General features: G+C 38.5%; 3 protein-coding genes across 3 annotated transcripts in view; 2 read left to right on the forward strand and 1 right to left on the reverse strand.

The window, feature by feature from the left end:
* Positions 1 to 17,913: 17,913 nt before the first annotated feature.
* On the forward strand, positions 17,914 to 90,558 carry LOC149065917 (uncharacterized). The gene is made up of 12 exons (XM_089253332.1): positions 17,914 to 18,180; positions 51,106 to 51,247; positions 69,848 to 69,981; positions 73,841 to 73,949; positions 75,316 to 75,516; positions 77,789 to 77,904; positions 80,675 to 80,798; positions 82,611 to 82,741; positions 86,033 to 86,129; positions 86,222 to 86,493; positions 87,898 to 88,018; positions 88,131 to 90,558. Exons 1-12 carry the CDS (start codon positions 18,144 to 18,146, stop codon positions 88,366 to 88,368), a joined length of 1,722 nt encoding a protein of 573 aa, XP_089109458.1. The 5' UTR covers positions 17,914 to 18,143; the 3' UTR covers positions 88,369 to 90,558.
* A 15,479-nt stretch (positions 90,559 to 106,037) lies between these two features.
* Positions 106,038 to 136,316, forward strand: Arp6 (Actin-related protein 6). Its single transcript, XM_089253330.1, has 12 exons — positions 106,038 to 106,227; positions 107,980 to 108,097; positions 109,751 to 109,819; positions 112,133 to 112,256; positions 113,578 to 113,713; positions 117,713 to 117,868; positions 124,916 to 125,036; positions 127,181 to 127,304; positions 127,448 to 127,523; positions 130,717 to 130,779; positions 134,117 to 134,271; positions 135,801 to 136,316. The coding sequence occupies exons 1-11, from the start codon at positions 106,151 to 106,153 to the stop codon at positions 134,244 to 134,246; spliced, it is 1,194 nt and encodes a 397-aa protein (XP_089109456.1). The 5' UTR covers positions 106,038 to 106,150; the 3' UTR covers positions 134,247 to 134,271; positions 135,801 to 136,316.
* A 4,300-nt stretch (positions 136,317 to 140,616) lies between these two features.
* LOC149065919 (G1/S-specific cyclin-D3-like) overlaps positions 140,617 to 144,179 on the reverse strand; it is a 26,846-nt gene continuing 23,283 nt past the window's right edge. The window contains exon 5 of the mRNA XM_089253380.1: positions 140,617 to 144,100. Within this exon, the coding sequence (XP_089109506.1) occupies positions 143,909 to 144,100 (192 nt within the window). The 3' untranslated portion in view covers positions 140,617 to 143,908. The remainder of the gene's footprint in view (positions 144,101 to 144,179) is intronic.

The raw sequence follows: 144,179 nt of genomic DNA on the forward strand, positions 1-144,179 counted from the left end.
TTTTCAGTTGCCTTTTGATGGATGGCACTCTCATACGCTGCAAATACAATGATACCTCGTCTAACGGCAAAGCCGCTTGAAAGTTAGTAGTAGTTGAAAACTCTTAATGCAGCTTTGGCTTACGGAGATAACTCGTTCCAGAATCACGTTTGTTGAGTCGAAGTGTTCGGTAGCTGCGGTATCGCTGTCCAGAAAAACCAAAATAAGACAGAGACCTGTCTTCGACCGTATCAAAAAAACAGTCCCTTCATTGATTAATGCATTTATGTGTCTGTGTACCCTCTATAAAATGGAAACCAGTCTAGAATATTATTTCAGTCTCTTGAGACGCTCCGTTTCGTACAGGTTTCATTGTATAATACAATCGGAAAAAAAAGGTATACAGAGAATCTGGGTTCGAGCACACAATCACCAACAAAATAACGATTGAGAGAGCATGCACTCCACCACAGTACTCAACAATGTGCAATCATCCTATATAATTCAAGCAAACCTGTTAGAGGATAGAAAAATAACAAAAAAATTAAAACAAAAAACGAGAATATACAGGGTGTCCTGTAAGTGCTGATGCGGTCTCTATCTCTTCAGGTCGTAGAGGTCTAGTTTTAATTTTTAAATGCTATCTGGAACTGTGCCACGCATCACTCAAGTGATCCGTAATTATATGCCGCGGATCACTTAAATAATCTGAGAATGTGCCGCGGGGGTAACTTAAGCGATGTAGAACCACACTGGGGGCCACTTAAGTCCTCTAAAACTACATGTCAGTCAAGGGATCTCTTAAGTGTTCTGGAACTGTGCCCCGGGTCATTCAAGTGATCTGAAAATGTGCCACGGACCGCTTAAATGCTCTGCAATTGTACCACGGGACACTTAAGCGATCTGTAAAAATGTGCCGCTTAGTTCATTTTTACAAAATTAGGTTTGAGGAGGGCAGGCCACATCAGATAACCCCCAGGGCCATATTTGGTCCAAAGTCTTTCATGCGATTTATCATTATATGGCTTAGAGTGTGGGTCGCATGGCCCCCTACAACGATAGGGCTCGGGACAATTCTAATCATTTTTTGGCCTTTTCACGCTATAAATTAACTGTAGAAGGGCCCGTGAAAAGATCCCAGCCCAGGGTCCCTGCTCTAAGATGTGGGGCCATGGTGGGTTTCAATGAATTTATTAAAGATAAATTTTGAGTTCATAGCCTTCAAATAATATTAAAATTCACAAAATTGATTATAATAACATATAAAGTATTCCGAAATTTCAAAATATTTTTTGCATTAAAAAAATAAATTTTTGATCGTTGGGCCCCCTCCCCACCTTCCCCGGTTTACGTCTCTGATCCCACCAATATGCGTTAGGATTCAGATAGCTGATGACGAAATTTTGCTGGGAGGGGGTCAAAAATGGCTAAAAACTTGCTTACGTAATACTTGAACGGCCCCTAATCTCCTCGAGCAAAATTTACCTTTAACTATATTTGTCTCCTCTCCCACACATTACAAAATGTGCTGCCATCTGGCAAGAAAAATACGTACTCCGGTATTTTTACCCTGGCAAATATTGCACTGCATTTATTTTTTATTTAAAAAAAAAATTCTTTCGACTGATGAATTAAAAATTCCCCCATACAAATACTAAGAAATTTCCAACGTGGACAAATTTTGGTCAGTTTTTTCTGCGAACTATAGGAAATTCCCTACAAGTTACCATCACTACTACCGTATCAGGGGAGGCTGGAGACAAAATCTTTACTCTTGAGGGTCTTATTTTTAGTGCCTCCAGCCAGGGCCTCAACTGGGGGGGGGGTGCAGGCGGGTTTGCCGCCCCGGGCGCTAGACCAGAAGGGGCGCAATTCTCACAATTTTACCTCTCTTTCAACATTACAAGAGGGCGCCAAAATGCCTGCTGACCAAGCTTCTAGTTGCGGCTCTGCTTCTAGCCTCTCACCAGAGTTGCCAGATTGGCGGTTTTACCGCCAAATTGGGCTGGTTTGAAAACGGTTCGGCGGGAAATTTTTGGCTTTGGCGGGTGGCGGTTTTTCTAAAATTGTGTTCATGGCGAATTTCTCTCTATTTTTCTTTGCTTGCGAGCAAAGAAGTTTTTCTTTTTCCCTTCAGTCCGCACCTCATGTTGTTTTTTTTTCCTGACAAGGCGGAAGGGGTGTGGGGGGGGCATCTCACCCAACTATGCAAAGCCAGAACTTTCAACAATAATGCCTTTGCCACCCAATAATTGAAGGGACCGTAAAACAAAAACTTGGGAACTGTCCTAGGCTCTAGATAGTGGTTTTCAACCTTTATCATACCGCGGCCGGTCAGTTATCATATATCCAATGTAGGATAAGGGAAATGTTGTATAATATATGTTGTATATCCAATGACTATAAGGGAAATGGGAGACTTCAGTGATGTCACGAGCTTCGCACGGAGGCCTTCTGCTATAGAAGGTGTTGCTCTGACCCGACGGTTGGGAAACACAGTATCTAGACCACAGAAGCCTGTGAAAGAAACCGTAGCCTCCACAAGCGTGGAGCTGGCAGGGCTCAAGCCCAGGAACCAGTTCTGTAATAACGCATGGGCCCACCAGGGCCTCAGAAAAACGAGAGGTGGTGGTATTTTTCAGGGGATTTTCCATGTAAGGAATCAGAAAAATCACTTGGCTCTCGGGGTCCCAGGATGCTCTTAAAACGAACCCAGAAGAGTAGACAAGAAGAGAACCCTCTTCTTAAATTTTTTGTTTACTAGACCGTGAAAAATCTAGTCTGGGATGGATTTAAAGCCCATACCTAATTTTTAAAATAATTGTACCAAATTTCGTAGGCACCTATGCACAATTTGAGGCAGCGTCGTCTTGACGCATTGGCTAACCCGGGCACGTCGCGGAGGCCTTGAATGAAGAGCGGCGGCGGGGGGGGGGGGGGGGGGGGTAATGAGATATGGTTAAGATTTGCGAGATTAAGCATGTGAATTGGTAAATAGGCATTTGCAGTCTGGATAGAGGGCTGAGCAAAATCAATTTGCCCGGGGGCCCCATGATGCTTTTAAGACGGCCTCCACTCCAGGCCATCTCTGGGCCGTTTTTCCAGGAGAGAGAATGTGTAGCCCTGACTTTCGCAATTTTGCAAAGAAGCAAAGAAATCAATTTATTCGGTAAACCCCCCCCCCCCCATATTTTTACGGAAAAGGGGGGGGGGGAGTTACTGGACTATAACAAGAAAAGCTATAAATCACACCTGTGCAGACTAATATATCGTCAAACTGTAGCTCGTTTGTTGCTTCATAGATGGCAGCATAAATTCAAATATTTTGGGCTACTTTTTGGCTACTTTTGAAGAGGATTTTGGCTGGAAATTTTTCAAGGACCTGGCAACTCAGCCTCTCACAAAGCTACATCTTTCAAGCGGCTTTGGCCTCTCACCCCGGCCCAGTTAGTTCAATTGTGTTGAGTCGACCGTGCTTTCAGCCCTTCACTCACAACTTATCCCAATTCCGAACAATTACATTTCGGATTTAGCGACCCTCCATAGCGCACAGAAAAAATTTTCTTTTTTAAGTGAATGAAATTTTCGAATTTAGTAGCCCTCTTGAGTGGCGTCCCATATGGCCGCACAGATCACACGGTCCAAGAGCCGTCCCTGTACCTCATCACAAGGACAAGTGTGCATTTTGGTGGCCACACCTAGTGCGCAGGGCCACGGCCGACTAGACATTCACTAATTGTTTAGTGGGCTATGGCAGGGCCGTCTTAAGAGCATGATGGGCCCTCGGGCCAAATGATTTTTCTGAAGCCCTATCAGGCAAATTTTCGAAAATTTCAACCAGATCCCATTTTTGTGAGGCCCCCTTTTCTCTTGAGGTGCCCGGATGGGCCCATTCCTTAAGACAGCACTGCTAGTGCGTATTTGTCCTTGAATCGTCAAAGTGAAGGCGGAATTCGACTTCTCACTTGTCCAGTCCTTGAAGCACCAGAAACGTCTGTGAAGTAAATTTCTTAATATAAATCACCTCGTTTTGTACATCATCTTTACAGGAAAAGTGTAAGTGAACGATGGTTCACCAATACGTTCAGCTTTGAGGATTAGGTTATGTGGCATTAATAAGAAAAGTAAAATTACTTTAGACCAAAACGCAGAAAAAAACATTAAATTCTTTTAAATGGTAGCCAAAATTTTGCTCGGTAAATAATGACCTACCGCTTTGTTTTTAAAGAAATCAGGTTTATATCAAGCTCCCCTAGTCTGGAGCAGTGCCGTCTTAAGGCATGGGCTCGAGAGAAAAGGGGGCCTCACAAAAATGGGATCTGGTTGAGATTTTCGAAAATTTGCCTGGTACAGCTTTAGGAAAAATCATTTGGCTCGGGGGCCCATGATGCTCTTAAGGTATCCGACTACCTTTCTTGTCACTTTTCTTTAAAATGGTTCTGGAGTGAACTTTAAATACATTTTTTTGATAGAAAGTGTCTCGAAATGGTGAAAACAGTGACAAATTTTGGTCTATCTATTATATTTTCTATGAAAAAGTCGTTTTTATGTCAAATTTGAGGCAAAATTCATGTAACATTCGAAACACGATCGCAAAAAATTTTATAAATGAAATGCTTTGCGATTTTCACAGTGCATTTAGCTAGTAATGTTGCAGGTTATGAACCAAAATTTAAAGGATTGCATGATATGTTCATAAGTTACACCAAAATATGTTTAGGCACGAGTGAATTTTTTGAAATTTCATCCTACATTTTGTCCATAAAACACTGTAATTAAAAAAATATATGTGATAGACCTTAGATTTTTATTCATAACCTCAACAATATATAGCAAAATATCACATTAAAATTTCGTAAGGATGCAATGAATCAATTTTTACAAATCATGTCACAAATTCAAGTAAAATGTCAAAAATTGCATTCTTCGTAAAACACGTTTAAAGTCTTCATTCGCGTATTACTTGTATGTAAAAACGCAACACTAAAGTGAACGTAACTTTGATTCTAAGCATCATATAAACAAAACAAGGCCCGTTTTAGAATTACAACAAATAGGGCTTTTATAAAAAAAAAATATCCATATTTTTACTTCCAAAATGACGTTTTCAACGTAGTCGGATACCTTGAGACGGCCCTGGTCTGGAGCCCTCTGATCGTCTCGCCAGGATCATCTTTGGGGGCGGCACACGAGGCTTTGCAACCGGGCGGTAGGCAAGCTCGAGCCACCTCCTGCTCCAAACTGATGTCTCGGCAATCGTTGGTGAAGAAAAAAAGCAAGACCAGTTTCAGTTCAAAGTGACGACTAATCTTTAATACTGTTTGGGTCCACGAACTGGCTGCCTAAGCTCTTGAGAGCCACCCGGCTACAGTTGCCCCGTACGGGTCCGTCCTCACTTTTAAAAGTTTACTGAATTAAAAAAAAAGTTTTAATTTATTGATAAACAGACTTGATTACAAACGAGTGCTTGTGCACAGTTGAAAACATAATGTTCTCCTCATCACCAGAATTTTCCTATTTTAATGTAACAATTCAAAATGAAATAAAATACAGTGAAATCTCGATATAACGATACTCTGAAGACCAAGAATTTTTTTACCTTTATATCGAGAGGCGGCAATTTAACATCAGACGATAGCCATTTCCATGCAAGTCTTGAAAAAATATCGTTGTAGACGGATTTGTCATTACATCGAGTAACGTTGTAATGAGCTTTCACTGTATGTGAAAACAAGTAATACTTTCATATAACGCAAGAAATGATATAACTTCAAAATAACGCCTGGAATGAAACAGATGGAAGAATCAGAAAAACCGGGAAAAATCAGAGTAGAAAATTCGAAAAATCGGCCCATTGGCGGATGCTAATCATATAAATCGTACGAAATTATGGTTAAGTTGAAGTTATGTTTATAATATAATATCCTATGGATTAGATTGCGTTGGGGGCAATGAAAGAAAAAAAAAATTTATGAAGAAAAAGGGGGCGATTGGACAAAAAAAGGTTGGAAAACTATGATATAGACTATAGAGTCTCGTTTATACTTCACTCAGTTATACGACTTTCCTATTTATGCGACGCACAGTGGTGCGTTTTGCGGAAATCGTGGCCACCCCCCCCCCCAAAAAAAAAGTTTTGCAGTTCATCCCTGTTTTTTTTACAGATGAGGAGTGAATAAACTCGGCTTCTCTTGATTTTTTTCGTTTATCACCTCTTAGTTTTCGCCCAGAAAGAGTTCCAATGTGGGTGTGTGATTCAGGTAGCAGAGAGTATACCCCGCATATCAATCAATCTATAAACCTTTTACAAAACAGCTCTCGGTTCGAAATTTCGTTGCTCTCCGAGGAATTTTAGGCAGTTATTTCTTTCTTTCAAGTGCGTTAGCAATTTAGAAACACATTTTGAATTTCGTTTTAATTTATTAAAAAATAAATTATTGTTAAAGCAAGTCATTTTTTTTACAAAGTTCATTTTTGTGAGTAGAAACGAACACCCTGATAATATGTGACCCCCCTGAAATTCATTTCTCAACATACTTTAGCATGTTTAGTTTGCGATAAAAAGTGGAATCAGCTGCTAATATCTGCTACTTCGCTGACACTAGCGACTTTTCTTCAACATTGCCATAGCTGAGGTTTGCCTATACAAATCCGGAATAGATTTGAATTTAAGAAAATTTTTTGAAAAATAGCAGGGGTTATTGCTCTGATAACTGCAGATTATTTGAGCTTTAACATTAAAAACTGCAAAATATACCTCAGAATTTTTTAGTTTTTAGTCTTTTTAGTTTCAAACTCAAGGTGCTTCATTCAGAAAAAAAATTTAGATTTTAACGATATACACTTATAAAGGATCATAGCTCAAATTTTAAGCAGCAATGCACCGATTTAGAGAGAAAATCGCTTAAAGAAATAAACATAGAATGAAGTTTTAAATGCTTAAATTAAATAAAACTTGAAGGGGTGTACACAGAAAATGCAAAACCGAATAAATTGCAAATCTCGACTGGTCTTAACAGAAGGTTCTCATTTTCTGCGAAGTACACACACACACATGGAATCGGTGGTGAGCACGTATCAGAATTTGCTAAGACTAATAAGAGAACAAAAAGAAGGAAAATAACAGATTGAATATTAAGGAAACAGCAAATACATCGAAAACATAAATAAATTCATTTATTTATAAACATAAAAAGTTTCTTGTGAGCAAAAATTTTCAAGATGTGATGCATCAATTGATAATTTTATCTGATCCATTCATATCTATTATCATGGGGGAAACAACGAAGAAAAAAATTTAAGATTACCGCAAAACGTCTTCAATGATCCTAAACTAGTTTTGACCATTTGAGCGATATTTACATACGTAAAATTGATTTTCTTTGTGTGTATGTTCTCTATATACAAATCTACAATTTAAGATCGATCGTTGCCAAATTTTGCATAAACTCGTATACGAAAAAAAGACCCGACTTGAACGATAGGCTACTGTAGAGGTTCGTTAGAACAGGACAAATGCCCGAAATTGGTGAAAAACCGTCGGGCAACAATGACTTTCGGAATTTTTATTTTATTCACCGTGGTTCCCTAACAATGCGTCTAAAGCCGCGATTACACTGTAAAAGTTTTGTGTAAAAGTGTTTTTATAAAAGTTGAAAAATACAACCAACAAGCTGATCGATTACATTCGAGCAAATGCAACCAATGAGTTTATTGGTTGTATTTTTCAAGTTTTATAAAAACACTTTTACAAAACTTTTATAGTGTAATCCCTGCCTTATGCCGGTATTACAATGTAAAAGTTTGATAAAATCCCTTTTATAAAACTTGAAAAATCTAACCAATAAGGTTATTGGCTACATTCTAGAAAATGCAATCGGTGACTTTATTGGCTGCATTTTTCAAGTTTTATAAAAGGACTTTTACCAAACTTTTATAGTGTAATACCGGCCTTAGGCATGTTTATTCTTTTACACTGGTTTGTCATTTCTCCAATGCTCCCAGTATGTTGAGAAAACATGAACAGCTCCGGCTTTATAGATAGTTGTTAATAAATCATGATTATGATCATAATATTATTATGATAAACATTAATATATAGTCGCGACGATAAGATTTTACACCCAGACTTCGATCAGAAACATTTTTCCATCCAATTGCGAATTTCTGCGTTTAAATTATGTTTTATGCTCATTTTAACTTCCTGGTTTTACTTCTTTTTGAATTCTTAATTAATTTTTGGATGCAGCATTTTTATGTTATTATAGGTTTTTAATGCATCTCAGTAGTATTCTAACATGTTACTTCAATTCAAATATCATATATGTGATGACGTGATAGCATGAACAGATCCATGCTATGTTTTTTCCCTCGCAATTCTGCTAATAGCCATAATCCAAACATACAATTTTTTTTATCCATTTCACATCTTTACAGTCCCTTCAATCACATAATCTGCACCCTGCCGTTAAAAAAAGCATAATATTTATTGTTCCAAACAGTGTTTAAGAATATGCAACGTATTTCAAGGCGAGTTTCAAAGAGTTTTGACTACGTTTTCGCAAAACGCAATCACTGCGCGGCGTTAGACTTCGACCACAATCGGTTCCTATACATACTCCAAATCTTTTTAAAAAAATTATCATTTATCCATCAAAACGTACTGCTGCTGAAAGAGTTCTTCTTGTACAGTGTCACCACAAAAGCTGCAAACTTTAATGTGATTGTTGGCATATATGAAAGTATCTACTGACTGATGACTAGAGCCCGGAAGTTTAGGTACTAAAAATGGTCAAAATAGGCAGGCAAAAATGCACTAAAAATACCTAAAACAGTCACTAAAAAAAGACATTTATAATTTTTAGAAGGGAGATAAAATAACCAAAAACTAAGGTATTAAGGGTCCAAAAACTAGCTGAAAAATTGGTTGCATTTAATCCGTCTACTGATTTAACTATGGTTTATGATAACTGCATTATTATCCAAGTTAAACTGATTTTAAGTCTAGAATAAACTGTTAGTAGACCCTCAAGATTAGGTTGATTACAGGGCCATCATTACCAGACGGGGCATCCGTAGAGGAAATGATCTGTTGGGCTCCTTCGAGTTGCGAATAATTCGCGTTTATTTATTGAATTATTTAGAACAATCATTATCATTTCTATAGTTGATATGTTGTTTCTATATGGTTATGAAAAGATTTAACTTTTTTTTTTTTTTTTATAAATATGTGCGATGATATAAAAAAATTTAACTTTTTTATATTACTACACATATGCAAGACTGTGGGCATAGTGTGGCCGCATCTGTCGCACACCTCTGAGGGCGATTCTGGCCAATTTAATCGAATACTAAATATGACGGAAAATAAATGGCCGCGGCTGTTTGCTCGCAGTGCATTTATAGTGTAAGAAACAAAATCAGAACAGCATGGGCTCTAGAGCCCGTTTTTGTGAGCCATGACGTCAACTGATGACGTCTTGGGACAGTCATCGGTCAGCTATGCATATACAATGCAGTTCAATGCCAGAGCGGGACATGTTACGTAAAGCACGAGGAGAAGCAAAAATGTCTAATTTTCCTGTTTTTCTTACATGGACTGCGTTCATCTTGTAACAAAATCATTCACGTCCAACACCATCTGGTCAAAGCAAAGTTGATTCATGGCAACACCGATCTCCCAGAACCACTTATTCGCGTTTAAATGGGGCTAGAAGGTGTTGAGGGGTTTCTGATGATAATTTTAGTACCGGAGAGTAAATCCTTTTGCTCTCTCTCTGCTCAAAATATCCTAGTAACAGATTATTGCCTCTGAAATTCACTAATAAACTTAAAAGCAAGTTAAAATAGGCATTTATGAGAGGAAAATTTCAAAAAGGCATTTTTACCAAAAAGGTTTGAAAATAGACAAAAAAAAAAGTGGCATTTATGGCATCGGGCTCTACTGATGACCATTAAAGGCCTATTCATACACATCCATCCCGCCTCGTCTCAAATACTCTTCTTCGCTCCACTAACCTATCCATTAACACTCATCAGGGGCAGTGCAGAATCCGACCCGTCGTCGGTCCGATTGCCGTCATATTTCGGTTCCGTTGCGAGGAAATGTTTGAGCGCTCCAACGGCCACCCGTGGGTGAAATTCGCTAATTTTTCAAGATATTTTAAGGAAATGGGGCATTTTGATTTTGCAATAAATTTCATGACAAAATCAATGCAGCTGAACCAAGGTATGAGCGCCACTGAATAAAATTATGAATTCCGATCAAATAAATTTTACAAATTCTCTTTTTCGGCCGATAAGCTGCAATTTCGGACTCTTGCCGAAATCCTCATTTCTCGCACTAGCAAGCAGACGGCTGATGGGGGGCAATGGGCGAAATTATAAATTGCTAATCAAATAAATTTTATAAATTTCTTTCTTTCGGCATAAAAGCCGCTATTTCGTTTTCCTGACAAAATCCTCTTTTCTCGCACTAGCATATATATACAATGACGAAGGGTGAAATAATATACATATTTACATATGGCGATGAAATAAATTCAAATAATTCCTTTTTTTGCAGATAAGTCGCAGTTGTCGGTTTTTATTTTGTCGGAATCCACATTTTTCGGATCTGCAAACCAAGGGATGTTAAAACGTTTGATTGTTCTATTGGAACTGTTTCGCTCGCATATGTACAATTGATTCATTCATTTACATTACATAATATTTACGTCGTAGAAACTGATTCTGAAGAGGAAAAAGACAGCACGTGGTGGAGGCGACAGAGATAGGTGCATAGGCAACATTTCCTCTTCTTTAGGGGATGTTGGCATAGGTGAGTGAGACAAAATGTAAACAAAATAATGTACAGAGCCAGACGGCTTTGACTCGAGACTTCTGTGGTGAGAAATAGATTAAGGTGAAATCTTTTATATATAAATCTGAAAGTATATATATGTATGTTTGCTCTTCATACAAATCTACAATTTTAGACCGATCGTCGCCAAATTTTGCATATGTATCAAACAGGACCGGGATTGAACCATGGGCTACTTTAAAAGTTCGTCAGAGTTGGGAAAATGCTCGAAATGGGTGAAAAACCGTCGGGCAACAATGGTTCCTGAGCCCCCAACAATCACTTTCGGAATGTTAACTTTTTGTGTCCCAACTGCCTCCCACTTGTGCGAGGCAATTAGGCCTACTTACATACTGTGCACGAAGGCCACGCGTCATTTTAATTTATAGGTTACCGTGGTTCCCTAACAATGCTTTTCAAACATGCATACGCCTTTACAATGGTCGATCACGTCTTTAATCCCGCCAGTATTATGCATAGCAGTTCATTCCTTCATGATGGTTTGTCACTTTTTCACTCCTCCCAGTATTTAATTGAAGAAAACCCGGACATTGCCCGGTATTATGGCTGGTATAATAATAATTATATGTCCCGGGGAGACACCACAAATGTTCGATAAATCAAGTTATGTTTGTGTGTGTATAAAATAAATTTTTCAAAAATTTAACTTTCAACATATACGCGCAATTTTTTTTGGTAAAAGAAAAGAAAAACACATGGACACAACATACGTGACTGAACAAAAGAATTAAATCCAGATTACGAAATGCAAAAATGTATATATACATCTATAATAGCTGCACACATTTAATTTTCCCACTTTTGTCAAAATCTGCATTTCTCGCACTTGGAAACGAAAGGGATGTTGGTGCGCGCAACAAAAATATGTATTAGGATCGACAATTAGCAGAAAAAGAAAGATTTCCAGCAGATGAGTTGCTATTTACTCTTGTCAAAATTTACATTTTCCGCACTTGAGAAACACGAGATGATGGGGCGCTTAACAAGATAATGTTACGTTAAAAAAGTTTTCAACGATCTAGAATCTAGATTTTAAACAGATAAGCCGAAATTGTTTTTCCCTTGCTATTCAAACAAATCATAAAATACCTACACCTATACCTATGCTGTTCAAATAAATTGTAGACATAAAAAATTCAGACATAATACACACAATTCTATATTTTTGTCAGAATGTACATTTCTCGCTCTTAGAAATCAAGAGCTGTTAGGATGTTGAATAAAAACTAATAAACTAAATATAAAATAAATTTTACAAATATGTATTTTGGAACGGAAAAATCACACTTTATCTTATGGACTAGGGCAGTGGTCGGCAAACTCATTAGTCAGCAGAGCCAAATATCAACAGTAGAACGATTGAAATTTCTTTTGAGAGCCAAATTTTTTTAAACTTAAACTATATAGGCAGGTACATTGTTATTAACTTAATTAGGGTAGCCTCCTCCCAAGCAGGCCTTTGCTTAATCGATCTGATTAAGGTACGTTCGCTGAGGTCGACCCCTTCCAACTCTCCAATGGGAGATGGCGGATCGCTTCTAGCAGTATTGACGATGTTGGATGGAGAGAAGAGGACGCGGGGGAACCGTCATCAGGGCCGGACTTAGGCAGGTGCGGCCGCATTGGGCCGCAAAAGGGGGATAAAATTTTTTTGATTAAATTTTTACTTTGATTTCTTAACAAAGCGATAGCTTAAAATTCAGTCCAAGGTAGAGAACCTGTGTCTAGAGGAATGGGTAAATAATCTGTTTTTTAGCCCTGACAGCCCTAAACCTCCAAGTGCCTGGGGGCACACTCACAATTTTTTCACTGGGCAGCTCACTTTTGTCGATGTTCATTGCCTAATGATTTTTAAAGACCATGAAATAGTAGTTATACAGTCATTCTCGGACGGCAATGTTAACTTGGCGGGCATCAGAATACCCATGGACCTCCGGGGGAATTGGAAAACCCCTGTTCAGAAGGGCCCCAAATTTTTTTTTGCACCGAGCCGCAAAAAATACTTAAGCCCGTCCCTGGCCGTCATGAGAGGTGGTGGCCCAGGAGCGTCGTCTTCTATGATCTGACTGGGTAGAGGAAGACGTTCCTTAGTATGGAAAAGATTGCTTGTCTCCTCCCCTTATGTTCCGAGAGGAGACTCGTCTTTTGCGTCCATCTATCCCGGAGTACCTTCGTTTTCGAAACTTTTTCCGAACTTCCCAGTTTCGACCCACCTGATTGGTCGTGGAAGGGTCACGTGACAGCAGCGTCAGGCTTTCACTCTTTCTTTCGGCAAAAGCCTACGAAAAATATGACTCACTAGGAAGGGGAGGGGAAGGGAACGAGAACAAAATGGCCAAAATGCGGGTCTAAACATGATTTTGCAAAAATGTGGAATTTTTTAGGCGCCAAAAATTCCAAAATACCAAGCACGCGGTATTTTGTGGAAGAGCCACACTCAAGGGCCAAAGAGCCGCATGTGGCTCGGTTTGAGCCGCGGTTTGCCGACCACCGGAGTAGGGGGTTCTTCAACGGTTTGCATCCGAGGGCCACATCTATATTTATGTGAAGTTAAGCTGGCCACGTTTAATGAGAGAAGGGTGAATCACAGATGTTGAGCAGCCCCTCCGACTACTACACAATGAGTCGTTATGGTAGAATTTGATTTTAGTTTGAAAAAAAAAAATCAATAATTAGTAAATAAATAATCCTTAATTATTAAGTAATTTCTAATTAATTCGACAAATTTAGAGCTTTCTCCCTCTGTGAGTTTCATGCAACAATACCCAGCACTATCAGTCGGATGCTGAAAACGAAAACAAACTTCAGCCGCTGTGGTGGTCGAGTGGTTATAGTGACGGACTCGCGATGCGAGGATCCGGGTTCGAACCCCACAGTGGTGGTCGGCTGAAGTTGGTTTTCTGTGGTTCCCAACTTCAAGGCGCAAATGCGAGCCGATCTCCCCGTTAAAAAGTCTCGCCACAGAGAGCAACAGTCCTACAACGATAAATCAGTCAATCATAACACTTCACTCATAGTTAGAAAAACTGGTGGCAGATGGCAGCACTACACATAACAAGCATTACAGAGAAAAAAAAAAAAACTTCAGGTTTCACTTCACGTCAAAGCCGCTTGTAAGTTAATGCAGCTTTGCTTCACGTACACGCACATTCCCGCAGTAGTAGGTAGGGCCTCCAAAAAATGGCTCGGGGATCCATGATGTTCTTAAGTCAGCCACCTCGTTGGGCAATTTGCCTGTTGTGGCGTTGTATTTGTATTTGAGATCGCAAATTCCTCAACATATTTATTCCAAGGTTCGACCACTATTGATAAAAAAATTTTCTGATGAAAAATTCTCACAAAACTTTAATAAATTATTATTTTATTGACTTAAAGTGTAAACTGGTCCGAAAGAAATCTGATCGAGATTTTATTTTCCTGTAAATACATTTTCAACAACTATTTTCCCGAGATTCGAAAGAATGACGGAAATGGGAATTACGATCAGTTTCAGATAGAGAGGAATGCTGATTTCGCTAATTCTTTGCCAGTGTCAGAAATGAGAATTTTGGCAATAGCCTGAAATTGTGGCTTATTTGCCGAAAAGAAGAATTTGTAAAATTTATTTGTGTGATCGCAATTTATAATTTCATTGTTTGCCGGCCGTTGGTTAGCTGCGCCGAGAGAAGAGGATTTCGGCAAGAGAGTGAAATTGCGGCTTATCTGTCGAAAAAGAAGAAATTTTCAAAATTTATTTGACTGCAATTTCTTATTTCACCCCATTGGTTTGCTAGGACGAGAAAAGGGAATTTCGACAAGAGCCTGAAATTGCGGATCTGTCATAAACTTCTCGAAGTCAGTTAATGAATCTAATTATTATTATGAACTTTATACAGTATTTAAATGTCGCTGTAAAACTCGAACTATTTCCCGCTGTAATTCCGTTTCGATCATCCTCAAACCCGACTCGAAGTGAACCGATATGTGAGATTAGTTCTGACTGTAACGAGTCGGATCAGTACCCCTAGAGATAGAAGGCCTCCGCACGGGTTGCCATAAACGTCATTCAGACTACCTAGCAAGTTTGCCACATTTTGAAACACGGCATCCTACTTCGTTTCTACTTATTTTGGCGTACAATCTTCCTGATTGACTCACAAATACCGCATGGTGATTGGATGTGTGGCATAGAAATTCTGAGCCCGATCATTTCTTTTCCTCACAACGATGATACCAGCAGAAAGGGAAAATGGACTACTTACTGCCGTCACAAGCAGAGTGTGGAGACCTTCTATCTCTAGGAGGTGCTGGTCGGATGCATCGGCGTCTGAACTAAGACTCGACTGCTTTGATGTGTGTGAAGATGCCTTCAGAGTGGAAATTTGAGGGATTTTTTTTCATTTCTGTTTTTAATTTTTTTTTCATTTTAATCGTTTGAAAGACGGCCATATGTCCTTCCAGACCTTTTCTCCCAATGTTTTCCAAATCCCTAGAGCAGTGTTTCCCAAACGGTGCGTCCTGGCACCCTAGGGTGCCGCGAGATATCATGGAGATAAATAAAAAAAATATATTACAGTTCACTTAGGGTCTTATAAAATAAAAGTAAATTAAGTCGAATTAATGACTCTCATGCGTGACAGACTCATCGGATAAGTCGCCATCTGGTGGCATTGTCAGCAATGTGAGCTTCGGCCTGAGTTAGGTCTGGCCAAAGCTTATTAAAAATTTTAATACGCTTTGGGTCTGGCTGTTCATGTACGGCCCCGTTTAATAATTTTCGTAATATACGCATTTCAAATCGGGTGATTCTTTTCGAAACACCCTGTATATTTGACATTCAAATTATGAGAAATACGATTTATATTTTTTTCACATGCGCAATTAATAATTATTCACTGAAAAATTAGGGCTGGTCCGATTAATCGGGTCGACTAACTGATGATTTGTTAATCGCAGTTAAAAATTTTAGTTGAGTTAATTGACTTGATAAATCAGATCAAAATTGAATTAAAATTTTTCGACATGAGGAAACACAAGTCGATTCAACAGAAACTAGTGATGACTATACAGATACTGATTAAAAATAAAACAAAAACGAGACAAGATACATGAGAGTTAAGAACTTCCAGGATATGACACGCATGTTCAGCATATCGTCCACCCTTACGCCAGAGACACATGAATATGCAAATTTTCACTTTTGGTTGGATCACTTTTTCATTTTGCCAAGTTTTGCCAGAAACGCAAAAATGTGTATCCCCCTATTGAAAGACATTTTACAAAACATTTTAGGAGAACAACTTCCATAGAGCAACATGGGTAGAATAAACATTACAAGTCGTTTTAGAAATTTGCACATTCATGTTTCTGGCAAAGGAGGACGATATAAAATAGCTTCAAGCGGGCGGAACATTCATTTGTTAATGTATTTCTATATTTATTTACATCCATTCAGTGGATAGATGCGTGAAATGAATAGACCAATTACTATTACATAGTTACTAACACTACGTTTGCTATGAATGAATAGCATTTGAAAATATTCGATTAATCGGTCGATCAATCGATTAAATTTTTTTGATTAACCAGTTAAAAATTTTAATCGATTCCCAGCCCTACTAAAAATATTCATATGTCATTAAATAATGATTTTTCACATTTTAAATTTCTAGTATGTTTAGTCTCATGTTTTCTGTAAATTTTGTAAAAATTCGTTTAAAACTCGGCATGTAGTAAGCAAAAATTATACGATGAAAATTGGAAAATTTTTGTAGAAAATAATACTATCGTGAATATATGTGCTATTCTCACGAAAATGCACTCAAGTATTGTACAAAGTTATTGCAAGACATTTGCGATTTTTCTGATACACGGTTAATCAAGAACTTTTGTTTCTTATTTAATTGTTTTTCGGTCTCCTAAATACACTCGTGACTAAATTTTCACTGGAAATGGTGCAATATAAGGTATACATGACCGAAATTTCGGAGCGATTCACCCAATATTTATCTAGAAATGCAAGAAAAAATGTCAAAAAGGACACGGACTTTTGGGAATATAGTGCAGTTCGAGCCCAATGAAAATTCGGAGCTAATGAAAGAAATTTGTAGCAATTAATTTTAATTTACCATTTCTAAAATTTCCACTAGTTTCGGGAATTGTTTCCCTCATTAGTTTAAAATTAGCTTCAGAGCTGAATTTTCATGAATTTCAGTGTTAATTAGCATTTAATTGTGTGTTTAAAAATTTTTATGGGTGTTTCTCAGCATTCATGTATACTATGGAACCTCCCCTGACGGACACTCCCCGTTAACGGACACTTTTCTGATACCCGATCCCGTGGAATAGGGCGTTAATGTATTTCACTCCCCGTTTACTTGGGAATTATGCATAATCACCGGTACAGTGGTAAAAATGTAGTGAAATTTAATCAAACTTTTTATTTATCGAGACGATTGGTGGTTATGCATAATCACCAGTGTATCACTTTCACAGTAACACACACACGTAAACATTTTAACATTAAAAATGTATAAGAACCAATTGCGACCGAAGCCAGGCGTCGTTTAAACGAGGTTCCACTGTGTATCGTGCCTCTCCGTAAGCGGACAAAACTCTTGGTTCCGCGGGTGTCCGTTATCGAGAGGTTCTACTGAATTCTGAAACAACAGATGCCCCGATTCTACTCTCCCCGCTCAACATCTATATGAAATCGGGATTCGGTCCTAAGCGTTTTTGGCATAGTTTTTTTTTATAATTCGCATTTCATAGCCATATATATTTTGTTTTTTGGTGCCCAGAAATTATTTTTCGCACCGGGCCCCGCGTCTGCCAAGGGCGACCCTGTAGAAATGTGCTACGGAGGGAGTCGGATATCTGAAAGTCCCGCTTAGCATATGCGTGTTGTTGAGTTTTGGCTATTTTTCACAACGATATCTCGCCAAACTTTTCCAACCAGGTAAAATAAGATTTAAAACACCACAAAGATTCATTTTTCTTCGCCAAATGCATACTTTTTTTAGCGCCAAATGCCCTTTTTTGTTGGGAAAAACTTGTTGAGCTCGAAAAGAGAAGGAAAAAGAGTTCTGTTGTCGTTTTTTAGTTTTGGCTTTTATTTCCTATAGAGAAACAACTGTGTGTGTGTGTTGTATTTGGAATAAGGCAATTTTTTGCTCTTGGAAATCTTTTCTCTGACTAAAACTTTTCTCTTCTTCTATTTGGTGTTTTTTTTTATGTTGTAGGTGTTTTGTTTTCTCTTATTATATATCATTTTTCTCTTCGATCCTTATGTGCGTGTAACAAAAGGAATCAAAGGATTTTAATCATGAAGTCGTCCGTAATTGCCGTTTTCCTCATTTGCGGTGAGTCACATTTAATACAATTTTTCTATTAATTTATGAATTATCTGAAAAATTCTAAATTGTCTCTTCAATTTAAGAAAAAATATATTTTCTGCAATAATTTCGATTTAAATGTCAAATTTCGATAAATGTCAAATTTTCTAGATAAGAATCTATAAAACTTATTTCATAAAAGGTAAAATAAGTAGAAAATACTTCTTGGTTTTCTTGTACAAATCATTAATAATTTATAGATACTAATCTAAATATGCCATTTCTTCACGATGAGTAATTAGTAGCATATTTACAGAAAATGTCAGTTTTTGTAAATTGTAATTTCTAATTCTTGATTGAATACAATAGAAAAAATTCCAATTAATAAATTCAATTAATAAATTCTAATTAAATTCAATAATAATAGCCAGCATGAATATTCTGATAATAAATTCTTCTAAATATAGGCGTGCTGTTAAGAAACAAAATTTAGTAATTTTTTGATACGTTTGCTTAAATAATTGAGAATTATTAGAAGAAAAATGTAAGGAGAAATCTGAAATTAAACAATAAAATTTAGAAAAGAGACAAATACAGTAATCGACTGAAATTCCTTAAAAATATGTGTTTCCAAAGTTTTCTATTAAAAATATATTTTTTTTTACGTAGAGGAGTGTTTTCTGAAGACGAATAAACCTTTTTAATCAATTTTGATTGTTGCTATCATAAATACAGTAAAAACCTCTTTTAACGGACACCCCTCAGATGCGGTCACCTCTCTTTTACGGCCAAATAATAATTTCCCCCGTATGATAAAAATATGCTTTTCAAACCCCCTGATTAACGGTCATCCTTCTTTTTTACGGATGAATTTTTTCGTCTGCAAAAGAGAGGTTTTACTGTAACAGGAAGCTCCGAAGAAAAATAAATTATGTATTAATAATTTAAATAAAAACAAACTCAAAATCACGTTGTTGGACGAAATATTAAATACTTTTCTTTAAAATCTGTTTTCAATGATAGAAATTCTTTTTCCCCCAAACTATTATATTGTTGAATGTATAAATGATAATTTAAAAGAAAAATTAATTAAATTCAATTATATATATATATATTATTTTCTATTCCGTTAACTTCCCAACTTTGAAGAATTCAAAAAAGGGACTTCGTTTTATGGTGGACACACCCTATTTTTGTTGACCAATCTGCTGAGCATGTTTGTTTTCGTATCATGATTCGGAAAAGAAATGAAAAACCACGTACGCATGCGTATTGCAATTTTAGTTTTCTTGCGTGATTCCCAGAAGTGACGAAAATTGGCTGTTTTTTATTGGCCTAATGAAACTTACCCATTCGTTTTTCCTTATATCCTTTTTGACCCATACAAAGACGAGTTCGTATATTGGCACATTAGCGACATTGTTGTCATCATTTGGAAAAAATATCGTCCGAAAAAAAAACCATTACTTCATTAGTTGTACAGAAGCATTTTTCGGATGAATATTATTTTCAGATTCACTGGTAGAAGTTTTGAAATTCGGAATACATTAACAAACATCGCATTCAATTGCTTTATAACTTCAATGGCTCAAAAAAAAGAAGTTTTTTTGATAATTAGTTATAAGTATCGTATTAATTAGTTATAAGTATCGTATTAATTAGTTATAAGTATCGTATTAATTAGTTATAAGTATCGTATTAATTAGTTATAAGTATCGTATTAATTAGTTATAAGTATCGTATTAATTAGTTATAAGTATCGTATTAATTAGTTATAAGTATCGTATTAATTAGTTATAAGTATCGTATTAATTAGTTATAAGTATCGTATTAATTAGTTATAAGTATCGTATTAATTAGTTATCATGCGTATTATTGCGTATATGCGTAGTTATCATTAAATATCATGTTTTTGAGGTATTTTTTAACTATGTTTCTTCAATGTTTTTACGTTCCATCGGGTGATCACAATTTTACTTTCGGCTTTTGTTCAGAAACAGAGCCGCCTTTATGGGTGCGGTCGCACCGGGCCTCCAATAATTTACGGTGAGTGCGGTAAATTATTGGAGGATTTCACCAATTCTTAGATTATTTCTTTCATTAATTCTGAGTTTTCCCTAAGAATTATTTAAGGAATTATTATTTTTATTTTTTTCTGAGCTTTTATCGATTCTGGAATTTTTTCTTTCATTAATTCTGAATTTCCACTGGTGCTAGAATTATTTCTTCTAATTATTTTTAATTCATCAACTCTAAAATTCATTAGTTTCGGGAATTGTTTCTTTCATTTGTTTAAATTTACTTTTAGTGCTCAATTTTTATCAATTTTTGTGTCAATTTATATTTTAATTGTGCGTATAAAATTTTTTGCATGCATATTTCTCGACATTTTTGTATAATCTGAAATAATAGATGCTGAATCCCCCTCTCCCACAAGATATATAAAAAGAGTGGCAAAGAGGGTCTTAAACATTTTTCGTGCCCCGAAATTGTTCAGACGCACCTGACCATGCTATTATTACCCACGCCCCGCGTCTGGTAAGAGCGGCCCCCGCTCATAAAATAAGAGATTTTAAATCTACTTAAAATTTTAGATAATTCAATAATGATTGATATTTTGATTATTAAAACATCCGTTTATAATAACTTTTTTTACTTTAATGAAAAATAATTTAGTTTGTGGATTTGTTGCAGGTATGTTTTATTGCAAATTATAGTGAGATAATTTTTAGCCATGTTTGAAAAAATGTTTTTTCGTGTGATTATAAATTTAATTTCTTCGGAACCGTGATTTTGTTGATCAAAACTTCAAAACAAAGGCTTTGTTTAATCTAACAATTTCGAGATGATCGTTTTGTTTACCGAATCTCTCTTCGCGATGGTAATTTTTTTTTCTACTGAATCTTGGACAGTGAAACAGTACCTCATTCACCGAATTTCTTATCCAATCGCTTTGAAATCAAGACCTCGTTTATCGAATTTGTTCAAACTATTAGTTTTATTTATCAAATCCATTTGAGATTTGGGTTTTTTTTTTATAGAGTCTATTCAAGATGTGGATTCATCGAATGTATTCAGAATGTGGGTTTTTTATTGGAACTGTTCAAGATGTGAGCTTTCTTATCGACTATATTGAAGATGTGGGCATTTTTATCGAAATTTTTTAATCGAATATTTTCAAGATGAGGTTTTTTTTATCGAATCTATACCAGATGCGGGCCTTTTTATCAAATCTATTCAAGATGTGGGCTTTTTTTATCAAATCTATTCAGGAAGTGCGGCTTTTTATCGGAACTGTTCAAGATGTCAGTTTTTTTTATCGACCATATTGAAGATGTGGGCATTTTTATCGAAATTTTTTAATCGAATATTTTCAAGATGAGGTTTTTTTTATCGAATCTATACCAGATGCGGGCCTTTTTATCAAATCTATTCAAGATGTGGGCTTTTTTTATCAAATCTATTCAGGAAGTGCGGCTTTTTATCGGAACTGTTCAAGATGTCAGTTTTTTTTATCGACCATATTGAAGATGTGGGCATTTTTATCGAAATTTTTTAATCGAATATTTTCAAGATGTGGGGTTTTTTATCGAATCTATACCAGATGCGGGCCTTTTTATCAAATCTATTCAAGATGTGGGCTTTTTTAATCGAATCTATTTCAGATGCGGGCCATTTTTTTATCGACCCTGACTTTCGAAAATACACTAAAAATGGTATATATATATATATATATATACATACATTGAGTATATGTGCTTTGCCGCCCCCCCCCCCCCGGAAAAAGTTGAAATGACGGCCCTGAGATTTTTATCGAACTCATTCAAGATGTAGGCATTTTTATCGAAATTTTTCAATCGTATCTATTTAAGATGTGGGCTTTTTTTATCGAATCTATTCAAGATTTGTTTATTTAATCTTTTTTTAAGATATGAGCTTTTTTATCGAATCTGTTCAAGATTTTATGATTCTATTTACCATATTTTGTTCAAAACAAAATACTGTATATCGAATCTCAGAAACCGTGACTATGTTGATAGACTCTTTTCAAAGGTCGCGATTTCCTTTGTTATTGATTCTGTTCAAAATAATTGTTGTGCTTATCAATTAAATACGCAGGGTGTCTCAGCACCAGGTTTACAAACTTCTAGGAGGAGTACGCCTAAACGTATCGCAATCACATGACAACGAATGGTTGGAAATGCTTCCCTGATGCGGTGAGGTAGGTACACGGAAAACCCCAGAAACGAAAAGAATCACGTAAGTGATTATTACCAACTTGACGGAATTTTCCTTTTCAATATTTTGATTTGCTCTTCCCTCGATTTTCTCATCTATATTCAGAGATTTTTGCTAATCTATTCCAAAAGAAAATCTCCTCCCAAAGTCATCGTGCTGGAGAAAATTTTTTTCCCGGATTTCGAATATATTGTTCTATATCAGGTTTTACTTCTCATGTAAAGAAAGACCTTCTCATCGTCGACGCCCAGGTTCACATTAAATACGATTTCGTTGTTATGAAAATGAATTTGGAAATTCACGAGGAAAGTGAAAAAAAAAACACTCTGACCTTTCATATCACGTGACTTGAATTCAGAATAGCCCTGTTGCATCATAATGTTTTTTGCCAAGAAAACTTCCCCATCCACTGGTTTCTTTCCTTTCGTCTTTTATAGGCTATACCCCCTTCGACCATATAAATACCGACCTCAATTCTTTTGCACCATCCCCATATGGAAGAACTAGTAGTTTTCTTTCCCCGCTCTTATATAAAAGCGTTACGGCCTCTGTTTTTTTACGTGTGTGACCCCTGACCTTACGTTTTCCCATGCAACTAACACTTTCTCTGGGTACTCTTCTTTTTGTTTTTGGGGTTCATGTAAATTGTACGGGTTATTCCTGTTTTTTGCACAGGTGTCTGTGATGTATTAGCTGTACGGGCGTTTGAATGCTCTTGTTCTTGCCGTTTCCAATGCCTTCACGGCAATATTTACAATTGGTTTTCCCATTATTTTGATTCCTGTGCGTTCGTTTTATTCGATTTGTTTTTGCCGTAGTTCTGTAATTCGGTTTTACGGTGTCTAAATCAGTGTTTCTCAACCTGGGGTCATATGCCCCCCCCTTGCGGCCCTGGGATATTCTAAGGGGACCACGAGTGAAAACCAGATGAAAGGGGAGTCATGACAAGTGGTGAAGTGGGGGGAGGGCGCAGAGAGATATGAAGAAATCAAGTTTTCAAGTAAAATATGTTTGGGGGAAAAAGTGTGACTAAAAACTTTTAGAATCCAGCAGAGCTGTCCATGAAGCAGGAGCCATCTAAACTTATGTGCGCATGGCTTGGAGTGCTCATGGGGGACCCTTCATGGTCACATATGGTACTGTAATTTTTGAGTGTAAATATGTATAAGCTGTTTCGATTACGTGAAGGGGCACCCCAGAATTTTGCCCGGGGAACCATGATAGTGAGACCGCCATGCATAGAACCCCCAAAAGATGGAAGTTCAATGAGCTCCAGTCCACGGTAAGGTGCAGACCCATAATGATGTGTCGGTAGGGGCGATTTATTGTGTAGGTTCGTTGGATGGTCCAGCATTTCGCACATACCTATTATTCCCATATAATTTGTCCCTTAAGAAAGGTGGCAATCTCCCACCCACTTTGATTGATCTAGACTCTTAAATTTTTTTTTCACTATAAATTTAATTTGGATTAAACTAAATTCAGTAAGTAGAAAGTGTTTCGCTCGTTCATGAGGGTGAAGGGGGGGGGGGGCTCTATGTAAGACGAGGGAGCCACGAGAAGAAAAGTGGTTCAAAGTGGGCCATAAGCTAAAAAAGGTTGAGAACCACTGGTCTAAATAACTGTTTATGCTGTTTTTTATCAACTCCGACTCGTGAATACGCGAGCCGGTCTCCCATTTGATACCCGCAAGGGTAAAAGGCTTATATCCCGGGAGGGACAGAGCCTGGGTCGTGCCTGGTCTGTCGGTCTCCCATTTGAAAATGACTATCCACCGACAACAAACAGACCTTCAACACGCTACTTACACAAAATGAAAAAAATTCAGACACTTGATATTTTCACTTCAAAAATAGGAGACAGATGGCGGCACTTGTAGAACACGGTAACACGCATAATTCTGACAACATAAATACGTTAGGGTTAGGGCCATCCATACACTCAGAACGCACATTTATACATGTAATAATTTGTTAGAAATCCCGCAGAGGAATGTGTACGCGGAGAATGTACGATTAAATAGTAGTAGTAGTAGTAGGCAGTGCCGTCTTAACGCATGGGCCAGGGGGCCTCAAGAGAATAGGGGCCTCAGAAAAATGAGAAGTAGTTCAATTCTTCGATAATTTGCCAGGTAGGGACCTCAGAAAAATCACTTGGCCCGGGGGCCCGTGATGCTCTTAAGACGGCCCTGGTAGTAGGGTCTAAATAACTGTACCCAATACGTACGGTGAATATCGATATGTAGCTGCGAACTCTACTGATTGTGATTCGAAAGGCGGTTGTCGGACTATTCTACGAGATTCTTGACTTCTTTGGCAACTGTTGGTGGAAGATTGCACAAGATTCTAGATTTCTTCGCCAACTACTGAACGTTGAAGGACCCGTTAAACCTAGATCTCAAACGGATATCTTAGCAGGCCCGAAGGATGGGTGTATCCGGAAATTTATTATTTTATATATGCAGGGTGCATACATAAGTATGGAATTTTACTGGCGAACCGTTAAGCCTAGAACTATACTTCCAATTAGAAAAAAGTATCCATAGAACGTGTAGTACTCAGATATGTCATTTATGTGTTTCAAGGGATACATATTAATGTAGGGAATACATTAAATTAACCTTTATACAGTCTTCGTGTGCCATAAACCCTAGTTAGAAATTTGAAAAACTCTTTTCAAATGCGGTCAAAACAGTTTTCACGCATTTAATGCAGTTTTTTTCCGAACTTTCCTCCGTTTTTCGAATCCGAATGTCTCAGTGAAGAAATGTCTCACTTAGAAACATGGATTTTTTTTTTGTTGGCATCAGAAGAGATGAGGCAACAACTTTTTAACTAGGTTTTGGGGCACACGAGGATTGTATAGAAAGTTAATTTATTTTTCATTTAATAACCTTACAACCCCTTGAAACATGAATGACATATCTGAGTACTACACGTTATACGGAAGTATGCTTTTAGGATCAACGGTTCACCAGTAAAACGCTATACGCCTTGTTACCTATGCACCCTGTATATGAATCACAAATTACTTCTCCAAGTACTGCCGGACGATTACGCAAGATTCTAGGTTTCTTCTTCGCCTACTATGGCCGGACTATTATACAATATTCTTGATTCCTTCGCCAACTATTACTGGACGATTCACAGATTGTGAACAAGAACTAATTATCTAATTACTGGCGTATTTACAGAGTTGGGGTGGGGGGGGGCTAAGTGGGCTATAGAAAAGAAAGGCAACTTAAGAGGGGCGGCCAATTTGAAGGAAGTGGTCAAGAAAATTGAACTCGATTGAGAGCTTATAGGAGAAATGAAACTATGTATCTCTCCTCGAAGGTTAAGAGCCAGGGGTGTCGAAATTTCTATAGCTCACAGGCAGCAAAACCATATATATATAAATCCGCCTCTGTATATAATTCATACATACATTGCCAACTACGGCAAAACCTCGATATAACGACACTCTGTGGACCAAGAAAAAGAACATAGTTGTAGAGAGCGATTATATCGTTATATCGAGCGGCAGCATTTTCAGCATTAGAGCATAAATATTTCCAAACAAGACATGAAAAAATATCGTTGTAGAGGGATTTATCGTTATATCGAGTATCCTGTAGCGAGCTTTCACTATATTTAAAACGAGAAAGACTCTTCATTTCTGGACACATCCGTGGGCACTTTGTTATCTCCTTGAAAATGAGAGGTGGAATGTGTCTGGTCTTTCAGGTTCGGTATCTGAATAAGACCACATTTTTTTAGCCTATACCACGGATTTCGTATTTTCATTAATTTAATTTGCATGCACCTGTGCGCAAGGGGCAGCTTAAGCGAAGGTGCAAGGGGTGTGGTGCATGCAGTTGGTAGCAGGTTATAAGGGTCGGCAACTCAGACTTTTTTTAGACATTTTCCAAAAATTCACATGACACCACGTTTTGAACCATAATTAGGCAAAGATGATGTTGAGAAGATTTGAGGCAGTGCCGTCTTCAAGCATAGGCCTACATGGACACTGTCCGGGATGGACACTGTTCTCATGATAGGGACTCGGTATAGTGAGATCTACTTAGAATTTTTGAGGATATGTATGTAAATTGGCTGCTATTACTTCTAACTAGGTAAGGAGACTCCTCCCCCCCCCCAAAAAAAAATTACTTTGCCCGGGAGCCTATGATGTTGTTAAGACGGGCCTGGGACAATATCTGGTATAACTAAGACAACAATCTTGAGCTAAAAAACAGGACGTATGGCCACGCATATTTTGTGATGTGAACAATAATGTGCGGCTTTAATATAGTCGATCCCCGTTTTAACGAATACCGTTATAGCGAGAATCTCGTTCTGACGAAAATTTTCTAATCAACCAGATAAGTTTACATAGGAACAATGTAAAAACCTAGAATTCCTTTATAACGAAATTTCGTTATTACGAAGTGATTTATCCGATCTCTTGGAGTTCGTTATAACGGGATTCGCCTGCACCATAACAATAGGTTCATCTTCCCTAGGGCCCTGTAGGTTAAAGCCTTGCACCAGGGTCGTTTTTAGAGGGGCGATACATGAAACTTTTCACCCGGGCGACAGGTAACCCCAAGCCGCACATGCTCGCGCGTACTAATTGTTTGCGAAGTCATACACGAGAAAACGTCTTATTAAATAACAAACCGGGACCGAAAAAAAATGATTTCGCCAATTAAATGCAATATCCACGTTCCAAACATCCCTGGGGAAAAGTTCAACTAACGACATTTCTCATTTCGTCGAATATGCTGTTGTTGTTTGTTATAACCGGGATTCTCGTGTCCTATTGAAGCTGGAACATCATTGTGTTCATATATATTCCCGTGTGCGTGTAATTTATATCCCCCCCCTCTTTTATTTTTACACGAGCACAAACATCGCTTCTACGAGAAAAAAAAAAAAAAAGCCTAAGAGAGAAAAGTCATTGTGCCGAAGAGGCATGACGAATTCTTAGAAGCCGGGCCTCAGGCAGGTGTGCAAACTTCCCTCGCAAAAATCCATGAACTAAACGCTCACGTCCTTCGCGGAGATATTTATTACTCCATTCTGAAGCCTTTTTTCGTTATTGTTGTACAGGTACCTTGTTTTGTTTTCCTATGGTCTCAGGGGTTCTGTCTTAGACGTTATTCAAACAATAAAGTACTTAGTACTGATGAGAGAGGATCAGTAAAGAGCTTGTGAAACAGCTTCGCAATGGGCTCATTAGGTTTCATCCCCATGGAGCTCAGGTAATTCTGGTGACAGCATATATGGTTACCATATGACCCGTATTTTTGACTATCTACGCCAATTACTGTATATATATATATATATATATTTTTAATGAAATTGTCCCTTCCCCCTCCCCCCAGTACTTCCAACGAAGCTTACTTGAATTTTTAATCGAAACTATTACTTAAAACATGCGCCTCGTATACATTCCTCATAGGAATTTCTAACGAATTTTTGTGTTACACGCAGGGCTTGTCTTAAAGATCGTCATGGGCCTCCCCGAACTGATTGATTTTTTGAGGCCCCGATGGTTACGAGTGATTGGTTAAAAATTTTCATGCTTAATTTTGAAAATCTTTACAGGATCTCACCATTACATTGGCCTCCGGGCCTGGCCCAGGCGGGTACATGATTTAAGCAACACCACCTCTTACAGAAAAAGACCTCCGCACGAAGCTTGTGACGTCACTGAAGAAGTCCATCCCCCCCCCCCCATAGCCATTGGACGTACTACAAAAATGGAGAAAAGATGGCGCATGCGTTGGCCTGCTATATCTAATGTTGGGTGAGATGGCCTTCTTCAGTGACGCCACGAGCTTCGCACGGAGGCCTTCTTCTATAGGAGGCGGTGTTGCTTGAAGATGACGCTGCGATTACACGCAGAAGCGTATTTTGCGTTTGGATGGCCCTAACGTGTTTATGCTTGTTTTGTGTTGTACTAGTGCTGCCATCTGCCTTTCATATTTTGGATTGAAAATGGAGAACGTCTGAATTTTCCTGTTACGAAAGACCCGTCTGCTCTCTGCTGTAATCGAAACTAAAATCTTTGCCGAAGGTAATATTTGGGAGCGGTAGCCCGATAAGATACTCGCCTACAGTACCAGAGGATACTTTCCAGCATGGCCCAACTCCGCTGAGTAAATGGCTTACATACCCTAGCGGGACAGAGCCAGGGCCCTGCCTGGTTCTTCAGTACCAAAGGGTGTTCTTAGAGGTATCGCGAGTTCGATACCCGATTCGTCCCATTCAGCAACTTTCATGACGCGGGAGTACAACAGAAACGGTGACAACATGACCACAGAAGAAAAAAAAATTGCTACTGCAGGAAATCCACACCGAAGAGTTAGTGCACCAACCTCTTGGCGAGTATTAAAAAAATATCAAAAATGTCAAACGCTACCGTTTGGAATCCACAATAAATTGTTGTTCCCGGTCAAATTAGCCCTCGCGTACAGAAAATGACCGTGGTTCGACAAAAAATGAGCAATCAACGAAGATAATATTCATTACTTATGTATTAAATTACTATAGTTATAGCAAACAAATATTCATCTCACAAATTTATCATTTCAACATCTTTTTTTCGTCAAACGCAACAACGCTTGGCAATAGCCCTTTTGTTTCCCAACCTCGGAAACATTCTAGCAATTCCAACGGTAATTGGTGACTTTGCTCACAGTTGGCAACAATAGGCGATGCTCTGTGTTTAAAAAGAACTCGATTTCCCACGCTTTTCTCGCTGAAAAACCCACTAACGGCCGTATTAACCAACACAGTTTGAACAGCAATTGCATGTGAAAGGATTGAAGATCGAAACGGATTGGTTAAATTGAGGATTTTAACCAATCCGTTTCGAACGCTAATCCTTTAACCTGCGATTGTAGTTTAAACGATGTCGGTGAATACGGCCACAAGTGAGCTCCCCTACCCTCCTTTACTCCTATCATCGAGAAAATTATGGGAAATCGGGTTCTTTTTTAAACACAGAACATCGCCTATTATTGCCAACTGTGATCAAAGTCACCAATTACCGAATGATAGGAGAGCAGCTCACTTAGAGCCGTATTCACCGACATCGTTTAAACTAGTCACAACTTTTGGATAAGAGATCGACATAGATTGGTTAAAAATCTGAATTTAACCAATCCGTGTCGATATTTTATCAAAAAATTGTGGGAAATCGCGTTCTTAAACACAGAGCATCGCCTATTGATGCCAACTGTGAGCAAAGTCACCAATTACCGTTAAAATTGCTAGAATATTTCCGAGGTTGGGAAACAAAAGGGCTATTGCCAAGCGTTGTTGCGTTTGACGAAAAAAAGATGTTGAAATGATAAATTTGTGAGATGAATATTTATTTGTTTGCTATAACTATAGTATAATTTAATACATAAGTAATGAATATTATCTTCGTTGATTGCTCATTTTTGTCGAACCACGGTCATTTTCTGCACGCGATGGCTAATTTGACCGGGAACAACAATTTATTGTAGATTTCAAACGGTAACGTTTGAAATGCTTGTTTTTTTAATACTCGCCAAGCGATGAGAGAAGAGATGAAGATATGCGATTAAACTTGAAGAGAGATGAAGTCTCAAAAATTTTACGAAACACAATGCGTATTCTTTCACACTCTGTCGGATACGCAGTGTGTGCGGCTAAGAGTATACATACACCTAAAGATTTCACAGTAGCTAGAATTACGGTTAGTTAGATGACTTTCACATTAGGGGACAAATGTCCTCGTAATTTCGTAACCCTAAAGCATTCCTCTTGCCTCTAGTCCTTACATATTTCACACTGAACTCAGTATTCATCGTACGATTGCTCACAGACGGGACAAATGGACTTCCCGTTGCATTGTCAAACTAATTGAGAGAATCGCTTTTTTTCTCGATGACGTTTAGAAATTTTTTTCTGTGATTTCAGGGCCTTTTCGATGCAATTTTAGTCCATTTCTTCATTTTATGAGCTCGACCGCCTTTGCTTTCTCAATTCCACATATCACTTCATTTTTTAACAGAGAAAACGCATATTAGTTACGCGCGTATTCTTAGCTACCCGTGCATCGCTTTTCTAAATCGTTCGTAGATAGCAACGCCTAAGATAGAGTTGAATTACCATACTGTTTTACGTCGTGACCATACTCAGTGCAGTCTTAACGCATGGGCTCACCCGGACACGGACCGGGGGGGGGGAGGGGCTCAAGAGAAGAGGGGCCTCACAAAAATGAGATCCGGTTGAACTTTTCTGGGATTTACCAGGTAGGGCCTCCGAAAAACCACTTGGCCCGGGCGGCCCATGATACTCTTAAGACGGCCCTGACCATACTGTTTTACGTAATAAGATGGTCATATATCCAGGATGTCATCAGTTATTTCGATTTCTTCGAAACACACGTGCTGACATGATCGTAGTCATTAGGGGCCATTCAAGTATTACGTCATCATCGATGGGGGGGGGGGAGGGGGTTTCCGATTTGCTGACTTTTTATGACAAGGGAGGAGGGGGGTTTTGGATAATGCTTACGTCATCTACCACCCTTTATGAAAATATGAGTTAGGATTCAGAGGGGCAGAGCTGATGACGAAATTTTGCTGACAAGAGGGGGGGGGGGTCAGCGTTTTGCTGACTTTTGCTGACAAGGGGGGGGGAAGGGGGTCAAAAATGGCTAAAAATTTGCTTACGTAATACTTGAACGGCCCCTTATTACGTGCTTTGCTGCCAACAGTGAAAAATAGCGTGCTTGTTCTTACGCACCTTTACTATTAGATGGTCAGCTAAGTTAACTTACCCATGTTTTATGTTCGGAAAATCAAATATAGGAATCGTCATGCACTTTATTCTTATTCGTTTTTGGTGAATTTGAACACAAAACATCGTTTCGAATGGCATTGTCTCACCTTATTCCACAATTTCTCTGTCGATTTTTATATAAAACGACACACACAATAGGAATCCACGTTTCTTTTAAAACTTGTTGACGGAAATCACTTCCCAATTTCCATCACTAATACCACACATTATGTGATTTTTTCCCCCCCTCACTTATTCTAAAATATAAATGGAGATCTTTATCGGAAACTAGTTTCCGCCATTTATAACGCTTTTTTTTTCCTTTATTTATTTATTTCTCTTCAGCATCGTGTAATATAAAAGGAATTAAAATAAAAATCCGCTCCATTCATCAAGGACTCTTTGTCCTCGATCAAATGTTGATTGTGAAAAACACATTTTTGTTATGGCGCCATGTTATTTTCCCTCTTCTCCCCCACCGCTCTTGCATTCCGCCATTTTAATTGTACTTCTGGCAACGCCCTATCCATCTTGCATCGGTGTCTGTTTTCATTCTTTACAGAATTGTTTGTCGGTTTGTTGTCCGTGGACCAGAGACGGTCTATGAAGATGGGGAAGTCGGTACTTATCCAGATTTGCTAATTTAATTTCGATTACATTGAAAGTGATTGAATTGTGAGCACAACCACATGAACGCTAGGGTCTCTGCCACCGGACTTATCCCGAGATCTCTTCCAGCCCAGCTTCGTGGCAGAAGAGAGTGAGCACAAGCACAGTAATTTCTGGAAGAAGAGCCACTGCGAGCAATTTTTCTCCCGAGAATATTTTTCCCGAAATCGAAGTTCGATATTAATGGCATTGTATTTGGGAACGTCCTCTCCGTCGTTGACATAACTTGTTGGTATAACCCGGTGCAATCCCCTGGGATTTGAAATAAAAATGGTAGAAGGGGACGTTAAAAGTGTGACGGACGTTATACCGAGATTGCCGCTGTGGTGGTCGAGTGGTTATAGTGCCGGACTCGTGATGCGAGGATCCGGGTTCGAACCCCACAGTGGTGGTCGGCTGAAGTTGGTTTTCTGTGGTTCCCAACTTCAAGGCGCAAATGCGAGCCGATCCCCCCGTTAAAAAGTCTCGCCACAGAGAGCAACAGTCCTACAACGATAAATAATTCAATCATAACACTTCACTCACTGTTAGAAAAACTGGGGGCAGATGACAGTACTACACATAACAAGCATTACACAGAAACAAACTTTACGTCAGGTTGCACTACACGTACACGCACATTCCCGCATGTACCGATTCGTTGGGGGTTCCGCGGGGGGAGGGGGGGGGTGTGATGTAGCAGTAGTAGGTAGGGCCTCCAAAAAATGGCTCGGGGATCCATGATGTTCATAAGTCAGCCACCTCGTTGGGCAATTTGCCTGTTGTGGCGTTGTATTTGTATTGTATTGTATTTGTATTGTATTGATACAGCTGGATCTTAGTATAATTCGGTGTCCAATCGATCTTGGTATAATTTCGGGGTACCAAAAAGGAAAAAAAAATGTCTTAAGTGGGCTGACGTTCAAAGTGATAGACGATGCAACTAGATCCGATTTCGATGCAGCCAAACCTTGGTATAACTCGGCGCCACCCATGGGAACTAGATAAAAATAGGAGTAGTGACGTTATATAAAAGTAATCGCTTATCCCGAGATCCGACTGTAATACAACTAGGGCTTGGTATAAGTCGGTGTCACCCTGAGGGTACCAAAACAACAACAACATGTGTTCATAAGTGTGAGGGGATGTTCAAAATTATAGACGCTACACCCAGATCAGATTTTAATGCAGCCAAACCTTGGTATACCTCTGTGTTACCCATGGGAAGTACATAAAAATGGGACGGGATGACGGTAAACGTTATAGACGTTATCCCGCGATCCAACTGTACTTCGGATTCAACATTCATGTTGCAAGGGGGTTTGTATAGTTATTAAAATAGGGAAATTAACTATTTATACGGACACCGTGTAATACCCAGTGAGAGAAAGTTATTCTACTGTCGCTTCTCTACGTTTCCTAGTGCAATATTCCCAGAGATGTTCGAATTCAAAAATCAGTGGAAAGTTGGGAAAAAACATCATAAATTGAATAACAACGCTTCTTTCTCTGATTTATGTTGTTCTTCTCGCTAACTTTTCTCCGATTTTTGAACTCAAATATCTCTGCGAATATTGCACTTGTTGTTGTTGGCCTCAGGATAGAGACAGGGCAACATTCTACTCATTGGGTTTTTGAGCACAGGGTGTTCGTGTAAAAAGTTAGCTTTTTTATCTTCAATAACTACACAACCCTTTGCAAAATGAATGACGTATCTGAAAGTCTACACGTTATTTGGATATTTTTTCTAACTGGATCAACGGTCCGCGTTGGTCAACAGCCTGTAGGATCAACGGTCCGCGAGTAAAATGCGGTGAGGGGGGGTGGGGTTATGTAATCACCCTGCATATTTCCCGAGATTCGACAGTAATATAGCCAGATCACAAATCGAATGAAATCAATCATTTTTTTTTTCTATTCACAATTAATAGACAATTACAGAATTTTCACAACTTTGAACTCAACTTACGTTTCGTAATTTGTGAACCACACCTTCGGACATTGGCGACAAATGCTGAACACTTCTCCAAGTCTAATATCTCCGTTAATATTGCATTTAAAAATATGCAATTTTGTTGTAAGTGACGTCTGACAGCCGCATTTTAAGACATTTTGAGTAAACGCATGCCATTTGAAAACCGAAATCTGAGAGCATGTTTTTAAAGCCAATGGTTGAAGAGATATCCTCCCCCAGGGGATATTTTGGACACCCTGTATACGCGCGAAATCTCTTTTCTTAAAATAGTTTCCTAATAAAGAATTCTCGTTCCAACCACAGAGTTTTGAAAAGTTATGTCGTCAAGGCCGACTCGAATTCTTGTGTCAAAAGACTCGACGCTTCAGTGATTCCACACTAACCTTACTTTCGGATATGCATTCCTCCCATGGCCTTTCACTTTCGAACGGCACTCGGGACCTAGAATTAAGCTATAAGCTGGGAATTTCAAGCCACTCACTCGGCCATCTCGCTCTTTCCGCTAGAAAACCGGTTGCGAAACCTACCTTTGGCCCAATAATGCAATAATAATAATAAAGGCTAAGCAGTTAGAGATAAAAAAACCCCCCTAAAGCCGTAGAGTTCACACTCAACGAAAAGTAGGGTAATGTCAAATTATTCGTTATATTAGGCGCCCCCTCGGGCGGCCTCTCTTTGTTTTTGGTTCTAGGAAAAAAAAAACCAGAACTGGTTAAAATACGTAAAAGGCCGCCGATGCCCGAATCGATCACGTAAGGGATGGGGTTGATTTTTTTTCATACACATATTGAGACATTCAAAACATTATTATGCTGTAAAGTGATTGATTTACATTCAGATTACACAGAACATGGCTGTTTTTTTAATGTTATTTTGTTTTTGATCAATCGTTTGGACATTATACATAACTTACGGTTCGTACTCTTTTTAACTTATAGTGGGAAGAATCTATTTGGTAGTCTTTGAGTTCAAAACGTTTTTGAGTTCTAGGGAACGTAAGAATTTTGAGTTTTGATTGAATACAAGAAGGAAATGAATGGAAAGCTGAAACTACGTTTAGCTGTCTTTGCACGTTTGAAAAATTAAATTTCTGAGGATTAAAATGCTCGTTTTTTTTCACAGTTTGAACACTAGTTTCTTGCAGTTTGAACTTTGAAATTTTCAATGGTTTATAACAATGTAAGGATTTACAGCTGTATTCACCAACACAGTTTAAAATAAAATCGTTGGTTAAAGGATTACCTATCGACACGGATTGGTTAAAATCCTCAATTTAACAAATCCGTTTCGATCTTCAATCCGTTCACCTGCGATTGCAATTTAAACTGTGTTGGTGAATACGGCCGTTAATGGACATAAGCCTATCAATAATTTTCTACAGCTTAAACACAATTTTCGAACACTCTGAAATTTCAAGTCACGGAGTTTGAGCTAAATATTTAAGCAAATGGAATTTACGATAAAGATTTAAGAAATGGGATTTGTGATGAAAATTTAAACACATCACAATTTGTCTCTAAAGATATAAGCAGTTTACGCTAAATATTTAAACACGAGTTTGCACTAGAAACGTGTAGATGACATTACATGTGCTAAAATATACATCTAGTTGCAAAGCTAAAATATTATACAAAGCCAAACACTCGCTGTACTCAAATGAGTGGGTACAAACGGGTAAATAAAACATCCATGTTTTCTGGTAATGTAAGCGTAAAAGCAGATTTTTGTGATTTGCTGAAAGTTTCCGTGACTCTACGAAGTTTGCTGACAGGGCCGAACTTGGGTAGGTGCGAAGGGTGCGATCGCACCGGTCCGCAAAATGTTAACTTTACTACATCGATTACGCATTACTTTCAACTACAACTGCTTTAAAAAGCCAAAACTTGAAGTTCTGTCAATCTATTGATGAAAAATATGTCGATTTTCACACACATAGGCCTATGATAGCGAATCCGTGACATCCGCATCATCTTGAATGGGCTCTTGATCTTTGACAGGACCCCAGACTAAGATTTTCAGCTGGCTCCTTATATTGATTTTCAAGGAAATTAATCATAGGCCTAGTTTTAAATATTAGAAAAATATAACGCAAATACCTAAGGCGTTACCCATTGTCTGTTAGCCTTTCCCAAGTGGAAGGGCCATGATTTTAACATCACCACGAGCCCTCGGGAAAAGATATTCTCTGGGCACGTCTCCCTTTTAGACTCGAGGAGTCAATTTCTTCATATATTAGACCAGGGGTGGTCAACTTATTTCTGTTCACGTGCCAACACAATGGTCAGCTGTAGCGTCTCGGGCCGTACCAGTGGTGTGACTTCGGTTAATTGAGCTACACCATTATTAATTGAACTAATTAGTTGGTTATTAAATTACTTTCGTCTCTAGGAATAGGAAGTTTGTAAGCAGTTTGTGTTAATGAAGAAATCTGCTATTGGGACCCCCGATAGTTCAAATAATGATCACAAATTTAATTTTTTCACGGTACCTTTACCTTGCCGCGGGTAGCACAAAATCACTTCACGGACCGCATGCGGCCACTCCTTCATTAGAAGGGGTGGCCGCATTTTGCCTATGTTTTTGTTGCGTTTTGCCTATGTTTCGTTGACATGTGGCCCCCTATCCACCTGAACTACCCAGTGGGCCTGTGCCCATGCGTTAAGACGGTCCTGCACTCTGGAACTTCCTTGGGAAAGTTCTTCGACGGGGGACCGAATTCCGAGTCTTTCAGGAAACCTCATAAATCGATTTTAGGTGGATGTATAGAGCAAAAACGCCTAATCTTTATTATCTCTCGTGGGTGCTAGGAGGCAGCACGCATATAAATATCAAAGATGGCCGCGAAATTGTTTTCGCATTGGACCGCTAAATGACCAAATCCGGCCCTGTCTGCCGAGTATCTAATTGGGTTTCAACATGAGATACTCTCTTCATTTCCTGTTGATTCTTCCATATAGTGTCGAAATTGCACATATTTCTGAGAATTTTTTTTCACATCATTTACATAACAGAGAAATTCTTCTATACCGTATAATATTTCCGTATTTTTTTGAAGGAAATGCAAATGGAAAAATCTAAGACATTTCTGTCGCTTTTCAAGATAGATATTTCCGGCTATAGCAAAACATCACTCCCCTGTACACGATATAGATATGCGTGGTGATTATGCCGGATGTGGTGATCCATTTGCCATCTCCCCCACCTCAAGATTGTTAACCGTTTCTGCGGCGATTTCACCTGGTTTTACCCACGAAACGCTTGTTGCGTGCCGCTACCACGAAGTGCGTGCCTCCCTCCTGGTACTATGTAGATACCACAGAGTGGCCTCAAGAATCGATTTTCATTTTCGTATTTCCATCGTCTTTTGTTTTTATGAGGGAGATTTCGGGACATTTTTGTTTTCTTTTGAGCACAAAGTCCATGGCAACACTTAGAATGACTACCATACTTGTCCGGTGTGATTAGAATTTTAAGGCTCAAGCGAAACGAGTTCATTGACTCTTTTCCCCTGGGAAGCAGTGACAAGCGATTTACCACGTTGTCAAAAGTATTCTTCAGTTAAATAAAAACACGTGAGTATATGCTACTGCCTAAGCCCGAAGTGCTGCCAATTCGCGAATTGCCCGAGATCTTTTTTGCCAAAGTCCGATTTTCAGAAATTGTTTGAGCTTTGGTAAGTGTCCATAATTATCACGAAAAAATACGATGACCCCTAATCATGGTTTCTGTTACCGGACTTTAGCCGGGTATTCTCGGCCACTTTGCGAACTGGCAAGCCTGAAATTCGGACGTTGGCCGAGCCTATTTACAACAAAACTGGCCAATTCGCGAACTGGCCAATATTTCGGGCTTTAGTAGTAACATATACATTTTTGTGCAAAAGATTTCAGTCCATTTGTCCTCTCTACATAGAGTAGGCAGACTTTCAACACTATATCAATGTAAATTCGAAAGTTTAGGCATCTGCCGCTTCTACTTCTAATACGGAAGATGGCAACGCTTCTCGAACACGGGCCACTCACAGCTCTGACATTATAAATACGTTAGGGTTGAAATGTGTAATGAGTATTATTGTAGTAATAAATGGCAGTAAATTGTCCAGAGACGATTCACTGAGGCTATTAACGGCACGCACTGAACAGCCACCCTCATGGGACTCTATGAAGCCAAACACAAACTTGGTGGTAGGCCTGATGAAATTATATGATTCTGAAAAAATTATTTGGGATTTTTGTGACTTCATAGGTGGGATGACGTCATAAACGCGTGACCTTGTAAAGAAGTTTCGCTATGTAAGTTATACAGGGTGTCCTGTAAGTGCTGATGTCCGTCAACCGTTCGTCCTAGAGGTTTGGTCTCAATTAAAAAAATGCTCAAAATGCGTTCAAAAATTACCCTTCACCAGTTTTGAGAGTGGAAATACAGTGTCTGTCACAAAATAGAGTACAAGGGAACCGCATAAAAATTTAGATTTTTTTTTATTTTGTGACACACTGTATTTACATTCTCAAAGCTGGTAGAGGGTAATTTTTGAACACATTTTGAGAATTTTTTAAATTGGAATCACACGTACCTCTACGACAAGCGGATGGTGCGATAAAGGCCGCATTAGCGCTTACAGGACACCCTGTACATGCAAGGTGTTTGGAAAGTCTTGGACACAGGTTGAAAATTAATAACAAATCAACAAACTGACATGATATTGTGCGGTTTACACACAAAATACTTATCATAGTCTTGAGTTTACTATAAATTGAAAAGTAAAATTCAAATTTCACTCAGTGAAAAAATTCAAATTCACGCAGGTGGCGCTGCAAAACGAAAAACCGGACATAACACATAAAATGCAACACAAACAGTGCATAATTAATGTTTACGACAATTTGTGTTACATGAAACCACATTTCAACATGAGCGCCCAGCTCGGGCTAAATCTAAACCGGTGAAGGGCTGCTCATGTTAGAATATGGTAGTTTTAGGTAACGCGAATTGTCATAAACACATTAATTATGTACCGTCTGCGTTGCATTTTATGTGTTATGTCAATTTTTCCTTTTTACAGCGCCACCTGTGAGTGAAATCTGAACTTTTTTTTTAATTTATCAAAAAACACTCTCGGCCATGAAAAGTATTTTAGTAAAAACCGCACCTTTTTATGTCAATCGGTTGAGTTGTTATTGACTTTTAACATGTGTCAAGGATGTCTCGTTCACCCTGCATGTATAACTTTCATAGCAAAACCTCGTTATAAGGCTACCTGTTTATGAGGTCATCACGTTTATAAAGTCATAAAAATTCGAATTAATTTTGTCAGTCATATCTTTATCAGGCCTATCACCAAGTTTTAGATCGGCTTCATAGAGTCCTATGGACCAATGGGTAACCATAGGGTTATGGATATCTATGTCCCCCCCAGAGAGAATCATCCTTTTCCCTAACGAACTTGAGGCGACCACCGATAGACAGCGCCTTCATTTCCAACCCATCTCATTAATGGCACTAAATTGCAATATAGCGATATGGAGAGAGTTGGTGTTTGGTGAAGTAGTGAGAATCGTCTCTGGGCAATTTTACGCCAATATGGGTTTACGCCCACGAGGGACAATCACCCACTTGACCTCATTACTCGTTTCGACCTTTATATATTTACGATGTAAGAGCTATGCATGGTCCATGGTCGCGAAGTGCTGCCCGTTTTAGAAGTGAAAACGGCAGATGCCTGACGTTTCGGATTTATCCGAATATAGTGTTTGAAGTCTGCCTACTCCGTGTAGAGAGAACAAATGGACTGCATTTTAACTGTTATGTCGAGCTTTTCGTTTTACATTGCCACCTGTGAATGAAATTTGAACTTTTTTTTTTATTTATAAAAAAAAACGCAACTCTAGGCCATTTTTTAGTGAAAACTGCACTTTGCTGTGCCAATTGGTTAATTTCAGGGTTGGCAGGTTTTTGACACATGGCAGTTTTTGACGGTTTAAACCGCAGTTTAAACTGTCACGTCAAAAACCCTCCGTCAAAAACTGTCAAAAACCTCAAATATTGCTTTTCGATATAAAAATTCCCAATGAAAATGCACACGTTAATTGCATGTGATGTTTAAAGTGACTATGTTATACAAAGAATAAATATTTAATAAGATTCTAAAATAATTTTCTACTCCCGACAGAATTATTTTGGACAATATATGGTTTTTTTTTCTTATAAAATTTGAATAAAGCATAACATGAACATTGAATGGAAAACTGTGGAACGATTTGACATTCTTTGATTCAAGATGATTCTTGACCTTCCAAAATTTCTTCAACTGCTTATATATATGCATTGATATAAACTATCTGCTGTACTCTTTTTACAACAGATAAGTGTTTAAAAAAGTTTATTACATCATGTATGTAATGTTGATTTCTGTTATTATTAAATTATCTAGATAACCACTGATACTTAAAACAATACTCTTATTGCACATAACATTGAAATATATCTAGCGATCAAAATACTAAATTGTAGGACTAAAATGTCATTTAATTTGGCAATGCTAGCTTGTATATGTCAAACTTGTTTTATTCTTACTTTTGCACTATGATATGGTACATTTACTAGTATTTATAATGCAATGGTTTTCCAATTGAAGCTGTATTCAAACGTGCAAAACAAATGCTTTGGGTATCAAGTCTTGTCAGCTCTGCTTTGGTTGAAAATACTCTTTAAAGCTGTGTGAATCTAAGAATCTAATCACCCTGATCTAAGAAATTTTTAGGAGAAAATAAATGAGTTTAGTTAGTGCATTAACAGACGCTGCGTCAGAAATTTTATATGGAATAAAATTTTGGGCAGATCAGAAAATTTAAAATATCAAAATATATATTTTTCCTCAGTAATTATAATTCTGAATATAAAACCCTTTAATCTAAATAAAAATAAGTATTTTGTTATTTAACATATCTATCAAGTTAACAAAAACTATTTGACATCATTGACAGTAAGATTTTGATAGTTTTAATACCGAGTTAGTTTCTGGGGTCAAAAACCTAACACTGATGCCCTATCATACATATTTTGAATAAGCAGCTCTAATCCACTTAACAAATTGAACACAGGTAATGAGTAGCTTAGATAAATAAACCATAAAATTATATTTTATATGTTCTAGACTCTTTATGTCGAAAAATTCAAAATTACAAATTATAATTAACATTTTGTTTTAATTATTGTAATAAATTAATGTTTAAAAATAAAACATTGTAATATGCCAAAAAGTAAGTTTTTCATCATGTTGTATACCTATTATGTTCAAAACATTATCAAAAGGCATTCATATAGGTTTTTGACGGTTTTCGACAGTTTTTGACGGTTTAAACCAGTTTTCGACGCTTGTCATGTCAAAAACCAGTTTTCGACGCTTGTCATGTCAAAAACCAGTTTTTGACGTCAAAAACCCAACCCTGGTTAATTTGTTATCAATTTTTAACGTGTGTCCAGGACTTCTCGCCCACGCTGTACTTTTACGCAATACTGTGTGGATAAAGGTTCTTCCAAAGATCCGCAGAGTTATGAGCAAACAATTTGAAAGGATCCGCACAGTTATGAGCAAATAATTACAAAGAATCCACAGAGTTATGAGCAAACAGTTTGAAAGGATCTGCAGAGTTATGGGCAAACAATTACAAAGGATCCACAGAGTTATGAGCAAACAATTTGGAAGGATCCACAGAGTTATGAGCAATAAATACAAAATGTTAGAGAATTACAATCCTCTAAATTCAAAGATCCTTCGAGACATGAGAAAATAATTCCGATGCCCGAAAATTCCGCGCGACAGGAGAAAATATTTCAAAAGGCTCTAAGTTTTAAGCAAATTTTGAGATTTAGAAATGAAATCAATCTAATACATCTAATCAGAATTGAAGCATAGACATACGGCCTATGAAGCATGGAAATACCGATGGCCTTGCAAAAAATTAATGCGTTTTGTATAAAATCCCCCCCCCTCCTCTTTTGCAATATAAAATCCTCAAAGTTATATTGGATTTCCGTTTTAATCCGTTATTTGCTCACAAGGTAGACACCGCGTGTTGTCACGCAAAGCCATTCGTGCGTCGCGTTAAGGCATTTCGACGCATATTGACATTCAATACAAGATAACGTGCTTTGACACGCGTAATTCATACACCTCAAATACCGATTATAATAATTAATACGAATTAACGTTCGAAAAGTTATACTGTTGGTTAATTTTGAAATATTATCAGCTCCAACGTGCCGTGTATGAGCTTATTTTAGGATGTTGGCAATAAAATGCCGATCATGCTGCCATTTTGACACTTCGTAATTCTGAAAAAACCTTCCAAATTATTCAACACTTTATCCTCCATTAATTTTTGAGTAATTTCATGTGAAGTGACGAAAAAGTATTGAGCGTTACTTACTAATTGCTCTTTTAGAAAATATTTCGATATTTTCAAGTAAATTCAACTTGTTTATAGGCTAGAACAGCTATCTTCAACCTGATGCTCGCGAGCACTCGTGGTGCTCCCCCGAATCAACAAGAGTGCTCAATGCCCATGAAAGATTTCGTGCTCACCAGCACTTTTTTTATATCAACTCTTCAATTAAATAAACTATAAAAATTGCGTTCAAGAATTACGATTATGCAATGATTATTTTCATGAATAAAACATTATATTATGACTACCATAATTATAATTATAAAAATATATTCATTTCGCATACCGCTTATTTCCCGCCATTGGCGATTTCTCAGCATTTTCAACGATAGTTGACTACTTCACTTGCCTTGTGGTTTTTTGGCTGTAATTGCCATTTTTACTTGCTTCTGACAATTTTTTGGGTATAATTCACAATTTGATTTGCATTCGACAAATTTCTTGCTGTAATTAGCCATTTTACTTGCATTTGACAAGTTTTTCGCTGCACTTGGCAACTTAATTGGCATTTGACTTTTTTTTTTGGTGACAATTGGTGATATCACGCGTATCGAAATCTCGATTTCCCCTTTTCCGTATTTTCATGAAGGAAATATGGTTAGTGCAGGTGTTTATCGTATTGTGTATGTTGATACTGTTTCTTTCGGAACACCTTTCGTGGGCCGGATGGTTGTTCTTGGCGGGCCGCATTTGGCCAACACCTCCTAGAGATAGAAGCCCTCCGCACGCTGCTTGTGACGTCAGTAAGTATCCCCCTTTCCCTTAGAATATTCAGGAAAAAAATTTCCCTGCTCGTGCCAATAACATCGTTGTGCGGAAAAGAGATGATCGGACTCAGAATTGGCGATTTCTATGCCCCACATTCAATCACCATGCGATATTTGTGAGTCAATCAGGAAGATTCTACGCCAAAATGGGAAGAAACGAAATAGGATGTTGTGTTTCAAAATGTGGCAAACTTGCTAGGTAGTCTGAATGACGTTTATGGCAACCCGTGCGGAGGCCTTCTATCTCTAGGAGGTGCTGATTTGGCCCGTCAAGAACACCGGAGATTGTGCACCCCTGCTGTAAAGAGCGTAAATATGCGTCAAGGGCAGAGGCGTATTTATGATTTGACCGCCCGTACGCAACACGAATTTTTCCGCCCTTCTTGCATGCTGGCCTAATTTTTTTTACTCCTTCAGATTTGCGAACAAAGACCCGCTCAACCCACACCCCTCTAAATACGACTGTGCTTTCGATTCGCTCTTTTTGTCACTCATATGTGCACACACACACTTTAGGTCACTCGTTTAGTCGTTCATATATTTGTACACTGTTTTGGGCATTCGTATCCTTGAACAATCTTTTGATTACTCCACTCCAATGCTCGTGCACTCTCTAGGTCACTTTTTTCGCAATTCCCATGTTCTCACGCGCTCTCTAGGTCACTCTTTTGGTTGGTCATTTACGTGCTTGCCCACTCTTTTATCTACTCACATGTTTACAAACTCTCTAGGTCGCTCGTTTGGTCACTCACTTACCCTGTTCCTAGCTGCCTGGGCAGAGGTGGATCTATGGTTCTAACACCGCGTGGGCTATGCAAGTTTTGAGACCACTCATTCCTAAAATTTGCCGTCCCCTTCCGAACTTGCCGCTCTAGGCTATAGCCCGCTAAGCCTACCCCCTCCCTCCCCGCTAATGCACGGCACTAAATAACTAATTAGTTAACTTGGGCACTAAACTTGGGGGTGGGAAAGCATCGAATCTGACCCTTTTCTTTCTTCGGTCTTTGCACATTAGAGTAGTGGGGACTGGCCTAGGTGACAGAATGAATGAATTTACTCAGACGTGGTCCAGTTTATAGCGAAAATATGGGAATTTTTTGTCTGGCATTTTCTCATTTCTTTCAAGCAAATTTCTTTTTATCGATTGCTTCTCTTTATAGATAATAAATAGCCAAAGCCACCCTCAGGGGTGCGATAGCTGCTGTCGCACGGACCCCGCGCTTTGTGGGGGCCCCGCACCAACCTTAAATTATTGGAGGTTTTCACCAATTATTATTGTTATTCTTTCATTAGTTCTGAATTTTCAATTCTGGAATTTTTTATTCCGTGAATTATGAATTTTCATCAGTTCTGGAAGTTTTGTCCCATAAGTTCTGAATCTTCCATCAATTTAGGAGAAAGTTCTTTCATTAATTCTGAATTTTTATCAATTCTGAAAATTTTCCTTCCCGTAAATTCAGAACTTCCATTAGCGTTCTGAAAATTTTCCTTCCGTAAATCCTGAAAAAATATATTCCTTTTATCAAAATTCTGAAAATGTTCCATTTATCAATTCTGACAATTTTCCTCCGGTAAATTCTGAATTTCCATCAATTCTGACAATTTTCCTTCCGTAAATTCTGAATTTTCATTGGTGCTATAATCATTTCCTTTTAATTGTATTTTATGTCAAGTCTGAAATTTTCATTAGTTTCAGAAAATGTTTTTTCATCAGTTTAAAACCATCTCCAATGCTGATTTTTCATCAATTTTTGTATTAATTTACGTTCAATTGTGTATTTAAAATTTTTTTTGTATTAGTATTTCTCAGCGTTCCCTCATGTTCTGAAATAATAATAGATGCGGATTTTCCTGCCGTCGCCCCCCCCCCCCCACAAAATATATAAAACCGTTCAAAGGGGAGTCCTCAACATTTTTGGTACCCCGACACAGTTAAGAAGCACCTGGCCCCACGTCTGGTAAGATCAGCCTTGATAATAACAATAATTATGATAATAACATGCAAAAAAGAGCTTGTAATCAATTAATCTTATTGCGAAATCTGTCTTGTCCATGATGAGATTACGCCTTTTAATCGCCATCTATCCTTCACCTTACACACACACACGTGTTTACACTCCCGTGGCACCGAAGCATTTCTGTTGATGGTCGGACTGGTTCTTGGTAACTCTTTTTTACCCCAAATTTTCGGGATATTTCGTAATATAACGCCGATATGAATAATAATAACAATAAATTGGCCGAGAAATGAAAAGAAACGCTTTTTGTGTTGCGTTATTTTTCCACCAGAGATCGTTAACGATAATTTGATTGCGACATAACACTATGGCTTTGTGTGTGTTGCGGATCTTTTTTTCATTTCTGTGTTGATTGGTTTAACGACTGCTATCTATTTTTTTTTTTTTCGACGTTTTTTTATTGTTTTCCCTATAAAATATGGCGGAAGGAGGTATTGAAAGTGATCGCGTTGCGCTTCATTACTCGCTAAATGACTCTCGAAAAAAAGAGATATTAAAAACCACAGTGTGTTGGACGGCTCTCTTGCAAGTCACACACGGAAAGTTATACGTAAATATATTCTCTGTGTGTGCATAGGTTTAGGATAATGTTCTAAAATTCTCAAGATCTCGTGAAATTCGTTCAGTGGAACGTGATGATAACACGGAGAGTGAATGCAATCAAAATGCCATCAAGAACGTTTACTCTGTTAATGACATATTACCACGGAACTGTTTGAATATTTACTCATTTTAGTATGAATGTGGTTGATTTGCGAGCTCGAAACAATAAAAAAAAACTGCAAATTATTTGCTTGAAATTTAGAGCCTTTGAAACATTTTCCTCGCATTAATTCGCAGAACTTTTGGGCATCGGAATTATTTGCTCACATCTCGGAGAATCTTTGAATTTAGAGGCTTGCAATTCTTTTGTATATACAATAAATACATTTTGCATTAAATAATGTATCTATTGTAATACATTAATAAATATTGTAATATAATAAATATTGTAATATAATAAATACAAATGTAATAAATACATTATATTGTAATACATAAATAAATACAAATGTAATAAATACATTATATTGTTATACATAAATAAATACAAATGTAATAAATACATTATATTGTTATACATAAATAAATACAAATGTAATAAATACATTTTGTATTTCAAAGTAGTTATTTCAATTACTAGTTCCTTTAGTTATGAGCAATAAATACAAAATGTATTTATTGCTCATAACTCTGCAGCTTTTGAATATTTTGCTCAGAACTCTGCGGCTTTTGAATATTTTGCTCAGAACTCTGCGGCTCTTTAAATAGTTTGCTCATTAGTGGGAGAACTTTTGAATAGTTTGCTCAGAACTCTGCGGCTCTTCGAATAGTGCGCTCATAACCCGGAGAACCTTCAAAAAATCTCACCGAAGTATGGAATCCTTTTGATTGATTTTCTCAGAAGTTTGTGAACTTTTGAATTAGTTGGTCATTACTCGTAAAACCCATCAAAAGATTTGCCAAAAACGTCGGTTCCTCGAATTTTCACTCATAACTGAAATTCTTCGAATTTTCGCTCACATCTGAGAACTTTTGACCATTTTGCTCATTAACTCGGAGAACTTTCCAACAAAATACTTCTAAATATTTCATCAAAACTAAGGGGACCCATGAATACTGTGCTCGTGTTTCGTGGATTTCTTCAAGCATCATGGAGCTTGTATATCAGTTCGAATCCCATGAAATCTCGAAAATTATCCAAAAATCTCGAGAATTCTTGAAAATCATCTAGAAATTATACAACCGATATTCTTTTATTTTCAAATAATGAATTAATTAACAAATTAATCATCACGATCATTGAATTATAAATTTAAAAGCTTCTAAAATTTCAATTTTTATTAGTTGAATCAATGAAAATGATAATTTTAGAACACATTTCGAGTATTAATCACCAAAACCAGACTGAAAAATCTAACTTAATAGTTGATTAATCACCTATATTTACTCTAGAAAACAATGGAAGCCATAATAATGCCGTTTCACTTCAAAGTCTTCAGAAACTGAAAATATATACAGTGTATCCCGCTTATAACATTTTCCATAAAACCATCGTGAAAAAACGTTGTGAAAGGGTAATCTTAATGAAAATTAGAGTTGAGACCGCGAAAATAAATCGTACTAAGCGGGGAAACGTTATAAGCGGCATCGACTTTATATGTACAGATTGTTATGTCGAAACACATTTTCCATCAGCATTTTTCTTCTCTCTCCAGTCCGTCCATACACATTCATTCGTGAAACAATCCAGAGCGTCCGGTCGGAGCAACGTGTAAAATGAATACGACGTAAATTTCAACAGGATGTTTTTTACTAAATTTCCCTTGCGTAGAAACGCAAATAACAAATATCCAGTGTGAGTGTAATATCTATATTTGAAGAAAAAAAAGCAAACTTAGTTTTCACATGTTGTCGGAGTATTGCTATATCCCGTATTTCGTGTGTAAAACGTATTATATTCCTTCATGTTCTTCGGAAATTAGAATTCAAGTCACGAACCTCTACCGCTTCACCATTGGATTAGGCACCAGCAGGAAGTCAAATCGTCTCCGTACGCTTTTTTACCGTTTGTGTGAAGTGACCCTAAAAAAATCATGCCAAGGATATGTGTGAGTGTATATATCCACGGTTGTCACGTTGTATATGACCCTAAAAAAATGACCGTTTCAAACTTTACTAGTATTTTTATGATACAGAAACCACTTAAAACAGAATCTCATTTGGGAATCTACGGGATTATTCACTCCAGATTAAAAACAAAATTGATTAATTGTGAGAATTTAAGGGAGCGTGATTATAATTGTTTTCTCGGAAGCGATGTATTTGGAATTTACATAAGCTGGTCACAAATCAACGAACCTTACATTGATGCGAGTAAGAAGACTTCTCGTGATTGGTCTCAGTGAGTGACGAAACACTTGGTGAAGGTTGAATTGTGTGGTATTTTTTTGGTAGACCCTCAAATTGCTTGTTCATAGCTAGAAGAATCAATTGAAGACTCATAACTTGGAGAACTTTCAAATCGAATACTCGTAAGTCGGAGAACCTTGCAATTGAATACTCATAACTCCGCGTATTTTTGAATGGTTTGCTCATGACTCTATGGATCTTTGAATAGCTTGCTCATTGGTCGAAGAACCTTTGAATAGTTTTTCTATATCTCGGAGAACCTTTGAATAGTTTGCTTTTCGAACAATCAGATCATTCAAGATAACGATGAGACTTTCGTAATTAGAAGTAATATAAAAGTATCGATGACTGTAACAAATGAAATGAATTTAAAGCGCCTAGTGAGAGGTTTGGTGAAGCTCAATCTCGCCAAAAGCTGCATTCTTCGAGACGTCTCTTGCTACCTTCATTACTCTAAGCAATCTATCACGGCACGCTAATTTCTTCCGAGCTTGAATAGTAGTAAACAGTGTGAATTTGCAAACCGGTCTATTCCGATGACGGCAATTTTTAAATGCCACACTTCTGGAAAGATGAGTTGCGTCGGAATGCACCAGCTGTTGCAATCCACATTATCAAAAATTACACGCACTGAAATTTTTTAATTTCCAATTCGAAAGAAAAGATGGCAACAAACAACTAACATACATGATTCATGCACACGCGTATACGTTACGGAATTCCAAGCGTTTTTTGAAAGTTCCTCAGAGGAATGGTACATGGTGCGGCTAGAGTAGTAGATGCAGTGTGAAAGTGTGTAGTTTCCAGTGATACTTGCATTTTTGTCATCTATCTTTGAAATTAGAATTTAGGGGACATGGATGAGCAGTATTCAAAAAAAAACCGTAGAGAGCCAGGTAGAATTTATCTTTTTTCGTATATGATACTCACTCAACACTAAAATTAAGGCATTTGTCGTTTTAACTTCAAAATATGAATATGTTCGTCCGTCCCGCCTTTACAGGCATACGGCAAGGTGGGTTCGACGCAATTTCACAGCGATAAAAGCAAACAACTCTCTCGATAATATACTGAGCTTAAAAGAAGTTAAGAACAAAACTTCAAATTAAACATGTAAAAAGTAATTATGTGGCAAACAAAAACATTAAGACTCAAAATTATCGTTGAAATAAATAAAAGCTTAACATATAAGATTAAAAGCAAAATGAATGATATATAAAAATATACAAACTAAAACACAAAAATATTAGATCTTAGAATGGAATTTAAAAGTTAAAAGAGCAAAGGGAAAAACGGCAAATAACATAGAGTATAAAATTGAGATGGTTCTCTCGAAGGCTGTGAATTTCGAAACATACGCAACATACGTTCGCCATGTTTTCGACGTACACACAAAGACATACAGCCAATAATATAGACGCTATTATGGCCGAGTGGTCATAGTGACGGACTCGCATCGCGAGGACCCGAAACCGACCATGACCCTCCCGCTCTGTCCCCCATAGGGTATATAAGCTGGTCACCCAGAGGATTTGGGCTATGGTGGAAGAACGATGCAACGTCCGGACCACCAGCGCGCAAGAAGACAAAAAGTTGAGGTTACATGGGCAGGTGCATACGCACGTCACCAGCAGGCCTCGAAGGGGGCCCACTAATCACTATAGACACACACATATATATATATATAAGGGGCCGTTCAAGTATTACGTAAGCAAATTTTTAGCCATTTTTGACCCCCTCCCCCCCACTTGTCAGCAAAATTTCGTCATCAGCTCTGCCCCTCTGAATCCTAACTCATATTTTCATAAGGGGTGGTTGATTACGTAAGCATTATCCAAACCCCCCTTCCCATCGATGATGACGTAATACTTGAACGGCCCCTAAGAGATTGTGCTGTCGTGGTGGTTTGGTAAGATATGGAGTTACAGATGGGAAGAGTTCAGGGTACATGGGTTCAAACCCACCCACCTACAGAAAAATACATTTTATATTCTCAGCCACCTCGTGTGGCATTTTGCCTGTTGTCGCGTTGTATTTGTATAGGCTATATATACAAACATATAAACACTCATATATATAATATATACAAGACAGGCAACATATTGTCCATTGACAGCAACGGGAATCAAAGAACTTTATTGTATATCAGAAGCCGCGCACAAAGACACCGCGAGACAACCCCAAAATATCTCATCTCATGCCAGAGGATCATAGTCTGAGTCTGATGAAGGGTTGTTATCAGCTTGTGAGGGAACTGAAACATTCGTACTTTGGGATCGGGTTCGAACCCCACCGTCGTCATAGTGGTGGTCGGCTGAAGTTGGTTTTCTGTGGTTCCCAACTTCGAGGCGCGAATGCGAGCCGATTAAAAGTCTCTCCACAGAGAGCAGCACAACAATACAATTATTCAATCATTACACTTCACGCATAGTCAGAAAAAATTGGTAGCAGATGGCAGCACTACACATAACAAGCATTACACTGAAACACATTTCACACACACATTCCAACATGTATCAATTCGTTAGAAGTTCCGCAGAGGAATATGGACGAGATGCACGTCTGCTCCAGCAGCAGCCAATACCATGTCCATCGATCACATTCTATAGTTACGTCAATGTCTATAGTCAAATCAACACAATTTCGAAACGAAGAAACTCTCGAAAATTCCGTCTGATTGAAGCTTTAAGTGAATGAAAATTTCAAAATAGGGAGATGGCAGTACCGTTAGAACAAGAAACACACATAACTCTGGCAACATAAATACGTGAGAGTCACTGATACACCCTCGCACAGAATACGTTCCAGAATGTACTAATCAGTTAGAAATTCTTAAAGGAATGTTTGCAAAGTGCACGTACGGTTAAGTAGTAGTATAACAATAATAACACGCTCAAAACCACTGAGGAGCGGTTCAATCTCAAGCTGCGCAACCTTTTTGGACTGAACTTTGACCCCTCACTGGCATGTTAGACCCTGTGTATCCAGGAAATGTTCTACCAAGAAAGCGGTTTTATTTGTTTGTCTCTGAAATGAACGGTTTATTTGTAACTAATGATCATTTTACTGTCGTTTCTGTTTCTGAAATTTCATATCTTACAGATGTGCTCATATTCGTGAGCGGCCAGAGCATCAGCAGTAGTTGCTCGTATTCCCGGATGAACGACTGCAAGGACAGAATTCGTCGGAACACGCAGAAGAGGATCAACGACATGAGCAGGTCTGACATGTCGCAACATTGCGGGTAAGTACCGTCTTATTAAACTTCATCCATCAGAAGAAATTCATAAGTTCTATTAGACTTGGATCCAGTATCTTCAAACCATTCATCGCGAGCATCGTGGTACCCACTGAAGCACCCGAGATTCAATAGTCACGTACCGCAGGTTGGGAACCTCTGATACCGAAGATTCACAGTACACACACGTGATAACAGTAAATAGAAATACGGTATTTTACTTCCATATTCCTCAATTTTAAATTTTTTGTTTGTGAAATACATGCCAGGGCCATAACTAGGCTGGGGCAACCAGGGCGATGCCTTGGGGCTCCTCGCAAAGGCAAAAGGTACCCGCTTACGACGGCTTAACTTCCGCAACTTGCTTATTTCTTGACATTTTCGTTTTTTCTTTGAAATAATTTGCAAGAGAGACTCGCTTCCAACCGAATCATCGAAAAAATGAAGGGGTGGGGCAAACCTCTCCTTTTCTGAGTATAATCCTTTTCCATAGACGCCCAAGAGAAAGTCTGCCCCGCGGCCCCGAGCAAGCGCGCTATGGCCCTCATACATGCTATTCCGCGGTAGCTCCGCTCGATGATTTGCTTTAATAAGTTCGAATTCAAATTTTGGCTTTTTACGCCGTGATAATTATTGCCTTCTTCTTGGTGGTGGTCAGCGATTTCCGAGGATGATGCCATTCTCCGCTATCCATACCAAGGTCTTTAACAGCTGGCTGAGATGCGAAGATATATTTAGGAAAGGGAGAGCCCTTCTTAACTCAACTGCCCTTCAACTCCATGCACTTATGGAACCAATTGGGAAAAATCGAGATTGTCCCATTTCCCCCTTAAAAAATATGGTCACGTCAAATGGAGGCTTCTCATTCGTCAACTTAACACAAAGAACTCGTAAAGAAACGGAACCACGAGACGGAATGGGATTTCCCTTCAGGGACAGTCCACCTGGAATCGTCCGATGTAGATGTCATAAGTAAATAAATCCTCTACTACATGTGGTGGGTACTTTATTTTCTGGTGGCATTGCCAAGCGCCCCGTTATCCCACCAACCTACTGGAACTAATGGAGATGCTTTTTCCGTTAAGGTAAGGTCTCGTCCCGCGTTCTAGTTGGGAAACAAGCGTTTTTTGTTTGCTTGTGGACTCATCTTCCAATTGTTTTCACTTTTTTTTCCCCTCCATCCATTTTGCTTTCCCTTGCGACGTCTTTTTCTCTCTCGTTTTTCTTGCTTATTCCGAAGTGATTTAGCATAAGTTTTTTCCTCTTTTATTTATGTGACGAAAACAATGGCGTTTCCTTTTCGTCCTCCAGTAAATCACTGGCTGTTTTGGAACAAGCGTCGAAGATTCAATTGTCTCCTCTCACACTAGTGACATATCCACATTCGTTGTCCTTCGCCTAGTAATTTTTTGTTTCGCGATGTCGGTTGAGTCCACGTGCTGCTGCTACTATAAAAAACCGATTCGGCGTCGGAAAATAATTAGTCTAATAATGTAACTATCCCTGGATGATTCGTCACCGAAACATGGGTGGAGATACAGACAGACAGGGGGGGGGCATGGGGGGATACACCCCCCCCCCCCAGCATCAAAGGTAAAGTCGACTGATCTAATGTATTTGCGATACCGTCGCCCCCCCCCCCCCCCGTATTCGCGGTTTCCATATTCGTGTGATTTCTGTATTCGAAGTTTTTTAGCATCATGGAAGTTTTTTTCGAAGACTATAAAAGACATTAGCGAAACAGGTGGGTGAAGAAGGGTTTAGTGATATAGATATAGAGGAAGTCAAACAGAGCTAATTAATAGCAATTCAGAGGTACTGGTTGAACTTCGATTCTAGCTGTTTAGGCAGAACCAGATTTATTGAGGGTCATGCAAATTTCGCCGCCTTTCTTGAATTCTACTAGTTTTCTTGGCGGCCCATTACTGAAACTTGCCAGCCCCTCCGAGCTTGCCCGCTAAGCCCCCCCCCCCCCGTCCGTAAAAATACCCCGCTGCATTACGTGTGTAAATACGCGGCCCGCGAATTATTTGCAGACTTTTACTGGTCTTTGGGTTCAGAAAGGTTGAGAAACGTTTTGAAAAATAAAACTGCATTTTCAAATAACGGGGTTCTTGAACTTCACAAAAGTTGAAAATGCCACGGAATCGGGTCCCAAATGAGCAATTTCTGCTCACGTAAAAATAGCAGAAAAAGGGGAAAAGAGAGAGGAATATCCAATTCAGCAGATTTTCCCAGCTGCTGATGCGACTGCAATTGTCACGTCGGAACTGCTGTTTGCGCAATTCCACCTGTTTCCAATTCGTTCCGCCACAAACCGGGAGGAAAAACACTGTTTACTTCACCTTCAAAAAACATTGTTTCTACGAAATTTCAACTCAAAACAACAAAACCCGTGAAATCATGTTTCTTTTTGCCAAATGATGAAATTTGTGGTGTGGCATTTCGTTATACGAAGTGCACGAAGAAACGCTCTCTTAGGGGGTGTGTGTGTGTGGCAGGGACGGTAACAATTAAATTAATTAATTATATTTAATAATAATAATAATTAATATTTAATTAATAATAATTTCTTTCATAAATTCTGAATTTTCGTCAATTCTGAAACAATTCGCACACACACATTTCCATCTAGAAATAAATAATTCTGGAATTGCTTCTTTTATGAATTTCTGGAATTGTTTTTTTTTTAATAAATTAATTCTGAATTTTTATGAATTCTGAGATTTCATTAATTCTGAAATTTCATTAATTCTGAAATTTTATCAATTCCGAGATTTCATCAATTCCGAGATTTCATCAATTCATTAATTCTACAATTCTGAAATGTAATCAATTCTGAAATATAATCAATTCTGTAATTCTGAAATTTAATCAATTCTGCTATTCTGAAATTTAATCAATTCTGCTATTCTGAAATTTCATTAATTCTGAAATTTCATCGATTGCACACAAATCAAAGAAAAGATGCGCAAATAATGAACAGAATGCCTCCAAATCGTTTATTACAGTAGTATGTGTTTATCATGACCACTATCATCACAGGGGATAACACATTGCAGGCGAGCCACAAATCCAGCAACGGCAGAGTGCATAAGATCCACATATACGGTTTACAACGGCGAACTGATTGTGGATTAGGAGCGCAAGTTTTCTTATAACCGTCTCATTTGCATATTTCCACAGCGCCACCTATCGACTGTTTTTTAAGTTATTTTCCACCCGTCTTAAAAAAATTCCCGTGATCTAGCGATGCTAACCCTGCAAAACCGTTTTTTATTTCGGTTATTTTTCCGGTTTCTACTCATTTCTAAAGTTTCTACGGACTTTTTGAACACCCTGTATCAAGACCCAATTCTCCTCTTGGATGACTCTCGTCGAACGGATTAAATTCAAATCCCGACGGATCGATTCACTTTGTAGGTCAGCACATGACCACCATCCTTAAACGACTAATAGGGCAAAAGAGACGATGGCGTGAGGGCTTTTGATGAATCGGACAGATGATGATGATAGTAGAGCTGTCTTTTCGGCTCACCATCCTGTTTGTCAAAAAGCAGGTTCCCAAAGATACAAAAAATACAATGGACTATTTATTTATTCAAAATAATGTCGTGCAAACCTTTTGTTCAGCTTCAGACAATGGATCTATTTAATAGATGATGTTGTGATTGCAGCTGAATTATGTGTAACGAAGTCCGCCGCCACCACGGTCTGGAAATACCTCTTTCAACGTCTTAACGTGTATAAGACACGACTGTTATCTAGGGCAGTGCTCGTCATCCGCTGCCGGTCCGCGAAACGTTTCGTCCGATTACATGCAAGTTGCTAAATAATTTTGAGATTCAAATAAATACAGTAGAAGTCCGTTTATGACGATGGATCACAGTCGTGGGAAAAATTGTCGTTATAACCGGGGGCGCATTCACGGTTCTGCCGCCTGCGGGCTACACGAATTTCGGCGCCCTTCTCCCATTCTAGTCTAATTTTCTTGTCTCTTATTCCTCGGATTCGCTACCTTGTCATACAACCCGCTTGTCCTCCCCCTCCAATCCTGCAAGTGCAACCGTGTTTCTAAGTCACTCTATTGGTCACTCCTATGCTCACACATTCTATAAATCAATCTTTTAGCCATTCACATGCTTGCTGACGCTCTAGGTCACTCACTTATCTGGTCTCTAGCTCTGTAGGTCATTATTTAACCATTCATATGCTTCCTCATACTCTAGGTCACTGTTTTGATCATTCCATGATCACACACTCTATAAGGCAATCTTTTAGTCATTTCCATACTTGCACACGCTAGGCCACTCACTGGCCTGGTCTCTAGCTCTGTAGGTCATTCTTTTGGTCATTCACATGCTTGCACGTACTCTAGGTCACTCTTTTAGTCATTCACATGCTTGCACGTACTCTAGGTCACTCTTTTAGTCATTCACATGCTCACACGCTCTATAAGCAAATCTTTTACTCATTCACATGCTTGCTCACGGTCACTCACTGACCTGGTCCCTAGCTCTGTAGGTCATTTTTTTTTGGTCATTCACGTGTTTGCACGTACTCTAGGTCAATGTTTTGGTCACTCACATGCTTGAATACCATTTCGATCACTCGCTCTAGGTCACTCCTTTGATTGCTCACTGACATGGTTCCTTGCTGGGTCACTCTTTTGATCAACTAACTACACGTTCACACATACTCTATGTCATTCTTATGGTTATTCACAAGCTTTCACATGCTCTACTAGATCACTCTTTTGGTCAGTCACATGCTTTAAGACTCTCTAGGTCATTCTTTTGGTCACTCCCATGCTTGCACGTGCTCTAGGTCACTCACTGACCTATTCCTTCGCTCTGTAGATCATTCTTTTGGTCATTCACGTGCTTGCTCACGTTCAAAGTCACTCTTTTGCTCACTCAATGACCTAGCTCCTAACTGTTTGGACAGAGACGGATTTATTGAGGGTTATACAAATTTTGCCGTCCTTCTCCCATTTTGCTAATTTTTGTGTCTAATTATTCCTCAAATTTGCCGCACCCTCTGAACTTGCCACCCTGGGCTATAGCCCGCTAAACCCACTTTGTAAATACGGCTCTGGTTATAACGGACTTCTCGTTATAAGCGCATGTTTCTTGCAAAATTAGCTCTTTGACCATGACCTGCAAATCACTCGTTGTATCGAGGTTGTCGTTATAACAGACTTTTACTGTATATCATCTTTGTGTTGGTCTCTATTTCTGGCTTGGCCGTCAGCAGGTCTACGAATTATTTTTCCGCTTATTTATTCATTTTTTTTCAGGTCCGTGAATTATTTCCAATTATTTTTCCCCAGTTCAAATATTTCTCGTATTTTCTGTATTTATTTTTTGTTGGTCTGCAAATTATTTTTTATATTTACTGTATAATTTTCACCGGTCCGCAAATTTTTTCTCCAAGCTACGGTACAAATTTCTTGCCGTCTAAAAAATATTTGTCCTACTTACGAAATGTATTTTTGCAGGTCCATAAATTAATTGTCCTTGTTACGGTATGTATTTTTGTCGGTCCGCAAAATATTTCTCTTGTTTATTTATTTTTTGCTGTTGGGAAATTATTTGTCCTAGTTACGGTATGCATTTTTGTCGGTCCACAAATTGCTTCTGCTAGTTATTCTTGCCGGTCTATAAATTATTTTTCCTAGTTACGGTATGTATTTTTTCTCAGTCGTAAATTATTGCTCCTGCTATATTATTGTAAGTATTTGCCGGTCCGCAAATTACGTCTGCTAGTTAAGGTACTTTCCGCGGGTTCATAAATTGTTTGTCCTAGTTAAGGTATATACATTTATTTACCCGGTCGTAAAATATTTTTCATAGTCACGGTATGTACTTTTGCCGGTCCACAAATTTTTTTCTCCAAGTTACGGTACAAATTTTTTGCCGCCTAAAAATATTTGTCCTACTTACGAAATGTATTGCAGGCCCGTAATTTATTGTTCTTGTTACGGTATGTATTTTTCGTCGGTCCACGAATTGCTTCTGCTAGTTACGTATTTTCTGCCGGTCCATAAATTATTTGTCCTAATTACGGTATATTTTTTACACCTGGTTGTAGATTATTTTTCACAGTTTCAGTATTTTTTTGCCGGTCCGCTAATTATGTCTCTTGTTCATTTATTTTTTGCTGTTGAGAAATTATTTGTCCTAGTAACGGTATGCATTTTTGCCGGTCCGCAAATTGCTTCTGCTAGTTACGGCATTTTCCTGCCGGTCCATGAACTATATTTTCCTAGTTACGGTATGTATGTTTTCTCGGTCGTAAATTATTGCTCCTACTAACGGTAAGTATTTGCGGGTCCGCAAATTGCATCTGCTAGTTACGGTATTTTCTGCAGGTCCATAATTTTTTTTTCTAGTTACGGTATATACTATATTTACCCGGTCGTAAATTATTTTTCATAGTCACGGTATGTATTTTTGCCGGTCCGCAAATTGCTTCTGCTCGTTACGGTATTTTATAAAGGTCTATAAATTATTTTTCCCTAGGTACAGCATGTATGTTTTCTCGGTTGTAAATTATATTAACCTTTAAGGTATTTTTTTTGCCGGTTCGTGAATCCTTTCTCCCGTTAATTTAATTTTTTGCCGGTCTGCAAATTATTTTCGTAGCATCAGAATGTATTTTTCTCTCTTTCCGGGAATTATTTCTCCTAGTAACACTGCATTTTATATCGGTCCGTAAATCTTTTCTGACTTTCGTTTGTTTCTTCCCTCGGTTCAGCGAATTATTTCGCCCATTTACTTATTTTTCCGTCCGCAAATGATTTCTTCCATTTACTCAGGTTCGGCCGGTCCGCAAATTAATTCTCTCATTTTTGCCGCTCCGTGAATTTTTTTGCAATCTCTTTCACTGGTCCGCCGTGGTAAAAATGGTTGAACAACACTGATCTGAGATGACGTCTCTCTTCAACCCAATTTTTATCACGCCGATGGGGGGATTGATACATGTATATTCATGTTGCTCGTGAGCACCGTGGTCTTTCCAGAAGCACAACCAGCTTCCAGATTGCTCGATGTGACTAGGATGCTTTCGAGTTATTTATCAAGGCGTAAAATCCATTACCCTTTGATTTATTGTCATTGTTCTGATTCAAGTTTTGCAATACATGTTACAGATGTAGTATCGGTGTTCTTCCGATAGCATAGGTTATGTATATATGGCCAACCCATGGCCCAAATGTGGCCCCCCTGATCTCAAGACCTACAATTGGTAATATGAACTAAGCGGCGCATTACCAGAATATACAATGTTCGGCCATGCGACTCCATTGCGCCGAACGCATTCACAGATCACTTAAGTGTCCCGCGGTGCGGTTCTACAACACCTAAATGGTCCGCCGCACAATCTCAGATCACTTAAGCGACCTGGGGTGCTGTTCCAGATTACCTAAATGGCCTGCGGCACACTCCCAGTTCCATTGAGTGGCCCGAGACACCTTTAAAAACCAGTGAATTGGACCGCACTCTTTAAAAGGTTTTGAGCACCCTTGCTCTAGAGTTGTTTTTTTTATTTCGCAGCCCTGTCTACGTGCCTATGGAGGTGCTACGTAGTTGAGGAATAAGTTATTTAGATCAAAATGAATCAACAATCCCTAATATTTACGGCCCTGTCTGGTTGCACCATTTGCGCCTGACATAGACCATTGGCAACTCAGTAAATGCTCCATTTAAAATCTTCCACAGTGGTTATGCATGGCCTACACTAGGGTGTAGCTGACAGGGCTCCCGAGACGAGATCCTTATTTTTATTTCGTTTTTTTTTTATCACACTATAATTTGACTATAGTGGGGCGGCCCGTGAAATATCTGATCAGACGACCGCCAAAGAGCCTAGCCCAGGAGCCCGCTTCAGTATGTGAAAAGGGCCTTCAAAGCATGGCCTGAGTTATAGAGTACGTATAAGTACAGGGCAGACAAAAGAACTGTATCCTCTAGAGCAGCGTTTCTGAACCCAAGGACCTGTAAAATGCATGAGAGAATTCGACGGACCACTAACTTTTGAAGTGTGAGGAGCGTGACCATATGTCCCGTGATATTCAAATTCAGAAATAAAATACATATTATGCAGGAATGTGTGCCGTATATTTTTGAGCGATTTTCCTGTATTTTTAATCATTTCCACCGTTTCGTAGATTTGTCCCGTTTTTTGTTTCAACGAAGCACATTTGGATTTGCAACCTTTACTGAAAACTACGAACGAAAATAATTCCATCACAATAAGTTATACGTATTTTATGATAAATTCGCTATAAATGTTTAACTGAACATGTTTGTCATGTTGTGTTTTTACCCGTGAACCACATTTTTTCCAGTTCATTGCGACCTCCAGTAATTCTTCATTAAACATTAATTTAAAATTTTTTTAGCAATAACCAGTGATTTCACCGACTTATGGCAACGGTTTTGGTGAAAAAGTTTTAGCCGGTGTTCTCTTTTCTACCGTATTTAAGCTCCCATTTCCCGTGCTTTTCTGAATAAGATATGGTCACCCGAGTCATGGTGGAATCAATTCCACTAAGGAATAAATTCTTTTTTTTGCTGCAATTTGCAGCAGCTCCCTTTACTTGTTCCTTCTTCAGCAATTTCGGTAGTAGTTAGCAAATCAGTCTTAAATTGCATTTTTTGCCTGCAATTATATCTCGAATTTAGAATCACTATTTTCCCGTATTTTTTCTAGTTAAGATATGGTCACCCCTAAGAACAAAGGCCTAAGTTTCTATTTCAAACCATGAGGACATTACTGTGCATATACATATTATATATTAATCACAACAATTATGTAGTTTTTCGGTCAGTTAGAATTTAATTACCAAGCGGCCCACCTGTGCCATCGTCACGGCCCAGAGTTGATTCGCGGACCATAGGTTGAGAAACATTGGTCACACTAACTAGCACTCCCTATTGTCAGAGTATGATGAACCATTCTGTATGAGGGTAGACCATATGACTCACATATTACGGGACATCTTTTTTTTCGTTTTCAGTTAGCGCATTCAAAAATATCTCTTTTGTTAATTTTATCAAATTCATTTGAAGCAATTCAAAGGCACAAAGTTGGTATCAAATCCGTTTGAAGAATTAAATTAATGACTTAAGTTTCTAGGGAGCCGCCCCCGATATTGATAGGATTTTATGGGCGTTGTTATAAGCTCGAATCCAGAAGAAGGGCGATGGGGGGCGATCGCCACTCCCAAGATCCGAGCAATATGGGAGAAACTTGACGGTCATATAAGATACGGGATGATCTAAATGCACCTGCACGAAAATACACAAAAAGCCGCTTCTCTGAGTCGCTCTGGATCAGCCTGCCTCTGCTCCATCCGCAGTGAAGGTGGTTGCCTTCGCTCCATCCAAAACTGAAGATATCTATATGTGCTTCCTCTCCATTCACAGAGGAAGATACCTGCCTCTGTTTCATTCTCAGCTGAATATGCCTTCCTCTATTCTTTTAACTGCTGAAAATGCCTGCCAGCAGTTCGCTCCGTTCAAATCTGGATGCCTGCCAGCAGTTCGCTCCGTTCAAATCTGGATGCTTGTCTCTGCTCCATTCGCAGCTGAAGGTGTCTGACTTCTCTCAGGCCTATATTCAAAGGGTGATAGGAACGATAGACTATCCCAACAGCTGAATAATATGGGAAAATTCATCTGTCCCGTAAAATACGGGACGATCTAATGAAATTACTCGAGTCGCCTCTCCCGACACAACGTCCTTGATCTGTCCGAATCCGGCCCTATATGCACAGTACTGTGATTCTTGACCATATTTCTCAGCAGTTGAGACACCTTTCAAGCTAGAATACCACGGAATTGTATTCCTCGCGTCATATTCAGCATAAATTTACGCAAAATGGGGGGAAACTCTATTATCATAGATGAAGATAAACCATCATTATCATTTTTATTTGTGTGCTTGTGACTTTGATTGTTCGACCTTTGGGTCCAGGATAGCGTGTCATGATGCCATTTAGTGCGTCCGTAAACCCTTTTGGAAGGGATACCGACAGGTTCCGCCGTGATGGCACGGGTTCGTTCTTTCCACGGCACGCCATACTGGTGCGTTTCGTCGCACCACACACACACACACACACACACACAAAAGATAAAATAAATGGGCGTGGATTAATATTATTGTCTCCATTTTTCTTTTGTGCCTGCTTTGAATGACGAAAAGCCCTTTTTGCATTTGTTCTGGCTGTCGATCGCCGTGTCCTTGGATGACGGCTGAGCGATTCAGCAGGACGCGACGTGCGTACATATACGCGCTTAAGCCGTCTCTCTCTCTTTCTCTCTATCCCTATAAGAAGCCAATTCGTCATTTTTCATCCGACTCTTATGAAGAATTGTGTTTTTTACGGAAACCTTGAAGAGAGAGAGAGAAAGAGTTCAAAGTCGTGCTTATTTTGTTGTTCGTCCATATTTACCTTTTCTTCTTCGTTGCGGGTTTCCTTATTTGGAAGCAGGTGGCTAAATCACGCCGAAACCTGGACGTTGTCGCTTCTAGTCGCCGAAACCAAACTGTACATATGCATTGAATAGTTTTTTGCATGGTTCATCACGACTTTGTTTTTCAAGGGGGGAAATGCCTGCTTCAGGATGACGTATGGGATGGCGATGGGTACGATTATAGCGTCTGTAAAAGAGAGCGGCCTCATCGTCAGTGGCGCATATTTACGGGCACTTAGCGGGCCGTTGCCCAGGGCAAGTTCAAGAAAATTAGAGGAATGAGTGGCCAAGAAAATTAGTAGAATCGGAGAAGGGTGGTGAAATTTGTATAACCCTCAATAAATCCGCCTCTGCTGTCCGGGACAGCAAGGAACCATCTGGATGAAGTTTAGAAAAAAAATTAATCAGTGATAGATTGAAGGAAACAAACTGAATTTTTCGTATTAAAATTGATAAAATTATTAAATTTTAGCCTTTTTTCAAAATTAAAAACATTTTGAAGTAATTTTTATTTGAAAAAAATATTGTCTATATACTTATATATATAATTGCGTTGTTTTCACCACCTAATAATACCCAAGTTCTTTATCGAGCAGCTGATAAAGTTCATTATCATCAAATCTATTTCACTGAGAGGGGAAACCCCCCAAATTTGCCGTGACGCAGTGATTGGGAATCACAACGCTATCACTATGTGGGATCCGGAGATTTCACCTCCGAAGATTCGCTCCTGACATTTCGCCTGCCTTGACCGTGTGAGTGATCAAGTGACTCGGCGAGTGATCGCATGAGTAAGCTGTGTGAGTGACCATATGAGTAAGTGGGTGTGAGTGACCATATAAGTAAGTGGGTGTGAGTGAATGACCATATGAGTAAGTGGGTGTGAGTGACCATATGAGTAAGTGGGTGTGAGTGAATGACCATATGAGTGCTTAAGTGAGTGACCAAAGTGAGTGCGCGAGTGAGTGACCAAAGTGAGTGTGCGAGTGAGTGACCAAAGTGAGTGTGCGAGAGAGTGACCAAAGTGAGTGTGCGAGTGAGTAACCGTATAAGTGACTGTATGAGTCACACAGCCACTTCGTGACTCATACAGTCATAAAGTTATTGTCCGTATGAGTGACTATTTTCACGGTCGAGTTACGTGACTGTGTGAGTGACTCACTCACTTGGTCTCCCGTATGGTAGAGCGCCCACTCGGCTACTCATATGTTCCCACACTTGGTTACTCATATGGCCATACACTCATACGAACACTCACCCATTCACTTAATCAGTCATACGGTTCATTCATTCACTCACCCACTGACTTGGTCACTCGTCCAATCACTTGATCAAAAGGAAAAGAAAACACCTTCGAATCATGTTTGGGTCATGACCCATAGTTCGAGTATCCCTGGCTGTAAGGGGCCGTTCAATTATTACCTCAGCAGACTCATGAACTCCCGATGGGCCATGATGGCCCTCGAGGTTATCTGATGTGGCTAACCTAATTTTGTAAAAATGAAGATTTAAGCGGCACATTTATACACATCACTTAAGTGACCCGTGGCAAAATTCCAGAGCATTTAAGCGGCCCGTGGCACATTTTCAGATCAGCAGTGGCACATTCGCAGATCACGTCGTAAGTGACCCACGACACAGTTCCAGAACAATTAAGCGGTCCGCGGCACATTTAGAGATCCGATCCCTTGAGTGACATGCAGCACAGCTTTAGAGCACTTAAGAGGTCCCCCCCCCCAGTGCAGTTCTACATCACTGAAGTTACCCGTGGCACATTCCCAGATTACTTGAGTGATCAGCGGCATAATTACGGAACACTCGAGTGAAGCGCGGCACAGTTCCAGAGCACTTGAGCGGCCCAGATCACTTGAGGAATCCGCGGAGCATTTAGAGATCACTAAAGCGCATAGGCGGAGATAACGTTATATCAGTCGGCTCCACCATTGACGCTGAGGGCAATGCCCCCTATGCTGCCCCCCTTATCTCCGCCCATGTTAGAGTGGGTCTGTGTAGAGGACTTATCAATGGGGAGGATGTTTGTTCAGGTGGCCACAAAAACTAACGAAAAGTTTTTCCCGTTTTTGGCACACCGAGAAAGATGTCATTAAGAATATTTCATATTTTTATAAAGGGTCGTTGATGACGTAAGCACCATTAACCCCCCCCCCCTCCAGTCATCAAAATTCAGTAAACCCGAAACCCCCATACCTGACGTAATAACTGAATGACCCCCTAAGTGAATTCGTGCAACCGATTTCGGAAGCCCCTGCGAACCAAGATCTTATCGTGACCCACAGCTCAACGACCAATATAGGGAGTCGCCCCCACCCACCCACCTGATAGCTCTGAAACCAGGACCGTCTTAAGCGGGCATCTTAAACCCGTTGCTCGCGATCACGACGGTGCTCCCCCTGAAGCACCCAGAGTGTTCGATGCTCGTATTCGATTTCGTGCTCGCGAGCACTTGATGAATGTTCCAATTAAAACCCCACCTTGCACAACTTGCATTCAAGGATTGAAATCATCCGGATTTCATGTGCATTCGTAAATTAAACTTGCCATAAAGGTGCTCTTCTTTCGATGTCGGGTACAGGCAGTGCTCGACACTGGAAAACGGTTGAAGACCTAAATTGATATATTACCGAGGTCCTTACCTCGTTAGAAATGCCTGCCTATCAATTTGCATTACTACTCTGGAAAGTTTTAACCAGACCTCATTTTTTCACGAGGCACCTTCTGCAACTTAAAGCCTTCCAGGCCGGGTCCGGTTGGGCCCAGGCGTTGAGACGGCACTCTCTGTAATATGCTGAAAACTAGCCTTTCGTGGATTTTTGAATGAAACGGTTTTATATTCGGGGTGTCGATCAAGATTTCGCGAGCACCTGAAGTCGAACACGAACACTGGCCAATGTTAGTTATTCCAGTGAGCACCAGGGTGAAGATTCTAGCTTTACATATCTAGATAAGTCTTCCAGCCGCAAACATTCTCGTATAGGTCAGAGAGCGGCGGTGAAAATAATTTCAATTTGGGCTTTGAGATCCGATTTTTGAATTCGAATATCTTAGCGAATATTTCACTTAGAAATACGGAATTTTTTAATGTTGGCCTCAGGAGAGACAGGGCGATAACTTTCTACTTGGAAGTTAGAAGACGGGGGGGGGACGTATAAAAATTTAGATTTTTTTTATTTTGTTACACACTGTATTTTCACTTTCAAAACTAGTACAGGGTAATTTTTGAACGCCTTTAGAGCATTTTTTAAATTGAAACTGTACCTCTTGGACGGGTGGGTGATGAGATACAGGCCGCATTAGCACTTACGGGACACCCTGTATAAAATACGAAAACAATATCACGAGTTATTACTTAGTCAATTAAATAAGCTCTTGATTCAGACGTCTTCAGTTTCTTACTCGGGATGACCGTGGTGCTCCCTTGAAACACGCAAGAGTGCTCTGATTTCATATCCCATTTTGATTGATCCCATATGATTGAATATTAATACCATATTCAACTCGGATTTTTAAGGATTTGTATTAGAATGGTTTTGAGCACATGCATGAGTACTGTTTCTGATTAACCGAATAGATGGCGCTCGTGAGTCGGAAGGAATTGAAGACCTTTTGAGGGGGGGGGGGATTTATGTTTTTCCCACTTGTGGGTTACACAAATTTTAGCGCCCTTCTTCCGTTCAAGTCGAATTTTCTTGACCACTCATCCCAATAAATTTGCCGACCGCAGCAAGCTAGGCCCCCCGCTCCTATAAATGCGCACCCGTCTCTACGTCACTCTTTTTGCCACTCACATCCTTGCAGACTCTCTTTGGTAACTCTTTTCTTCTCCCTCACTCTGATCTGGTTCCGCGCTCTCTAAAGCCGCGTTCACATGGGAAATAGGAAAAGCGGGTTTAAACCCCGCTTCAAGAATTTTCACCAATGACTGCTCTTCATTTCTTTCCTTATGAAGGAAAAAAGTCGTCAAGCGGGTGCTAGAACTCCCAATGCTACCGCAATATTTACACATGTGAACGGGGCTTAAATCACCTTTTTTAGTCACCCCCATGGCTACACATTATCTAAGTCACTGTTTTGGTTGCTAAATGGCCTGGTCTCTGGCCCTTTAGACTCTCACCCCGTACGCTTGCAAACTTTTTGGTCACTCTTTTGATCGCTTACTGGATTGGTCCCCACTCCCTAGATCAGTGTTTCTCACCAACAACACCCCATAGATAAGATTTTAAAATTCTTATCTATGAAGGGGTGCTGTTCTCACCCGCCGGGCCCTTGCATCAGTCAAACCGGGCCGTGAATGAGTCACAGTCTCATTTTTCCCCATTTGTAGTGAGTGTGCCAGGCTTTCCCCCCCCCCCCACACACACACACACAAAATAAATCAACCGGGATGCAGGCTGCGGGCTCAATCCTTGAGAACCAATGCTCTAGTTCACTGTTTTGGTCACTCATTGAGCTGCTCTCTAGTATTCGCGTTCGCAAAGGGGACAGGGCATTTTTTCAGTAAGAAACGTAACCCTCCCCCACTTCGGAAGAAAAAAATATGAACATTCCCCCCATTCAGAAAATCCTGCTTACGCTACTGCTCTCTAAGCCAATTCTTTGGTCACTCTCGTGCGCTTGCAAACTCTCTAGGTTCAAACTCTCATTTGGTCATTGACTGACTTAGTGACTTAGTTCCTCGCACTATATAGACCCTCATGAGCCAAGTTATAAATACGTGAACATGTGTTATTCTGGTTACTTTCCCTCACGGAAAAGCTTTCTTGGTCGTAGAATCGATTTATTTCGATTTTATTTTACTGTAAAAATACAAAAGCCTGAAAATTGCTGTTTATGCTCTCGTGGCCGTGGAAATAAATAGGAAAAAAAATGCCGTATGGCTTCGCGTACACGGTAACCTCAAGTATCCCCCCTACTTCTCGCAGCTTTGAACATTAGTGTCAAGGACGTTTCCCAATGGATTATATCCGAGGTTTGTTCCCTTCGTGTCACACAGCTTTAACACTGCCCTTTCCATTCTTATCACAATTCTACTCCCTTCTTAGAACGCATTATTAGGCGTACCAAAAGAAATGTGAAATGACAGTCAATCAAACGCTATTTCAATTAAACATCCATATTTTTATGGGCATTTTTCTCAGCCACCTCGTAGGGCATTTTGCCTGTTGTGGCGTTGTATTTGTATTTCCAGTAGAATTTCCTTTGGTTGTGGTATCTTGCTTGCTAGCAGCTGCGTGGAACCAGCTTTTCTTAATTTCTGAAAAATAAAGGAAAGCCCCCCCCCCCCACCTTCTCTCCCCTTTCTCTTTTGAACGTGAAATGAAAATTTTGACAAAAAAATCTGGATCTATGAAATTCTATTAACTTCAAGATTTGAACTTCAAGATTTTATTTAACATATTTCGGATTACCAATTTTGGTCAAATATGGTCAACGGTTGAGTAAGTTGTAACTACTGTCAACAACTGGACCGTTTGAAGCTAGCGATTGACCAGAAACGGCCAGAATTGGCCAACAGGAGAGGTGTTGTGTTCCATCAGGACAACGCCAGGCCACACACGTCTATAGTGACTCGCCATAAACTCCGGGAGCAAGGTTGGAAAGTTTTGATATATCCACCATATAGTCCGGACCTGGCACCAACCGATTACCATGCTTTTCTTGCATTGCAAAACTTCCTTAGTGGTAAGAAATTGGCATCAAGAGAAGATTGTGAAAATCGATTACTAGAGTTTTTCGCCAATAGGGACCAAGACATCTATGAGAGAGTCATTATATGGAGCTACCTTTAAAATGGCAACAAATTATAGAACAAAACGGTGCATATTTGAGCAAAATTGGTAATCCGAAATATGTTAACTAAAGTCTTGAAGTTCACGTAAAAATAATGGATTTCTTTTTTCCCCAACCTACGGGGCTCTCTCTCCCCACTGTATATTTCTTTTTTCTTCATTTCCCTCTCTTCGGATCTGAAGACCACCCAATGTCCGAATTTGACTGGTCTTGTGCTACTACACTGATGTTTATCTATCTATATTGCTCTAAAATAGAATGTTTTAACCCCGGCATCTGATGACAACCCCGTAACTTTAGATCAGTCTCGCACACAAACGGGGAAATCTTTTTGTGTGCGTTTTTCCTTCGACTCCCTTCATATTGGTAGGGTTTGAAGTTGAAGCTGCCTCAGGAAAACAAGAAAAGGGCTTTGCCAATACCTTCTAGAGCAGAAGGTATTGGTCTAGAAGGTATTGGCTTTGCCCCACCACCAGTGGTCATTTTTTTATCTTCACTGGTGGGGCAAATAGGAAGGCTAGTGGGGCAAATTCCTCACCAGTTAATGGTAACTCGTGGGAAATTTCTCATATTCGTGGGAAAAATTGGCCAAAATTGGTCCATATGGGAAATTTCTTGGCGTTTGTGGGAAATTTTGAAATTTGGTCAAACAAATGAATTTCTGTTGAAAAAATATATAAATGCCAAACAATGCTCTTCTAGTGTAAAATAATTGACTACGTATTTCCACCGATAGATGGCAGCAAAAATTTCGGAATGTGTAGGAAAAATTTAGTCAAAAGGGAAATTTTTGTGGGAAATTTTGCTTGACGGGGTTACCATCACTGAGTTAACATGTAAAAAAAAAAAGGCTTGCTCTTTAGTGAGACGGATCTCGAGCGTCACCTTTTTTAAAAATCGGGTTAATAATTATTTCCAAACAGGGGCTATGTATAGTTTGATTGTTTAACATAGCGTTGTACCCTGAGAGTAAAACAGAACGAGCAGAGGCATTTAAATTTTGAAAAAAATTCGTTCAAAAGTAAATCTACTCCGGAAGACTTATTTTTTCTATATAAGACCGTTCATAGCATCATTTAATCACTATGCTCAAAAATACCGTGCGGTTATTACACTTGTTGAGCTTAGTGTTAAGGTATCCGACTACCTTCCTTGTCACTTTTCTTTGAAATGGTTCTGGAGTGAACTTTAAATACATTTTTTGTGATAGAAAGTGTCTCGAAATGGTCAAAACAGTGACAAATTTCGGTCTATCTATTATATTTTCTACGAAAAAGTCGTTTTTATGTCAAATTTTAGGCAAAATTCACGTGATATTCGAAACACGATTGCAAAAAATTTTATTAATGAAATGCTTTGTGATTTTCACAGTGAATTTAGCTAGTAATGATGCAGGTTATGAACCAAAATTTAAAGGATTGCATGATATGTTCATAAGTTACACTAAAATATGTTTAAGTATGTGTGAATTTTTTTGGTAAATCGATCACACTGAAAGATAATATGTATTCATATATAATATATATATATTACAGCAAAAATTTGATAAATGTAGTACAGTCGAATCCCGTTATAACGAACGCCAAGACACCGGAAGAATCACTTCGTTATAACGAAATTTCGTTATAAAGGAATTCCAGGTTACCTAGCATTGTGCCTATGTAACTTATTTGGAGGATTAGAAAAGTGTTCGTTAAAACGAGATTTTCGCTATAACGGTATTCGTTAAAACGGGATTCGACTGTAATTATACGTAATAACTGGTCATTATGCCGAATTACCTAGCATCTTGGTGAGTTTGATAAAATTTCATAAATTTATGACTTTTACCGGCAATTTTGCATGGTACCCAAGGGTCGTTGGTAAATTTAGTAAGTGCTAAAAAAATTATCACTTCTACCGGCGATTATGCATATATATATATATATATATACACTATACATGATAATTCACACATGTATTGTGTCATTATATCGGGGTCCGACTATACATTCATCGCACATACTAGACACACTTGGAATTTCTTTTCACATTTATCACATTCACCAATTTCACTAGGGTATTATTAGGGGTATTATGCATAATCACAGATAAAGGAGGTAAATTTCAAATATTCATCAAAATTACCAACGACGCTTGGGTATTATGTATATTAGCCGGTTATAGACTTATCAAACTTACCAAATCTATTGCGTGGTAAGTACGCATAATAACCGATTGATATCACATTCACCGTATAACGTGTACATGAAATAACTCTAGAAACTGCGTAAAAATCCTGAATGGTTACGTGTTTTTCCTCCTGCTATATTTATAGGATAGTCCGTGAAGATTTCAATTGCCTTCTGCGCGAAACCCGTTGCCTGACTTCTGACAGCGATCGACAGAGAAATTCCGATCTCATCAGAGATGCTTACGTCTATCTCAGAGATGGGTGCGACTCCCTCGGTGGTAAGTACAGTTTCGGTCCCCTTTTGCAAATCGTCGAATACAAATGATACAACCCGGGCATGGCCCCCACATCCTGTAGCGGGGCCCCTAGGCTGGGATCTTTTGCGGGCCCCTCGGTCAGACTTTTAACGGGCCCTTTCTGTAGTTAATTTATAGAGTAAAAAAGTAAAAAAAATGTTGATAACCATCCCGGGCCCCAGGGCTAGAGCCCTGTCAGCCCCCTTCCCCTATGTGGGGGCCATGAACCCGGGTGCAGGGAAAATCTTGCTCACACTCGAACGAAAACTAATGAGGAGATTCAAGTTTAAAACGAATCAAGTAAAAATAATTTCAGAATTCGTTAAATAAAAAATTACTGAAAATACAGAAAATAATGAAAGGAACGATTAATAATTTGTTAATAATTTTGAAATTAATAAATAATTTTTGAAATTAATAAATAATTAATAATTTTTGAAATGAATAAATAATTAATAATTTTTGAAATTAATAAATAATTAATAATTTTTGAAATGAATAAATAATTAATAATTTTTGAAATTAATAAATAATTAATAATTTTTAAAATTAATAAATAATTAATAATTTTTAAAAGTAATAAATAATAAATAATTTTGAAATTAATAATTAATTAATAATTTTAAAATTAACAATTAATTAATAATTTTAAAATTAACAATTAATTAATAATTTTAAAATTAATTATAATTTTTAGTTTAATTAATTTTAAATTTTTCTATAATTTCGGCCCTTATGTTTCGCTTGGGTCCCCGTTGGAACATTCATCAATCCACCCTCAATGGTCCACACCGGGACATAAAAACGATTGAAAAAAACATTTTTTTTGCGTGCAAAAACGGGTGTAAAGGTGTGCTATATTTTTAACATAACACAGGGGGCCGTACAAGTATTACGTCAGCAAATTTTTAGCCGTTTTAAACCCCCCCTAAAGGACAGCAAAACTCTGAACCCCCCTCGTTGTCAGCAAAATTTCGTCAGCACTGCCTACTACCTCCTAACGCATATTGGTGGGATCAGAAACGTATGCGGAAGGGGTGGGGGGCGTAGGGGGCTCATGCGCCTCCCGTGGCACGTTTTCAGATCACTTAAGTAACCCGCGACACAGTTCCAGAACACTTAAACGATCCGTGGCACATTTAGAGATCCCTTGAGTGACATGTGACGCACTTTTAGAGCACTTCAGCGGCCGTCCAGTGCGGTTCTACACCACTCAAGTTACCCGCGGAACATTCCCAGATAGTTTAAGTGATCCGTGGCATAATTACGGATCAATTGAGCGATGCGTTGCACAGTTCCAGGGAACTTAAGCAGCCCGGACACATTTCCAGAGCACTTGAAGGATCTGTGAAACAGTTGGAGATCGCTTAAGTGGCTCTGAAAGGGATTTATCATTAGGGAAAATGTTAGTTCAGGTTCTCAATAAGTAGATGCCATTAAGAATATTTCACATTTTCATAAAGAGTGGTTGATGACTAGAGATACGCGAATTTCGTATTTACGGAATAACCGCGATAAATGTGAAATTCACGAAATAAATGCGATAAATGCGAAATTTGCCAATTTTGACGAATAAATGGAAAAAATTTGAATTTCTACTACTTTTTTTTTGCGAAATCTCGATAATTTAAATTTTATCGTTAATTCTTCCGTGTGTTTCCAAGCTACGTGGCGGGCCACATTTGGTCCGCGGGGCATGGGATTAGCATACATCGCTTAGAGGGCGGGTCGCAACGAATTTCTTAAAGAGAAATTTTGAGTTCTTAGCCTCCAAGTAGCATTGAAATTAACAGAAATTGATTATAAATAACATAAAAAAAAGGTTTTTCCTTCCGAAAATTTAATTAAAATTTTTTTTTCGATCGTCTGGGGTTGAGAGGACACGAGGCCCCCCCCCCCCCCCCACGTACGTCTCTGACCCCAATATGCGTTAGGAGGTAGGGGCAGAGCTGACGGGGGTGGGGGGCCAAAAGTTGCTAAAAATCTGCTGACGTAATACTTGAACGCAAGGGCGTAGCGGGGGGGGGGGGGAGGACTTGGGTGTTTGGGCCCCCTCCCGGAAATGGGAAAAAATGACCGAAGAAAGGGGAAAAAGATGGTCAAATCTATTGTTCTATCACTTTGGGCCCCACTCCCAAACGAAATTTTTTGGCTGCACCCCTGCTTGAACGGCCCCTAGATATAGGTTTGGCAACATACAAAACCATCGTTTTATAAGAAAAATATAGTTTTTTTAAAAGTTGGAGTTCTTTAATTTTTGAAGAGTTCGATTGCCACTCCTGATAGCATGACCTTACTGTCCGTCCAGGACCCCGGCATCCTGGAGTAGGGGGGTGCCCTACTCCAGCTAGTTTCACTGGCCCCTTTATGATGAATTTATAGCGTGAAAAAGCAAAAAAATTGTGAAAATTGTCCTCGGCCCCAGGTCTGGAGCCTTGTCAGCCCACCCCTTGTAGGGGCCATGACCGTAGCCAGAAATTTCGTTCGGGGGGGGGGGGGGGGGGGGGGTAACCAAAGTGATGGAGCAATAGATTTGGCCATTATTTTCTCCTATTTCAGGGGTTCGCTACGATCGTTTCCTGTTTTATATAGTGTAATAATCCCGGCCACATATATTTTTTAATGGCAAAATGGAGCCGCCCCACAATGTGCATGCACTTCTCCTGTTGATTCCATTTTTTTTTTCGAATTGGTAAACTGATGAACGATATTTGAGTAAACTCAGGATGTTCGGCTTGAACATGAAGACATTTCTTTTCTCAGACATTTACCAGTTAACTTAAACGGTATCACATTTAACGGCTTTTTAACCGGAGTTAACACACTTGGCAATTCCGTAGCCAACGGAACTGCACAGCACACAGGATGTAAGCATAGCACAAGCGAAGCAACTCCGGCGAGTAACTACTGCTTATTAACTATATACCCCGGATAAAGTTACTGTCTGATAATTTTAACTGATATAAATATCATTGACAAAGAAAATTTTTTACATATTTTAATCTAAAAATTCACGAAATAAACGCTAAATACCCTCTAAAAAAAGAAATTTATGAATATGTTCGGAAATGTGTTACCAAAAGCTATCATAACAAATTTTCTCAAGAGATGGCAGCACAATATACCAATTGATGATATTTTATTCCCGAAAGTTCTGGATAATCTGACGTACTGGAATTTTTCGAAATTCCTTCTCACAAAACCTGATTCTCTCTGATTTTTTCCAAGAATACATTTCGTTTAATTTTTTCCCTGGCAATGTCAGCAATTTCAGTTTGAAAAGGACTTTTCTTTTGCTTAGTTATCTCTGGGATGACCATAAGTCCCGTATTTCGCGGAACATCCCGGTTTTTTCTGTTTTCAGGTCTGTTTTATGCGGTATTTGTGAGCCCAATCAGGAAGATTCTACGCCAAAATAAGAAGAAACGAATTAGGACGTTGTGTTTCAAAATGTGTCAAACTTTGTCTAGGTAGTCTGAATGACGTTTATGGCAACCCGTGCAGAGGCCTATCTCCAGGAGGTGCTGCCTCAGCCCCTATGTTCCAGCGCCTATGGCAGACGTTAAAAGTGACAGATGTTAACACGAGATCTGACTGCATTTATTTTGTATTAAGTGTCTGGCAGCGGCAAAGTAAAGTATTAGGCTCTTTGAACTAGAGTAGTGTTTCTCAAATTATGGTTCGCGGACCAGAGGTGGTCCTTTTTTGTGAAATTAAAAAAAACACCTTTTCTCTTTTAGATTCGAACGTTGGCGTATTTAAGTGCGTATAACGTAAAATATACAGTGTAATGTAAGTTAATTAAAAATTTCTAATGTTGATTTTGTGTTTTAATATATAGACAACTGGAGAAGCAGCAGCTGTTACAGTGGCAGCTCGATGAAGGACTGCGAAAGTTCCAAATCATTCACCAGTGGAACGTACACCTCTTACAACTCTGAAAACTGCAGGTAAATATCTGCTGTAATACAATAAAAAATCCCCCCTCTTTTGCGGGCACTCGCGGGACAAAAAAATTTGTCCGTAAAAGAGGGAAATGTTTCTCAGTTTGCAAATGAAAGAACTTCTGACAATATAAGATGCATTTAAAGTCTTGAAAGTACGTAATTATTTCGCAGATATACAATTAAAATTACAAGAGAAATATTGTACAAAGTTTAAATACTGAATAATGAAAGTTTAAATACACATATTTGAAAAACTGATCAATCGACGTTTGGTAGGGTTTGCTGAGTATTCGAACACTGACTCACACACAAACATTTGGTCGCATGCGGCCCGAGGAGCAGCTGTTGGACATCTTTGGTATATAGCATTGGCTGAATATTCCTCGATAATATTCCTGGCAATTTTTACTTCATTCTTCGTACACTTTATACAGATTCAAAGCACAATTTCTCAAATAAAATTTCGTGATGCGCACGAAAACGATCCGATCAACCATTTGAAGCTTTGAAGTTGATGAGTCCGAGTTCCTTCATAGCTTCTCGAGATTTTTCTTGTGAAAATCGGGTCGGAAAGTGGTAAATTTCTTTGATGAAACAAGCTAATCGTGTAAAATTTGCGTCTACGTCAAGTCCTGTCTTCGGAAATTTATTTTTCCTAGCTTGCTTGCCGTTTTTCAATGTTCTTTTTGCTTCGAAATGGAACTTATCCTTCCGGCATTGAATTCATTTGCAAGACCAAGGAACTCCCATTTTGCGTCTTTCACTGTATGACACCAACTTCGATGATACCTATTTTTTTTTGTCTTCGGATTCTCTTCTCTTAGTAATAGAGAGCGACAATTATTAGAGCTGGCCATTTTAAACAGCTTGAAATCATTGCAAAATATAGGAGCACGACCAGAAAACTGACATCAGAGTTTCTGAACTCTGCCAAAACTTCTTCTTCAAACTTCAAGCCAAAATTTCATTGAAAAGTAGCCAAAAAGTGGATCAAATATTAGAACTTGTGCTACTTGTGTTGTCACCTAGTGAGCGTAATTTGAACCAAAACTGCAGCTATTAGTATCCGCCCAGGGGTTTTAGTCCAATGGAACGAAGGATGAAAATGGTGTCCGTGACCGTATCTGACGGTGACCTTTAAGCTGGGGTGCGAAACACTTTATTTAAATAGGCTTTTTTAAAAGGGGGCATAGGTGCCGGAGTCTAGGGGCTGAGACACTTTGTGTGACCGTTAAGAGGGGTTTTACTGTATCTGCTATGATTTCTCCATAATGATTCCGGAATTGGTAAAACGGTCCAATTGATTGATAAATGCACAACAATCGATCAAAGATCTGAGGAAATTTTGTATCAATCTTCTCTCTTCCAGGGATTACAACAACTTCTATAGGTGTGTGATGCGCTCTCTGGCCAATCAATGCAGGCCCGACGAAGACATATTCATCGGCCAGTATCTAGTGGCCAAGGCTCAAGATCTGTCCTGGAACTGCCGGGATTCGGAAACTGATGACCGCGGCGGCCGAGACAGGGACAACAACCGATTCCGGGACAGGGAACGAGACTATGGACGGTAAGTTTGATGAAACGCGAACATAAAATTTCATTGCTGTTTAATAGCGTAATTTGAGAACTTATTTACACCGAATTATGGAGAGTGTCCATTAAAAATTATATGCTATTATTAACGCACGCTCTCCGTTTCGGTCCCCCTGGTGTCTGTCACGGAGGCGCCTCGCTGTATTAAAGCCGTTTTAACGAGTTCGGGGAACCATGAAATTGTTTGGAGCCCCTTTGAGCCAAAGTTTAGGAACGTAAATAATTAAAATTCTTGTTTCTTGTACAGTACACGTGTAATTATGGATGTCTCTCGTATATGACCTACAGAGCCTACTGTTTGACTCGTGGCCTGATTAAGACGGCATATAACGTTTGTATACCATCAAGACAGCGCTGATAATGATTGGATATTTGTGTTACGTAACTTCGACTGGATAAATAAGCTCACCAAAAATCGAGTAAATACCAGGCTGGCCATATTTTAGGGAGACAAAATCGGGACATCAAGATCACTACAGTGGAATCTCACATAACGGTCTCTTCCATTAACGGACATTTTTTTTTGAATTGAGTCAACCGGCTTCACTGTATTTTCCTACGTATTAACGGACGCTTCCCTTCAGCGAACGAAATCTTGTCCCGGGGGTGTCCGTTATCGTGAGGTTCCTAAGGTCCAGTAAAAAAAATCATTAACACTTTTACGTTCACAGCACACTCAATAATGATATGAGAATTTTAAATACCGGCTTTATACTGCCTTACTTAGAGCTCCTTTGATACCCGGCTGACCCATCTGTGATTTTTGAGTATGACGTCAGTATTATGTCTATCACCAATTAAAAGGTCTAGAGAGGGGAGTGGGGCTCATCGTTCTCCATCTTTGAACAAAAAAAAAAACTGATTTTGACACTCCAGGGGACGTTTGCTAGTAAAAAAAAATGTAGGATAAGGAATTGCGATTGTGCTACAGCGATAATACTGACGTCACACTTGCACTGAAATATGGCGGAAGAGTCAGCCTGGGATTTCAGTGAGCAATATAGACAATCGCTTTTCCCTATTCTGCTCTTTTTAAAAGATTAGATGCCATTTTTGGTGTATAACCTTAAAAGGAAAGGGTCTGAAGGTGTCTTCAAAAATCATGAAAAAATTTAAGTACGTTCATCGTACCCGGAAACACATAAAAACAAAAAAAATCACCAATGGAATGCAATAATTAAAGCCGCAAAAAATTATTACAAATCATAACAGTGTCGGCTACTCATCGCTCTTCTTAGCGATATCTTACAAGAAAGACTTCACTTTAGCGCGTTGTAGGTTTTTTTTAAATTCTTTCTTGGCTTCTATTGGCGTTCAAAATACAGGGTGGGCAAAAAGTCCGTGGAAACTTTAAAAATGAATAAAAAAAACCGGAAAAATAACCGAAACGGAAACGGTTTGCAGGGTTAGCATCGCTGGGTCATGGGAATTTTTTGAGAGGAAAAAAAAAACCTCAAAAAACAGTCGATAGGTGGCGCTTGTACGAGCGAATTCGGTGGAAATATGCAAATGAGATGGCTATAAGAACTTGTGCTTCTAATCCACAATCGTTGTAAACCGTTGTATGTGGACCTGCCGTACTCTGCCGTTGCTGGATTTGTAACTCGCTTGCAATGTGTTATGCCCTGTGGTGGTGGTCATGTGGAACATATACTGCTGTAATAAACGATTTGGAGGCATTTTGTTCGTTATTTGCGTATCTTTTCTTCGACTTGTGTACGTCAGCGCCACCTATCGGCTGTTTTTTCTTTCTGTCTTAAAAAAATTCCCGTGACCTAGCGATGCTAACCCTGCAAACCGTTTTTTTATTTCGGTTTTTATGAATTTTTTAGTTTCTACGGACTTTTTGTATTAGTATTTACTTTTTTTTTTGAGTGACCTGTAATAATACTGCTGGATTTTTTAAATTTAAATGTGTAGACATTGGCGGTTTTCTCAAAACTTTTTTGAAGACGTCACATTGGGACGATTTCCTTGTTAGCTTTATCTAAAAGCCGAAAGAGTGTCGTGAGACACACCAGTTGAAAATCACTGTCCTATATCAGGGCTTTCAACAAGACTCCCATCGTGAGATAACTAGAGGAACGCCTGGCCCGTGGCACTTTAAAGTCAGGCCCCACTCGGCTATACTGTGGACTATGTAACAAATTCGAAATTCCGCAGAGGAATGTGTACGAGATGCATGTATATACAGTAGTAGTCTGTGTAACAGCGTTCATCAAAGTAAATTTTCGTTCTCTTGGCAGGCAAAATACCGAACGGGATCGTTACAGTGAGAGGGATTCGTACAGATCATCCGATGGCAATTACGACCGTGATCGATCCCGGCATTCATCCGATCGATACGACAGGAACAACTTTGGTAAGTCCGTTATTTTGCACCGCATACACAGCACAGGGGGGTTCTTCAACCTTTTTTTTCAGCCGCGACCCAAAATCAACGCCTCGATCAACTTCGCGACCCATCGGTCTATTTTTATTATTTTTTTAATTCTTATCAAATAGTATAGTATAGAACCGAGCACGCCCAGCCTCTGTCGCTTTTGAGATATAAGCTCATAGATCGCGAGCGTGCCGGAAAAAACTCAAGCCGGCCGGGAAAGCATACCCGCTTCGGACCAACATCCCGCCAACCCCCCCAAACAGCACAACCACACCCCTAATCCCAGGGCACATCATCGCTCGACAAAGCCAGGACAGCACTGCGGGAGCGATTCCCCCCCCAGCCCCGACAAGGCCCCGCCGGCGCGGTCCACAGCGCCCCGCGAAGGGAGACCCCCGACCACCCCCCCGAACCACCACCGCACACACGAAAGAGAACCCGCCACAGAACGGGGACACCACCCTATCAAGAAAAACACGGAACGCCTCACGACAAGGGCCCCAACCGAATAGGGCTTTCAATGCATTTCACTCCCGGACAGCGGACATTCTCGATAGCTGATGTAAAATCAGGCAAACTAATTTTTATTCTCCAAAACTGTAATTTATCCATTTTTGGTCATTAACCGAAAATGTATCGCGTCATGTTCAACGGTGATTATGTTTAATCTCAAGCTCGTGTTGGTAAAATGGGCCCTGAATCCAGGGACCCGAATCAAACGGGGGGCAAAATGTTGAAAAGCGGTCACGAATTCTTGAAATTATTTCTCTCTCACTAAATCTCCGATTATTTTTCATTCATTTTATAATTATTTCTCTCGTTATTTCTGGAATAATTTTTCATTAATTCCGGAATTATGCTGTTTTTACGTTTCAAATTTTCATTACGCCTGAATTTCAAATAAAAGTTGTTCAATGTCATAATTTTACTTGGATAATTTTTCAGAATTCCTGTGTCATGCCGTGTTGGATGCCGACCTCTCCCTCAAAAATACAATACTGTGCATGAAATAATGGCTCGAGTGGGCCCTGTACGAGTCCAGGCCGCAGGAAATCATTGAGACATACCCCAAACAATGAGGAGGCCGTGGTCCGATACACGTGCTTCACTAAGATATGGCTGACAGCGCAACAGCCCTAATAATGGGAACAAATCTCATTATTTTTTTCGTTTTTTACACTATAAATTCACTATAGGGGGGGGGGGGCGTCAAAGATTTCAGCATGGGGGCCTGAATCCAAGATGTGGGGGAACCATGGTGCAACAAATAGATAAAAAGCTAGATTACAAGCAGATTCATACGACCCATCTCAAGAGCCCTGTGACCCAAGTTTGGGTCCCGACCCATTGATTAAGAACCCCTGGTATACAGGGTGAATTGCACCTAACCTGCCAAACCAAAAGTGGGGTGGGGGGGGGGGAGGAACTGATAGACACGCCCAAGTGGAATATGAAACACCGCAGCAACCCTGTCCTAAATCTAACCGTTCCCGAGTTATGGTGGATAATGGATTATTACGGGAGGAAAATGCGCCAAGTCTGTAAAAACCCGAATTTGTAAAGTTTTTGAGAGATCTACACGCAAACTAAGCACATACATGGAATGACCAGAGAAAATCCTATAACGTGACATCATTTTCATCAGAATTCCTGGATTTAATGGCCAGCTAAAAGCGCTGAAAGATTGGCAAAGTGCTAAATCAAATTTCTGCCAAAATCTGTAATCACCAATTCCGCAAACAACTCTCCAGATACAATCGGTCAAATTTACCAAACCTTTTCCATTGCACCAGCTTTCGGAAGAGCATACAGCAAACTATACCGATGTTCTAAAATCAGGAGAAATTCAGCTTTTTAATTGAAATACATCACTGAAATCAGCGTTCGTCGAAGTTACACATTTTAGTAGATTTTGGCGTCTATTGGATTTTGCATTTCGCCAATCTTTGTCAGCCCCCCCTCCCCCCCCCCCAGCATCAAAGGTGAAGTCGACAGATCTAATGCATATATGTATAGATGAATCGACATCATCATCATCTTGCCCCCCCCCCCCCCAGACCTCCAAGTCTATCTCCGCGTATGCCTCGATCAGACTTTCACGGGGGCCCTTTTATGATGAATTTATAGCGTGAAAAAACAAAAAAAATGATTAAAATCCTCCCGGGCCCCAGGGCTGGAGCCTTGTCAAGCAAGTTTCGGAATTTTTGTCAAATATCTACTTCGACGAGCGCAGATTCCACTTGCGTATTGCGAACAAAAGGCCGAATTAAGCTGGTAAAATACACAAGCAAGGTAATTTTTTGGTAAATTTGACTGATTGTAGGTGTTTGCGTAATTGGAGGGGTCACCGATGTTAGCGACAGTTGTATTTTGCACTTTGCCAATGTTTCAGTGCTTGCAGCTCGCCATGAAATCCGGATATTCCAGTGAAAATGATGCCACCTCATAGGATTTTTTTTTTCCTGTTCTTCCCAAAATATAAGCTTTGTTTGCGTGTAGGTCTTACAAAAATTTCACAAATTTGGTTTTTTACTCGAAAACGGTTAGAGATAGGACAGGGTTGCACTAATGTTTTATGTTCCACTTGAACTCGTCTATCACACACCCCCCCCCCTTTCGTTTCGCCGGTTATGAGCAGTTCACACTGTATATTGCACATTGTCATATTTCTATTGATTCATGAACTTAGCGTATACCCGTATGCATTTTTTCTTACGTGTTCATTACATTTTTTTCTTTGTAATGCAAGGTGACATAACTTGCTGTCAAAACGAGGTATGCGACCGAAACAGGATGATGCAATGCCGTGACGGACTCCAGAGGTCCGTGGACAACCGCAACGGTCAATACAGCCAGGACGCCAGATCATGCAGGTTTGTGTAATCATTTGGCAAATAATCAAACATCCACAGAAGTGTTTGCGAAGAGACTAGTACAGAAATCTTTGGTGATGAATCCTGTGTCTACCTCTGGGCCACCTTCAAAACTTCGTTGTGAACAAATTTGAAGGTGCACAAAACTTTCACCTTTAAAAATCACTCTCTTCCAATACACGTTTTACTCTTGATTGGCACACCACTCCTTGCTAGCTTGTAACGGGGGCAAAGGTGCTATCTGTTACGACAGGTGGTTCTTAACCTTTTTCAGCCGTGACTCAAAGTCAACAACAAGATCAGCTTCACGACCCTTGGGACTGTTTGTTTTTTGAAATTAGTGAAACCCGTGACACAATAAATGCATTTATAACAGGACTGTGAGTGGATTTCCAAGACTTCATCTAGAGAGCCCCTGTGAATCAAGTTTGGACAGGGAACCATTGCTCCAGAGCCCCAGGTTGTTAGTGGATTTGAAAGACCCATCTCAGGGGCCCTGTGCATCAAGTTTGGGTCGTGATTCGTAGCTCAAAAATCCTTAAAAGTCTCTCCACACAGAGTAATCAGGCCTACAACATTTAAAAAAATCACACATGACAGTATGAATTTTTTTTTTAATGTTTGCACAAGTTAAAAACAACCAACCAACTTGTCTGGTTGGAATTCGGAAGACAGATTCAGGAGTAACACATAACAAGCCTTCCAGAGAAACAAACTTCACGTTTGGTTCACAACACATACACACCGACATGTACCCATTCATTAGAGGTTCCGTTGGAGATTATGGGCGAGGAGCACGCGCAGTTTATTAGTAGCAGCTCAAGAGTCCCTGACTGCAAAAGTAGATGTAGATTAATGACCTATCTCAAAATCCCCTGCGAATCAAGTTAGGGTCTAGCCCCGTAGCTGAAGAGCCCCTAGCTGTTAGTGGATTTGAACGACCCAACTCAAAATCCCCTGCGACCCAGGCTTGTGTCACGAACCGTATGCTAAAACCCCAGTCTTACAATCGCCCTCTAGAGGTGGTGCAATCAATTCTGGCAGCCCGGCGGGTTTTACAAACTCAAAGGACTTCTCACGTTTGTGTTCTAGTCTCATATGCTTTCCTATTATGTTCCAATTGCTTTCTGCTGTACACGGTGTTCTGTTAATGGACCGATAAACTCGGAGGGTTGTTAGTAGGCATCAAGAGGAACAAAATTTGCAATGGAACATGACATCGCAAACCACGTTGAGAGGATGAAATCGCGGAAAACGCATGCAGACTCTGATTCCAGAGGAGACGAAAGGTGGATGTCAGTTGATCGCTGCATGCGTTCGTGGGTTCGCTCACCATATCTGACGTTACCGCCATTTATGCGAAGCCTATGGACACAAAGGAGGATCTCATAGCGTGGATTGTGGTCGTTGCGGCAGACATCAAAAGTGTACCAGGTATGTTCGAGCGCGTCTGGGAATCGTTTTTACGTCGGCTGTGCAATGACATCAGCGGCCACCACTTCCACCAACTCTTGTAATAATTAATCAAATAAGTATTTTTGTAGTTATTATTGTACTTTTTGTTTAAACGTCGAAACCGGCAGGCGTTTTTCGTGATTTTCACCCTCTCAGCGTCGTTTTCGACACACCAAGTTCCATTGCAATTTTTTGTTCCTCTTGATGCCTACTAACAACCCTCTGAGTTTGTCGGTCCGTTAACAGAACACCCTGTATAAGTATTCTTATTCTGGTTTACATATTGATTACAAAATTGATTATTATTTCACTGATTTTATTATGCTTTCCTTTTCTTTTACGTGTTAAAAAACACAGGAAGATCAGAGATGACTTCAATTGCTTCCTATGGCAGACGACGTGTCTACCACGTGAGGAGAGAGACAGGATGAGTGACATTTTCCATAGAGCCAGGGATTTCCTCTCTAGGCAGTGCGACACCTTTGGAAGTGAGTATTTTAGTCTTTTCCCCGATGGTGTCTGATGCTTTCAATGGTAGATATTTCCACTGGAAATGAACCCCCCTTCTAAGTCTCGTCTTCGATATTCAAAGAAAAAAAAGAGTTATACACCATGAAAAGAAGATTCCAGTTCAAAAATAAGCCGCGATCCAGAGAGTAATATTCGGTTGCCTCGTGTTCATTCGAATCCGACACCAGCATTTACGGTTGACACCAGCGTGACGTCAGCCTCGATCTTGGATATTTTCGGGCAGCCGAATAGATCTGAGCGACTCAGGTTTTTGTCTCACCTACCTAACTAACTAACCGGTCACGACTGTTCCCGGAATATCCAGCCGACAACTAGGTCGAACCCCAATCACTGCAGTCTCTCATTAAACTATCCAGAGCCTCTTGCCTTTAACTGAGGATGTCTGTTGCAGATGTGAGAACCATTGGCGTACGCAAAGGATGGCGGGGGGATTCTACCCCCCCCCCTCAAGCCGAGTTTATAGTGTTATTTTTCAGGAAAAAACGTAACCCCCCCCCCCCCACCCCGAGAAAATTCTGCGTACGCTTATAGTGAGAACTATAAATCTTTCTGGACCACTGACTCACAACACGCATTGGAGTATTAAAATAGTCTGTAAGCACACATATTCGCCAAGGAGCATAGGCTGACTGCAGGCTGACCCAATGTCGCTGGTGTTTCATTGCATGACAAGGAGGCAAACATTGGAAGCAAATACAGTCGGCTTACCTTAATCTTATAGCGGATATACGAATGAAAGCACCAAAGTTTCTCTCATGGAAATAATTTTAAAGTTTCCCTCCCTCCTTTGTATGGTAATTTCAACGACTTTTTTCCCGCTTAATCGAATACTACGCTTCACCTGTTAATAACAGTCAACCACTATGCACGTAATGCTTTTATTGAATGAAACATTGGTATTAATGAAAAATATGTTGCCAAATTAAGATAAATACATTTGCAAATAGGTGAAGGCTTCTAAGTATTCAATTTGTTTACATTTAATTTTATATACGGGGTGATTATAAAAAAACTATCCCGACATATGGGCCCCTATCATACCATTCACAGAAACTGAATGAAATTTTGGCATAAGGTATTTTGAGGTATGCGCTCAAGAATGATATGGAAAACAACAGTGTCACTCTAACAGTTACGGTTACAGTGAGAAAATATCAAATGGCAACACCAAGTTTTTTGTATTGGAATGTGATCTCCATACTGAAAAACACTAAATAGCGTTGGAATGGCACCTGTAGCACGAAAATCCCCGGAGCTGGGCAAGGAAAAAGGACTTTGCCGTGCACCAGAGCATTAATGTTCGTTTCATTCGTCACACCGTTTCTTCGGCTGAGATCCCAGCCTGATTAGTCCTCCACAAGGTCATGTGGAAAACACAATAAAATGCTTTATTTTATGCTGCTTCTCTGTCCTTATTGGTTGTCCTCACTTTTAGCCTATCTACCGCCGGTGATTTTCATGCTACAGTTGTCGCTCGAACGCTATTTAGGGTTTTTCACAATGCAGATCACATTTTCCAATACAAAAAACTTGGTGTTGCCATTTGATATTTTCGAAATTTTCTCACTGTAACCGTAACTGTTAGAGTGACACTGTTGTTTTCCATATTATTCTTGAGCGCATACATTAAAATACCTTATGCCAAAATTTCATTCAGTTTCTGTGAATGGTATGATAGTTAGGAGCCCATATGTCGGGATAGTTTTTTTATAATCACCCTGTATATATATATATATATATATAGGCTATATATATATATATATATATATATATATATATAGGCTATATATATATATATATATATATATAAAATTATTTTCTGGATATTATACTGAGGTGAACTCGGAAAGAAAAGTCATCTTGTCTTCGCCGGGACTCTCTCGAACCCAGACCCTGTTGCATACCGGGCAAGAGGTCTCTACTTCAGTGCCTCACGCCACAGTGCGTGAAATAAGGAAGGCAGGGTCGTGTCTCCAGTGGTGTAGATGGTAACATGCTTGCCCGGTATGCAAAAGGGCCTGGGTTCGAGAGTCCCGGCGGAGACAAGATGACTTTTTCCTTGATATTCTCTGCCTTTATTTCATAAAAATATTCTCAAAAAACATTTTAGCTTCCTCATTCCTAAATTTTATAAAATAACCTTCCAAATGATCTTAGGCCGGTATTACACTATAAAAGTTTGATAAAATCCCTTTTATAAAACTTGAAAAATCTAACCAATAAGGTTATTGGCTACATTCTAGAAAATGCAACCGGTGACCTTATTGTCTGCATTTTTCAAGTTTTATAAAAGGGATTTTATCAAACTTTTATAGTGTAATTCCGGCTTTATACAGAGCCATCCACATTTTCGATTTTCAAAAAACTTCTTAAACAATACTTATTTCAAATAGTCAATATTGGAAACTACTTTTGATATAATATAATTGAAATCGTCCTCAAACTCGCACTCCCTTCTTTGCTACAGATTTGACTTCTCGCTCCAACTGGTTAATTTCTCATTTAAAATTCCCTTTTATTGTCAACTCTGCTGTACTATTTCAAATCATAAACTCATGTTGATTTATAGGTTCTTTTTATATAAGTGATAAAGCACCCCCTGCATCATTATATTATATTTTAGATATAACTTATGTATTATATATGTGTGTGTATTTTGATATTTTTCATTTTATCCTCTCTCCAAAATTACTAAATACTGTAATTATACTTTATATTGTCAATTGTTAGAGTTTATAAACTAACATTGTAACAACCAGTATGTGACCTAGGTGTCTGCTTGGTGGTTTTCATTTATCAAATGTAATGTTTTTATTAATCTTATATAATTAATAAATAGATTTGATTTTGATTTATCAGCAACGTCGTTTCATCTTTAGGGCATAAAAATCCGGGCCCTTGTATAATTAAATATAATTTTAATTTCATTTTTGATGTCTGATTTGTTAGAGAAGCTTTTTTAATTAATAATTGATCCTTCGTCAGTTTTCAATGTACTAACGTTATATACGAGTCAGTTGAATTGTTCTCTGCATAATCGGATACCCCGCTTAATTGGATATTGCGAGCTGGAATCGTTGATATCCGATCATAGTGGGGCGGGCTGTAGTTGCGAATGACTATTACGAGTGTGGCCTGTAGCTTTACGGGTTGATGTTGGCAGTTAATCGCCCAAATTCATCTGGTTATGCGAAACCTTGATTGTGGCGAAAGTTTCCCAACAGGAATATAATTTGTGTTCGTTTCAGGTTTCTCTGACAACAGCTGTTACAAGAGTAGCGAGATGCAACGCTGCGAGACTTATCTGGCGACAACGAGGAACGGGGCCTCATTCGAGTCCTGCAAGTGAGTAAAACCCTCTCTTAACGTGATTCCGAACAAACTCGTCAAAAAGTTTGGGTTATTACTGATACTGTGATTTCTCTCTCTGTTCCTAGTGCTTATACGAGTTTCAAAAACTGCATGGACGACGAACTTCGCCGCCGATGCACACGCGAGGACCACCTTTTCCAGGGCCAGTATCTGATCGAGAAGGCCCAGGAAATGGCCTGGCAATGCTCCAACGATCGCTCCGATTCAGGTGGTCGACGTTATGATGGTTCATCTTACAGCGATCGAACGGATCGGAGATATTCCAAGTCCGAATACGACTCCTCTTCCTCTTTCGGTGCATACAGTCGCGATGACCCTCCTCATTTGGACGACGAAGGTAAAGACGCAATTTGGTCATTTCAATGCTTTTTCGTGGCTCGTTGATATCTTCTTTTTGTTTAACACCACGAAGCTTTAAAATAGGAGTTTTCACACAAACACACAAAACCCTTTCCGAGTTGCGAGAAGTTGTTGCCCCTGATCAGACAAAAGACACCACAGCGGCTTTTTTAACAAAGATCCTTTATAATAACCCTATACTGCACATACTTCAAACTGAAATCAGCATCATAACCATAATAGCACCTCAAGTGCAACTTGAACTAATTAATTAGGGGTTGACCAAGACTTCGAGAGTAAAATATCGATCAATGATGATATTGTCTTCAATGCTATTTCCTCGAACATATTTCAGCTTTCTGTAGTTTTCAGTTAATCTCTAATAATCTCTCATCATTTTCAGCAACAATTTTGCAATTTTGCGAACTTACGCCGGCATTACACTATAAAAGTTTGACAAAACTTCGTTTATGAGTTACTTACCCCGCCCCGGCGAATGTGATTCGCCATATGGCCGCTGTGGTGGTCGAGTGGTCATAGTGACGGACTCGCATCGGGAGAATCTGGGTTCAAACCCCACCGTCACCGCAGTGGTGATCGGCCGAAGTTGGGCCCCAACTTCGAGTCGCGAATGCGAGCCGATCACCCCGTTAAAAGGTCTCGCACAACGTTACGATTATTCATTCATTACACTTCACTCACTATGAGTTGAGAAAAAACTCAGTTTAAAAAACTGATTGCAGATGGCAGCACTACACATAACAAGCATTACGCAGAAACAATCTTCACGGAAGGTTCACTATACGTACAGACACATTCCAACATGTACCAATTCGTTAGAAGTTCCGGTGAGGAATATAGACGAGGTGCATGTCTGGTTTAGTAGTAGTAATGAGATATATGATCACTATGTAAGTGAAGGTCTAATTTTTATATGAAACCCAGAAGTACATGAATTACTTACATCAATTACAACAGTTGAATAGTCTTCCATTCAGGTGGGAGTAACTTATGATGAAGTTTGCGTGTGGACCACCTATGCCGTCGTTGCGGGCCATAGGTTGAGAAACGCTTCACTAGGACAAGGGAGGATAAAAGTTTGAGAACCACCGCTATAGAGTTTGGGTTAGCCTTGAAACCGTGATACGTGAAAATTCCAGTTCTTGCACGGCTTCCGAGATAGACTGACCCATAACGTCGGACCACGAAAATTTGTCTATCATCAAATGCACTTTGATTCCCCCGTCTTGTTCATAATGCGTTCAACTACGAGTGCTCACGTCATGTCAGCGGCGGTCACGGGCCGCCCACAGCGCCTATTTTGCATACTGCCTCTATATTGCTCTTGAGTGTATTATAAATGGATGTCAAATTATGGCTTATTTAAATTTTCATCTTGCAGACGAGATGTGCAGGAGCCGCATGCAATCCTCCCACGATGTTTGCAAGCGTGACATGGACGAGAAGCGGCGAATCCTCATCACTGAACGCGATTATGAGGAGAAACAAAAGCAGACTTGCTGGTGAGTATCCGAAACTCTATGGACGTATATTTCTGTTGATATTCGGTGACCGATATGGATACGTTTCAAGATAAGTGACGTAATAATCACTTATTTTTCTGTGTATTTTCAGTTCTGCAAAGACGTTCAAGAACTGCCTTTACGACGCATCGCGACGCGTGTGCCACCAGGAGCGGCGACGAGTGGTCGAATCGTTCCTCGGGAGACAGCAGTACGAGCTGCAGTCGGACCAGTGCAGGAGGGTCTACGACTACGACTGCAACAAGGCCATCTCGCTGACCGCCATCTCGTCATCGGTGGCGGTCATCGTGGCTTTGCTGGCCATCGTTTCGGGATTTTCCATCATCTAAATATAGGAATTTGTAGCTAGAAACAAATCGGGGATTTTTTGAACTATGATATACCCGTTTGTTGTTGTTTTATTTCACGCGAAGAAATTGGAAATTATCGCGATGAAATCGTAAGTGCATTCCACACTGGCTCGATAATGCAAGCGATGCAGCATGCAACTCGACGCGGATTGGTTTAAAGCCGGAGAATTTCAGGTTTTTTAAACCAATCCGCGTAAAGTTGCGGGCTGTACCGCTTGCAGAATCGCGTCCGTGTGCACACCTTGCCTTATTCTCCCGAACAACCGCAGGGGAGAAAATTTCATTGATATTTCATACTTGATGCACACTCAGTGAGTTTACTGAAAAGCCTCAAATCATTTCGCAATTAATTAAACTCGTTACATCACAATCAAATTTCACATCAATTACACGATTGCCCCTTAAGTTGCAATACGAATGATAGATTAAAATAGGGAGTGCGAATTGCTACCGCCTTCGGGCCAGAAACTGGTATATACGGTGACCATATGACCAGTAGTTTACGGGACATTCCCGCAGTTATTGCCATTGCGATTTTCCATAAAATGCCACTTTTTCTTCAGTATTTTCGACAAAACTAACTTGCATTCTTTGTCTTCACTGAAAATCAAGGATCGATGATTACATTTTAATTCATTGCAATTTTCTTGCCGTGGTTCTCTATTTCCCCGTCATTTGCTTTTAATGCAGAAATTTTAACGAGATTTGGCAACTTCAATTTTTAATTACCCTGAAAAATTTTGACTATAAATTGGCAAGCTAATTTTAACTTTTTTACTATAAATGTCAAAAAAATATTGAAATTCTTTTTTTTTTTTGCTATAAATGACAATATCTCATAATTTTTTTGGCAATAATTGACGATGTCGAACATGGATCAGGATTTCCGGTATTTTTATGGTCATCTTAGGCCGATATTACACTACAAAAGTTTTATAAAAATTCTTTTATAAAACTTGAGAATTGTTACTAGTAAACTTATCAATTGCATACTCGAATGTAACCAATACGATTATTGGTTGTTTTTTTTTGTAAAAGATCTTTTATCAAACTCTTATAGTAAAATTCCAGTCTTTTCTCATCACATTAGGCCGGGATTACACTATAAATGTTTAACAAAACATCTTTTACACAATTTGAAAACAAAAAAAAAAAAACAATAAAGCTGTTACATTCACTCGAATGTAACCGGTTGCATTTTTCAAGTTTTGTAAAAGATCTTTTACCAAACTTTTGTAGCGTAATCCCGACCTTAGAGATAATTGTAACGTGTAGTGTGTGTTGATACTTACCGGAACACCTATCGCTAACCGGCTGAACCGAGTAGCGGACCGCATTTGGCCCGCGCGGTCGGAGTTCGTGCACCCCTGGCTCAGAAGAGCTTGTGCATTTTATGGCAGTTTTAGATAGGGCTTCTCGTAATTTGTTTTCGTTCTTTTCTTTCAAAGTGAGAACGTCACCGGTGACACACCTCAAGGATCAAGTCGTGAAGACTCTAACCAGAACCCCCTGATCGAGAAGACAATCCTAGAACCCAAATCTAGGATTTTTCACTGGCCCCCTCGTATAGCGTGTAAGAAAATATAATAAGATTGATCCGGGGCACGAGCCCAATAAGCCTCCCCATTTGCGGCGCCTTGGCTCTAAACTCCATTCGACACTCAGAGATGTATTTCCGAATTTACTTTCCTTGTTTAGCGCCACTTGATTGATTTCGAATTGATATTTCTCTCTCTCTCATAATCATGTCCATACTTAGGATCTCTTACGGCCCTGTGCAATCACGTATTTTAGGTTTCCTACACACAAAAGACAAATAATTGAGCCCTTGAAATTTCGCGCATGCGTGAATTATAAAAATCATGACGGAAACGGACATAAAAATCCAAGCATATGATACGATATTACTATATATAAAGATGTATGTGTTAGCAGATGTATAGAAATATATTATATTTAAAGAGTTGTGTGTAGAGACGCGTCAAAAATCATCACTTTGTTCGATTCGCATTCCATGACATTATTATCATTATTATGCATTATTTGTCTGTGTTTTGTGTAACAGCACCTTTATTTTGTTTTTTGGGAGTCGTCAAATTTCAATTTATTTCTTTTTGTTTGGAAGGTTCAAATGTTGAAAAAAATTAATAAATTTATATCGTTTTACCATTTTGTGTGCGTATCTTCTGAACTGTTTCATAATGGAAATGATGGTTGTAGAAGTGTTTTCCAGGCTACGGCCATGCCCGGAGGCGTTATTCCATCTTATACATGGGATTTTAACACGGGGCTACGCTTATTGGCCAAGATCACTGAGGGTGGTATTCATGGACGTGATTTTAACCAGTGGTTCTCAACTTAAGGCCCTAACGGCATGGCCGTCTTAAGAGTATCATGGGCCCCCGGGCCAATTGATTTTTCTGAGGCCCTACCAAACAAATTCTTGAAAATTTCAATCAGAATTCATTTTTGTGAGGCCCCCGGGCCGTGCCCGGGTGGGCCCATGCCTTAAGACGGCACTGCCTAACGGGGCCGCAAGTGAAAATCGGATGAAAGGAAGAAGCTACAGCGAACTGTGAAGAATTAGAGCTTTCAAGTGAAATAATGGTGGAAGATAATATGTTATTACTATCCGAATCCACAGCAGAGCACGTTCATAGAACTAGGGTCATCTTAACCCATCCGCTCATATCCGTAAGGGCAGGGCCGGATTAACCCATATGAAAAGGCCCTAAGCACTCAAGTGATTTTGATGCCCTCTTTACTTTTAACCTTAACGCATGGCCCGGAACTTCATGACAACTATACAGTCAAACCTTGTTAGTGCGTCACCCGGTTAACACGTCACTCCGCTTACCGGGTCACTTTTTTGGAAGTCCCAATATGGCTTACTCTGTTTAACGAGTCACTCTGCTTACGAAGTCATATTTTTGCTCTTCCAAGAGTGACTCATTAACGAGGTTTGACTATATCTGTTTACAATTTTTGAGAATAAGTACGTAAATTGGTGTGGGAGAGGGGGGAATATATTCAGAAAAATCATTTCGCTCGGGAGTCTCAAGTGCCCGGGAGGCCTCATGACAATTTGGACTGGTTACAATTTTGGAGAGAGTATGGAAATCGGTGGGCAGGTATTTTTTTTATAACCAGGTAGGGGCGGGGGCTCAGAAAACTTTGCTTTGTCCGCGGACTTATGATGCTGTTGAGACGGCTGTGGGCTTACTTTATGAAAATTTAGCGAAATTTCAATATTGAGCATTAACGCAAGTTCTTGATCGCAATTGGCGTAGTTTTTCTATTTTTGTGTCGGGGCCGCAACTAGAAATGACAATTTACTCTGTCACTAAGGGTATCTGTTACTCCATTTCGGCACCATCACCCTCAATTTTTGACGGAAAAATGTGTAAACTTTTGCTTCCAGCTTATTAGTGTGGGGGGATCCAGAACATCACTTCGCCGTGACCCATGATGTTAGGACAACCATGGATAACACTCTCACAAGGTGGAAGCTCAGTGAATTTTAGCCCAGGGTAGGCACGGACCCAGGGTGATGTGTTGGGAGGGTTGATTCTAGGTTAGATGGATCGTCCCATATTTTACAGACCTATTATCCACATTTAATTCGGGTCTTGGTAGAGATAGTCAGCAACCTTCTGGATCGGTGCTTGAACCGATCTATCTTATTTATGAAAATTTTGTTTATTGTAAATTTAGTTTTGATTAAATTCAATCCGGGGCCCTGGATAATGGCAAGGGGTCCACGAGAAGAAAATATTGTGCGGTGGGGGGGGGGGGAGGGCCGTGGGCTGAAAAAGGGTGAGAAACGCTGGTTTAAATCAACACCTTCTATAGCAGAACACCTCCGCGCGAAGCTCGGGGACGTCACTGAAGTCGTTCATTTCACCTATAGTCATTGAATATAATGAAAAAAGGGTAATGATTTTTTTCATATACGTAGAACTGTTATATCCAATGGCTACAGGTGAAATGTACGACTTCAGTGACGTCAAAGCTTCGCGCGGAGGCTTTCTGCTATAGAAGATGTTGGTTTCACCTATAGTCACAATTTTTGGATGAGAAATCGACACGGATTGGTTAAAAACCGGAATTTAACCAATCCGTGTCTATCTCCTATCCAAAAACTGTGACTGTAGTTTAAACCATTCGCTGAATACCAACCACCCTAAGAGACGAGGTGGGAATAAAGAGCCAAGGGGCTTAAATACTTTAGTAGACAGTATAATGTTACGGTGAATGTGTGTGATAAATCGGTTATCATGAAAAATCGCCAATCGTCTCCTAAGTTTGACAAACTTGTCTCTTTTACTGGAGAGTAGTATGCATAATACCCAAGAATCGTTGCTAAATTTGATAAACACTAAAAAAGAATTCATTTTTGTTTGTGATTATACATAATACCCAAGCGCACCTGTTTAATTCACGCAAAATTTGAAATTTATCGCTGTCAGTGGTGCTTATGCATAATCAACTTCAGGGGTCGAGACCAGGGGTATCAAACATATTAAAACATACTAGACTCGCTTGGGAATTTTTTTTTTCATATTTATCAAATTCATCAATTACACTAGGGTATTATGCATAATAATCGGTAAAAGCAATAAATTTAAACTACTTATCAAATTAACCAGGTATACGCTGAGATGTTATAATCACCCGTAAAAATGATAATTCTTTTAGTATTTCTCTAATTTTGCTACTAATGTTTGGGTATTATGCATAATCGCCGGTAAAAGGGACAAATTTATTAAACTTAAAGAGACGACTGGTGATTATGCAAAAAACCAGTTTATCACATTTACCACAACATATACTGACAACTAAAACATTTTAATCCCCTTCCGATTTTAGAGTCACCTCGTCTTTTAGTGACGCAGTAGTGATTTTGTCCACAATGAGCGTAACCCAAAATGTCGTAACCCCATGTTAAAATCCCATGTATAGGATGGAATAGCGCAGGCCGGGTGCACTATGACCGCGCCCCTCACACAATGAGTTTTCACAATCTTTTTTTCTCGGCCGCAATAAAGCGATGTACGTATCCTAACACAGTACAGAGTCAGCACCATCTATAGCCTTTTGATATAGGTATAGATGGTACTGACTCTGTACTGTGTTGGAGTACGTACTCCGCTTGAAGCTCGTAACGTCACTGAAGAAGTTATTTCACCTATAGCCATTGGATATACTGCAAAAAAAAGGTAAATATATCGCATGCGTCGGCCCATTATATTCAATGGCTACAGGTGTAGCTATTGTATACAATAAATATCTTCTTCAGTGTTGTTACGAGCTTCGCACGGAGGCCTACTGCTATAGATGGTGTTGACAGAGTCTGCGCTGTATCAAATCGAATTTACCAGTGGTGTAGTCTTACCACTAGGAGAGAAGAAGGAAAAATCTTCCCCCCTCGTTTTCACTTATTTACAACCTAACCCAGGAGCACGGCTTAAGCCGGGTTTTCCCAGGAGCAGGTTTCCACAACATTTGCAGCGTGAAAACGCTAATTCGTCGAAAAAAAGCCCCTGAATTTCAGGTTTTTAACCAATCAGCGTTTTCACGCTGCACACGGCGCAAAAGTTCTACTCCTAGGAAAACCCGGCTTTACCAGACCAGATTAGACTTGAACTTTTCCGTCGCAGCCTAGACTTTGCAGGTTGTCTGGCGCACAGATCACCAGGGGTGGTATGTGAAGGAAAAAGACGAGTTTGTGCGTGTGTGTAAGTTGTGTAGTGTATGTATGCGTAGAGAATGAAAAGAGAGCCGGGAGAATACTCTTACAAAATATTGCTTGCAAATCTTTTGCAAAATGAGTGATCATCGAGAGAAAACACAAGACAGCACATTCGAAAGAATAAAGGGAAAATGTCATGAAGGGGGGGGGGGTGTAGCTGATTTTATGAACCCAAAAAACCCCCCAAACATTATAAAATTATAATGTTTGGGGGGTAATGTTGTAACTATATACAATCGCGAGACACCAACCATAGATATCTAAATCAATACAAGATGAGTTTATGCCAAAATTTTTGTGCGAACGAGTTCAGTCTGCAGCACAGACACTGTAGGACCGGCATCAGTCATATAACTGTAATCAAGAACATCAGAGAAAAAGTTCTAATCAAGACACACTACACACCATTTCTGTATTGTAATTACATCAATTGCAATATCACACGAATTTGATGCATTATTTGTTCATCCAAAAAAATGAATCAGGGTGATCAGCGAATAAGCCCTTATTTCAAAATTAAATATCTCTGCAACAAAGATACAAATACAAATACAAATACAACGCCACAACAGGCAAATTGCCCAACGAGGTGGCTGACTTAAGAACATCATGGATCCCCGAGCCCCTACCTACTACTGCTACACCACACATGCACCCCCCCCCCGCGGAACCCCCCAACGAATCGGTACATGCGGGAATGTGCGTGTACGTGTAGTGCAACCTGACGTAAAGTTTGTTTCTGTGTAATGATTGTTATGTGTAGTGCTGTCATCTGCCCCCAGTTTTACTAACTATGAGTGAAGTGTTATGGTTGGATGATTTACCGTTGTAGGACTGTTGCTCTCTGTGGCGAGACTTTTTAAGGGGAGATCGGCTCGCATTTGCGCCTTGAAGTTGGGAACCACAGAAAACCAACTTCAGCCGACCACCACTGTGGGGTTCGAACCCGGATTCTCGCATCACGAGTCCGGCACTATAACCACTCGACCACCACAGCGGCTAAATCAATAGAATTATGCGGTAAACGGTACGTTTATAAGCAAAACTGTAAGAATGTTGTACAGAAATTTCGAAAATTTAGTTTTTTTTAAATTTTTTAAAATTTAAAAAAAAAACAAAAAAACTGGAGATTTTGGGGTTCCGAAAACCCTCATTTGTGTGAAGAGAAACCACTGCATTCGCCTAAAGTTACTGCATGGGCTGCGGTATGCGCCAGAGGCATTATCGGCCCCTTCTTCGTGCGAGAAACGATTACTACTGAACGTTACGTTACAATTTTGGAACAATTTGTCAGCACACATGGCGCATACCGCAGCCCATGCAGTAACTTTAGGCGAATGCAGTGGTTTCTCTTCACACAAATGAGGATTTTCGGAACCCCAAAACCTCCAGTTTTGTTTTTCTTTTTTTAATTTTAAAAAATTAAAAAAAAAAACTGAATTTTCGAAATTTCTGTACAACATTCTTACAATTTTGCTAATGAGCGTACCGTTTACCGCATAATTCTATTGATCTTTGTTGTAGAGATATTTAATTTTGAAATAATGGCTTATTCGCTGATCACCCTGTATTAATAATATAACAACAATAATAATCAAGAATTCGAGAGAAAAAAAACACCATATTGCTGACATTGCAAAAATAAAGAGGAAATACAATTGCAAGCTGTGCAAAAATAAGACATTCGAGAGGGAAATAAATCATCAGAGTAACATGAGTAAATGGAATAGAAATGCGATTGATTGGGAAAAAGAAATGGGATAGAACTGCCTCCGAATTGTGATCACAGCATCTACAATATCAAATGAAATTGATACATTGTTTGCTAATAAAAATCATCATGAAAAAAATATATACAGGGTGATTATAAAAAAACTATCCCGACATATGGGCCCCTAACTATCATACCATTCACAGAAACTGAATGAAATTTTGGCATAAGGTATTTTGATGTATGCGCTCAAGAATGATATGGAAAACAACAGTGTCACTCTAACAGTTACGGTTACAATGAGAAAATTTCGAAAATATCAAATGGCAACACCAAGTTTTTTGTATTGGAATGCGATCTCCATTGTGAAAACCCCTAAACAGCGTTCGAACGGCAACTGTAGCATGAAAATCACCGGCGGTAGATAGGCTAAAAGTGAGGACAACCAATAAGGACAGAGAAGCAGCATAAAATAAAGCATTTTATTGTGTTTGACAAATTTCCCACGTGACCCTGTGGAGGACTAATCAGGCTGGCATCTCAGCCGAAGAAACGGTGTGACGAATGAAACGAACATTAATGCTCTGGTGCACGGCAAAGTTCTTTTTCCTTGCCTAGCTCCGGGGATTTTCGTGCTACAGGTGCCATTCCAATTTAGTGTTTTTCAGTATGGAGATCGCATTCCAATACAAAAAACTTGGTGTTGCCATTTGATATTTTCGAAATTTTCTCACTGTAACCGTAACTGCTAGAGTGACACTGTTGTTTTCCATATCATTCTTGAGCGCATACCTCAAAATACCTTATGCCAAAATTTCATTCAGTTTCTGGGAATGGTATGATAGTTAGGGGCCCATATGTCGGGATAGTTTTTTTTATAATCACCCCGTATATGGCTACATCGCAAATTAAAGGAGAAAATACAATTGCAAGCTACAAATATTACAGGGTGTTTCAAAAAAAAAAAAAAAAAAAAAATCATCCTTTCGAAAAAACATAACTATTCAGTTTTTAATTCGTTTGGATCGAATAATGTATAGGTAGAAAGAAGGAAATCTCGAGTTTCACGCAGTTGCTGACAGGTAGCGCAAACGCTCTTCCTTCGGCCTCCACTCAAGTGTTTCTCAAGATGGCGACTGCACAACAGAAATCGTTTTGTGCTCTAAGCTTCGCGAAGTGTTAGTCCGTAACAACTGTTCATCGTGCTTTTTGTCGACAATAAACTGGTGTTGAAGTTCCTACCGCTCAGGCGATGGTATAAACAATTCCGAGACACGGGTTGTCTGTGTAAAGGGAAATCCCCTGGCCGCCCCCGTATGTCGGACGAAAATGTGGATCGCATCCGACTGAGTTTCGCACGTAGTCCACAGAAATCCATTCAAAGTGGATGCTCGCAAAAGTTTGCGACGAATTTGACTACCGTATAGACAAATGCCGTGCATCCCAAGTTGAACATGTTCAGCACCTTTCATTTGGTTTGTAAAACAGACTTTATGATTAGCCATGTATTATAAAATTAATCTTAAGTGTCTAAGTTCAATATTTTTCGTAATGTAAGCATTTCAAATCGGGTGATTCTTTTTGAAACACCCTGTATAATACACAAGAAAGATATAAGAGTAACGAGTAATCACATGGGTAATCGAGATAACGAGATATAACTGCTTTAATTTTTTTTTCTAATTAATTATATTTGTATACACAATACCCTGCATACATTACTTTCTGAAAATCACATCGATTCGTCAACCAATCCACGCTCAGCACGTCTATTGGCAATATCGTCCCCTGATGGAAGATGGAATGATCCAGGGGCACGATAGAAGCTACGGATTTAACGTAGGATCCTATGGGTTCACTTGAGTTGGGGGCGATGAGAGAAAAAGAATTCTGGTGAAAGGGGTGATGGGAATAAAAAGTTTGGGAAACTATGGCCTATACAGCAGAGGTCTTCAACCCAACCTTTCTCTAGTCTCGAGCACTGTGCCTGCACTCATCATCAAAAAGAAGAGCTCCCTTACAGCAAGTTTGACATACGAATACCTAAAATTAGTATGATTCCAATCCTTGAATGAAATGTGTATAAGTTGTTCAATTGGACTTGTTGCTCAAGTATTCGCGAGCACAAAATCGAATACGAGCATTCAGCACTCTGGGTGGTTCGGGGCAGCATCGTGGTGCTTGCGAGCGAGCAACGGAATGAAGATGGCCTAGAGTGTACTGTGGGGGATTCTAGGGTCATAACAGACAATTTCTCTGAGATTCGAGTGTTTAGATGACCGTAGCCTGTCAAAATGAGCATTTAAAGCTCCTTGATATCATGGGCGGAGATACGGGGGGGGGGGGGTGGAGATACAAAGGTGAAGTTGACTGATCTAATGTATACATGCATATATGAATTGACATCATCATCATCGTGCCCCCCAGACTTTCAGGTCTATCTCCGCCAATGCTTGATATAGTCCAAGATTAGTGGAAGACAAGATCTTTACGGATGTTTTTTTCTCTCACATACCAGGGGGCTCTAGTAAACTAACGAAGAGAATGATGTTCTGCTGCTCCTGTAGACTTTTCATATTTGGAAGACTGGCATGAGCCCGCACTGGGGCAGCATATGTCAGAATAGGACGAATAATAGTTTTAAAAAGAATTACTTTATTTCTCAACGTAACGTTATCCGGGCCTGTGGAAATGTGATTCTGGATAACATCCCGACTGTTTGTGATGCCTTATTTCTTACGTACACCTTAAGAGAAAATGAGAGCGACTTGTCTAGTATACATCATAGATATTTGACTTGGAGTTTTCTTGTTAACACCGTGTTGCCGATGTATATGGGAGTTCTTGGAAACCTGTACCGTCTAGTGAAGAGAATATATTGACATTTTTGATGATTTAATTTTATATCGTTGTCTTGACACTAGTCTTCAACGTCTTCAGCTGATTTTCGTAAATTTTCAATGCATTTTTTTCCCCTTTTTTGTGATTGGTCAATAGGATGGCATCATCAGTAAATAGACCAAGCATTCCTCGCTGAGGAGCTGGAAAGTCATTTGATGTACACACAGTGCAAAGAGCAGCGGTCCCAAACAAGAACCCTGCGGGACAAAGGCTCTTATTGGTCTAACAGTTCAGAGACAGTTGCCATTTTTGACTTGAAATCTTCGATTGGAAAGGTAACTGTTTTAAAAGATGATGAAATAGTCAGATGAAATACACATTTAGATTAATTGGTTTAGCTAGTAATGTCGTGTGATTTATTTTATCGAAAGCATTACATATTTCCAGACTAAGAGCACAGACAGGTTCCTTGTAGATGAACGCAGTCATTACAAATTTTTTTCACAATTTTGCTGGAGCTACGCATTTTGTAATATACAATTTGTACATTATATATTACCTTATTAACCATTAACTTTTGAGAATAAACTTTATCAAAAATAATATTTTGATAGAATACAAAACTTCAATCTTTCAAACCTTATGTCCTACAAGAACTTTTTATCAAAAATTTAGATTTTTGTTATTAATCTAAGATTTAGTTCTCAGTAAAGCAATAGATGGCGCTTAAAATACTTAGATGTCGTGGAAAAGATCACCAGCGTTTCTTAACCCACCCTTTTCGAGGTTTTTAAAATTTTACAGATGAGCATTACAATTGGCACAGTCGAAATTCCTGAAACGTCGGTAAAATGTCACAACTTTTTTCCATGAAGAAAATTTTTTTTTTTTCCGATTTCGTGCAGGTGATAGTGCTTCTCCACCAGACTCTGAAAAAAAAAAATCAAAGAAGGGAAATCTATTCTCTATCCTTTTCTATAACAATTTATTTTGTACGCACATTTTTATACCCACACACTATACCATTCCGAAGTGAAGGGAAAAAAACAGAGTCACTCTCTCCTTTCGTTATCAAATTCTGAACAAAAGCTAACTTTTTTCGCTGGCAGTCGATTTCACAGATTGGGGGGAAGGGTGAGAAAACATGTTTGCGAACAATAGGCCTACATGTTGCGAAAGTCTTCTATACAGAGCTATCTGGGCTGGGAATCGAGTAAATAAGAGGGTTTGAAGAAAGCGAGACATCCCGTAATTGCCGAATACAAAGCATCAAGTTTGGCGAGATATCTCGTAAAGTCAGCTGAGAGGGTTAACCTGCCCAGTGTTTCTGACGTAATAGTACGTCGGGACCCGGGAGTGTTGAATGTAAAAAATAGAAACACCATTTCCCCCCCCCCTTCTCTTTGCTGCTATTGTTGCGCCGCGTGTGTGCGTTTAACAAAGCAACACAAGGCAATAGCGGGGGGAGGGGGGAATCGGGGGATCTGGTTCCCCCCGAAATGTGAGAAAATGACCGGAAAAAAGGGAAAATGACAGCCAAATTTATTATTCTATCACTTTGGTTCCCCTCCCCCCCCCCCCCCCCCCGAACGAAATTTCTGGCCACGAGCCTGAAGCAACCCCAAAACTTCTCGCGTGAGAGATTAAACAGACACATTCTCTCTTTTTCACTCAAACCATCTTTTTTCCCCGCTCGTCTTTGTCTGAGGGGGATGCACTTCAAAATAAATTTGTAGAGAAAAGACACGAACACATGCCAATGCATTTTCCTACGTATGATCTTCTGATCTCAAAATCATAGGAAATCCTGTATGAAATCAAATACAATTCGTTATTTTCTTAAGTAATATTATGTGCGATGACAATAACTACTGTTTTTCACATGGGCGGAGATACGGAGGTTAGGAGGGCATTGCCCCCCCACCCCCAGCGTCAAAGGTGGAGTCGACTGATCTAATGTATATGTGTATATATGAATTGACATCATCATCATCATCGTGCCCCCCCCCCCCCCAGACTTCCAAGTCTATCTCCGCCAACGGTTGTTTATTTTTGACGTGATGTTACGATTCCTGGACTGGACTTACTTACTCTCATTCAGTTCAATCAGTTGATTAGAAGTTCAGGGAGACTGCAGAAAAAAATCAAATCACGTAAATGTTTGAATTCGCCGTATTATTTAATACTTCGCCAGGCGCGCGTTCAGAGCTTCTTCCCTCCCCTCAAGTTATTGTTATTGGTTAAAGCTGCAGCAACACATGTCCCCGAACTTTGACGGGCTCCGCAGTTGCGGAAATGTATTTTTTTAACCTTTTTCCCCCCGTTTTTTCTAACAATAAAACAATTTGGTGCTGCTCTTCATCTATGACAATAATTATCCAACTTAATAGAGGCCTACGTTATACAATGAGTCACTTACTAAAATATCCACCCATTCCTTTCACTGGGAACTTTTATTCCATTGCCGAGCGGAAATACCACATTATTCCACGGACTAAAAAAAAAAGTCCGAAAACGGGGAATGATCCTTATATGGGAAGTTTTCTGTATAAGAAACTAGGAAAAACTATTAGTATGATGAAAAGGGTCCTGCGTCTAATCTATGCTGCTACGCATGGCGCAAGAATTTGAAAGCTCTTATCAAAACTCATTGATCAAAATAAATCTACACTTTTCAATTTAAAAAAAATCGCATAAATGGTACATAAATATTCAGCCATTGAAGGTAAATATCAACATCAGGTCTTGATTACAAATCCCTACTGAGAGCATATTATCCTTGTCTTTGATTTATGCGTGCTTACAAAAACTTTATGTTTCATAGCACTTCCAAGCTTGGCAGAAAACTACAAATTCACCAAATATTTACTCATAGACGCCCCCCCCCCCCCGTCTCCGTGCACTATATATATACATCGTCCATTGTTACCTTAAACCTTCTCTATTGTTATATATTTATCTTTTCACATAAATAGCATCATGAAAATCAATTTGGAATCCACACATGGGAAAAAATCCAACTCGACATCTCTTAGCCCTCCTTATCACTACGCATATAAGTGTAATCATCTTTTTTGGCTAATTTCTGCTCAGAGAAACCTGAAATGCATTTTGTTTAAAAAATTTAGAGGACTTGTGACATTCGACGGGTTAACTGAACGAACATTAAAACGCCTGGATCTATTCAAATCAGACCAAATTTTTTACTTGTACCGATGTGAATATAAGGGAACGTCCTCACTCGTATACAAAATCGCGCAACACGTGTTCTGCGACTTGCCGCTCGACAAATCGAGCGATTTGTTGCACGACTTTGTATATGAGTGTGAACACATGTCCTTACTAGTATTTAAAGGAACAAAGTGAATAATTTCCAATCAACTGAAACTTAATTGTCAATTTCTCAAGGTTGTCTGTATCCAAATGCCCCATCCTTGCGGACAAAATTTTGTGAAAAGCTTATTTATGGAAATCGTGTCTCTTTGGAAGAATGAATTCTCAATGGAAGAATGCATAGAAGCCCACGATTTGTATGATTCTGATCTTTACATTATGTGATTAACAATGAAACACATTGAATAAAAATGAAAAAAAAATTAACTGATTCACCACAGAAAAGGATTCTCACCTTAAAACTCTACAGAGATCACAGTAACCACCCTAAAGAGCCTAAAAGACACATTCTTGATAGGTTACAGAACCAACAAAGAGGACAGCTTCAATGAAGTATTTGTTAGACCACATAGCTAACTTCTCCAAAAACAGTGATTTACAAATTTACTTGGGTTCGAGGTGGCTCTTTGTGCGTCAAAAACATTTTCTACGTCCCCCACAAGTTGAAACGCGGGCTAAACTAACAATTACAGTGTGGCTACATTCGTCAAGTAAAAAACAATTTAAGTTATCAAAAAAAAAGAGCATAATTTAGGAATAATATTTTTGTGAAGCATCACACTGTCATTGAAGTGGTGAATTTAATTAGTGAAATAAGAGAGAAAGAGAGAGAGAGAGGAGGGGGAAAGAAAGAGGAGTGAGCGTTAGAGGAGAGAGAGAAGACAGAATGAGGAAGAAGAAAGAGTGAGAGTGAGTGAGAGAGAGAGGAGAAAGAGGGAGAGAGAGGAGAGGTGAAGAGAAAGAGGGAGAGAGGAGAGGAGAGAAAATGGAGAGAGAGAGAGAGAGAAGAGAGAAAAGAGAGAGCGAGAGAGGAGAGGAGAGAAAATGGGGAGAGAGAGAGAGAAGAGAGAGAGAGATATGAAAGAAGAGAGAAAAAGAAAAAGTCATCATGGTCCTGCCCCCAACCTTAGAGGCCTTTCACACGGAGCGGATGCGGGTCCGGAAGAAGTTTTAACAATTGGAATATACTGAGCCTTTCAGACGAGCCGAAAAATCTCCGCACCTTGGAAATGTTCATGCGGGTCCGGACGTCGTCCGCATGTGTCAAAACCTAAGTGCGGGCTCCGCATCCGCACATAGAAGTTTTGACAATAGGTTTATTCGGAGCTATTCACACGATGCGGATGCGGAGCGAATTCGTCCGCATCTTTGGCTACTTTTTAACGGAATTTTGCACGGAATTTTTTTAATTATTTTGCCATAAATACCCTTAAAAACACCATATGAGAATCCCTGTTCATCAAATATAATGTACCTACATACGTCTATCCCTCCGTTTCCTTCTGAGATGGAGATATAGCAACTTTAACTGCCTTTTGTCCATATTTCACAATTTTATACAATAAAACCTGTCAACAACGGCCACTGACGGGACCAAAATTATAAGCCATTACGAATATTTAATTGACTACATACTTTAATAACTTTTAAATTTAATTTAAAAATTTTTTTCTTTTTAAATTTTTAAAATTAATTAAAAACTATAAATATTTGAAATATTATTTTAAATATATTTTTTTTTTAATTTTTAATCTTTTAATTTTTTTAAACTTTAAAAAAAACACTTATTAAACAACGTTATCCACGTACGGTGTTCACTCAGGGCCGGATTAAGACGTTTGAAGACCCAGCACTTGAATATTTTTGGTGGTTCCCTCGATACCTACAAGTATATTTTACTCGATATTGAGTCTATAAACTAAAAAAAAAATTGAAATTTTATATTTCAGACGTAACTAATCTAAGGATGGGATTTTACTCCAAAATTTTTATGAAAGTTATTTTTTAAAAGAATTATTATAAATTTTTTATAGTGTAATCCCAGCCTAAGGCTGGTACAATATTACACTATAAAACTTTGATAAAAATTCTTTTATAAAACTAGAAAAATTGAACGAATCAACACATCTGTTACATTCGAGCAAACTTAACTGATCCACCTATTGGTTGCATTTTTCAAGTTTTATAAACGAACTTTTATAAAACTTTTGGAACATTGAATGTTTTGGATGTTTTTGGATTGGATTTTTCGAACATTGGATGTTTTTGGAATTTTTCTTCCATATTTTTCCGAAAAGACGATTCCTTTTTCAAAATCTTTTGAAAATATTTTAAGACATTATCTCCCATCGACTACTTGTGAGGATCGGAATGAAGACATCTTTGTACCCATATTCAATGGGAGCTCTAGACTAAACCACCAAAGAATGCCTCTAGGCTGCCTATGGGCACTGAATCAGGGGTGAAGGAGAAAAATAATTACAAAAATTGAGAAAAAATAGTTTTTATGCACGAATTTCAAACTAAAGATGCGGGCGAAACACCCGTATCTTTAGTGCTCGTGTGAAAGGGTATACGGACCCGCGTCCGCGTCCGCTCCGTGTGAAAGGGGCCTTATACTGCAGCAGTTCCTTCTAGGATGGGATCTTTGGCAGACGTTCGTTAATGAATTTATAGAATGAAAAAAATGACACAAGAGCGCCCCCAGCTCCCAGGTTCCAGGATTGCTTTTCGGTTTTCTGACCTGTGCGGGGTCCTGAAGCTTTGTCGACCAAAACAAAAAAAACAAAAAAAAACGTCGTTCTGGGCATCAAAAAGGCGTTTCCCACGGGTAGAGATTCTTCTCGAGTTACCCCTGCCCAGGGGCAAGCCCAGACAGCCCCATTCGTGTAAGGAGCATAATCGTGGCCCCTCCCTTTAGCTGAATATAATAAGAAAACATCTCAAATATATGGATATATTCACAGATACAACCAAAAATTCCAACAGTTTCTATTTAATGACATGATTTGGAGTTAATGAATTAATATTAATAGAACCACTTAAATAATTAACCTAATAAATTACAATTGGTTCGAACAGTTTATATTCGAAAAAAAGTATATACGATGTTATGAGAAGAAAATTCTGTTTCCAGTATGGAATTCTGTTCATAGTATGGAAAAATAAATAATGATGACAATTGTCTCGGGCCCCAAGGGTGGAGCCGACCAGACCCACCCAGAGGCGACGGAAGCGTTTCAAACTTGGGATGCTCCTCTTGAGTTTCGTGCAGGGAATTTTGATATTTGAATCAATCCCGGGGGTACTTAGACCCATTCTACAAATTTCCGTGGGTACTCGACCAGCCATAGCTACCTTGGCTCCAATGCCACTGGCCCCATTCTTGTGGGGGCTAGGTGGTGACTCAACTTTAAACTAGTTGTTTAAACTCTTTCACAAAAAATCTATTTAAAAAACTATTAAGGTTTCTTTTTTTCAATTTTGTGGAGCCATCTGTTGGAAAAAAAAACAAAAAAAAAACAGAGGAAAAGAGTCATTACAAAGACGGTCAAAATCGTGCGCTTCCTCATTCTGGAGTATCGGAATCGGGTAATCCCATTTATGACTATTTCATGATAAAATATGCAAATCGTAGTTTGAATTTAGCGCGCAAATCAACCTAATGGATATAAAACTAGGACAGCTACTGCCATCTAAAAGTAGATATGAGAAACTGAAGTATTTCCAATTACAGTTGCTAGATGACATCACTAGTATCGTATTTACAATTTTTATTAAAATTTCGAAAACCTAACACGCATGGTGACCTAAGGTGCGTGATATCTAGGATAGAGTTATCAGACTTCAACTTTATGAAAGGACATGTCCTTATTTTTCCAAATTCTCTAGAAAAGGATTCCCTGTAAACTCCTTCACACGAACCCACAAGTGTCCTCTGTCCATTTTTAAGTCCTACACACTGTTTATAATATCGATAAATTCTGTTTCGAAAAGTTATGAACTTAATTTACATTTTTATCAAAATAATCACTGGAAGAAATATAATTGAAAACAAAACAAATATGGTCAGACTACCGATGACCGTTTTCCGTAAGGTCTTTATTATAATTATTTCGATCACCTGCATTAAGAAACTGGCAACATTAGGTTTTGTTCTCAGTCACAGCCGTCCAGATAAGCTGTTGTTTATGAAAAAACGCCGGTTAACTCGCCGAAAGTGATTTTTCGCACGATTTTGAATCGAGACACCGATTGTTTTCGACGTGCTGAGGTGTCCAACAATGTATACGAAGGTTCTTGTTTTGGACAACGGCGGTTTCACTCAGAAAGTCGGCTACAACGCGGCTGGTGAACCCAGGTAGTATATTAACCATTGTGTTATGTGTAGGTTACAGCACTGTTTCTTAACATGCGGGGGAGGACATGCTTTATTGAGATATTCTAAGGAGCCCACGGGTGAAAATCTGATGAAGGAGGCCACGGGGAGCAACGAAGAAATAATGAATCCTTTAAGTGAAGTATGCTGGGGTGGGAGAAATGGGACTACTTTCAGAATCCAGCAAACCTGGTTTATAGAACTAGAGGCCATTTTGGGACGTTTGGGCATGACCAGGAGCTCTCACATCAGGGCCTACACGGTGAGATCTGGTACTATGATTTTTGAATATAAGTATAGTGAAGCCTCGCAACAACAATAGTCCATGTAGCGATAAATCCCTCTACAGTCTTTTTTCAGTCTTGTTTGGAAATGTCTATACTGTAACATTGAATTGCTGCTTCTTAATATAACAGTAATTCCTCTATAATGATCATCTTTCTAGGTCCACAGACTATCGATGTATCGAGGTTTCAATGTATGTAAATGTGTAAGTCAGTGACGAAAAACCATTGTTATTTTCATAGATCAATGAATGGTTGGGTTCCCCGGAAGCACCCCCAAGTTCTCGTGGGACAGTGTGCTCACGTCACGTAGCATGACAGAATGTGGGTATTTCTAAGTTCCTATCACTATTCTTGTGTCGCAAACGTTATGCGTGATGATTTATTTCAACTTTATCATGGTTTAGTTCAGAAGCTCAACCTTCCTGAGCAATTCAATGGACCACTTCGGCCCTGCATTATGGGACATTCCTCTATTTTAATTTTTTTTTTCTGTGGTTTTTAATACATTTGTCCTGTTATTGCCAATGACAAATTCCAATAGTCATTTTAATTTGTAATACAGTCAAATCCAGTTTTAACAAATACCGTTATAGCAAAAATCTCACTTTTCTAATCCCCAGAAAATTTCACATAGCAATAATGCAAAATCCTGGGATACCTTTATAACAAAATTTCATTATAATGAAATGATTTCTCCGGTCTCTTGGAGTTCGTTATTATGGGATTTGACTGTATTTACTAAAATCGTGAACGAATGGCATTTTAATAACTTATGATGGTAATTATGGCTATAAATACAAATATTCCATCTAGCTGAAAGTTTTTTTTTACCCTCAATTTTTCAGCAATTTTAACGAGAATTGAGGATTTTGCTGACTTATATATGGCCTTTTGTTTTTAGCAGTAATTAGTAAATTTGTTTCAAATTGAATTAGTTGGCTTCAGTTCAATTCCCGTAATTAGGATCATAATTTTCATTGACAAATTATAATGAACCTACTAAGTATGAAAGTATAACTTTTTCTTTTTAAATGCCGCTGTTGTGGACCATAGGTTGAGAAACTCTGCTTTAGTCCAAATCTGCCACCCTGCGACTTACCTTAAACACATATATAAGAAACTTGCAAAGCAGCGTTTTTAAACCACTCTCCCCTTTCCCGTTTAGTGGTATTTTCATCGTTTGATTGGGAGCTATCAAAAGTCTAGGTAATTCAGTTTTTTTTTATGTCCGTAGAAACGTTCAAGTATGTGTGTAGGGCCCCAACTCGGTTGGGGGGGGGAGCAGGCAGGTCTGTTGTATTGGATTAGAAGGGGTTGCCAAACTCACACTTTAACTGCTTCTACATGGCAAGGGGCACCAAATTGCCGGTTTGCCCTGGGTGAAAAAGTATCTAGTTGTCCTATGTGTGTGTGTGTTCCTCTAACAAAATTTTAAATTTTCTTGCAGAATAATTCCCAATTGCATAACCAAGGCAAAGAATGAAAGGCGGAGGCAGTTCATCGGAGACCAGCTCGACGATTGCAAGGACATGTCTGGTCTATTCTACATCTATCCATTCCAGAAGGTACAAAATATATAATTTTCAACGAGATCAATAACCTATTAGTTGATATGTATTTTACAGCAAAGCCGGAACTAGAGAGGGGGTGGAGGGCAACTGTGCCGGGCTGCAGTTTCAGGTGGGAACAAAGAACACGTTATAAAATCAAATTTTAAAATTAGGGGGGGGGGGTCGGCGTCAAAAATCATAGTTTTTGGTCACATGTTTCAATAGTAAATCAGTTTAAACCTGGATCCTCTGGATTTTTTTATTTTATTATTACCTCGGATTCTTTATTTCATGATACACTGCATTTGGCTCTCAAAGCTGATACAGAGTCATTCCTAAACACATTTTGAGTATTTCTTAAATTATAAATATACCTCTACAATGAAGGGTTGATTAGATAAAGGCAGAATTAAAACTTGCAAGACACCCTGTATATTACAAGGATCGGGCCATGTGCCAGATCCCTGGCGCGGATCTGGAGTAATATTTTGGGAGGGGCGATTTATTGTTGAGGTTCATCAAATCATCCTGTATTTTATTGGACATAAAATTTTCCCTCATTTTTTGGCTCTTGGGAGGAGCGATTACCCCCTCCTCGTTCCCCTTCCTCCGGATCAACATATGAGCTGAGGCAGACATCTTCAGCATAAGAAGATGTCTGCCTGAAGATGATGTGAATAAAGCATAGGCAGATATCCGCTATGAATGGAGTCAAGGCAAACACTATCAGCTGCGAAAAGTGAAGGTAGACATCTCCAGTTGCAAATAAAGCCAAACCAAATTTATCCAGCTTTTAATGGCTGTCTCTGCTACATTAGAAACTGACAGATTTATCCAGCTTCTAATGTAGCAGAGACAGACATAATCAGCTGCGAATGAAGCCGCAGCAGATATCACCAGCTTCCAATGTATCCAAGGCAAACATATTCAACATTGCATGGTGTAAAGGCTGACATCTTCTATTACAAATGAAGCTGAGGCAGAGGATGTGTTGGGAGGAGCAATTTATTGTTTAAGCTTGTTGAATCATCCCGTATTTTGCGGGACAGATGAAATTTTCCCTCATGTTTTGGCTCTTGGGAGGCATTGGGCTTGCCAGGTCCTCATGGTGCCTAAAATTTTCTAAGTGCAATTATTATACTAGAGTCTGAGGACAATGGATTTTTTTTTCTTCTAATTTCTGTCAGTTTACCGACCAACATGCAAAGAGGTCACCAATAGGTTGAATGGTTTTTGTTATTCACACACACACAAACAACAGTTGAGATGGTCGAAACGTTCACGTTTAAAAGTCAAGTATGACAGGTATGTGATTCGGTTACACAGCAGAATTACTACTACTCAACAGAGTTTTTGCGATTTCGGCACAAGGTTAGATGAAATGCTGAGAGACAGAATTGTTCGTGGTATGCATAATGGATCTGTATAGTAGAGCTTGCTATCTGAAGCACATTTTGTCTTATCCTACCATCTATTGGTCACATTATACAATTGTTATTTCCAGCATTTTTTCCTTGGAAAAAACGTCTTTGGCTCCTACAAAATTTCGGTGGTGCCAAATTTTTTTTTGTTGTCAGGTAATGATAACTTTAATATTACTTGGCAACTTTTTGAAAACTATCTATTGATTTCTCACTTTCTTTTTTTTTTTCACCTTTCTAAATAAAGGGTTATGTAGTTAACTGGGAAGTAATGAAGCAAGTTTGGGACTATACATTCGGAAGAGATGCGTTAAATGTAAGTATATGGATTTTTTTTTTGTTTTCTTTTATATGTTGATTTTATGATTATTTTTATTTCGAAACACCCTATGAAATTTCATTTTGTACTTTTGCTCAAGTTGGTTGATGAGGGCAGCAGTCGAGACCAGGACCTGTTTCGATTTGGGAAAAATTTAGATTAACATTCATGTTTTAAACAGGTTTTTTCTTTCTAACTATCTAATGGCTGGAGATATCTTTATGTTGGCAAACAAGACTCGCAGACCTCATCTCTTTTCATTCAACCGAGTCCATCTCAATTTGTTTGAGTTCCCAGCAGCTTAAAAATGTTTGCCCCCTCTATTTTTGGCTTCTGTGAAAAAAGTCTTTTGTTAAATACGGAAACAAGTCAGAAAGGCGGGGAGAAAAGTTATTATGAATATTAAAGTCTTCAATGATTATGGGCCTCAAAGCAGAATGTGCCCAAATCTGCGATATACTTCGGAGAACAATCAGTACTACTACTACAACACCATACACGCATCTCATCCATAGTCCTCTCTGGAATTTCTAACAAATGTGTGAGTATGTGTTGTTAATCTAATGTGAAGTTTGTTTGTGTATAATGCTGCTTCTTATAGTGCTGCCATCTATTTTTCGAACTGTGAGGGAAATGAAATGATTGGATATTTGTACTGTTGAGGGCCTGTTTGCTTTTTGCGGTGAGACTCTTCAATGGGGAGGTCAGCTCGTATTTGGGCCTCGAAGTTGGGAACCACAGAAAGCCAACTTCAGCTGACCACCACTATGTGGTGTCAGTGGAATTCTAACCTGGTTCCTCGTGATTCGAGTCTGCCCAGGTGATTTTTACTACTGCTACTACTTAACCATATATGCACCTCATACAAAAATTCCTCTACGGAACTTCTAACGAATTGGTACATGTGGGAATGTGTGTACTTGTGATGTGAACCTAACTTATTGTATGAACTAACTTGTGTAATGCTTGTTAATGTGTAGTGCTGCCATCTGTCGTCAATTTTTCTTGAAGTATGATGATTGATTGATTACACTATTGTAGGCCTTTTGCTCTCTGTGGCGAGATTTTTCTTGAGGTGATTTTTACTATTACTACTTAACCGCACATGCACCTCACACACCTTCCTCTATGGAATTTATAATGAATTGGTGCATGCAGGAATATGCATGTAAGTGTTAAACTAAGGTGAAGTTTGCTTCTGTGTAGTGCTACCATCTGCAATCAACTTTTCAATCAAAATTTGTACTGACGTTCGGACACTGAATCTACTGAAACCTGGACAGAAGCAAAATGACAATTTTGACAAGACCAGATGTGAAAGAAGCTCCCTGAACTATGTATGCTGCATCTTTAATTATTCACTTGAAGTATAAATGCCTTTTTTTTCATTTCATCTCATACCCAAAAACTTCGACTTGAAGAAAAATTTTAACACTAAAACAATATCGGAAGTTCTCTGGATCGGAGAGAAAATATCAACATAAATGGATATTTGATTATCAAGAATTGATTGTATTATACAGGGTAATGCCTTGAAGTGCTAACAAACTCTGGGATTGGAGGGGGGGGGGATGATATTAGGCCCCAAGAGGAACAAAAATTGCCATGGAACATGGTATCGCAAACCATGCTTAGTCTGTGAAAATCTAAAAAAAAAAACTTATGAAGGGTGTGATGTCGAGTGGGGTGCAAAGGCCAATGATAAGTAGAAAAAACATTTATTTGACAGCATGATTACAACACAGCTTGTGATGTACAAAATAAAGTAACATAAATAAGTACAAAAACCATTTTCTTGATGTCTATTTTTGCAATTTTCACTGACTAAAAATGGTTTGCGATACAGTGTTCTGTGGCAAATTTTGATCCCCCTTGAAACCTAATATCGCCCCTCTGAGTTTGTCGCCACTTCAAGACAACACCCTGTATATTTTCAAAAATAAAATGAAAACTTCTACCATCATTTGATTCCGTTTAGTTTAGAGAATGGCATAAATTGAAAGCAGGCATGGATGTACAGTCGTATGTTCATTTTTACGAACTCAGGTGGATTTGAACAATTAGTTTGTAAATGGGAAAGCATTCCGAGAAATAGCGCATTTCTTGAAACCAGAGGATTAATTTGTAAACACATGCTTGTTCATAAAATCATTCGGCAACTGTATTTGGTTATAGGTTGGCACATTTTATAGGGTTTTTTTTGGTAGTTTCAACTTTTTTTGACCAAGAAAGTCCTCTTATGCTTCTTATTTGTGTTCAGAAAGTTTATAACAAATGAAATATAAGAGCATTTACTTGATTTTCTTTCAGATCAATTTCAGCGAAACGAGCCTAGTTGTCACTGAGCCTTACTTCAACTTCCCATCTATTCAGGAAACGATGACTGAAATATTGTTTGATGATTATAAGTTCCATTCGATTCTAAGGATTAATGGTATGTACTTGTGTGTGTTTGTGTATTTCTTTATTTTCTAGCTTGTCTCAAGAATTAATGAATCTACCATCTAATTTCAAAAGCAGAAAGTGGGGGGGGGGGTACTAATCTCTGGTTTGGCACGTGTAGGTTGGGATCTGAAATCTTTATAAGTACAGGAAAGAGTAATTGTAATATGAAATAGGCCTAAGTAAAAATACAATAATATAAGATAAATCAACCTGTATTTTATCTTATATATAAATGTGAATGTATGTATGTGTGTGCGTTCTTTATACAAATCTACAATTTTTAGACGATCATCGCCAAATTTTGCGTATATACCAAACAGAACCGGGATTGAACCATAGGCTACTTTAAAAGTTCATCAGAGCTGGGCAAGAAACCATTGAGAAACAATGGTTCCCACGCCTCAACAATCACTTTTGAAATGTTTACTTTGGTTGTCGCAGTTCTCAAACAATACATTTCAGACATGCATATGCCTTTACAATGGTTTGTCCCTTCTTTGATGCTGCCAGTATTATGTATTATAATGGTTATGTATATTATAATGTTTATTATAATGGTTTTTTTGCCACTATTTAGTCCTCCCAGTAATTGAAGAAAACCTGGGCATTGCCGGGTGTTTTTACTAGTCATCCATAAAATTTATTTTCTGTCTGTCTGTGTATGTTCTCTATACAAATCTACGGTTTCAGATCTATCGTTGCCAAATTTTGCGTGTATGTTAAATGGGACCCGACGTGAATGATAGGTTACTTTAAAAGTTCGTCAGAGCTGGGCAAATGCTTGAAATGGACAAAAACTGTCGGGCAACAATGGTTCCCAGGCCTCAACAATCACTTTTGAAATGTTTCCTTTGGTTACCATAGTTCCTTAGCAATGTATTTCAGACATGCATATGCCTTTATAATGGTTTGTCACTTCTTTAATCCTGTCAGTATATGTATAATAATTCATATGCCTTTATAATGGTTTGTCACTTCTTTAATCCTGTCAGTATATGTATAATAATTTATATGCCTTTATAATGGTTTGTCACTTTTTGAATCCACCCAGCAAGCGAAGAAAACCCAGACATCGCCGGGTATTATAGCTAGTTGAAAATAATTGTGGTTGTGAAATGAATCATTTGAGTTTCCCAATTATTTCTTATGTGGAGAGTTTACTTTTTTATGCAAATGTTTTGGATAACGAGCATGCTTACACGATGAATTATGTTTGCAAACCAAGGCACCGCTGTATTAATTTTTTTTTTTCTGTTGTGGCTATTACAAAGTTTTGTTTTATCCAATTGATGTGTTAATTTGATTTGCAGCTGGGTCTCTAAGTGCCTACAAATATCACAAAACATTCACCAGCGAGTTATGCTGCCTAGTGGTCGACTCAGGATTTTCATTCACATACATCACCCCATATGTTCAAGGTAGAAAAATCAACACTGGTATTAGGAGGTGAGTACATCGAAATCTCTTTATAAATTTCTTTCGAAACACCACATCAGGGATGTTCAATCTATTTTACGTGCTCTGGAAATCACTGTTGGTCAAACTTGTTTCCCCCCCCCCCCCCAATGTTAAAGATGAAGGAATATTAATGAGCAATGAGATAATATAGCTGAAAACCAAATAACATAAGGGTTCAAATAACATGATGGTTCAATAGCTGAAGCAAGTTTTTCCAACAAAAAGTCTTGGACGAACAAAAATTATTTGTGACATTTGATTCCTTTTTTCATATGGGGTGGGGATCTTGATGTATAAGAGTCTTCTTCTATGGCTTATCCAATTTACAAGACAACTACTGCTATTTTATCCAAGATTACCAGATTCGAAAACTGACAGAGGAGAACTCTTGTATGTGCACCTTTGGTAATATCCCTTTTCCAATTTACACATCAGGTGGCGCAACTATACTAATGAAAAACATCTGCCACCACAATAATCTTAATTAAAACAGAACCGCTGAAAAAAAAGTAAAAAACAAACAATATATAACAATCTGCCTCTTCCCACTTATAATGAGTGACCATTCACTCATGACAGTCTGGTCAGTTTTATTGCTTTGCGTGGAGCAAGGCAAGATGTTTTCTTTCTCTACTCTTAGAAGGTTTTTATTCTCAGTAGCAATGCTTTTTTGCCCGTGACGATTTTGCCATAGGAATCAGCATTGAGTGTTGTTTGCATCCTATTCTATTATTTCTGAATGGAAGTCTAAACACCCTCCCTTCCCACTTCAGTATACAACATTAGCTGTTGGAGAGGAAAATTGAAATGAATGTTGTGGTTTTGTTCTTCCAGAGCTGTTTTTTTCAGACCGTCTTCTTCATATACCCCTACCCTAGAGTAGCTGGGCTACCCTAGAGTAGCTTGCCCTAGAGTAAGCTGGGCCGCGGTTAACCCTTTGAGGGGCCACTATAAAAAAAAAAAAATTCGGTCAAACTAACTTCATATATTCGGTACATAGGACTCATATAGATGTGTTTTGCAACTATTTTTTAATTTTTATCAAAATCCAGCAAACAACAGGTGGTCGCACAGTGGTGACACTGCCCACCCAGAACACTGAAAAGTTTCCTAGGGTGTAATGCAGGAAAAGAAACATTGTTTAATAAATTCCCTTTCAACACCGATTTTGTAGACCAAAATGATCAACATAAGCATATTGATAGCCGGTACATCTCTTTCATTGAGATGGCAGTGTAAATTTTCCTTCTTGAGTGGTGTATAAATTTGTTCAAAATGCCAAATTTTCAATGACATTGAAAAAAAGAATAAGAACATTGATAAGAAATATTAGCGGTGTATTCGGCATTGATAGAATTTCCTGAGATGGTCCCACTTCTCCCTTAAAATCTGGGATTTGGTTTTTTCTTTTTTCTCCCAAACCATATGAAATCGTCGAGAAGATCCAGGCAGTGGGGGAGTGTATACCATTAGTATCATTTTCATCATCGGCCATGCAGTAGTTTAATTTTGTTAATTAAACTACTACAGTAGTTTGCAGCTTTGTTTTATTTTCTTCATCTCGGGTATCGTCAGATGCATTAGACTCTGGATGAGAGGGAAGCTCTGAAATTAGTATAATGTTGCTTCCTCTGTACTAAGAAATTTTATAGGCATTTAACCACCAATAACAGTGATAAATGCACAATATTCGGGGGTGGAAGGAGGGGAACTCAAGGCAAAAGAAATTCCAGAAAATCAAATTAAAATAGGAGAGAGAGAGAGAGAGCATAGAAAGTAGACATCAACAACTGCTCTAAAACCACTAGAATAAAAGAATGATTATGTGCGGGTCATAAAAAAAAGCATATGTGTGTGAGTGTGTGTGTGTGTTGTGTCTTCCATTCTAACCCCAGATACTCCTCCACAAATACACATCTCAGATGTTTCAACACCATTGCTGTCACCCATTTTCTAGTAAGCAATAAAGAGGGGAGAAAATGAAAAAAAAAAAGAAGGTATCTTTATCTTAGGGAGTTGGTTTCATACTGACAACACTAGCACTTCTCATTGCTCTAGATGTGCAGTGTCCTCAGTATGGAATCACCTTTTTGAAAATTCCATAATTTGATTTTAAAATATTCTTAAATTTATTGAATGGCTTGATTTCAACAAACAGGGCAGAAACTGTAAAAATTCATCTGCAATTCTTCAAAAAAAAAATTTTTTTACCAGGAAATAAATTTTCAAACAAATATCAGAAAAATAAAGAAAATGGCAGATTTTTTAACACTTGCAGAACAAAACCAGTATGATGCTGCCATTTCTGATAGGAAATCTAAATCTTAAACTAATTAACAGGATTTGAACGATTTCTGTGCGAATATTAGTTATTTTTTGAGAAGGTGGTTTCACTATGGCGGATACCGCTTCAGAAAGGGTAAAAATAGCATCTGCCCTGCTTGGAGGCAACTTGGGTCTTTGTATTCTGGGAAATTTCAACAGTGATAGTTGGTAAAAATGTGTGTGTGTGTGGGGGGGGGGGAACAGATGAGACGAGTTGTTTCAGAGCGCAAAAATAATTTTCCCCAGGAAAAAAAAAAGAAGAAAAACATTCCGGAAACTTGAAAAGAGGGACAAAAAAGGCAAATTTTATAAAACGTAGGAGGACATGTCCTCCTAGCTTGACCATACATGCACCTCGCACACATTCTTCTGTGTAATATATATGAATCTGTGAATGCCGGAGTGTGTGTTCTGAGTGTATGTGTGGATCCCCCCCCAACATATTTATGTTGTCAGAGTTGTGCTACTTTTGCATCCTTGCTGGTGCAGACATCTGTCCTCCCATGTTTCAAAGTGAAGATGGTAAATGCTGAAAAAAAAGGTGATTTACAAAACTAAAATATGAAAGAAATTGCAAGCAAATATGCAATTAATTTGCTTACAACCAGTGTTGGCAGGCTTTTGACACATGGCAGTTTTTGACACTGCAGTTTAGACTGCCACGTCAAAAACCTCAAATATCAAAAAGCATTCATTTAGGTTTTTGACGGTTTTATGGTTTAAACAAGTTTTTGATGCTTGTCATGTCAAAAACCAGTTTTTAAGGTGTTGACGTCAAAAATCCGACCCTTCTTACAACATGCTAGAAAATCTCGTTAAACATGTATATCATCTCTTGCCCTTTGAATCATCAAAAGCAATATCATTGTTGGAAATTTTAGGACATAGGCAATTTATTCTGTTAGAAAAAATATGTTTGCTTTTTTATGGAGTGTATTCTGCTCTGCTAGTTTTCTTTTTATATGAGTACTAGCTGTTGCCCACATGATTGTGTGGATTTGGCAATCTGAAAATTGTTCAGCGATGATTCCCCCATATAACATTTGAACCCCCCCCCCCCTCAAAATTGAATTTTGAAAAAGCCCTCCATAGTAAGTCTCTACATTAAAAATAAGATTTCATAGTTATAGCTTCAGCGGTTTAAGCTCAACGATTATTGCCCCATATAACCTTTGAACACCCCGTCCCTTATGATCCCCTTAGAGGTTGAATTTTGAGAAACCCTTTTTTAGTTTAGTGAATTTCTGCATTGCAAAATAAAAATACTGACTAAATTTTATATTTATAGTTTCAGCGGTTTCAGTAAATGTTATAAGTGTGAATGTTACAAGCAGGATCGACTGTAATTAATTTTATAATTATTTATAATTTATATTAACTTTTTGATTTAAAAAAATTACCTCAAATTTTTTGAAAATTTGACTGGAAAACCTGGAAAGTCGGGGGAATTTTTTTTTCACAAAAATTAGTATGAATCCTGTATTTGTGAATCACTAAATCACATGAAACTATGTATACCGACCCCACATAGAGAATAAACCAGTATAAACTCTAAAATTTTGTTTTTGTGAATACTTTTGTTTCACTTTTTTTCTTTACCATTGAAGTTATATAAACAATTATTTTGTGTGTATGCTCATCTGTTATTACTGTTCCTCCCAGGGTCAACGTTGGGGGAAAGTTGCTCACAAATCATCTGAAAGACATAATATCATACAGACAACTTCATGTCATGGATGAGACTTATGTTATGAATCAAGTCAAGGAAGACGTTTGCTATGTTTCCTGTGACTTTTGGGGCGATCTGAAGAAATCAAAGTAATTTTTGCAACATATTTGTAGTATGCAAGGAACCTTTAGAGCAGCGATTCTCAACCTTTTTTAACTCGCGGAGCCCTTTTTAGTAAAAATTCTATGGCAGAACCCTGTGGCCCAATTTTTTAATTATTCATCAAAGTTACTGATTTATTTTTGTAAATTTTACTGTTTTTTATTTTATTTTCCCCAAGCGGCTGCGGAGCCCCTGGAGAGTGCACAAGGAGCAGTAGGGGCTCCGCGGAGCACCGGTTGAGAACCGCTGCTTTAGAGAATTAATAGCTCCAATTAAGTTTATCATATGTACAGTGAAACTTGTATGAAACAGAATGTCAAGAGATTGAAGTAAAATTCAGTTTTAGACAAAGTTCCGTTTTATAAAGGTGCAAATAAAAGCACTAATCATTGAACAGACTATATATTTTGATTCTGCTTAAGACAGATTTCCATCTCATACAGTGTTCGTCTTAGGTTTCACTGTATAAGAGAAACCACATACATTCATATGTTCACAAATTTTTTACATAAATGTAAACTGTTATTTTTTTGTATATGTTGTTGAAAATATTCTCTGGGGAATATTCTCCTGGATGTAAAAATTGGAGATAATCAAGAACATTCTTTTCAATAATGAAAATGTTTTACTAATTTTGTTTATATTATGAAATATTCAGTTTTCATTGCCTGAAACCTTTATACAAATATACAAATACAAATACAACGCCACAACAGGCAAAATACCCAACGAGGTGGCTGATAAAAAGATGCCCATAAAAATATGGTTGTCATATGTTTCAAAAATACAGCAACCCAATTAAAAATGCAATTAACACAAATTACAAACAATATATACACATGATAAAATATTATACAATGCCCATAAAGAATACTTATGGTTGTCTTATTCTAAGAATGGATAGCTTCTCGATTTACCCCAACATGTTTATCGTATTTCTTTTTAAACGTGTCAATTGTGTTACAATTTACTACCTCCGGGGGTAAGCTATTCCATTTATTAACAACCCTATTGGAGAAAAATTCCCTGCGACACCATAACCTTGCATTGTCCCTCACCAATCGATACTGGTGTCCCCTTGTAAAAGCAGTCGATTGGCGGTGTACTAAAAGTTCATGGTCCATCCTATCCATCCCATTGAAAATTTTGAACACTTCGATCATATCTCCTCGACACCTGCGTTCATCCAATGTAAACATATTCAAAAAATGAAGTCTTTCTTCATAACTCAAGCCCTGTGTGCCAATAAGGACACGCGTAGCTCTTCTCTGCACCCCTTCAACCAAGTCTATGTCCCTCTGTAGGTATGGTCTCCAAAACCTTACAGCATACTCCAGTCCAGGACGAACTAAGCCTCGAAAAAGAGGAAGAATGACTTTAGGAGAACGCGAAGAGACCTTTTTGAAAATGAGACCAAGCATTCTATTCGATTTTTTGACAACCGCTGAACAATGTTCAGAAAACTTAAGTCGCTCGTCAATGAGAATTCCCAAATCGGTGACTCTAGTTGCATCTGGTATAGTGACACCATTCAACTCGTAAGAGAACCGTGGGTTGTTCGAACCAAAATGAGCGACCATGCACTTATCTACGCTAAACGTCATGCTCCATTCATTTGCCCATGCTGCAATCTTGTTTAAGTTGGTCTGGAGCAACTCCCTATCGCTTTCATTCCCGATTACCCCCATTAGCTTCACATCATCTGCGAATTTGCTAGTAATTCCATCGATACCCTGATCGAGTTTATCGATAAAAAGTGAAAAAAGTATGGGGCCAAAGACACTTCCCTGAGGAACTCCACTTGTGACGTCTGTCCAACCAGAGAATTCCCCGTTCACCATAACTCGTTGCGACCTATCTCTTAACCACGATTCTATCCAATTCAGCAAGTTGCCCCCTATTCCAATCTCGTGTAAACGCTTCAAGAGTTTGCCATGTTGGACCCGATCGAATGCCTTCTGGAAATCAAGGTAAACAACGTCGACATTTTTGCTCTTACCTAAAGCCTTAGTCACGTAATCATAGAAGCAAAGGAGGTTAGTTACACATGACTTCCCCTTCCTGAACCCATGCTGATTATCCGACAATACATTATTCTCGTCTATCCACTTCACAAACTGCCTTTTGATGATAATTTCCAAAATTTTCGAGAGGGAGCTCGTCAAACTCACTGGACGATAATTAGACACCACTTCTCTACTACCCTTCTTAAATATCGGAACAACGTTAGCCAGTTTCCAATCTCTCGGGACGATACCCTCAGCAACACTACTCCTGTATATCTGTGCGACTGGCCCCAACAATTCATTAGCACCTTCCCTGAGAACCCTGGGATAGATATCATCTGGTCCTGGTGCTTTGCTTGCACATACATTTCTTAGAAGATTTAGGACCTCCACGTCTTCCACTTGAATATCGTTGAGCGTTTTATTACCCCATGCAACACCCGTATATCGAATATCATTATCTCCATTAAAAACCGACGCGAAAAAGTCATTGAAAGCACTACACATGCCTACATTGCTCTCTACTTTTGAGCCTCCTATCGAGAGGGGGCCAACTGTCCCCTTACATCCATTATTGACGTATCGAAAAAATGATTTTGGGTCAGAGCCAATGTTATCTGCCAACCTAGATTCAACTTGCTTTTTACTATCCCTTATCGCTTTCTTCAACAGTCTTCTTTTATCAGTAAACAATGATAGGTCACCTCGTCCACTTTTATACTCTCTGAATGCTCTTTTCTTTTCAAGATAAAGGTTCCGCACACTATCCGTGAACCATAGAGGGTGTGATGTACAAACACGCTTTTTTCGAACAAAGGGTATGACGTCGTGCAAAACAGAGGACAGCTTCGTACTAAATTCTTCCCATTGACTTACCACCCCTACTGATTCCAACCGGTCTTTGAAAACTTCCGCTAACCTTCTTCGCAAAACATCAAAGTTAGTTCTCCGAAAACAAGGAACCAGTCTTTTGTTATCAACCTTACCCGAGGAAAAGTTACAGAGAAATCTGACGATACGATGATCACTGGAAGAAAAGTCTTCCCCCACCGAAACATGTTCAACTAGATCCTCAGAACTAGTAAGAACTAAATCCAAAATAGCAGTACCCCTAGTGGCTTCTGATACATGCTGATACAAAAAATTTTCGAGCACCAACTTAAGAAAGTCTCTTTCATACTGATTTCCAGATGAAAGGTTCTCCCAATCAATACCCGGGTAATTGAAATCCCCTAGTATGAGAACCCTCTTTCGCTTACACATGTAGGAAATTTCATCATGCATTTTGGCGATATAGTTTTGATCCCTATTCGGTGGATTGTAACAAACCCCAACAATAAGCTTATGACGTCTTTTGTTCTCAAGTTCAACCCATATGGTTTCAATATCACTTCTCTGCACGTTACACTCTCTAGCCTTCAAACATGATTTCACGTATATCAACACTCCACCCCCTTTCCTATCAGATCTATTTCTCAAAAAAGTATCGTATCCGGAGATGTGTAAGAAAGATTCATCCCCATCGTTTGCCCAAGATTCTGTAATGGCTATAAGATCCAAGTCCTCCACAACTATCATAGTTTCTAAAAAATCTTTCTTGTTACCCAAGCTCCTGGCATTTATTAACACACATTTTAATTTGCCCGGTGGTTTGTTGTCAATCGAGAAGCCATCCAAGTCAGAGGTGGGTAATTCCCCGTCAGTACTGTTGTGATTATCATTAACTAACCCGCATTCCCGACTACGTGGTCTGGGAGTAAAAAACCTGACCTAAGACTATCGTAAACCTCCCAGACCCCTCTCTTATTTAGATGGATCCCATCCGAACGAAGCCACCTATCGGTAAATGCGGGAAGCTCCAAGAACGTGACCCCAAGTGAGGAGCAAATGTCCTTCAGGCCTATATTGAATTGGTGGATCCTACTCCTATATCCCCTACTACCCCTTGGCAGCACTGGAATCACTGCCACATCTGAACCCCCCTCCCTAGCGGGTAATAGTAAATCCCGGTATTCTGACAGAGACTCACTAATATTCGCTTTAGAACAATTTTTTTTGGCATAGTCACTTCATAATTCTCATAATGACAAGCCTTAGTTCGAGAATGTTCTGAGAATATTCTCTGTCATGGTGAGAGGTTTTGTTATGAAGATTTTGGAAACCTTTGAAGATTAAAAAATTTCTTTTAAAGTTAGATAAATTTTCAGAAATAATTTCAAAGCAAAACCTAAAACCAAAGACAACTGACAAAGAGAGCCATTCTTGTGATCACCTACATTCTAAAGAAGATAGAGAACTGAGAGTCATTTTCTTTAATGAACTCAATGAACATACACTCAAGTTTTTATCATTCGTATTGGTACACAAGGCTGGAGCTTTGAAGAAAGACATAATTTTTTGAATATGTTTACATTGAAAGAATGCAGGTGTTGGGGGAGGGGGAAGTATGATCAAAGTATTCAAAAATTTTCAATGAGTGTAGATAGGATGGACCACATGAATTATTAATACATCGTCAATCGACTGCTTCTACAAGGGGACACTAGTATCTATTGGTGAGGGACAATTCTAGATTGTGGTGTTGCATGAAATTTTTCTCTAATAAGGTTGATAATAAAGGGAATAGCTTACCCCCAGGGTAGTAAATTCTAACACATTTGACACGTTTAAAAAGAAATACGATAAAAATGTTTGGATAAATCGAGAAGCTATCCATACTTAGAATAAGACAACCATAAGTATTATCTATGGGCATTGTATAATATTTTAGCATGTATATATAGTTTTTAGTTTTTATAATTGCACTTTTAATTTGGTTGCTGTAGTTTAGAAATACATGATATATTTGTTTATGGGCATCTTTTTCTCAGCCACCTCGTTGGGCATTTTGCCTGTTGTGGCCTTTTATTTGGTATTTCCTTCGAAGTAAGTACCCTGCACAATTACACATTTTTGTCCATTGTTCATACAAAGATGCAACTATTGATTGCAAGCTTTTTTTCGCCACATCCTCCAGTGTCTTCACCAATGCTTGCTGTACCTCTTCGGAATCTGAGAATCATTGCTGCTTAAGCAAATTCTTTATTCTAGGAAAAGGGAAAGAGTCGCATCATATAGGACAAAATGAGGGGGGGGGGGGGAGAACTGGTTGTAGAAGTGCTGGAATGTGTTTTTTTACATGTAATCTAACAACATGAGGAACCTGTGAGCTGGTATTGTGTAGTTGGATCACCCATGACTTGGCATTTTAATGATCTGGTTGCTAGCGTCTCCTCACCAAATCATGCAGATGTTTAAGGACTCACAGTTCTCTCCTGGTATCAGAGTAACTGTCAAACCATCACATTCTGACACTTCCACAACCAGCTAATTTCCCTGATCTCACCCAATGTGGCGTTTTCCTCAGATAAAGAATTTGCTTAACGGGGGCAACAATTATTAGGTTCCAAAAAATTGTAGCGAGCAGCAGTGTAGACACTAGAGGGTGCTATAGAAAAAGGCTTGCAGTCTGCATTTACATCTTTGTGAACAACTGCAAAAATGCATGATTGCACAGGGTAGTTACTTCGAAGGAAACACAACTAAACAGAGGTTATAAACTGAAGAGCCAAAAAAACTGGTACAGGCATGCGTATGCAAATAAAGACATATGGAACCAATCAGAGTATGACGCTGCGGTCGGCAACGCCTATATAACACAACAAGTGTCTGGCATAGTTGTTAGATCGGTTACTGCTGCTACAATGGCAGGTTATCGAGATTTAAGTGAGTTTGAACGTGGTGTTATAGTCTGCGCACGAGAGATGGGGCATAGCATCTCCGAGGTAGCGATGAAATTTGGATTTTCACGTACGACCATTTCACGAGTGCACCGTGAATATCGGGAATCCGGTAAAAAATTAAATCTACGACATCGCTGCGGCCGGAAAAAGATCATGCAAGAACGGGACTGACGAGAATCATTAAACGTGACAGACGTGCAACCCTTCCGCAAATTGCTGCAGATTTCAATGCTGGGCCATCAACAAGTGTCAGCGTGTAAACCATTCGACAAAACATCATCGATATGGGCTTTCGGAGCCGAAGGCCCACTCGTGTACCCTTGATGACTGCACGACACAAAGCTTTACGCCTCGCCTGGGCCCGACAACACCGACATTGGACTGTTGAGGACTGGAAACACGTTGCCTGGTCTGACGAGTCTCGGTTCCGATTGCTTCGAGCTGATGGACATGTACAGGTATGGAGACAACCTCATGAATCTATGGACCCTACATGTCAACAGGGGACTGTTCAAGCTGGTGGAGGCTCTGTGATGGTATGGGGCGTGTGCAGTTGGCGTGATATGGGACCCCTGATACGTCTAGATACGACTCTGACAGTTGACAGGTATGTAAGCATCCTGTCTGATGACCTGCACCCATTCATGTCCATTGTGCATTCCGACGGACAATTCAGCAGGACAATGCAACACCCCACACGTCCAGAATTGCTACAAAGTGGCTCCAGGAACACTCTTTTGACTTCAGACACTTCCGCTGGCCACCTAAATCCCCAGACATGAACATTATTGAACATATCTGGGATGCCTTGCAACGTGCTGTTCAGAAGAGATCTCCACCCCCTCTTACTCCTATGGATTTATGAACAGCCCTGCAGGATTCATGGTGTCAATTACCTCCAGCACTACTTCAGACATTAGTTGAGTCCATGCCACGTCGTGTTGCGACACTTCTGCGTGCTCGCGGGGGCCCTACACGATATTAGGCAGGTGAACCAGTTTCTTTGGCTCTTCAGTGTATCTTGGAAGTCTTAAGTCTCTTGGAACTTTTTGACCATAGTAGTATAAATTAAATGTAATTGACTGGGTCATGGTTATCTAACGAGATGAGTGTATGCATATGCTTGTGCTTCATCAGATGTTATATTAATTATAATTTTTGCATTCAATTGAAATAATTATAGGTTTATGTAATAAATTTATTTGTCATTTTCACGAAAGACATCTTTATTTCATATTTCTCGAAGGGCTAGAGATGAGGAGAATACAATCGTTCGTGATTACGTGCTTCCAGACTATACAGTGATCAAAAGAGGTTATATAAGACCAATAGAAGAAACGACTGGGAAACCAAAGGAAAATGAGCAAGTGAGTCATGTACATGCTGCATGATCATGTTGATTTTTCAATATGTACTGTAATGTTATATATCAGTTAAATGTATCATTTATTAAAATGAAAAAAAATATATATATGCACACACACAGTAAAACCTCTCTTAACGGTCACCCCCATCTTTTACAGCCAAATAATAATTTCCCTTATGTAATAGAAGCATAAAATAAACCCTTGATTAGCTGTCACCCCTCTTTTATTTACGGATAATTTTTTTGTTCCACCCCCCCCCCCCCCACCACTGTCCACAAATGAGGGGTTTTTACTGTAATTAGTGAGAATAAACATAAAATATGCTTTCTACATCATTCATTTAAAATTCGTATCCTCACTGTAGAGGTGTCAACTTTGCAGATTTAGCCTGGCAATACCAAATTTCACAACATTCACAGGGCTTCCGGTATATGAATTCTTATTGTTGATTTTAAATTATTGTTATCAACTTAAGAAGAATAAAAATTTAAAAATAGGAAGAAAAGAAATATTGAGTTTCCTTTTCTTTTTAGAAAGCGCCTCCATCCCCATTATATGAAAAAACTGTTGCAACATCGCACTTCCTAGATTCCAGGTGCAGTAGCTTCTATGAAATTTGGTAAAAGCTATCTGAATCCATGAACATAAACAAACATGGCTGCTTCTTGACATTGACAATGGATTTCCATATACATGTTTGTTCATAAAACGGCTGATAGATGATTCAATCACTATATTTTCTCTATGTATCACTATGCTGATCATATTTAATAGCGGGGATCACAAAAAATTTGAAAATATGGAGCATCACCAGTTGTGGGCAGCATTCTTAATTTATTGCTGAAAATTGATTGTCTGTGGGTAGGAAATTCAGGGCTTCTACAAATCTTGGTCTATTATAATGATTTCACGAAAAAAGCATTTAACTTAATGATATGTTCAGTAAATATCTGAAATTCATTATTGAAAAACTGGACATTTCTTTAGAATAGTAGTCGTACACCAAAGGATAACAAAGTATGGCTATGTTTCAAAAATATGGATGATATGGTCAGTGACTAATAGCCACCTTACATATTATTTTTTATTCTGATTCTTATTATGCCCATAAAAATTTTAAACGTTTGAAGGTATGTTTGCCTTATTTTTGTAAGAAAGTAACAGAATTTGTATCTTCTCAAAGTTGGCAGGCCTGTCACTGTAAATCATTTGGTAATGTGGGTATACCACGAAACACTGGGCATAAAGTAAGCTATAAATTTCTAAGCCCATGTGTTCATGCTCATGAGGATGAAACATGGCTGCCTAGTCTAACAGCAAATGATGACAAAGCATGCAGGAATGTCCCGTAAAATATGGGTTGCATGCCCGCAATGTATAATTTCTTACGTTAGTTCTTATTATGGCCATAAAAAAATTTGGCATATAAAAGTATGTTTCCAGGATTTTGGTGAGGAAATTACATGATTTTTCTTTATGAAAGTTGGTAATTTCTGGCATAAGCGGTTTTCGTCAGTGTGCTTATCTTTTCTACCATTTGATCACAATGTTTTATCTGATTTTCTAATGTTTCTCTTCAATGCAGGGGGAAAAGCATACAGTAGATTTCTCTTTTGTTCCCCCCCCCCCCTCTGTGTTTTCTCTTATAAATATATAATAGAAAGATAGGTTATATGTGGGGGCGAAATCACTAAACAGGAGTATAGAAAGAATGAAGAGGTAAAACAATAACGTCTGTCCATAGGGTTACAATGAAGCTCTGTAATGATGAGAAAAGTGGTAAAAAAAATCAGGGAGAGGGCTAGAATGAATTTTTTTCATTTGCGTTTGGACGAGATATTGTGGCCCTGATTGTTAAGGGGGTTAAATTTGAATTCTTTATCATTGTCGCTTTTAGTTGAAGAAAGTATTTTATAATCCCCTTACTTAATGAGCAGATGGTAATTCAGTAGGCTTATGATATTGGTGTGTATTGAGAAAAATCAATTAGGCCTCAAAGAGACTGAATGTGATATGGTTGGGGAAAATCTGATTAGAATTAAATGAAATAAATGTACACATACACAATTCATACTTTATCGTATAATCAGCATAACCTGAGGTAACTCTGATTTGTTTCAATGATTTAAATAAATATTTGATAGATTATCAGAATGAACAATGAGAGGTTCCAAGTGCCTGAGATTTTATTCCATCCTTCCGATGTTGGGATCCAAGAGATGGGTATATCCGAAACTATCATACATTCCATAGAATCCATGCCAAAAGGTAACGATTTACTTCAATCTTCAACATGAAAAATACAAATACACTTGTTGATAAATACTTTGGGTAAATAAATCTAGAAACCATTTTTTGTGGTCGATGTTAATACAAAAATTGCCATTTATTTCTTTATTTTTGTTTTATAGAGATTCAACCACACCTGTTCAAAAACATCTTATTGACTGGAGGAAACGCTTGCTTTCCTGGTTATAGAGATAGAGTGTAAGAATCATTTTTTCTTTCTTTCTGGAACATGTTAATCACTGTGCATTACTTTGTGGTGATTGATGGGAATCATACACTTTGAACAGAAAGTTTTTTTTGATCAATGCAGTGTAATGGTATTGGACCCACAGCCAGAGTGAAGAGGGACCACCCATTCAAATAAGTGCTTTTAAATTAATAAATTTGTTATTTTTCATTGGTTAATAAATTCCCCTTTAATCCAAAGTCATATGAACTGAGACCAATAGGAGGTTATCATACAGAAGCCACGTCGTCATCAAGAGATACCTGCCTCATTATGATCTACAGAGGATATGCTAATGACATCCGGTTTATGATTTGTCGTTTTGTCAGCAGCTGATCATATATCAGGCAGCAACACGAGATCGTCTGAATGCATTCCAAGTTTACCCGCGGTCTCATACTTCTCTGTTCATCAGTGGAGGCGGGAGCCTCCAGCCATGAATTAACTCTGCAGTCGTTGGCTTTTCCTGATGTCCATCCCAGCATTTTCCTGGGCTATAGGACACAAAGGATTGGTTGACTGTAAGTTCCAAAAAAAGTTGGAATCGCACCCCCCCCCCCCCACATATTTTGGACAATTTTTCTCAAAAAAAAACAAACAAACCTACTCTTGGGCTAAGAACCCCGGTGGCTAACATCGAAATTTTTCTCTATTTGTCAGACCGTTTGTTATATGTTGTCTGGGATTACTATCTCATGATGTATAGGCGATACAAATTCGACAACATTAGACATTGCTAACATGACACCAAGTTTGGTTTTGTTAATTTTTCTTTGGTTTTGTCTATTTGGCATAAAAGCAGTGCTCAGGAAAGGATATTGTTACGAAAAATATCGGTAGCATAATTTGTTGACGAACCCTCAAGTTAACAAAGCCATCAGGAAAAGAAAAAAGATCATTCTATAGATTGAGAACATTCCAGCAAAAGTCTGCCTCAACTTGAAGCGCCGCTCTTCAAGAACTACGAGTGATGCTGGAATCTTCTCTATTTCTCAAATTTTCCATGTCTCTTTAAATACGATGGAAAAGAGAGAGTAGTGAGAGTTGTTGGACTTCACGCTCAGTGAATCTCAGTGCTAGATTCTTATTTGTTGATCACATTCTGTCTGCTTTTTAAATACATGTAAATATCTGTTTTCTGTGAATAAATTTGTGACGTCCTGAAGACGTTCATCTTCTGATCATTTCAAGGACTTGTGAGAAATTATAAGGAACAATATACAAGCTCTGATAGAACCTAAGGGAACATTTCAGTTGTACGAAGATGAAGTAGTGTGGTGTTCATATTTGTATCAGCCAGTTGTTAAAACCCTTGAAACATTTTAAATGCATTACAGTAGACTCTCGCGAATAATGCAAATTTCAAACTAGGGTGAGCTGGACAGAAATCGCTGGATTACTGGAAGTTAATTGAAAAAGTCCATTTAAATATACAAACCATTGCGCACAACAGATATGAAACAGCATGTTTTCCTCTTGTATGCATGAAAAAAACCAGCTTAACAACGGTAAATTACTGGACTGGCCGGACTAGCATGTGGCAAGATTATCGAGAGTTTATTGGCAGTAGTTCTTAAACTGTGGGTTGCCCCCAGAGGGTCCTAAATGAACTGCGGGGTTGGGGCCGCAAAAGATTTTTCAAAATTTAAACATCTTCAATTTATTTAATTCTCTCGCAACGTAAATATATTTCAAACATACAACACACCTTAACTCTTAGCCTACCTAATATTATCAATGCACAGATTCATTAGTCAAAAGTAAAGCACACACACACACACACAAAACTAATAAATTAGATAGTGCAGGGTGTTTGGAAAAGAAAACTCCAACATTGAAATTGAAAGTCGAAAACGGAAAATGAAAAAAAAAAAATTTTCATGCTTGCAGATAACTCTGTAAAATTTCAGTTATCCAAGTTTGACGAAATCATGTAGTTACTGATTTTGATGATAGCAAGCGCTACAATCATTCGACTTTCATTGGTTGTCAAAAACAAATATCCACTATATACAAAGCATCAGCACTGACGTATCTCAATCAGAATGTCAGTTTTTCAAAAAATTTGAAAAATGCAGACAACAAAATGTTAGTGAGAAGGGGGAGGGGGGTTACACTTCAAACGTTTGGTAACCACTGGTATATGGTACTTCTCTGAGCTTTTTGTCAGGTTGAGCCAGGGCTTGTCTGCAGTTTTGCAATTTGTTAAAAAATTATTTTATTGTTGATGAAAAAACACACTTGTATCCAAATCTTGTCAATAATTTTCAATATATCTGCTGATGTCATGATATACTTACAGAATAAATGAACAATTTATACAGGGTGTATAGGTAGCAGGGTGTATGACATTTTACTGGTGAACCGTTGGTTCTAGAGGCATACATCAAATAAGAAAAAAAAACCCAAATAACGTGTAGTACTCATGTGCCACTAATGTTGGAAGGGGTTGTATAGTTACTAAAATAAAGAAATTAACTTTTTATATGGACACCCTGTACCCAAGAAACCCAATCAGAAGAAACTTGCCCTGTTTCTCCTGATTCCAACAAAAAAAATTCCACGTGTCTAAGAGTAATATTTACTGAGATGTTTTTGAATTAAAAAAATGGAGGAAATTTTTTGAGCGAAAAGCAGCATTAAATGTAGGTAAAACTTCTGCTTTTCCCGCGTTTAATGTTAAGTTTATTCCCACATGTTCTGTTTGAATTTGAATATCTCAGTGAATATTGCACTTTGAAACGTGGAAATTTTTTTGTTGGCTTCAGGAGAAGGCAGGATAAGTTTCTAATTGGGTTTTCAGCACAGGGTGTCCATATAAAAATTTAATTTCTTTATTTTGATAATTATACAACCCCTTTCAACATTAATGACATATATGAGTACTACAACTTATTTGGGTACTATTTCTAATTTGAAGTATGTCTCTAGTGTGCCAGTAAAATTCCATATGCCCTGTTACATATGCACCTTGTATGTATTTCGAATCGTATAAATATATCATCTACCTTTAATCTCTTGTAAAAAAATAACGCATTTAAATATTATTTTTTAAAATCAACTAGTTGGTTTTGAAAATGATTGACTTTTAAATAGTTTTTTGTGCTGTTGCATCATTTCTTAATTGATCGCACGTTTTAATTAAGAACATTTTTTTTATTGCAGTTATAATGATGTGCGTTCATTTGCTCCTCAGATCTATGATGTCAATGTCACTCTCCCAGAAAAGTAAGAAATTTAAATATTTTGTATTTGGTTTTGTTATCGCATTATACAAAACATATTCAAAATATTTGTTTACTCAAGAGATTTTGTGTTTCGTGTCCATAATGATCTGTTTCAGACAGCTCTCGATTTCTTTAACCAATTTGTTTTACAAACTATTCCTCTGGTCCCATATGATATGCCATTTCTTTGAAGGTCTTTCCCATTTGTGAACTGTCGATTATATGCACTAATTAGGCCTATTCAAGTCCTTTCAAGTTTGTAAAAAATGAGAATTGGCGGTAGTTGAAGAAAAAAAAATCCCATATTTTATTGAATGAGTTGGTGGCAACCCTTTTAGTCTTTGGCATACAAAACTTACACATATACAACACTGATTTTATTGCTAAAAATATTTCAGTGATCTTAGGCTGGGATTACACTATAAAATTTTAATAAAAGATTTTTTATTTTATAAAACTGGAAAAATTTGAAGAGCTTTTACTAAACTTTTATTGTATATTTTCCGACATACTTGCAGCGCTTTGGACGATCATCTCACAATGCTTGTAAGTGTGGTGCTACGGGCTCGCTATGGCATTACGTCTGCCAATGTCCACACACATCAGCGTTTCATTTTGGTCAGATGTCACAAAGTCAGATGACGGCATTCAAAATAAGAATACTAAAAAGTCCGATGAACTTCTCACGCATTCAAAATTTGATTCAATTTTTAGACCGTAACCTATATTTGCTGCACGACAAGAAGGGTGGACTACGGAAGAAGCAGGATGAATTTCAGCCTTCCAGACCAGTAAAGCTGATACCAGGGAGAGTCTACAACTTGCGGCCACGTAGGGGTACTGGAAATTCACGAAACTGATACGTCGTTGAACGGCGAACTTTATTGGAGAAACTATAAACACTTAACATGTTAACGTGGTGAATCAATGCCACCTATAATCCAGCTAGCCAGCCGATGTAGCTTCGGGAATGATGAAAATCTCCTAATTGCCCAGGAGAATTAAGACGTAGGATTCTTATGGAACAGGAATGTGTGCCTAGAATGAGCTAAAACATCTGGGTGTCCGAACATTGGCGGACTTGGACACTTGAACAAGGACATGTGACGCAAACATGACATAGATTCGTCGTTGTACGGCCTACACGACTAGTGACATCTAACGAATGCGGACGGACCGCCACCAACGGAATTTGATTATCGAGTCCGGACGTGCCCCAAGGACGCTATAATATCAATTTAGATTTAGATTCTTAGATCATGATTTATCATAATTATTTCGTTGATTTATACTCCTGTAATTGGTCTTGTTATTCTGTTATACAAATTTATATAGATATATATACATATTTAATAAAATTCCGGATGCACCCATCTTTCGGGAACGCTTTGATATCTCCTTGAGATGGGAAGCGGGGTGTGTCCGGTCCTTCAATGTTCAATGTATAATAACGGCCTTATGCATTTATTGTGCTCTAAAAGCTCTTTTATAAAACTTTCATATTGCAATTCCGGCCTTAAGGTAATTTTGTGCTGATGATTTGGAATCTGGCATTATTTCGTCAAATTGCCTCTAGCTTTTGAAATATACTGAAAATTGAATTTCAACAGTGACACATAAGCCACACACACAAATTGCATTGAAACGATGCGAAATTTGTATCACTAATAAATTTAAATTAATGCAATAAATAAATTTAATCATAAAGAGTAAAATTAATATATGAATCAGAAGATAAATCAATACAATTATACTTGATAAATGCTCACTTTCAAATAAATAACACTTACAAATTAAAATGTTGCCTCTTTGTCTCTATGAACTCCATTTTTATGTTCAAATTAAATATGCATTTCTTATGGCTGATAGCCATCTCTACACTGAATGAAAACCTGTGCAGTAGCAAAACATGGTATCACTAAATTATGAACAGTAATTCAGCCTCCCTCACCCGATATTATCAAAAATTTTCCCAAGAAACAGGGTGTTTTCTATCAAAAGCTACCATTTCCATCATGAATGAAATGCTAAGCAAGCTTTTACGAAATTTTGAACAGTAAATTGCTAACGTTAAGCCCAACCCCCTTACTTCCAGAACCAGTTTAGATAAATAATGCGCATTCAGCATTTTCCCAAGAACTTAACGAGCTCCCTAACAAATGGGGGATCAGAACAACTTAACTTTCTCCCATCCAAAGGACGTAAACTTGCGCATGGGCAAAATTTATTTCTATTTTAGCAGCTTTTTAAAAAAAATCTATAATTAGATTAAATATGCCTTCTGTTTCCGTGATAGGCCGTTTTGATCTTACAGAGGCTTCCCATTATTGAAAAAGCATCAATTATCCACTAGACTATTTTTTTGTATCGTTCAAGACAGGTTTCTGTCTCATACAGTGTTCGTCTTAGCCCTTAAATTGTTGCTTCACATATTTGCAAATGGTTTTTAAACCATCATTGAACCCAGTTTGAAAATAGAAATTTAGAATCACCTTTGCACGTAAGGTGAGGTCATATTCTTTCTATTTTACATTTTAAATTCACCCTAATTAACGACAATAAATCTGTGTTACAGAGCATGTATAGCCATGATTTTGCTAATTTTTTAATGTTTTGTTTGCATTTCTTTCTCTTTTTTTTTTACCTCGAAGCTTGCAACCTGATTTTTTTTTCTTACTATAGCTTAAATCATAAAGAAGGTAATTATATAGTCGAATCCCGTTTTAATGAATACCGTTATAGCAAAAATCTCATTTTAACAAATGCTTTTCTAATCCTAAATAAGTTAACGAAGATAAGTTAACGTTTTAACGAAGTGATTTCTCCGGTATCTTGGCATTCGTTATAATAGGATTTGACTGTATATTTGTAATGTAATATTATTTCAATGCATTTCTTTTATGGGTGCAATAAAAGAAATGCATAGTGAGGCTCTATACAACATGACTCTGTATAAGCAGTGCAATTCAAGATGGATTTTCCCGGTTTTCTGTATGTATGTGTCATTAACTATGAAAAGAACTATCAGCTCAAAAATATGTGTATTGAGCATTTAAGGGTTAGACAGGATCCACTGTAATAGATATTATATGGTTGTATTACTCCATCTCGTGGTGGTTTCCCATTCTTAAGTGAACTGACAGGATTTTTTTATTGCATTTTCAGCCTCTACTTCCCTTCTGTTTGTTTCAGTACCCTCACTTTAGCAAGCCTTATTTAACAAAACATTTGTGAAAACAAAGAATTCCATTGCAATTTTAAAATTTTTCACTTATAAAATGTTTGTATGTGGTTTGATCGCCCTGAATCCATAATTTCTTTCCTCCCTCGCTTTTCAGTCCTGTTGCTAATTCCTGGCAAGGAGGCTGCCTACTAAGCACAGATCCTGATTTCAACAAAAAGATTGTGACACGAAAGCAGTATGAAGAAATGGGCATGGAACGCTGCTTAGAAAAATTCAACGTGTAGGCAGATTTTTGCACTCTAATGAAAGGTAATTATATTTAACAATGATAGACAGTTTAAAGGGCAAATATTTTTCATGGTATTGTGAAACTGTTATATGACGTGAAGAATGAATGAAGCACGTTGAATACAAAAATATATTTATGTGTGCATAACCATGTGATCTTGACTATGAGACATCTGGACATGGAAATATTGTAAAACAATGATACAAGACATACACAAGTGCATTTTGGACCTCGTTAGTGTGAAACTCAAGGTTCTGCTGAAATTTTTCACATTGACCAAATTTAATGTTAATTGATATGCATGACAAAAAAAGAATTTTGACATATTCATGTTAGTCTGAAATTTAATATGGTGTAAATTTATACAAAATATAATACACTGAATTGTGATCATCAAGATATCTTTTAAAATGTTCTTTTTTCACAATTTTTGAAACAAAAAATTTACATACCAGCAGCATTCAGTCATTTTTCTTAAACTACTGTTGTCAATTTCATTCAAGATTTTTTGCTTAGCCTCAAGAGAGGAACTGAATGGTGCTTGGCAAACATGGGCAACCCACAGCATGTGTAGTATAATAATGTGACACGAAAAGGCAAAGATGGACGAGGCAGTAAATTTTAAACACTCACAACATTTAATGATGGAAAACACAACACATTAAACAGGATATTTACATGAATAAAAATTACTGACAATACATGACAAGTGCACACAGCATGACGTTCAACCATCAACTACGTAGGGCATGAGAAAAAAACACACGAACAGCTCTTCTTTCATCCCTCTCGGATGAAAGTGGCACCACAGGGCCATCTATCATCTTGAATTGTTACAACAGCTTTTGAAAATGAGAACAACAAGCCAACTCAGAGGTAAGAGTGTGCATGTCACTCCCCCACATCACACATTCAGGGGCAATAAAGCCCTCTTTCCCAGTGACAACCAAGGTCGTGCCCCTCATTGTCTAGCGCATTAATGACATCCACCCAACCCTTTCCTTCTCAGAATCTTTCCACAAAGCATATTTTTTTATTTATGTTGATAAATCCTTTCACGTTAAGCAATCTTTGATTTCAAAGGTTCATGCAATCATATTTTTTAACATTATATCGCCATAGAGAATGATGGGACCAAGAATTCTTTTCACGTTAACTAGAGTTTCAGTGGGTTCAGGTTAATGAGGTTCGACTGTATATGTGTTTATATATATATATACAAATTTATCAGGTACTCAGAAGTTTATGAAGTTCATGAATTCTGGAACTATTTAATTGATAAGAAATATTGACTACGTAATCTTGTTTTTTTTCCTTCTTCTGTCTGCATAAAATTTTACAGATCTTATTGGTAGATAATAGACCTTATATTTTTGCATTGCTTAGACTGCAAAACAACAAATATATTTGAAGAACAAACATGAATATTCCAGAGCATCAATATATATAGGCCTATGACATTTATGCGAATAGTTTCCTATGTATGAGTATTTTTTTGAAGATACCGTATTGCAGAGATTGTTTTTTTTCTTTTACGATCATTTTTTAGATCATATCTCTGCTGATGATTAAACGACAGTGATTGTCCCATCATATGAGCACATCTTGAATATCTGTGGGCATTTCCGGTTGGCTTTGACTGCAAGCTATGCTAACAACAGAACAGTTTGCCTCACGTCCTCCTGAGACAGAGATGCAGGACTTAAATACAGCCTTTTGTAACTGGGCTATGTTCAGCAACACCAATTCTTCTATGCCTGTCATAAAAACTCAGATATAGTCCTGTTCAGGAGATGAAGAAGAAAAAAAATCATTACATTTATCATGTCCGTTTCATTCAAATATTAATGAGTGATTTTTAATTCTTCTTACAGCTAAATGAGATCCACTTTGTTATTTTTACAGGAATTTATATCAGAACTCATTAATGAAATCAACTGCAGTAGAATTATGTTATATAGAGAGTAAGCATGTATTTATGTACAGATCACTTTGTTGTAATCGTCTGACATCTTGATCGGCTCATTATTTGTATTCATAGAATAAAATTATATATTTTTTGTACCGTTGGTATTGATTCTTTTTCAAAGATTTATCATTAGTATTTATGCTCATTAGTATTATATTACCTCAAATTTTCTATTTTTGAAATAGATTTCATTTATTTGCGATACTTTGGCAATTGTTTTTCTATATAATGGGTTTTTAATTGAATTGCGAGAGTACCTTTTTGTAATATGGGGGACTCGACAGTGTTAACTGAAATGCTATGAGCTACATCAATGATCAAGAAGGTACATACACAGTGAGGTAGAGAGACGGTCGTAAAAATAGTGACGGACAAACAGAGACCCAGAAAAGTACATAGAGGAAGATGGGCACAGAAAAACAGCTTACACTTGTGGAGAGAGAAAGAACTTTTTTCTGTGTGTGTGTGTGTGTGTCAAAATTTGAATCCGTTTCATTCTTTTGAAAATTCCATCGTAACTAATGTTCATCTTTACTGCAATCACTAAATGTATTTATCACCACAGGGGCTAATCTAGCACAGGATGGATAATTTGTGAAATGTGTGGCCTACAGATTAGAATGAGAGGAAGGCAAAAAAAATTTTAGCTGAGACGGAATAAAACCATAAATCCTGTATTTGTGCCACTAGTTGCAGACAAAAGGTTTTTTGAGTAATTGCTAATTTAAGTTTATACTGAGTGAAACACCTAAGAATTTTAACAACTGAATGAAGGCAAGTGAACTAGGGCAACCATCTTAGTGATTGCCCTAGAGCTCTGAATGACCATAATGCACGATTGGTTCTGAGAAAATAAAAATTTAATACAAAATTATTTGCTTCTACATTGTCCCTACACATTGCAGCAACGACCAAGTGAATTGTACATCCTGAATCTATAATAAGAGTTCTCCGATCTCAAGGATTTCATGGAAGAGTCCAAAAGAAAGAAAGCCTCTGATATATCCTACTACAAATCGGGAGAAAAAAAAAGGACGACTTTATGAAGCAATTCGTTCAAAAGGATTCCCAGTTTTTAAGAACTGTCATCATCATCACCGATGAAGGTAACTATGGAAAAGTGATTATAATTAAATTTCCCATACTCTGATTAGTTTTCTCAAAAACCACTCATCCGAATGCAGCCAAATTTTCAGGATATCTCAATGAGACAATGTGAGAGAGATATGTGCAATAAAAACAAATAGTTCAATTTTTGATCACAAAGTGAATATAAGTAGCACATTTTTTTTTATTGAAATACCAAGATTTAATGGAATACGTCCACCAGAATGGGCATTACATAGGTCTGAGTAGTTTCAGGATACTGACACTACTCAGACCTATGAAGCGCCCGTTTTGATGGAGGTATTCCATTCAAACTTGGCTTATACGCCATATGGACCATGGAAAAAAAGAAAATTCAATAAAACGTGTCACTTATCAACCTGGTGGTCAAAAATTGAACTATTTTTTATTGCATAAATCTTTCTCCCAGTGTGTCTCATTAAGATATATCGAAAATTTGACTGCATTCAGATAAGCAGCTTTTGAGGAAAAACTACTCATAGTACGAGAACTTTAATTATTAAACACCCTCTGTATAATATTTTCGAAAACGACGGTCGTAGAAAAAATTAGCAGTGCAAAAATGGAGCAAAAGAAACGCTACCACATTCAAGCATGATGTAGGTAACGTATAGCAATGATTCGTTATCCAATGTTGGCGGCTGGTGAAGAAAAATCAGTCTTCATTGGAGGTACTATGAACCGCCAACAATACCTGAAGATATTGCAAGAACATTTGTGCTAGCATAAGTCGATGCATTAGGACTTTGAAACCGGTGGATCTTCCAACGGGACAATGATTGATCCAAGCTCCAAACAATACTGCAAGAATTGTAACGGTATGGTTCCTGTACAAGGTGCTTGAACAGCTTCGTTTAACTCATCAGTCACCAGACTTGAATTCCATCAAGTATTTATGGTATGAACGTGAAGAACAGTCTGAGATAACAATATTTCAAACAGAAAATGCTTGATAGATGCATTGTCTAATATAACGCCAGATATCACAGAAAATTTGCTTCGGTCAGTGCCTTAGTCTCAGGCATAGGCGGAGATAGACTTGAAAGTCTGGGGGAGGGGGCACGATGATTGCTGGGGGGCATGATGATGATGATGATGTAAATTCATATATACCCAAATACAGATTAGATCAGTCAGCTTTACCTTTGACCCTGGGGAGGCATTGCCCCCCATATCTCCGCCCATGGCCTCAGGCCCTAAGAGATTGCTGGTGGTAATCAATGCTGATTGAGGGCCTACAAAATAATTAACTTATTTTATAATGCATAAATTGTACATATTTGTTATTTTTGGTATGTAGATTTTTGTGATGTGCATGCATATTTTTAATGAAAATATTTTCTATTTCTGTGTATGAATTATATATTTATTTATACAGGGTGTCCTATAAGCTAATGTGGCCTTTACCTCATAAACCATCGTGCTCGCGAGCACTTGATCAACGTTCCAATTAAACACCTTGGAGGAATTGTGCATTTAAGCCATAATTTCATGCATTCGTGCGTTAAACTTGCCGTAAGGGTGCTCTTCTTTTAATGATCGGTCTAGGCAGTGCTCACGACGACTGGAAAAGGGTTGAAGACCCCTGGTCTGAGAGGTATAGTTTCAATTTAAAAATGCTCAAAATGTGTTCAAAAATGGCCTTGTACCAGTTTTGAGAGTTCTCAAGTCTATAACAAAATAAAAAAGCCTAAATTTTTATACGGTCCCCCGTCCTCTAACTTCCAATTAGATAGTTGTTGCTGTCTCTCCTGAGGCCAAAAAACCCAGTTTTCAAGGGCAATATTCGCTGAGACATTCGAATTCGAAAATCGGAGAAAATTTATGAAAGAACATAAATGAGGGAAACTAGCGTCGAGACCGTTATCTTTTGCTGTTCTTTCATAACTTTTTAACTTTTCTAAGATTTTTGAATACAAATATCTCACCGAATATTGCACTTAGAACGGATTTTTTTTTGTAATTGGCATCAGGAGATACAGGACAACAACGTTTTAATTAGAAGTTAGAGAATAAGGGAAAACCGTATAAAAATTTAGATTTTTTTATTTTGTTACACACTGTATTTTCACTCTGAGAACTGGTACTGTGTAATTTTTAAATACTTCTTCAGAAATTTTTAAATTAAAACTATACCTCTACGACGGATGGCTGATGAGATAAAGATCGCATTAGCACTTACAGGACACCCTGTACATATGAGAACAGTAACTGTATATGTTGAGTGTTTGATTAAAAGATTTTCTAATTCTCAAAGCCTTCTGGTTTTTCACGTTGTGAAGGGTGTATATACACTTTTGTGACTAACTGTATTTATCTCCAAAAATATCCATCAAGGTATTGTATCAGCACCTCCTAGGGATAGAAGGCCTCTGCACTGTTTGCCATAAACGTCATTCAGACTACCTAGCAAGTTTGCCACATTTTGAAACACTGCATCCTATTTCGTTTCTTCTTATTTTGGAGTAGAATCTTCCTGATTGGCTCACAAATACCGCATAGTGATTAGATGTGGGGCATAGAAATCGCCAATTCTGAGCCCGATCATTTCTTTTCCTCACAACAAGAGCAGGGAATTTTTTTTCCCCTGAATATTTCTGAGGGAAAATGGACTACTTATTGACGTCACAAGCAGACTGCGGAGGCCTATCTCTAGGTGCTGATTATATGGAAAAATGGTAAGATAAATGGAATCGCCCATCGTGACGTATGAAACGTCACGCCAACTCAGCGTGGGTATACAATATCAATATCATGAGGTTTCGTTATAGATAGGGTGACCATACGTCCCGTATTTCCCGGGACAGTTCCGGTATTTTCTATTTTTTTGGCTGTCCCGACTTTTTGGCAAAAGTGTCCCGGTTTTCCACGTATTTTACACGAAGCCTACTTGAATTATTTATTATAATTCTTTGCCTAATTCTTTATTGAAATCAAAGATTGAAATTATTTTCCAAGTCATAAATTATGTTATATTATAATGTTATATTATAATAATTACAATTATGAATGAGAATCTAAATCTCCCACATTTGTCTTGGTGAACTATTTTTCTCGTTTAATTCATTTTAATCCACTGCAATTTGCAGTAATGCTTCATTTCCCACCATTGTGACTTTTCCGTAACTTCAGCAGTATTTGGCAACTTTGTTCGGTTTTAGCGTCATTTTTGGCGGTAATTGGCAATGTCCCATATTTTCCCGTATTTTTCTCGAGGAAATATGGTCAGCCCAGTTATAGGACACAAAGAATAAAAAAACACGTCAAATACAAAAAATATATTTATTTGTGCATAATCGTGTTATCTCGACTGTAAAACAACATCTGGACATCGGAATATCATAATAACGATGACACAAAACATACACAAGCACAGTATATGCGTTCAATCAAATCAGGTACTCAAGTTTGTGGAATTAACGATGTTACACCAATGATGACTAAAAAAACACTGATTTTTAAAGGAGACATGTGCTTTTATTGTGAGCCGTTTTATTACAGATGTTTGGGGAAAGGTGTAGAGAGCATGGAAGCGCGATCTTTCCTTTGGACTCCAGTTCTCAAATCATGAGTTTTTGTGCTAACGAGGACATAAGTTTCAGCTATTTACAATCTGTTTCGAGTATAGACCAGTGTTTCACAGCATTCGGTGTTACTGCAATTTAAAGCACAGAAATCACACACATGACAACAATAACTTTTCTCTGAATATTTTTGATAACACTGTTAGAGCCAAGCATTGTAAATTAAAATTTGGAGCAATTATAAATTTTGGAAGTACAGTCAAATTCGGTTATAACGTCAATGATCGGCGTTCCCGGCTGGTTCCCCTAGAGAATATCAATGAACTTTGCTTGTAACATCGATAAAAATACTACGAACTCGGATATAGCGGCTCGTTTTTCGTCATTTGGTGGCGTTTCTTATACCTAAACGATGTGAAAAAGATATTTTTAAGAAGTTAGCACACCGACATGCTCCTAATTACCATGATCCGAATACGGGACACTACGAATAACCCATGGCGATATAATATAACCCCCAAATATTCCATATTGGGGGATATCTCTGACAGTTAGTAATATTTTTTGGTGAGAATCTATAATATCACGTATATTTATGACTCTCATTTTTTTCTGTTTTCCCTCGATCAATTCATCTCATCAACATAATTTTGATGAAATAACAGATCCTGGCACAGCATTCGGTTGAATATCTGATTACATTTTTTGCCGAAAAAAGTTCTCAAAAACGGAAACCTTGGTTGTGTGCATGTAAGGATACCCCGATCATAACGACAAATATTTACGGAAACTTCGATATCGCTATAACCGAGTTTGACTACTTTGAGATACATAAAACTCCAGTAAAACTGTAGCTAGGGTTATCCTCATTTCAAAACCTAATCGTCATGCTACGAGGGTATAAAAAATGAAATACAAGTATTATGGGGAAAATTTTGTATTATGGAAGAAAATGTGCGGAAATTACCGGTTCGCATGATAACCGCGGAGCTGTGAAACACCGCTCAATAGTAACTAACATAGCGAAAATACATATATTTATGTACATATACAGTGTGAAGATATAAATAATTTATGTATATATAAAAGATAATTATATATATTTCTAAACTTTGGTTTATTTTGATACGCCGTTGAGCTCGTTGAGCTCAGAGATCTCGATGAGAACATTTGCTTTTGTTTTTCACCAGGTATGTACACACCGATGTGCTAACATGTAAAAAAAAAAAATACTTTCAAGAAACCGGAAAAAATATATACTCGTAAAACATATATATAAATACGCAACATTAAAACAACAGTATAAAGCTATGATGATGATGAGAATTCTTGGAATTTTGCCGATGGATGCGTCTTTGAGATCAGTCGAATGCAGAAAGAAATGAGTTGTTACAGATAAATTACCGTGATTTTCAGGATAATCAGTTATAATTCTGTTGATTTATCGGACAGTATTGACTAATGTCAGCCAACGTGAATTTACAATCAAATGCAACATGTATGCAGAAGCGTATTTACAAGGGCGGTTGTATATAGCGGGCTAAAATCAAAGGCGTTTAGAGGGATGACAAATTTGAGAAGAATGAGATCAAGAAAATAAGTTAAATTTGTGCAGCCTACAGGCGGTAAAACAATAAATTCGCCTCCGCCTAGAGGGCGAAGGACAAGGTCAACGAGAGGCCAAACGGGTGTCCAAGTATGTTAATAACTAAAAGAGTGACCTAAAGAGTAAGCAACTGAAGGAGTGACTTGGACAGTTTGTGTGTGTGTGTGCAGGAGAAAAACAAAGACCAAAAGAATGAAAAAAATGACGAAGAATTTGTGATGATGTGTGACCGAAACAGTGTGTGCAGGCCATTATGTGGCTCTATATGGTGAAAGCGAAAGAATGACCAAAAGAGTGTGCGAGCATGTGAATGACCAAAAAAGTGATTTATAAAGTGTGTGAGCCTGAGAGTGACCAAAACAGGACGAGGTAAATGAGAGACCAAAAAAGAGTGACTTGAATAGTTTGCAACCACGTGAATGCAAAAACAGTGTGCAACCACGTGAATGCAAAAACAGTGTGCAACCACGTGAATGCAAAAACAGTGTGCAACCACGTGAATGCAAAAACAGTGTGCAACCACGTGAATGCAAAAACAGTGTGCAACCACGTGAATGCAAAAACAGTGTGCAATTATGTGAATGAGCAAAAGAGTGATCCATAGAGTGCAGTGCGGTACGCAAGGGGGCGTTCAGGAGGCCCATGCCTCCCCTCCCCCAAGCCGACCAAAAATTAAAAAAAAAAGTAATATTTCGGTGAAAAAATGTAAACATCAAAATGAAATACCCTTTATACGTTACATTAATCAATTTCTGTTAATTTAAATGCTTTTTGAAAACTGGTAACTCAAAATTTCTCTGTAAGAAAATCTTTGTGCTCTTCCCCTTACTCCTTCAAAGGTCGATCCTGCGTACGTCCCTGATAGAATGCGAGAGCATGGGAATGAGATCTAAAAAGCGAAGGACTGGGTTAGTAAGCGGCAAAAGAGTGACGAAGAAAGCGTGCAAGCATGCGAGTGACCAAAAGAATAACTTAAAGATAGAGGCATATTTAGGGAGGTGTGGGGAGGGGGGGGGGGAGAGTTCAGTGGCGTAAAATTTGAGAGATGAGTGGACAAGAAAATTGGATGAAAATGGGAGAAGTGTGGAACAACCGCAAATCCACCTTCTGCATGTAATGCATGTAATTTTTTAGAAACATCGACTATGCAATCAATTTTTTCTCTATATTCCGTCCATATAAAATTTTCCATATATATATATTACAAGAAAACAACAAATATATTTGAAAGACAAACGTGCAAAAATTCCAGCGTACGAAAAAATATATATATTTATGAGATTTATGAGAATAGTTTCATGTGTATAAATATTTAATTTTTTTGAAGATATCTTATTGCCTATAGACTGAATTTTTTTCTAATTTTTTCGTTTACGATCGTTCTTCCGATCGTTTCTTAGCGGGCGATCGGACGACACTTGATCGTCGCATCATATGAGTACGTCTTGAACATCTGTTGGCGTTTCCGGCTGGCTTTGACTGCAGGCCATGCTGACGACGGAACAGTTTGTCCGGCAACCTCCTGGCACGGAGATGTGGGATTTTAATACGGCTTGTTGCAACTGGGCTATGTTCAGCGACACCAATTCTTCAATGTCCGTCATACAAACTCTGATATAGTCCTGTGGAAAAAAAAAATAATTGTCATTACACATTGATCACAGAGCCGTCCTTAGGTAGCGTGCGACACTGGTGCGGTCT

The sequence above is a fragment of the Pholcus phalangioides genome, unplaced genomic scaffold (assembly GCF_987345545.1).
Source record: "Pholcus phalangioides strain wild (caught in Gottingen) unplaced genomic scaffold, Ppha-v1.0 ptg000037l_1, whole genome shotgun sequence".
NCBI classification, from domain to species: domain Eukaryota; kingdom Metazoa; phylum Arthropoda; class Arachnida; order Araneae; family Pholcidae; genus Pholcus; species Pholcus phalangioides.

Excerpts from the sequence above, each read along its gene's own strand:
- LOC149065917 (XM_089253332.1), top strand. The coding sequence starts at position 18,144 with ATGAAGTCGTCCGTAATTGCCGTTTTCCTCATTTGCG. Across the intron at positions 69,982-73,840 it reads TGGGTGCGACTCCCTCGGTG|ACAACTGGAGAAGCAGCAGC; the intron begins GTAAGTACAGTT and ends TTTAATATATAG. Across the intron at positions 88,019-88,130 it reads AAACAAAAGCAGACTTGCTG|TTCTGCAAAGACGTTCAAGA; the intron begins GTGAGTATCCGA and ends GTGTATTTTCAG.
- Arp6 (XM_089253330.1), top strand. The coding sequence starts at position 106,151 with ATGTATACGAAGGTTCTTGTTTTGGACAACGGCGGTTTCACTCAGAAA. Across the intron at positions 113,714-117,712 it reads ATCAACACTGGTATTAGGAG|GGTCAACGTTGGGGGAAAGT; the intron begins GTGAGTACATCG and ends TGTTCCTCCCAG. Across the intron at positions 130,780-134,116 it reads AATGTCACTCTCCCAGAAAA|TCCTGTTGCTAATTCCTGGC; the intron begins GTAAGAAATTTA and ends CTCGCTTTTCAG.